The sequence below is a fragment of the Centroberyx gerrardi genome, chromosome 4, assembly GCF_048128805.1.
Source record: "Centroberyx gerrardi isolate f3 chromosome 4, fCenGer3.hap1.cur.20231027, whole genome shotgun sequence".
Taxonomy (NCBI): domain Eukaryota; kingdom Metazoa; phylum Chordata; class Actinopteri; order Beryciformes; family Berycidae; genus Centroberyx; species Centroberyx gerrardi.
This window is the reverse complement of record NC_136000.1, coordinates 24,457,681-24,601,859: the sequence shown is the minus strand read 5'-3', so window position 1 is coordinate 24,601,859 and position 144,179 is coordinate 24,457,681. Positions and strand designations below refer to the sequence as shown.

Here is a 144,179-nt window from a genome sequence, read left to right as displayed (position 1 = left end):
CTATCTCTCACAAAACTAAAACAAAAGAAAAAAATTCAAAAGAACTTCAAAGACTGAACTCTTGAAAGCTAAATGTGAAACATGTTATTTGCTCATGTTTTTATTTGAAGAAATCTAGATTAAAAAAGATAGAGATTGATGTTGTCGATGGACTTTCCTTGTGCAAGGTGCATTTTATATTAATCAAGCACAAAAATTGTGATAAGCTGCAATCTATTTGGCTCTATGAAATCAAATACAAAAACCTAGTTTATTGGCAATTTAAAACAATGCATCCTATTGCTAGCTCTTGATTTGATTTTTTTCATACAGCACAAGGATACATTTATCAGTGAAGTCCTGCATACTGCGTCCATCATAATTATCTTTAATGCAACTTTGGAATCAATAAATACAAAAGACAATGAAAAACAGCCAACCAGGAAAGAGGGGGATCATTAATAGCATCACCAATGCACAGGAAACACACCACACATCTCAATATGGTTTCCGAATCAATAGATACAGAGAATCAAAAAACACCCAATCAGAAAAGGGGGAGGGGTTTAAGTGGCAATACCTATCAATACGGTACTCTCTCCCGAGTCTGACGTACCAACATTCATGTCAAGGTGACTTTGGGATCAATAGAAACAGAAAGGCAAAAGGAATCTCTCGACTGAATCCAGTAAGCTGTCACACATCTCAATGCAAATTGGGGATCAATACATGATCAAAATAAAACCAATCCGGAAAGGGGGAGGGGCTTAAATGACATCACCAGATCGGAAACTCTCTCCTGAGTCTGACGAACCATCACTCATGTCAATGTGACTGGGATTAATAGATATATGATGAGAAGCACACAATTTGTTTTGCAAATTTCTGGGATGGACCGATGGAAGATGAAAAAAAAACCAGCCAATTGGGAAAGGGGAGAGGCTTAAATCAATAGTTCGCCCCAAAAATGAAAATTTGGCATTATTTACTCACCCTCATGTCAGTTGAAACACCGGTGAAGTTTGTATATCCACATAACACACAATGAGTTAGCTAGTGCAGCTCCATGTCAGCCTTCTTCAAAATAGTTGAAGTGGCTGGGAATTGGTTCTTTAGAATTCCAAAAAGGGAAAAAAATGACTACAAAATGAGTCCAAATACACTACCAGTCAAAAGTTTGGGCACACATGATGAAGCCAGTTTGATCTAAAGGCTTATGCTTAAATGCTTGAAATTTGTTTCTTGGACAAATATAAATAGTGAAGTTGATCCTATGTATGAATTTCTTTCCAAAGCCTTTGATTTTCCATCAAGGCAAAGGGCGGCTACTTTAAAGAATCTAAAATATAAGATAGTTTTGATTGAGCACTTGAACACTTAGTCACTTCTATTTGTGTTACTTCAAAGTTTTGATGCCTTTACTATTCTAATAGTAAAATTCTATTCTATTATTCTACAGTAAAAAAAAAGAAAAATTTTCCTTGATCCTTTTCCTTGATGCTTCAACAGAGTGATGCCTCTAAAACCGCGAGAGCGTGCATCATCGTGGGATGCAGTGGTGAATTTTCACCAGCTACTACTTTGGTTCGATGCACGCAATGATGTACGCTCACGTTCACGTCGAGTAGCACGTGAACACGTCGTTGTGTGTTTTGACTGACATGAGCGTGAGTAAATAAATGACAAAATCTTCATTTTTGGGTGAACTATTCCTTTAAATGACATCGCTAATCAACAGGAAACTCTCTCCTGAGTCTGAGGAGCCATTACTCATGTCAATAAAACTTTGGGATCAATAGATATAGATGTTCAAAAAAACAACCAAGCAGGAAAGGGGGAGGGGCTTACATGACATCACCAATCAAAAGGACACTCGCAAGTCTGATGAACCATCACACATCTCAATGCGGGTTCAGGATTTCTCTCCTGCGTCCGACGAGCTGTGTCACTCATGTAAATGCAACTTTGGAATCAATACATATAGACGGTCACACATCTTAGTGTGACTTCAGGATCAACACAGCCAATCAGGAAAGGGGAGGGGCTTAAATGGCATAACCAATCGATAGGGAACTCTCTCCCGAGTCCAAAAAGCCATCACTCATGCCAGTGCAAGTTCGGGATCAATAGATATAAATGATGAAAACTGTAGAGGACGAAATTGGCCATAATTAGAAATAAACAAGTAAAAAATTTAATTAATTAACAAATACAAAATAAATGAATGTTAAAAAAGAAAATACAAAGAAATCCAGAAATAAATAAATATATAAATAAATAACAGTATGAATAAATAAATAAATAAGACAATGCATTACCAAGAAAAATGATCTATGTAGTCATTTATTTTTCAATTTATTTGTTTCCCTATTTATTTATTTATTTATTTATTTCTGTATTTCCTATTCTGTATTAAGTCAGTGAGAGAACTCCTGCTTTGTCAGACACCACGCCCACTGAGAAATTAGCATATTATGTAGCAGGAAATACAGAAATAAATGAGTAGGAAAATAAATGAAAATTATGGATTGCTTTACTCATCTATTGAATTATGTTCACTTTTATTTTTTAATTTATGTATTGACAGATTTCTATATATTACTTTCTATATTTATTTTTGTATTTATTAATAGATTTATTTATTCATTCATTTATTTCTAAATACGACCGATTATGTCCTCCACAGAAAACCAGGGACCAACAGACAGACGGACAGACGGATCAACCTATAGGAGAACATGTGTGCATCTTCCTTTACAAAATATCTTCTGACCGCTCCCTCCCACCATTCCAGTCCTGTGACAGTGTTTGGGTTTATTTGGGAAGGAAAAGGTCACCACAGCCCAGAATGCAGTTGTGTGAAAAGTGTGTGACTGCTGCCTCTGTCTCAGACACAACAGCTAGGGGATAAAGTTTGAACAGTAGCGGATGTCATGTGTGGGCTGAAGACTCAAACTCCCCTGCCTGCCAGCATTTCTGTCACTGTTTTGTATTTACATGAGATGCCATCCAGCTGAAACAAATCACATGCTTTCTGACATGGCAGACAAATAACAGCATGACTCATTAGGCACTAATTGATCATTTGTGGACACCAGAAAAAAGCAGTTGTTATTGTACCATGATAAAAACAAATGTTGAATAGATACCATCTAATCCCTGTGCTTGATTTATACAGAAATGTTCCACTTCTTAATGAGGAAAAGTATGCATCTGGCCAATACAAATGGGAGATTCAGCATACCACAATTTTTTATTCCAATTTGAAGTTAATAGACAATTCTTGGGCTGATGTTAAAGGAAAGCACATTTGCTAAATGACTAAAATATGATTTAAAAAAAACCCACATTTATGCTTTGCTTTGCATTGTTTCCTAAGGTATATGTGACAATTTTTTCCAGCTATTATTTAGTGTATCTAATTTTAGGAATGGCTTAAATACGCATAGAAATGTTGGGGATTTTGCTCATTATATTTTCCATCAATGTGGGGATTCCACTCCTGCAAGTGATACACCATCCTTAATGAACTACGAGTAAGTTACTGTAATTTGACAAACTGGCTTTGACTAATCAAAACATGGAAGACTGATGACAGCTGGAGGAGACCAACTCGTTTTGGGGTAATTTAGAAACAAGCAGTTCCTGCGTATGTTGGTTGCACCTGTTTGTTGCCTGCCAGCTTGTAATGAGTTTATTCTTATCTGAATATCTACCTCTGCATGCCCCACATCTCCGGGCTTGGAAGTGTGACATTCGCTCTTACCCATTTGAGAACAGTGCTACACATGTCTGCTGGAGGTATTGATTCTGACAGCGCCGGATATGAGCAAAGCCAACACCTTGTGCCACATCTAGAGCAATGCAACCTGGGTGCTGGAGGGGAATGTGCCATCAGGCTAATTAGGTGCCACTCTTACTGTATGTTGCAAAATCTAATTGCTCTTTTAATGCTCTTGTATGTTCATGCACATAAACACATCTATAGGCAAGCAGTGAGCATTCTCTCTCTCGTGCGCTCTCTCTCTCTCACACACACACACACACACACACGCACACACTCTGGACACCGGTATCTATCAAAGGACATGTACTGTAGTCTCAAAGCAAAATGATTAATCTGCTGTTTTTTCATGACAACCGCAGTCTGACAGCAAATTATTCAGCACATAAAGGAATAACTGGCCAGGTGAGTCAAAGCCTCTTTAGACAGTTTTTACAACGAAAAAAACAACAATTCATCTAAGTTTCTTGTAATTGGACAAGAACTTTGCAACTACAAATTAGTCATCACATCACCCAAGTCCAAAAACAAATCCAAATCATAATGCTCTTTCAAAACAGACATGGAGACTCCGGAGATGAGAACTCAGGTATTTTTCAGAATCAAATTCTGCCTTTCATGACTGTGTCAATAAGGTGAATGAGTTCTTTTCTTTCATCTCCTGTTAGTGATCCACGAGCATCTGGATATCCCCCTGAGGCTGTTTCTCTTCCCTTCAAACACAGACTTGCTTTTACCAGTAATCAGCGCTTATTGATTTGATTGGCCCACTGTCTACTTCATGTTTGACATGTTTTGCGTGCTTTTGCTTTTCCCCCTCCTTTTCTCCCTGGCTGGAGTTGAGACCAAATGCCTGTGATTTAAAGGGCCATGCGTATGTGTATACTGTATGTGTATGTGTATGCTATATGTATGCATGCACGTGGATATCGTCAGTGTCCAGCGAAAACCTTGTATCTCCAAATGTCAACTTTAGAGGAACAGAAAAACAGCCTTGATTCTAGTGTGATGACAACGCATTTCTGAGTTTAACCAGTTGGTCATGAAAGTGTTTCTTCTCAACCCATAGAGGAACCATGTAGTCTGAAATGAAATGAAAACGTGAAAATCACCAAAAGTGGAGATACGCGGGTTTCAAACGACAACGATAGATATGGGTCTATATAAACTGCACAAAATAACTAAGTGTTTTCTTATGTTTTCTTGACATGTACTGTGTCTGGGGCTAAGGTAAAGTAAGTGAAAGTAAGTGCACAGTTCATGCGTGATGTGCCCTTCCCTTTCTTCAGGGGACTGGGAGGAATATCCGTAACCTACTGTTCCCTCTTGCAGCTTCCCCTCTCGGTCAGCTTTTGGTCATTTCCCATCTGTACGCAGGGAGATTCATTCATGTTCCATTACCTCTGGAATGTCCACTGCGGAATAAGGGAGCGGGGGCACATCACAGGCTGGCATTCACCTTTCAATCACCCCCCCCCCCCCACAACCCCTCACCGCTGTAATCATGTTAGCTCATACATAATCGCATTTCAATTACTGACAGGAGTGTGACCCTTGCCTCCCAACTGGCCTAATCTAATACATGTGTTTCCTTAAAGACAGAGGGATGCCTTGTTTTGGTGGAGGGAGGAGGGGAGAAAAAAAAGAAAAGAAGGAAGCATCTACATGCTGTGTCATGCCGAAGCTATAAAAAGGGATGCCGCGGCTTTCTCCTGATTCAGCCTGGGAACTCGGCGGCTAAAAATAGCCGTATACTGTACGTGGGGCCTGGGCGCGATGTAAACACTTCCCAGGACTCTGAGAGGAGAGGAGAGGAGAGGAGAAGGAGGAGAAGCAGGAAAAAAGGCAAAGGGAAGGGAGAAGATGTGGAGAGAGGACAGCTAACATTCCCAGAGACCATGCGTGTCTTTCTCTCTCTCTGTCTGTCTCTCTGTCTGTCCGTCTGTCCGTGTGTCGGGGGCCCTCTGAACTCCGGGCCTTTTGTGCGATCCCAGCGTTCTGGAGAATGGAGAGAAAACACCAGAGATACTCTCAGTCGTAAATCTCCCGCCTCTCTCCCTCTCTCTATCCCACTGGGTAAGGTAATTCTTTCCTGCAAGACTTTTTTCATCTTCTCTCAGTCTCTTCTCCTTCTTTTCCTCTTACCCTCTCTCTCTCTCTCTCTGCCTGCCTTGTCTTTCACTCTCTAATTCCCACTCTCAGTCACTCTGTCTCTGTGTGCTTAGCGGCCTTGTGTCATTATTATGGGCCAATTTGTGTCAATGCTAACATCCCATTCATCACGGGGGGGAATGGTTTCCGCCAGGGGCTCGGGGGGCTTGCATACCTCACCTCTGGCATTTTCACCATGGTGGCATCCGCTCCGCTGCGGGGTCACAGGTCAGAGTTCCAGACCTCCTGAGTGATCACTGACTTCTCTGACTTCTCCTCCTAACCCCGCCCCCCCCGCCCCGCCCCCCCCGCCCCTGCCAGTTCTCTTGCATTTCCAGTCCTTCCCCCCCCTCCTGCACTGCACTCAACACTCACTGGTTTTCTCTTCGGCAACTCTCCCCTGTCACCAGTTCCATAGTTTGTCTCCTGTCTCCTCCTCCTTTTGTCTACATTTTTTCGCCTCATGCTCTCTTCTCTTCACTCGCCTCATCCTGACCTTTCCTTCCATTTCCTTATTTTCTCCTCCCTCCTTTCCTTTGTCTCTCCCGCCGTCTGCCTCACCTGAGAGAACACGAACCTGACTTCTGCCCTTGGAGGGAACGTCACTAAAAAGCCAAATGGCGGGGGTTTGATCGGTTGGAACTCGTCACACAAGACTGATGTTGCAGGAGCGGCTGTTGAGCGATCCGCGCCAAGCTCCATACGTTATGTTCCCTTTCCCAAGCCTTCTCCCACCCACCCACCGATCCTCCCCAACCCAGCCCCCCTATCACATCAATGGCTGACAGCCCTTACTCTCACTAAAACCCCTGCATGCGGGTCGATGGTTTATTTCTTATGAATGAAGGGCCCAAAGGAAAGTGCATTCCTGTCTCGGCCGGGCCTCTGAGAGGAAGCAGCTGGCTGTTTGGTGAGCTCATGTCGGACATCGGTGTTTTACATCCTCGTCCTATACACAGAAGGAGAATAAGATTAAGAGCAAGAAGAAGAAGAAGAAGGATAAGAAGAACAGGAAGAAGAACTGCGCTCGTGTTTCCCAGGAGGATGATGTAGAGAGAATCGCTGTGGAAGGCATGGAAATGAATTCGGAACTCAGCGCTGCCATGCCACCTGAGGTTGCTCCCCCTGTGAACTGTGGGCCGGGACAAAGGAGGAATTGAAGCTCATGTCAGGGTGAAGGGTCAGAATGGAGACATGGGATCCACCGTGCTGGGCTAGACTTATTTTCTCCCAAACTCGTTTCACATGCCCCTGTCAAAACCATCTCAAGGATAAGTATGTTTCCCGTCTAGCGTATGAAGAACAAATTAAGACGTGTAGCGGAACAGCCGACCCTCTCAATTGGATATCAAATACCAAATTTGCCTAATGACCTAATATGAGCAAACATATCAACGCAGAGGCAACAATTTCAGAAAAAGCCTGTAAGTAAGACCTTTCCTGCAATAGACTGCAGCGAAGCGGCTGAGCTGAAAGGATCCTTGTTGTTGTGAAGTTTCCCCTGCTTGTTTAGAGATGGTATTTGCTGTAAATATGTGCAGTGCGAGGTTGGCTCCGCCGTGTCGCAGGCAGCCAGACGGAGGCAGGCATGGGGAAGGAAGGCATGTGGGGCACGCAGGTCCCTCTCCATCCCTCTCTCTGCCTCTGCCAGCTCCTAATTATGCCCAATTACACCTTTAACACAAGTGGGCTGCTGTGGACATTTCTCAGGGTGTGAGGTCAAGCATTTCCTGTGTCTGTGAATGGCCCGACGTCAGGGGAATTGTCTCGCAGGGGCCTCCCTCTCTCTCTCTCTCCCTCCCTCCCTCCGTCATTCACTCCCTCCATCTTTTTCTCGACCCCTCCTCCCGACCCAGACCTCCACCATTCACCAAAGACTCAGATAGTAGGGGCTTAACCTCTTGGACTTGCGAGGGCTCTGCTTTCTCAAACACAAACAAACAGGAAAATGCATGCACACCCCGTCGCTCTCACGTAGGCCTACACACACACACGAATATTCAAGTGCACGCACATAGGCGCACACATTGCATATATTGAGTAAAACGCATGCACATATAAGAATAAGATACAATAGCATCCCGAAACCCAACAAGATGCAGGCACACACACACACACACACGCACGAACACACACAAACACATAAGAAACCGAAACCTAATAAGACCGAAACCCAATTCCATCCGACTTATGCGAGCTATTTGCACACACACACACACACACACTACATCTGAAGTCGTGGTGTCCTGCATTCGGTTTGACACTCATCCCTCTCCAGTTACACGGAGACAGGTTTTCCGCTTTCTGATGGTCCAATTCCTTTTTTTATCCTTCTGTTATCAAAACACACCTTAAGGTGGTTATCGGTGTGGGCCTGTTTGTTAATTACAGATCTAATCTAATCTAATCTAATCTACAGAGCGTGTTTGTTTGTGCGAGTGTGTGTGTGCGTGTGAGTCACAGCTTCCTGAGCTGAAGAAACAGCAACCCGCCTCACAATGGTAGTGTACCAACAGGTTGGGTTCCCACACCCAGTAGGAAAATAAATACTCCATAATCACCGCCTATCAAAACAGGCGACGCACGCGGGGTGAACCGAAAACGGCGCATTCCATGGGAAATCCATAGCGAGCAAGTACATGCTCGCTCCTCCGCACTGACATTTCAGAGACACAAGGGAGAGATTAGAGGCACATATGGGAGGGCCACAAAACCAGGATGAAAGATGGTTGGGAGAGATGGGGGTTAGGCCCCCTATTTTTATAAGATGAATTGGTGGCTGACTTGGATGAGAAAATGATGCTACGGTGAATGGTCTGGTACGGTGATGCAAGAGAACTGGTGAGAAGATGAAATCTGCATTTGGTTCAAATGAACAGACTTGACGTGGGTGGATGATTTATAAAAAAAAATCTGATGCGCATGAATGTGTGTGTGTCTTGTCAGTCGAGCTGAAAAATTAATCGAAATAAAATCGAAATCGCAATATGAACTTCTGCAATTTAAACAAGGTGTTTTAGTGCTCTGGGTAATCTTTGGAATATACAATACTGATGAAAACCGTTCATCATACTCAAACTCAGTAAATCCTGCACACTGACACCTATTTTTTTTTAACAAAATCACTTTTCTTTAAACAATTTTTCAAAAAAATGTATGACAAGAAAAACTGTCGGTATGCATCACAGTTTAAATCGCAATTACAATATTCTGTAAAAATAATCGCAATTAGATTTTTTGTCAATATCATTCAGCCCTACTTGGCAGTGTTCAGTAACATTTATTTCCATGGTCCACGGTTATGTAGGAGGTGACATTTTTGTATTGTGTATCAGGTCAGATTTTTGTGACATTTTTGAGTCTCTGTGCAGAAGAAAAAGAAACACGAGAGAGGAAACAAGTCCACATGGAGATCAACAAAAGCACAATCCTCAGAAATAGAGAGTGGGAGTAAGTCATTGTTTTGAAAAACCCCATCGGCAAGAGGATGTCTGCTTTGAACGCCTCTTTTAACCCCCCACCTCTCACAACCCCCCAACCCCCGCCCCCTTGCACCCTGCAACTGCCCACCCACTAGCCCACGCAATCCTGCAAGCCACCATGCAAGGGATAAAGTTACTGCTATGAGCTAGCGTTTGGCTTTGCCAAAAAGACAGGAGTGGAAATAAATATGAGAAAAAAAAAAGATTCTTTTTTTTTGTTTTTTTCTCAAATGCTGAGTAGAGGAGTTTGGTTATTATTGGAGGTGGGGAAAAATGAAAGAGGTCATTCATGACAAAGAGCCAAGATATGAGGAAACCACACTTGTGTCTGAAACAGGCAGGGGGGAGGCCGAGCCAAGTCTTAGTCTCAGCTGTTGTTCCAAGCCACGCATTTATCACACAGGCATTTCCCCGGCAAGAAAAGACCCTCACAGGCAGCCGTGGAGGGGTGCAGACTTGCTCAAGTGACTAGATGACCCCGAATGCCAGAGAGTGGCAGGTCCATAGGATGAAAGGGGACCTTGTCTTGGCCCCTGTCCGTCCATGTGACTTTAAGTGCTGTCCCACGTTAAGGTAGAGTGAGCCTTTGGAGAGAGACAAACTACCTGGCAAATATTTGTGTGTTGGATTCACATCGTGGGCCATACGAAGAGGAGGAAAACTGAACTGGGTGGAATATGGCCTAAAGCTATTAAACACACTGCCTTCTCCTCCTTCACATTCTTCACCTTGGAAAAAATGAACAGGATAGAGAAGGTGGAAGGAGTGGGTGAGAGAGAGAGAGAGAGAGAGAGAGAGAGAGAGAGAGAGGGGAACAGAGTCCAACCAGCACTATACTAAAGAGCATTGTATGTAGCACTTCAGTGGGCTAACGATTATAGGAAAGCTTTTCCAGGTTTTGGCCATCTGTCACTTTTATGAACAGCGCGGTAGGAAATTGGGTCTTTGGGTTGTTTGGCCTGGGAATAATGAGCCACTGAAAATGATTGTTATAGATGACCTCTCGGCACTGTTCTCATATGGAGCCAATCGAGACACAGCTCCAGCGGCCTCCTAACAATCAGGGATAAATCAATTGGATGTTATGGGCCAGGAGTTCGGGTGCTGCAGGAGGCAGGTCTGGGAACGGGCTAACAACGTCCTTCCTGCACGGAGGAGGGTTCTGCTATGGAGAGTTTCTGGAAAAGAAAGGCTTTGTGCCAATCCCAGTAAAGCATCATCAAAAAAAAAAAAAAAAGGTTTTCACTCTTTTCTTGACATGCCCACTTTGCCTGACGTCTTGAAATGGACTGCATGCAAAGATCAGGGAGGTACTTAGGGAGTTACTCCTCCAATTAATTTTGAGAGAAGGGGGAAAGAAGGTGGGCCATCAACGGAGGACTTGATCTGCTTTAAAGGCTGGCTGGAGGGTGGAGTTTGAGGAATGGAAGGTGAAGAGAGGAGGGGTGTGGGAAACGGGAAGAGAAAGAGAGAGAGAGAGAGAGATAAAGAGAGAGAGGACAGAAGAGGAATGGGGGGAATGACAGACGAGGGGAGGGAAGTGTGGAAGGAAAGAGGAGAGAGGTGTGTATTCCAAAAAGCCTATCAGTCGTAACGCTAAGCCCTCTTTGGATGCCCCATAGACAAAACAGACCAAGCACCCGATAAGGTGGATTGTGAGACACATTCCTCAGTGGGATGTGTGTGTGTGCCGATGAGGGCGCGCTGTGTGGTCAACAGCTCATACAATTAATGCAAAAAAAAAAATCTAAGTCCCCAGAGACCACGGGGTATTCCAGCATCAAGTCATAGTTTTAATAATAAAGCTTATCATCGACAAAGAAACGACCAGTCCCTTGTATGCTGTAACAAGATCAATATTTATGTTGTTACCCATGAATCATTGTCAATATATGACTGGAAAACTCCTCGGGCTGCATCACCATATGCGGTAACATATGAGAACAATGTGTAATGTTATATGCCATGGCTTACTAATCATTACAATGATGATAATCCCTCTGTTACCATGCAGTGGTAACAGAGGGATTATCATCATTCACAGAAAAGACATTTTAGACTCTAAAGTGAATCTAATAACAATAATAATGATAACATTAAATAAGTAAAATATCAAACAAAAGCTGTCATGCTTGCTATCCATTTCACCCTGAGGACGTTGCAACCAGGAAGACTTTTTCCAGACATCCTCCGGCGACTTTCCAACAAGCTCAGCTCAGTTTGACTTATCAGAGTGAAACCTCCTCAGCAGTTCTTACTTCTGACTGCACCTCCCGACAGTTTGCCCCCTGGGCTTTTTACATACAAACTGAAGATGCCAGTATATCCCCAGGTGACGCAGACGCAGAGGGCAATAAATGTGTTGTGTGTGAGCGGTTTGTATTTCAGCAGCTCCCCCCCCCCTCACTGGGACAGGGACGGCCTTGTTACTCCCATATCTCTTACTGTGTCTTTACGCTTTCTTTTACTGTCCCTCATTCCACCTGCTCAGGATCTGCCTGATCTCCTCTTGCCGGAGTCTCTCTTTGATCCTGAGGGCTTCCTTGTCTATAGACTCGCTCATGCCACACATGTGGAACTGGATGGTACCTGCATGCATACACCGCTCCTACACTGATACACTAGCCGAGAACAGATCCAGGTGAAACCAGGTAATAAAGGTTAACAAAAAAGGATGAATAAGGAATTAAAAGTGAGATAGAAAGATATACAGGGATACTACTCCTGTTCTTCCCAGTACTCATCCTTCTTTTCCCTCCATACATCCTCCTCCCCTGGCCGGCAGCCTTGAGGAACTATCTCTGTGTGTGTGCATGTGTGTGTGAGTGAGAGAGAGAGAGAGAGAGAGAGAGAGAGAGAGAGAGAGAGAGAGAGAGAGAGAGAGTGTGTGTGTATTTGAGTGTGTGAGCACATCTTCAAATCTGAAGGTGTTCCCTTGCAGAGCAGAAGAGCTTGTCTTTTGCATCTGCTGCTCCATATATCTGTGGCCCATAATGACTGACAGACTGACAGAACCCCCCTTTGCCAGGAAACATAACCCAGGCATCTCTCTCTCTCTCTCTCTCTCCCTCTTTCTTATTCACCCTCCCCATTTATGTATTAGTCGGTAGGTTGAAGGAATTGTTTCATGTCCATAATCTATGTAATTTCTCACGATGGACTAGCGATGGACTAGCGATCTGTCCAGGGTTGTCTCGTTGCCTTCCGCCCCCCTCGACCCTGAAAAGGATTAAGCAGGTAGAGAAAATGAATGAAAAATGAATTTTAATATAATAGGAATGTGTTAGATATTTGATATTTGAAAAGAAGTGATCGGTGAAGTGTGTGTTGAACAAAAGAAACGCTCTGTGCCAATTCAGTCCAATAAGTTTCGTGGACATGAAGTGCATCAAGTTCTCCCTCTCGCTCTCTCTGTGCAGCTTGAGTTATGAGGTGCCACAATCACTTGCCGCATGCAGACAGCTGCCCTGGCAATCGGTGACAAGCAAGGCAGTGTATGAAGTGATGGCTGCCGGACCTGCTGGAAGGGAGCGGGCATCGAATGGGCCAGGATGTTACGACAGGGTTGCAGTATTAATCACACGTACTGATATGTAAAATACACACAGGCCAGCGGGTATCTACACACATGCATAAAAATTGTGCACAAACATACACACACACACACACACACACACACACACACATACACATTCGCAGCTGGTCCAGACAAAAAAATCGAAATAAAAACCCCAACAAGCTGTTAGCCAGTTCTGTACTTGTGTAAAAAAAGAACAGTTAGACCATGAAAGAACCAGATTAGTGGCCACTGTATTGCTGCGGCTGTCAACGGCCCATTGTATTTGGTTTTCAGAACAAGCCCATATGTTCACTTCTTGTTACCACTGACATACTGACTGCACTAGTCACCCTATATAGTGCAGCCCAGTGCATAATGAGAAGCATCATGACAATCCTGTGAAGAGTTTCAGAGGATGTACATATGTGGACTGTTGGAGCGCAGGCTTTTCCATAGGAACCCTGTATAGACATCTTGCATTGAAGACAACAGTCATAATAAAAACCAGTGTGGGATATGAAAAAACAATAACAGATGCACTGATCAGTTGGTGAGAGATTATAGTTGTGTTTATTAAGTTTTGTTGGGGTGACTGACTGGTGAAATGAACAATAATGTGGTCGACTGCTGTCCCACTTGATGTCATTATTATTTGTTGTTCAATCAGATATGAATGCGTACACGCACCCACAAATGTGCGCACACAAACACACACACGCACACACATACAGATGACATAAGTGAAAGTGAATTGTAGGTAGGTTTGGCTTTGGTAAAACATGCTTTTAGTAGCCTGATTGACTTTAGAATCTGGCTTCATGCTGGGGGTCACAATCATAAGTAACATGAGTATGTTGTGTTGTATCCTTGTTGCTAATAATGGAAAAACATGTTTTTGAACGCATCATGAAATGCAGCAAACCATTGCTATTCTCACACACAGTGCAAGGCTATTTTTCACGGGTTTCCTTCGATCATGGCGACACTGAGGTAGCAATTGACCTACTGCCAGTGGATCTGAAGCCTTACAGTCCCACTATAACACGACTTATTAAAGAACATGGCATATAAGAGAAGACCCAGCAACGACCACCCTGAATGACGCTTGCAACGTTGCTCTCCCCATATGCTTTAGTAATCTATAGAAAAGAAAGAAAAAGACAGTGCTGTTAGGTAAGAGGCAGAAAGAAAGTGAAAGTGACAAAAGAGAGAAAGAGACAAAGATAGCCAGATAGCTAGATAGAGAGGGAAGGAGGGAGATATGAAGAGACAGAGAGGCCGGGAGAAAGTAAGAGGAGAAGAGGGGAGAAGGGGAGGGCGCTCCGCACAAAGGAGAAGCCTGGATTAAGTCATGAGTGGCAAGCGACATAGGTTGGATTTTTAACGGGTGAGATCACATCCTTTTCCCTAAACAGAGGAGGAACTCATCCTCGGGCGGACAGGACGGCCGCGCTGAGCCCCGCCACTGTCTGTCTGTGCAACAAACGGGACATCCATTACTGGGCCGAGACAGTGGCATGCAGCCCTGGCCCTGCACGCAGGAGGCTCCACACATGTCAGCAAACTGCACACTGGGGGGACAGACAACCGGTGTGTGTGTGTGTGTGTGTCGGGGTCATCCTGTGTGGGAAGTACATTATGTCCACAGGCAGTATGTGCATGTGTCTTTGTGACGGCGCTTCAGCATATATGCAAGCGTGTATAAGAGCGTGGCCCTTTGTTTATGAGCATGTGTGTGGACATGTGTGTATGTGTGTGTATGCAGGTGCGTGGGCGGTGGGCGTGTATGCTATGCTGTACGAGGGTCCTAGGGTTGCATAACTCTGCAGATGAGGGCGCCTGCATTATTTGGTGAGGGGGCTACAAACCTCCCCTCCCCTTCTTCATCAAATCCCTCTATCTTTAGAGCAACACCGCTCTCTAGGATCGAATGGTCTGGTAACGAAAGCAAATGATTGGCTTTGTGTTGCACTTCTGTAAGTCATATGTACTATGTATTTATGTACTTAACATATACAGGGATCATATCTTGCACTTTCAATTTATAGTAAGCAAACAGTTAAACTATAATAACCCTTACAAAAAAGTCACATGAGAAAACCCACATGTGAATTCAAAGCACGTGCTTGTTTGACATGTCGGTTTTCATATGTGAACATGTGAAATTTCCCATGTGAAAATGACACTGTTCACCTGTGATTTGTCTCTTTGCAAGTTTTCACATGTGAAACAAATAACGTCATATGTAATGGCAAATGAAAACAAGTGCAAAAATGTTCACAAAAAAATCACTTATGAATTGAAATTTTCACATCTAAAGCTGTAAAAACTGTCGCATGTGATGTTAAAATACAATTGTTCACATATGAAATCCAACATGTGTCCAAAAAGCACATGTGCTTTGAATTCACGTGTGGGTTTTCACACACAGCTTTTTTTTGTAAGTGAATGGGGATTGTGGGCATGTAAATTGCAATTTTCTTCACTCTCATAAGATCAGTGGTTATTAATGCACTTGACAATTTATATGAACAAGAGGGGGTACTTTCCCACCTCAAGTTCTGTGTATGGAGATATGAAGAGCTTTCAAAGCCACTTTCAAAAGCCTGCTGAGTCTAGGATTGCTGCTTGTTTTTTAAAAACAGACTGAACCAAGAACTCACTATCATTCTTAATTTTGAGAGGATGCCTCCTGTGCACACTAGACAAAACTTTCACAACCGGACTTTGTGCATTGTACACTCATGTGATGATAGTTAGTGCTGAGAGGTTACTAGCCTTCAGTGGTTCTGATTCTGCCAGAACGTCCCATGTCCGATAATTCACGTTTGCACACACTGCATATACAGTATATATGCTCTAGTACTGGACTTTGTAACTCTGCAAACTGCTGTAAATTTGTCAGTAGTCAACATAGCTAGAATTCTTTCCAGCCGAAAGGAGCACTTATTAGCATGACGAAGACACAGTCATTTCTCCTCGGAGATCAATAAAGTTAATCTTATGTTATGTCCCAGTCTCTCATAGATCATAACCAGCCATCATTTTATGAAGGAATTCTATCACAAAATCAGCCTGAATGATGCAGATTTGACTTGGAAGCCTCTTCCACAGAGGCTCTGACACTCTGGCCCTGCAATCCAGAGACTGGACTTGAATTGGAAGCACACAGGAATAGTCTAAGTGACTTTAATCACACTTTACGTGACGGACGTGGCCTTACTTTTGTTATTGAATGAAGACACAAATGCTGAGGCACCGGAACACACCAGGAATGCAGGTCTAATCTTGATCCCTATCACACATGTTAGGTGCCTATCCATTTCAGGACCGTGAATCATGCGGATTGCATAAAAATATAAAAGAGGGAACACACACATTGCTCCCGCCGTCCTTCCTTCTGTCCCACTTTCAATTTCGATGTAAAAGGATATATGAAGTGCACGCACGTTTCTCTTCCTCCCACACTCTGTCCCTCCCAACCCCCTCCCTCCCCTCTCCACTTCCCATCCCGGACCAGACATGACCCTATGTGTAGACTGCAGGGTGGAGTAGTAAAAGTCTGGGCTTTGGTGAGCTGAGTGGAGATGGTGCACAGATGGAGATCTTCTCCCCTTACAGCCTCAACACTGTAAAGACGAAATCGAAGAAAGAGAGAGAGAGGGAGAGAGTGAGAGAGAGAGAGAGAGGGAGAGAGAGAGAGAGGAGGAAGAGATGGGGGGGCTGAATGTAAAAAAAACACACAACAAAAAAAAAACCCTCAGCAGCGTGTTATGGGAATTTTCCTCCCTCCGGAAAACATTTCCTCCATGTCTTCAGCCGAGTAGCTTGTTATTCACCCCTCCACCTTTCTCTCTCTCTCCCTCTCTCCCCATCCCCGTTCTTCCCTCCCTCCCTCCACCCATCCTCTCCTCCCTCCACCCCTCCATCACCCCTCTCCAGACTGGGCTTTCACTTTGGGGGGCCCTCAGCTTCCCTCTCGGCTGACCAGGGAGCTTTCAAGGTACCCTGATGGATGCTAATGCCGGACTCTTTCAGATCGTTTTACAGCCGGAGCCTTTGATCTGCCAGCAGGCCTCTCTCCACGGGCTGCCTGTCCTGAGAAAATGTAAATCCCCGCCTTACAGACACCTGTGAAAAAAATACAGCAGAAAGGGGGACAGAAAAAGAAGTTACTCTAAAGAAAAAGGGAAGAAAAGATACAGTATTGTGACATTTGGAAAAAGGGGGCATAGTTTAGATTGCGGCAGAGTGACAAAGAATGAGATGGAAATTGTGCGGAAATAAGAGCGAGGGAGTCGGGGCAGAGCGGCGAAAAAAGGGGACAGAACCGCAGAGAAAGGAGTGGAGAAACTGAGACATGGCAGCCAACAAAGAGGGAAAGAGAAATGGGTCCGACAAAATAGAGAGACAGAAGGGACACGGGGGGAAACGGCAAAGGCAAGGAGGAGGCGACAGAAGAAAGGCTACAACGGCAGAGAAGAAAGACAGACGGAGGAAATCAAGAAAAAGTGCGACAAAAGACTCAGCATGGAGGACAGGAGGAGAAAGGGCGGGAGAGAGGAAGAGCGAGGGGAAATAGCGGAGTAAAAAATTAAGCAAGGGAGAGGACAGTTAACAGTCAGAAAGAGAGAGAGAGAGAGAGAAAGCGAGGCAGACAGACGAGGCCCGCCGCACGGCTCGGGGGCGGATGTGTCTGTGCAGTTTTGAGAATTTAGGAAGGAAGAAGTGAAAAAGAAAGTATGGTGAAGGGACGCCAGTCAGCGGTGACAGTGACAGCAGTGAGACAGAGGCCTAGGCAGCAGCAGCAGCAGCAGCAGCAGCAGCAGCGGCAGCGGCGGTGCCGTGAATAGCGGGGCCGCTGCTAGACAGCTGGGTGCAGCTGATTGGTGGACAGGCTCTGTGGAAGAGCGCTTGTCTTCCTGCAGCCAGCTGCTGCGTCCAGAGGCCCTCAGTGACAGCACAAGGCTCAGAATTGATTACCAGCGCTGGCAGTTCAATGGGGTGGATGGAGTGCAGCGAGGGTGACTTCTCTGAAGTAGCGTGCGCTGTACAGCAGCGCAGCACAGCCGGCACTCACTGTATCCTCTTCCAAGAAAAAAAAACAGAAGAGAGAGAGGAGAGATTCCTATGATTGTGACCCCCCTCCTCATTTTTTCCCTTTCTGTCTTTCTTTCTTTCTTTCTTTCTCTCTCTTTCTCTCTTCCTTTCTTTCTTTGCCCACTCTCTCCCCTGCACTAGCGTGGCCTTGCACGTGCTCAGTCTGCTCTGAGCCAGGCTTTCTTCTCGCTCCCCTAGCCGCTCGCTATCCGTTTCTCTCCCTCTCTTCCCCCCAGAGAACGGCGGAGGAAATGGCTGTCTCGCACAGGAGATAAAGTGCGTCGAGAAGTGCTCTAAGACTTCAAAGCTCCTCGGAGCCTATAGGTGGGTATACGGACAGCTTGCAGGTACAGAACGCGCGGGGCCCTTCCTGTGCGAGGCGCTAACCCTAGGCCCCTGCATTTGAGACCGATATATGAAAGAGACTCTTGTGAGGCAGATCCGGCTGGAGTCTTAATTCACTTTATTAGTTTCATTACTTTATTAGATTCAGAAGGAGGAGGGAGAGGGCAAAAATAATCATGTATGTTTCTGAAAATAAAAAAGAGGGATATTTCCGTGCCTACTGGAAGCAGCAGTGCTGGGGCTGATCAAAGCCTCCTGTAGGCAAACGTTATACCTCTGCCTCTTCATCTATCCCTCTCTCTTCACCTCTGTTGATCAGACCCTAGCTCTCTTTTTTCCTCTCCCGTGTCCTCTTACTCCACTCCAAAGTATCAAAGTTTGTCCATTCAGTATCTCCTCTCTTTCATTGCCCCCCTGTGCTCTCACTCGCGCACCCCGCCGCTCTCTCTCCCTCCGTCCACCTCCCTGTTGTCCTATCAAAACAGGAATGATGTCATTCTCTGGAAGGGGAAGACAGCCGAGGCGCAGTCCACAGTAGCAGCGTCGCATCCTCCTGTCTGTCTGCGTGTCTGTTCCTTGTCTGTCTGTCTGTCGGTCGGTCTGTCTGTCTGTTCGGGGGCATATCCGGCCATCCTGACCCCCCCACGACTCCCCCAGGCCTCTGTGTCAGGAGGAAGGAAGGAAGGAAGGAAGGCCCTGCGGTCACTTCGGAGGGAGGGTTGGGAGAAAGGGAGGGAGGAAGTGTGAAAGGGTGTCTTAGCTGGAGCTGATCCACTCCATTGGAGCCTCTCACTATAGAAGGGCTGTTTGGACAGGGACAAGGCCAAGCACAAGTGTGTGTGTGTGTGTGTGTGTGTGCATGCGTGTGTGTGTGTGTGTGTGTGTGTGTGTGTGTCTATGGCTACGCACCAAGAACATCACAGAGAGGAAGAGAGAGAGAGAGAGAGAGTTGTGCTGTGTTGTGCTTCTTGATGGCTCCACTGAATTCTCAACATATAGGCCCCGTTAGCTCGGCAGCCAGTTGGGGACGTGGGATGGAGTGTGTGTCGGTGTGACTCAGTGCTTCTGTGATTTCACAGCTCATCAGAGAGTGACAGCTTACCTCAGTGGAAATTCGACTGAGTCATCATGTTCGGTGACGGCGTCGAACATGGAGGGTTTATCACCTTTTTATTGTACTTTTCCTCCCCGTTGCAAAAGCAGACGCACACTTCACATACGCACACTTCACACTACATCGCTCGCATACATTTTTGCATCAGAAAAGCCGCGGTGGGTACGTCACCTGTGTTCCTCTGAAAAAACTATAGCTCATCCATACTGTGTGAGAACGACCTATAGCGCGCCGTCTCGCAGATTTTGCTCAGTGGTCTCATTCTCAAAGCCGCATTTCAAAAGTGCTGATGTAGTCCTCTGCAATCTCTTTTTTTTTTCTTTTCTCAAACTCGTGCAAAAGGAAAAGCAAGTAAAAGAGAGACAGAGTAAGACAGTGAGTACTAGAGAAGTGGTAGCAATTGCCAGAAACTGATCTCTTTTGCTTTTGGCTTTGTCGTTGGAGCGCAGGGAGGAATTAAGTGCATTGGAGAATGAGTTGGAAAAAGACATTTCCTGGTGTGAGCAGAGGGGCGGCTGGGAGGAAGACTGCCAGGCACAGAGACACAGCCACTGTCCACCCCTCAGCCTCCCCACTGTTGCAGACACTGTGTCTGCTGAAGAGGCTGCCGTTGCTGGTTTGATCCCCGGAATCGAAGGGAAAGGTATGTGCTGGACGTGGCCCAGTAATCGAGGAACGGCTGGCAGCTATTCTGCAGCACGGGCCGACGCTGCTGAAGTGCCCTTGGGCAACGTACCGAACTGATCTGTGGCTCCTCCCTTTGGAAATGCATTTGTCTGAGGGAATATGTGAAAAAAAACATAAAAGCAAAACAATTTCCATTACTGCGTAAATGAAAAATGAGTGTAATCTGACTTTTACTACTATTAAAACTGTCCCTGGGAAAGAAGATCCAGGTGACGGAAGCCTGGAGTCTGTCCCTGATCCTTAAAGTAATCTCATAAGACTGCGTAATATTGCGTATACTTAACTGGTTCAAGTTAAAATAGAAGTTTATTACACCTTGTGTGTGTGTGTGTGTGTGCAGTGCAAGAGAGAGAAAGAGAAAAACAGAGAGACTGAGAGAGAGAGACAGTGAGACAAAATTCTTTCCCTGTGTTTAAGAAGGCAAAGCTTCCCCAGTATTGTCTGCCAGTTACAGTTAAAAGTTAAACCATGAATCAACACATCACTTCCTATATTGGGTCATTATTGTTTTGTTTGATTTATTATTTCTTTTCTTTTTTTTCTATGTATTCAGCTGATAAGGCGTACAGTAGGGGCTTGAAAAGGCACACCCTTGCCTGCTCTTGTTCAGCTACTAAAAATAAGCGGTGAAGTAATGTGAAAAACACTGCTCTATTTACATTCTGGTAAGTTAGAGCTGCAGAGGTGGCGTCTACACTGCCTGCCTGCCTGCAGTGTTGAATCTGGGCTAAATGACTGAGGGGAAATTTCACTGCTTTTTTTTTTTTCTGGCCCAGCAAGGGAGAGAGAGAGAGAGAGAGAGTGTGAGAGAGAGAGAGAGAGAGAGAGAGAGAGAGACAGAGGGGGAGAGAGAGGGACAGAAAGAGGGGCAGGGAGAAATGGAGAGAAAAGCAACACAGAAAAGAGAAACTGAAGATGGGGAGAGAGAAAAGAGAAGATTAAAGTATAAAGAGATGATTAGGACGTAAAGAGGTGATGTTATATGAAAGACGAGATCAGTGAAGTAGAAAGAAACCAAGCGATGGGCACAGAGATCAAAAAAGAAAGACAAAGAAAGAGAGACAGAGAGCTGTCATCACCGTTACAAGATGCAGTCCCAGAGGTGTATGTGTGTGTGTGTGTGTGTGTGACATTTTTTACATGAGTCTCTCATTCCTTCCTAATGGCCAGAGGGAGGCAGGGGACAGAGATAACAGGCAGGGCAGGGCGGATGGCGGGTGCACCGGGATACAAATCTCCCCTGGCTGAATTTATGAATGATTGGGATCAGAGAGGCACGTGGACGGATGCGTCTACTCTGCTCAGACCCTGCCTGCCATCACGCATCCCCGCTGATGCCACTGTTGTTGTCCTCCGAGAGAGAGAGAGAGAGAGAGAGAGAGAGAGAGAGAGGATCCAGAATTGCAAGGCACACACTCACTGAACCCAACTGGCATGCCTTGATGACGTACTTTCCTCAGTGAAGAAGCAATCTACTGAGTGTTTGTATTCCTAGTTACGCAATCTTAATTTTTGAGAGATCAAAGAGGATTGAAGAATCAAGGAGAAAGAATAGAATTTCCTGTGGTCAAAACCCGCTCCCATGATTGCGATAATTGCTGGTCCTGATGTTGGTGACATATCGGGAGTCAGCAAGATAATCTCAGTTATATGGTTAATAAGTGTGTGATACGCTGTCTTTACCTAATCGTCTAGCATGAAAATATTTATGACTGAGAGGAATCTGTGAGTGATGCAAAACGTTTTCAAAATCGGTTAGGACTAAGTAAGTCTTCTAGTGTGTCCCAGCTTTAGACAACTGACCCATATGTCTTTCTTATTGAGAAAGACCTATGGTTCTAACGGCAGAGGTTGCTGAGATAGAAACCAGTATAGTCTACTGTCCCAATGAAAGACAATGTCTAGCCACAGAACAGCAAACCAGGAGGCCATTCCCATCTAGCCATGCTGAATATCTCCACCAATCTCCCTTTAAGCTGGAAACAATTTAGGGGTCTTGGGTGAGTAAAATAATCGTGTAACACGGGCCTGATTAAGCCACTTAGGGACTGATGGAGGGCCAATTGGCCAGGGGAGTTCTAGGGCTACTAACAGTTGAGTTCATGGAACCAGATATGGGTACACGGAGCTGTGGAAAAGATCTCTCATATTTGAAATCAATAGAGTGTGATAGCAGATAGCTACCCCAGTGCAGTTAAGCAACACCCAACCAGTTGATGACGAAACACAGCGATCTTGCACGACTCCATCACGTATTTGGCCGCCCTGCTCCCTCCCCTCACCTCCCAAACCTCTGATGGGGAAAAAGAAGTAAAAGGAACTTGTTTGCATCTTATCTGCAGGAAATAGCGTTAGCTAAAATTGTACTCTTGGGCTGGGGCTTGAAAGGGATGGCATGGCTGCGGCCATCATTAGTCCCGTCCCCCGACGCGCGGCCTGCCCCTGATCCTGAGCCGGGGCCGGGGCAGGAAGGCAGAAGGTGGGCAGCAGAGGGTCGGCAGTCCTGGGTGGGCTCCACCGCTTGGCCCTCGCTCGGGGACCGGCAACCATCAGCCTGGTATGTCGGTATGCATGCCGCCGCTCCTCCTGCCCACGTCAGGGGATTTAAATTGACTGGAGCCGGCTGTGGACTGTTAGCTGGCGGACTGCGCGGCGACCGTGCCCGCCCTCACCACTCTTACAACCACTATCACCGACCATCCACTTCTCATCTTCTCATCTCGGAGAGAAGTGAAGCCAGCAGAGCATGAACTGCAGTGAGTTGGTTCTGCTTGGTCTGGTGTAATCTCTGTGATTTTCGCGTCCATGTTTCCATGTTTCCTCCTTTCCCTCTTCTTCCCCTGGCTTGTCAGACGGAGCAAAACAGTCTCTCTCAGCTCGCTCACATCCCACAATGCCCTGCCCTGCTACCAATGAGAACTCAGTCTTTTCCCAGCATTTTCCACAACGGCAGCTATTTTTCCCATGCTCTCCTTTCAGAGAACCTATTTGGGGCATCAAAGCTATCAAACCAGCTGAGAATGAAAAAGATTCTTTGAGAAGTTTAAAGAAAAAAGTCAATTCAATGGGTAGAAATCACTTCTCAATATAACCACACCATTGTTTCTAATTGCCCCCAATGACTTTGCATTGGCCTTTATATAAACTCTCTTTCCATTTTTGAAACAACTTTCTCCCAGCACAGCTCTCTTACTCTCTGCGACTACTTACTGAAGTGTTACACGATGTTTCCTGTGCCTTCAGAAACAATGAGCCAATCGAGAGGCAGAGCGCCTGCAGTTGCAGCTCCCTTTGTGACCAATGTGTCGGGGTGAATGGCTCGTCTGGCCCTGAGGCAAACCCACAACCTGCCATTCAGGATAACAGCCATCTCAGTGAGAGCAGCATATCACGTTTGCTCCCAGTATTTTACGACGGGAGGCTCCAACGGTAACAGAGCTCTGGGGTAATGTGCAGCATCACAGCCCCCCAACAGAAAATTGAAGAGAAAACTGTCAAAGACTCAGTGTCAAGTGTCTACTGATACGGCACTCAAGTGCCCCGCATTGTCAGCAGCGCGTATTGTACCAAGTTGACATGATGTACAGTGCAGCACAGTGGGCCGAACAAAAACAGGAAGACAGGGAAATGTATATTCCATAAGATCTCTTTGATACTATAACAAGAGGTTCTCACAAGGAGACGAAAGGCTGTGACACCACAAGGCAGCGGACTGACCGGCTTATCAGAGGACGGCTATTAATACCAGGGAGACTTTGTCCCCCCCGTCCCCTGAGGGAGAGAGATGGAGGAAGTCATCGATTCTTCCCACCATAATCTCTGGGAAGGACAGACCTTGCCTTTTCCCTTTTGGGTGACGAGGGTTATTATTCCAAAAGTCTGAAAGGGCCCACACAAGGGCTATTTCTGTGTCTCAGTGATGGTGAAGCACTGGAGAGTCAGAGACCGATCCGCTGGAGCACTGAGGACAAGCCGATGTTACGGCCTCCGCTTCCCAGGATTGCGGCCTGACCTCTGGGGATCGTTTTAATCATCGTAAGCTCTCGGTCTGTCTCTGAGAAGTATGATTTGTTTCAGCCTTCCATACCTTGTGATGAAAACACATCTATCAGCCTACTGACCTATTTATCTCTCTCATTGTTCAGATCATGTGTTATATACGCATGTGGCCATTGCGCGGTAATTTGCTTTGCAAGTATGTCTCTCGCATGTATCCGTTACAATCATTTCCCACAAAAGTACATGCAGTGTACATATCAGAATACATGTTACCAGGCTGGGGCTATTATCTTTGAAAATAAAAAAAAGGTTCCACCCAAACTACATAGTGCACAATCACAACTTTACATCTCATGTAACTGAACTCCCAAACCTATTTTCAATTACATCTTTTCTATGCAGCATCCCTTTATGAAAAAGATGAAAATCTGATCTAGATCTATGCAGCATTGTATTTTGTAATTCCTTTGCCATGATGTTAGGATAACTGTATTTGCTCCATTTGCTATGAGCTCCAGTACCTGTCTGTGCATTTCCAATTCTCTCTGTGTCCCTAAGGGGGATTTACAACACCTGTGTACTTATGCTATACATTCACATGAATATGCCTTCCATGTGAGAGCCAAGCAAACATTTTGATGTTGAATAGATGTTGATACAGTGGCTTTAACCAACATTGAAAACCAGAGGTGGGGACTCGAGTCAGACTTGAGTCGCAATTTTATTTTTGAAACTTGACTTGATGCATGAAGAGAAGACTTGAGTCTTGTTTTGACTTGGAATCTGGTGACTTGGGACTTGACTTTGACTTGTGCTTTGATGACTTGAAAAGATTTCTAAAGTCTTGACAAAAGATCTTGTGTTTGTGTAAATTACTTTTACTTCTACAATTTGTTCCACCAGACAACTGAATTTAATTTGTATTTTTTATTTGTATTGAATGATTAATTTATTGAAGTTGAAACTGATTGTAGAAATCAAACTCATGATGCTCTTACTAAGTTTCTATCCTATTAAAATGATATTGCTTTGAAAAGTCTTAGACATTTTGTTTTCTTTAAGATATTAAATTGATACTGGACTCTTGACTTGGACTTGACTTGGTAATCTATATTTAGACTTGGGACTTGACTTGAGACTTGTGCCTCAAGACTTGAGACTGACTTGGGACCTGCTGGGACTTGAACAAAGTTGACTGTTTTGTGAAATCATGGCCTAAACATCTGTCTGATATCAATTCAAGACAGTTTGAATAGAGAGAGAGCAGACAGACAGACAGATAGACCAATAGATAAAGAGACAGAACATGGGACTTGCAGCTATGGATCCACAGGCAGCTGTTAGGACAGTTCCTGGTAGTGAAGATGGCGGTGGAGGACGAGCTACACAGTGGTTGTGGGTTGAGACAGGATGAGGATGAGGGGAAGGCAGGCAGCTTTTTCTACACAGCACACTGGTGTGTGTGTGTACGTAAATTCATGTGTGTGTGTTTGTATATGTGTGTGTGTGTGTGTGTGTGTGCGTGTTTGTAAGCATCCGTGTGTGCGTGTGTGCAGAAGTATCAATGCACGTGTGCTTTGTAAAGTACAACTCTTCCTCCGCCAGGCCCAACCACTCGGCCTGACTGCTTGTGTGTCTGTGTAGATCTGGTGCAGTTAGAACAGCAGAAAAGCAGATGTTTCCTCTATCTGGCCCCAGAACACGGAGAAAAACAAGGGCCTAACCCAGAAGACAGGATCTCATTGATCATACGGCGTAACTGTGGCCCAAAAACAAGCAAGCTCAAACTTTAGGAAGTAGTTAAATGCAAATGGGTTATATTTCATTTGGAGGGAAAAATGCACAGATATTGCACATCTGACTGGGTCTGAAATTAACACCTGCCATGTTTGATGAATCAAAAAAGGTCACACTTCTATCTTTTTGAGACATTTGAAGGTTTCGGTGATCCACAGTCTTTGCCTGTTCTCAAACTTTGTCCTTGCTGACCACCGTACACTTTCTTTGACTGTGAGCCAATTAAATCAAAGCAAAACAATAGCTCTGTATCAAACAGGCTCCTGGTTGGCTGCCTGTTAGGCTTGACGACAGCATTTAAACTTCTGAAAACTTTTATGCCTAACTATCTTAACGTTAGGTGAAATGTTCTGAGTCCCTTCATAATGAATTACAAATTTAATCCACTGTATGAATCAGTCAGCAAGTTTTAAATTAAAATTCGAAATCTGCTCTTGTCTCTTTATTGAATGTTTACACAGTAGCTGATTCTACATATAAAATAACATTGAAATGAGTAGGGTGACAATATTTCTATGAAAAATACATATTTATTATTTTGGCCTGTAATAATTATTCTTGGCAGGCAATTTTTTTTTTTGTTACCAGATCTTGTCAGATGAACACTGACATGTGAGCTTAAATAACTGCTTAAAAACTGATGCAGTCCAGTAATGATGGATCAGAATGTCCTATCAATATGTATAGCACATCCTCACACCTCACCTCATGATAGGTGTGCAGGTTGTTGTGCATTTTGTGTGTGGTGCAACCACATGAAGATGCAGTGTAGCAATAAGTGCATATAACTAATTCAATTTTACTGTAAATAATCAGGCCACAAAGCAACACCTCAACTGGTTATAGAGGACCTAGCCTAACTGGGCGTCATTCAGTTGAAACTGTGATGGTACATCTAGATATTTAGGAAATCCAATGCAAATGTCTGACAACTATAGTCAAATTAGGTAGATAATTCATGTGAAACCTACATGCAAGCATGCATGTGTGCATTTGCATATGTGTGTGTGTGTGTGTGTGTGTGAGTGTGTGTGTGTGAGAATGAGTAGAAATGGGCGCACAGAGCTCCACCTCTGTTCTCAGTCCCAGGTCTGGTCAGCTGTGTGGAGCGGGGCAGCTGCACAGCACTAATCCTAACAGCCAAACGTATGTGAACACAAGTGTTCTGCTGCCGCTGCTGCCGTACAGCCATCCACATGTCAAAAGTGTCGAGTCACCCTGAGAGCAGCCACTTGACCCAGGAATGCTCCAGCACACTGTACCGCACTGTACATGTTCTTCTCTCACAGACCGAGGCCAATTAGGGCTGAAAAAGCGCATGGGGAGGTCCAGCATGAAGGGGGTGATGAAAATGTCCAGTTCTGTCTATTCTATAATTAAAGGGGACGATTTTGAGAAGCCAACTGATCCTATTTATCACTAATCGAGCCCCCTCTTGAGACATTCAAAACATTTTTACGCCTCTTTTGTTTTTGAGAAAACAGCGCCAGCCTTGCGTTAACATTTACCACCAAAATCACAAGCCATTCCGCACCTATAGGTACATTAATATGAGCAATAAAATCAGTCCAAATGACTTGCATTCATTCCTGAACCTTTCCTTTAAGCATTTACATACATTCACAAACATGAACATCACATTTGTCACAAACAAGCCACTCTCCTTTAGCTTTTCAGAACAATAGGAAAATTGACTAATAATATAAAAGCACATCAGTCATTGTGCGCAAAGCGACAGAAGCAGAGAAAACCACCTAGAGCTAACACTTACAGGAATCCATGCTTGTGGGGTTTCAGTGCCAGAGAAAGACACAGTGGTGGTATCATATCATTGTGATACTGAAAATGACAGTAACAAGGTCAATAATAGATTCTCTACTGACCTTTACCTTGACGAAAGCTACTTCCATTTCCCATTATCACAGATTTATACATACAACATGTCTGAGCACACATACATGTCCATGGAGCATCTGTACATGTCAGCCTATGACATTTAAAATATGCTTGTCAAATCTGACCAATAAGGGATTATTTAACTTAACTGGTCAAGTATCCACTTGACTAACTATAACATGTGATTGTGAAACAAATCTCAACATCAGCGCAACTGCAGGCAGGTTAATCCCAGCTACACTAAGTTTCACTTCTAAAGTAACATCACATAGGGCGCAATGAACAAAAATTTCCACCACTCCCTCATAAACGTCCTTTTCAGAAACAACCACGACAGAACAAGACTATAAGCAGGCAGAAGAAAGCTTTTCAGGCTCCTGCGCGAGACAGACAAGCCAGCGAGACTGGTTTCAATCAAAACAAAACTACGAGCCCAACAGTGCTATGATCTATTGTTAACAGAGACGGTGGCATCTGGGGATAGCAGGGGCATTCATTAAGAGAGTCTATACTGTCAGAAGAGGAATGGTTACAACACACACAAACACACACGCATGCGCGCACACACACACACACACACACACACACACACACACACACACGTACACCTCTCCTGGAGGCATTTCCAAATCATATAATTGATACTTTCCTCTGTAATGTATCATCTACATCTCTGTTGTAGAGCTGTCTAGTGTTTCAGGATATGCAGTGTACATTTTCTTCAGATACACACAGCTAGCCAAGGGCCAAGTGCATTTGACATATCTTGTGTCTCTTAACACACAGCCCATGCATCATTCCAAATACGATCAGTTCGCTCAGTTTGGCCTGAGATCCGGCGATTTGAAACACAGAGAGGACGGGAGGCAGAGAGACAATCAGCGGCTCACGTGAAATCAGCCGCTCACGTGAGCAGAGTGAAGCAAGGTAATTCAGTCTTACCTGAGATCAGCTTAGGCCACTCCTGAGCGTTTTTCCCCCGCTGACAGGATCCCATTCCTATAGGAGAACACAGCATAGAGTATGCAATCAGAGTGGTCAGGATTGATGATCTAAGATGACATTTCACAGATCACACGTTGAACTTTTGCCCGTGACAGGCTGTGGCTTAGTGCTCTGTACAGTACGATTCATCATAATTCTGATACCGACAACAATAATGCATTGGAAATTCCTATTGCTTTTAAAGGCACTGCTTCATTTTCAAACTCAGGAAACTCCCAACCATCAGTGGACGCTGCTGACATTAAGATAAAATAAGGCTGACACATTTTGATATAAAAAAAAAAAGACTCTGTGTCATACAGTAAATTACCCTGCGTGGGTGTATTATAACATTATTGGTCTCTACAGGGTGCAATAAACCATTTTCCTGTGTTCTGTCAAATATCATATCTTCACAGATCTGAACACAGTTTTGTCTATATTGTGTGGATGTGACATTTCCTGCCCTATACTGCACAAAAAAACAAAGATTTTAATAATTTCCTCACTGAAGTCATGCGATGGCAAAAAGTGCACTTCATCACATTATCATAATATTGGTTTCATGTAAGAGTGGAACAGAAACTGGGTTAGTAAAATTTCTCAGCTGATTTATTTCTCCACTCATATACACACTTGAGGCCTTGTCACTCATCACAATGACTTGGATGAGAGGAGCGGATTATTCCACAAAGGAGCCGTTTGACTTTGTGCTAAGTCTCCTTCCTATCAGGTGTAATCTCCTGCTTTCCCCATAGAGATCATCTTATGTGGGCCACGCAGTGGAGCCCGGGGGCCTTTCACCGCAGCGGGTCAGAGAGATAGAGCTTCACTTCCAAAAGGTAATGCTCCCCCCACCACACACACACACACACCTCCCAAGCTCCAGCAAAGCTTCATTTAGCAGCAAGACAGGCTTCAATTCACCTAGAGGGAATGCAAGGAGTGGGAGAGGAGTTCTCAAGAAAAGGAGGCGACGCGCCGGGTGAGGGAGCGATGGAGCGGAGGGGAGGGTGGGAAGCTGGATCGCGAACGCCAGCGAAATGTGAAGTTATCAAAACACATATTTCTTTTTTTTTTCAAAACACAGCGGACAGGGTGGGAATACAAGGCGGGCTGAATGGCAGACAGGTCTATAGAAGATCCCTCGATCTTCAGAAGTCAGGAAACGGGATCAGATGAATGACGAGCAAGACATCCAGGACTTAAGTTCTTGCATTGTCTGAGTCGGCTTTTTAAACGTCTTCCATTATCCAGCCTTGTCTTTGAAACCTGAGATCTTGGCAGAGTACATCTGTTACCTCTCCATATCCGCCCTAACGCAACATTCAGGGTCTTCCTGATAAACAAATATAACACAACTAGACGGGGAAATTTATTTCAGTACAATACACCTTTGTGCTGTAATTCTATCCAAACCAGTCTGATAGCATCTGATAATATGTGTTATAGTTTAGAGAAGAATTTGCAATAAATTACAAATCACACAAGTTATTCTGACACATAAAGTACATCACCTGTGATAAGCTGCAACTGCCTCTCTCTCTCTTTGTACCTCTCTCATCCTCTCCTTTTTTCTATCTCCCTCTCACTCTCTCTTTCCCTCTAGTGTGATGACACTGTACTACCAGCTTTCACCTTTCAAGATAAAGAGCTCTGTTTTATCAGGGTATTAGAATGTGTGTGTTTGTGTGTGTGTGTGTGTGTGTGTGTTACGCAATGTGAACAATTCATCCAGGTGGATGTCAACAAAGAGACAAGGGCGCAGGTAGAATCCCAGACCTTTTCTGGCTCCCTAATCTCTCCATTCTAACGCGCACTTTGATTTGTGAGTCGGTCCACAGCCTGAGTAAACAGCCCGGCCCATCGCCACCCAAGCGAAGCCTGCAAGTAACTTTCAGTCGATCTCTTTGGTCTCCTCAGCGTTTGTCCAAGGAGGTTTACCTATCTTTTCAACCCCGGGTTAATTGGGAAAATCAGTGGATTAGCAGGACCAGACCTTTGTGAGGGGGGTTTTGTTTGAGGCCTGTTAAGAATTCACCCACTCTGTTTGTCCCTGGCTAGCAGGACCAGGCAGATGTTTCTTCATCGAGGTCAGGACACACACACTCAAACCCATACACACACACACACACATGCACGGGCGTATAAGTGCATGAAAACACGCACATGTTGACAGAGATGTTTCAGCTCATCAAAGAGGGAGGCGAGACACAGCGGATTACAAAGGAGAAGAGAAAGGTGAAGCGGGGGGGGCGAGAGAAAGGTGGAGGGCTGCAGGCTCTCCGGGAGGACGCAGGGGCCGGATTCCTGTCCTGTTTCTGCAGGTTCTTGTATGCTTTGCTCTGAGGGAGGGAGCGGGTCGTTGACACAGGAGAGAGACCATCCGCACGTTCGGGTGGACAATGTCAGAATGAGAATGAGTGAGAATGACAAGTAAATATGAGGAAGAGAGAGAGAGAGACAGAGAGAGCGAGAGAGCGAGAGAGAGAGAGAGAGAGAGAGAGGACAATGAGGCTAACATTGGTGCAGGAGATTCCAAGGTGTTTGAGCTATAGGTGCGTAATGATGGTCAGTAACTAAATGAGTTGCTGCTACCTTTACCCTCGCAGTGGCTTGACTGGAAAAGTATGTTTAGCTTGCAAAACAACAAAAAATATGTCAGGAAGCCTCTCGGCACAGACCAACATTAACAAAATAATCAATACCATCCAGCTGCAGACTGGCGGAACAAGCTCCTGGCTGGGCGAAGCGTCCGACTGGCCGGAAATGAATACTGGCTATATTTCTCTCTTGTTTAAAACACGAAACAGTTTCACTTCATGTTATAATCAACTAAAACCCAACCAATTGATGCATTTATAGAAGTTGTTTCAATTGATATTTGTTGTTTATTTTTTGAATGTGCGTCATGCTAACTTCTGGTTAAGCTATTTTGCTTGAGACTTTTGAGAATACGAATTTTTAAACGAAATGAAACGAAACCAGACAAGCAAGCTTGTCTTTATTGTAGTCACACAACACACCACAACACTTGCATGCAGCGACCACACACACACACACGCACTGTCAACGGTGGAACGGTGGAAATTCAGTCTCTGCTTTTTAACCCATCCAAGGCTTGTCCTTCCTCCGGGGGGCAGCCGGAGGAAGGACAAGCCTTGGATGGGTTAAAACTATCTTTTATTATGTGTTTGGGTACACAGCAGTACAAAAATGTACTGCTAACCCTCCAGCTCTATATTAAAAATAGAGCTGTAGAAAGGTTTCAAAAAGGACTATATGTTACTGTGGAGCCACTATGATTTTAATGGTGAACTGTTGAGTTTGCATACCTGTCTTTCTCCCTTAATACAACAATATGCGTACTGTGTTTATGGGAACAGTTTCTTTCCTCACAGGACAGGATGTGATCCTGTGGGGGAGGGGTGTGGACAATATTGCAGATTTGTTGCTGCTTTAATGTACAAAAATGAGAATGTCAAGGTCTTTGAACCACAGTTCACTGCATTAGTATCAGTCAACTTCAAAGTGAGGGTTCACTTCCCAGGAGGCTCTGAATCACATTTTTATCATGATAAGGCCATAGAGAGAGGAAGGTGATTGAAGTGTCTAAAAACAATGTTGATACATGCAGTTTCTATTTTGGTGTGAGAATTGCGACAAAGGTGCCCAGAAGCCCGGCCATGCCTACAAGGCAGGGTTGAAAGAATTTCAGCAGTCGGTCAGGAAAGGACTAATAAACCAATACAAAACAACAGGGTTTCATTTGAACCAGAAAGACTCAGGTCTTGGTCTCTGGATCCATTGCTACTGGAATCTCTCGGCAAATCAAGACAAAACAAAAAAAATCTTTGCTTTTTAATGTTAATTCATTATATAATCCTATTTCATGATTAGGCCACTAAGTTGCTGTTGCGTGAAAAGGGAGAAAATGCAACCTGTTCTGAGTGAAAACGGCAGAGCAGTATTTGAAATCACATTTGTGAATCACCAAATTTGCAGTTGTAATTCAGTTAATTTCAGTCGTACTTACTGTGAAATCTATTGATAAACATCCTATCTAAGCCGTAAGGTTTATTTGTCACATTGCCGTTGCAATCGCTAAAAATAGCAAAATCGCAAAATCGCTATTCATTTTGACAAGCTACCCTCCATGAGACGTTCTATTTATAGAGCCACGTAATATTTCAACAGAAGGACTGATTCCAAATAGTGAACCCGCACTAAATAGTGTTTTTGGAGTACATTAGGCTACACTATATTGTTTTATTACTTCCACATCTCTAGCAGTTCTATCTTATCCAGTCTAAATCTCTAAGCACACACAGTATAGTGCCAAGCTTGATATCTCCAGCATGTCTTGTCTTCTTCTTCCTCGCTGGCTGCAGAGAACACAACGTTATTTCCGCACAGCCAGGGGCTTGTTCCACGAGTCTGCAGCTGGACGTCAGTCAACATAATGGCAGCAAGTTAACTTTTGCTTAAAATGGACCAACATTAGAGCTATCCACGAGACAGGATAATTGTCATAGCAGACACACGGTTTGCCTTCTCACTTTTTCTGTTTCCTGAGGATGAAATGCTTGTATTTATCCCTGCTCTGTTCCCGCATTATGGCCAGCTGTATAAAGAGGGCTGGTGTTTGAGAGGTCAACTCCTGTCACACAAAGACAGAAATGGAGCAAGGTGGGGTAGAGAGAAGAAACGAGAGAATGACGGGGTGAGGAGACGTGATGGACGTAAACAAAGAGCTTGGAGTTCATAGCGATAAATCAGAGCCGCTGTGTCTCCTGGCCGCACACAGTCGCCGTGCATCCCTCCCCATCGCTCACAGGCTCCACTTAGACATGACACCTGTGCTGACAGCTCAACCTGCCGACCCATGTGACCCCTCTGTCCCGGCCCCCTGGAGCAGAACGCCGCCGGAGACAGGAAGTGACACGGCCAGAGAGGTCGGAGGTCGACTCAGACCGTGCGTTTTGAATATGAGAGAACAAGATGGGAGGCGGCGGATGCAGTGGCAGCTTGTTTTTACAACACAAAGAATCACAATTACTTTATTCAACAAGTACAATAAATGCGTGAGACTTTATCTTGGTGGTTTTGTTTTTTGTCAAGGCATATTGACCACTTGGATACAGTAGCATCACAACACATACACACATGTATATCCAAACATGGTGCTAGGACAACAGGATCTGATATACAGTGCAATAGGACAATGCATGACATACAATAGACATACTTTGCATAGAATATAATAGAATAGAACATTATGCATGCCATTCCATAAATGTAAGAGGGGTGGGAATAACTGGTTGGGTTCATTTAAAAGTAATTTTCTCCTTCCCCTCTCGCTGAAAGTAATAATCTGTGACATTTCTATATGAATACATTTCTGTTTTGCTACTCTCTATTGCCAACTGATATAACACAACAGTGATTCAACCTAAACCCAGTTCATGAAAGCTTTTACATTTGCTGTTGTAAACACCCGGTGTCTGGTAGGTCTTTCCAGGGCAATATGCTCTGGCTTGCAGGAAGTGATGCGTTTTATATTTCCAGAAGCAGCAACAACAGCGGTTGGTTTGGCATAAACAGAAGAAGAACTGGGTAGTTATCATGAGCAGTGATAGCCACCATGGCTGAACAGACAAAGAGAAGAGCGCCACCTACAGAAACTCAAACTGCATCAACAGAAAATCCAAGGAAAAAGACGTCACAGTACTGGACACACTGTTTGATTGACAGGTGATCTGAGGGAAGTGCAGCACAGAAATGCACTTAGCACCTAAGACGTTGCAAGAAACACACAGATTAACACTTAAATGTCATTCTTTCCATGCTTTTACCATGCAGGCCTACATGAAAGGGGATGTGTAGGATGAGAGTTATTGAAAAGTTTCCCTGACCAAACAGAGGTGATGCTTTAGGTTCAAAATATCGTGAATGCCCAAGAGCATGCCTGATATTTTCTCTAGCTCTCTCTCTTTCTTGCTCTCTTGCTCTCTCCCTCTCTCTCTCTTTCTTGCTTTCTCTCTCTCTCGCTAACACACTGGACAGCCAGAAGCTAAGTCTGGGGGGCACATTCTTGCCGTCTCCTCACTCAACTGCCAGCACAGCACGTGGCTTTGTGCTGGCTTCGCCGATGGCTCCTTTTAAGAGCGCTTAATGGGTCACACACACAATACACTTTGTGTTACAAAGCAGTGAACCTCCACTGAGGGGATCGGTGGTGTCACCAGGGTTCAGGTGCAGGGGAGAGAGAGGGAGAGAGAGAGAGAGAGAGAGAGAGAGAGAGAGAGAGAGAGAAGACGTATTGAAGACGTATTGGGATGGGGTCGAGTCTGGACGTGCTGAACCTCAGTCTTGGCCACATACATATACACACACACACACACACACACACACACACACAGCCTTGGCTCCTCCATGTGTTCGGTTCTCCCCAACCTGGCAGTCTGACAGCTCGTTACTCAGAGGAAATGGAGGATAATAATGGCCCGACTGGCCATTATTGCCCTGCGGCCTATGCATGGTACCGGACCCAGACTCACTTCTGCTTTCTCACTGTTCTTCTTTCCTCTCTTTCTCCTCTCTCACCTCCCTGCAACTCAGAGGCTTGTGTCTTTGGCCCATGCTGACTGACAGCAGAACCAGGTTTCAGCTTACACACACACACACACACACACACACACACACACAACAAGCGAAACAAGCCACTCATTAACACATATACACACGCACATACAGACATACATGCACACAGGCACACAGATACACACACACACACACACGGAAATGTCCAACAGTGGTGAACAGCTGCATGGGTCGGTCTGGAGCGGGACCAGCCACCTCTTGGCCACAAAGGACTGCTTGTGCCCCCGGCTCGCTAGGAACATAAAACACAAGAGATAAGACCAGACACTGTTTGCCAGGACCAGCGGACCTCCCCAAACAGGAACTGCAAGTGCAAGTGGTTGACACACACACATACACACACGCATGCGAAGCACACACACACACACATACAGTACGTGTGTGAGTGTGTATGTGCGGAGATTGTAAAAAGACATCTAGAGAGGTCAGATTTGTTTTATTAAAGCCCATCTCCGTTGCCCTTGTTGGCCCGCCCACATTTCCATCTGACCATTTAATCTCATCTCAAAACATGTTAGCATGATTATCCCCACCTGTAACAATCCCAGTTAAAGCGAGGTTCACCTGTGTAACGGGTGAACTGAAGCAGGTAATAGGTAGGAATTAGTTGCTGCTCCTATTCTGCCCTATAAACCAAGGATTTACTTGAGAAGCCTATTTGAAATATTTGAGATCACTGAGGGTTGCATTTCTTTAAAAATGATTCATTATCAACAAACAAACAAACACGACTGTTGCCATTACAAACAGTTGCCCCAGGAATCTGCTTTGTTCTTTCATTTGCGCCACCTATACAGAGTTCTTGGGCTCTATTTACTGTATTTGATGTTAAATTTGACTACAGTAATCCTTCCTGGTGGAATGGGTACGTTACACATCCATAGCAACAGGTAGGGGAAGTAATAAAATAACGTTAGATAAAAGTAGCTCAGAGAGGCTGTAAAATGTAATGTCACTGGTCATTTGACAATGATGTATTTAAAGAAAATCCTACACAGGTTTTCCTATAAGATTGCACTTTTACATTGGCTATTGATGAAGAAGAAGACGAAAATTCTCCACCAAACCTCTCTCTGCTCTGACATGCTTGGTGAATGCAGGGTCAGTCCTATTGTGTTTTTCCCCTCCAATTGTGCCTAATGGGAAGCCAAAGAAACCTGCTCAAACAACGACATCGCGTTCTATTCTCTTCTATTGGGGTCTATTTCTGCTGAGTCATGATTTATCCGGTCAGCGCTCACAGGCCCACACAGACACAGGCCCACACACACCATGACACAGTAGAGTCTGTGTGGCTAGGATCAAGGTCCACTCAGAAAGGGGAGGAGGGAAAGCCCCTAAACGTGACTGATGTCTTTGTCCTTATCGCTGCCCTTCTTCCTCTCTCCCTCCTTCTGTCTATCCATCAGCAGCCGCATCTCGCTCTTTCTGTCACCTCCCCATCTCTGTCCATCTGTCGCCATCCCCCGCTCCTCTCTGCTGCTCTGTGATCGGCCTCTCTCTCTCCCACACCGCTACCCTTTCTCTCCTTGTTTGCGCTTGTTTTGTATGAGATCACACGAAATTACTATCAAGTCATAATCTCCCGGGTCTTTGCTGCGATGTGCGTGAACAAACTTGATGACCTTTTTGGTGTTTTAAATATTTGTGTCCATTGCATCAACAGGGCGTGCGTCTCTCTGCAGCCAGATGTGTGAGGAAGAGACGGAGAGGGAGAGACGGAGGCCGGGCCGAATGAATGCTGCTGCGTCACCCAGCAGTTTATTTTAATAATTTCCTCTTCATTCGTCAGCTGTCCACGCTGACCACTGGGCCATGCAGCTGTAGCTCATTCATAACCTCCACCGGCCACCTCTAATGTACAGCCCACATACACACACACACCCACACATGTACAGATATGCACGTGTATCTCCATGTGTGCGTACCCATACAGCACAGACAGCATGCACAGTTTAGCAAGACGCTCCTTTGGCCAATTTCTGCAAGACGCCATTGAAATAAAAAATGACTTTTTTTTTGCCTTTTTAGCTCATTCTAACTATCATACCATATACCTATTTGACAAGTTATACCCCAAAAATGACCAAAAAAAAATATGTTTTTGTATTTTTATATCTAAATCTCATCACATTTACTGAATCTTTAGTGGTGCCACCATTGTGTACCAGGTGGTGAACATAACAATTCAAAAAAATTAAACCATCACAGATTTTTGAACAATCCCGCCGCTCAGCCCTTCCCATCAACTGTGTTTCTCTCCCTAACTGATATCCCATTGGTTTACACTTTTGAATGATCCCTCCATGCCTTATGTCCCGCCCCACAACAAGAAATACATCATATTAAGGAAGCAAGATGCTCTCATGCGGTTTCATCGCGACTTTAACATCTGCGTATGCAAATAGAGTGAGAGGGCACTATGGTGTCTCAAACACCTGGCACTTGGCCCCTTCAGGGGGACGCTCTCACAGATACATCCACAGAATCACCCTGATGTACTATAAGAGGCACACCCATACAAATGTAGGGAGGGGTGGATGGATGCACACATGCATGTACACACGTGTGTAAATGTCTGCATACACACCCACACACAGATCGCAGTCATGCTTAAATTGCAATCTGAGGTTAGTATCCCAAGATGTTTTCTTATCTAATTGCTTATCTAATCATAGGTTTATTGAAGGTCAACAGAGCTGAAAAGTTACGACAAAAGTTTATTTTACAACCGAGCCTGGAGTGATTCAGCCGTGGAACATGCAGAATATTCAAAAGAGACATCCGTCCAAATAGGGTTATTTTCACACCAGTAAAAATCTATTGGCCCCTACTGAGTGAGACTGAGACTGTCACAATGATGAATGGCCTTGAGGTTTGGTCATAGCTCTACTTTCAAATTCCACTCATTCATTATCTGGGGGAAAGTTGGGAGGGAGCTAACTTAAAAAGGGGAAGTTCAGAGAGAGCAAACCAAAATGGCAACGATCAGCTGATGCTGCAGTTGCCGGTTCATCTGAAATAAAGTTTTACTCTTCAAACATCAGCATAAACTTTAAGCTACAATGTGCAAGTTTTGTCTTGAGGCAGCAAGTGTATTGTTAGTCCTGCCCTCCTCCCCCTCAGTTGGTCAAGGTCCCGCCCTGACACTTGACACTCATCTTGATGAGCTGTCTTGATGTTTGTTGTTGTTGCTATGGCTTTACTGTGCTTGATGCACACTGCTGGCCACGCCCACAACAGAAGGTACAGTATACGCCCAAAAGTGTCCTGAACATCATTGAAAAGCTAATTTCAGGCAAACACACAGGGTCACAGACACAGACTGAGAATGTATTGCATATCCATATTTCTTGTTATTCTAATGTCAAAAAGTTGCAGATTGCAGCTTTACTGTTTGAACTGTATAATGTCATTCCTAAAGGAGGCTCTGGTGGTGGAGCAGTATATCACTGAATGGAAAAAAAGATGTTTTCCCTTTGTATTATTCCGACAGGGATTAACTCATTGGCACAAAGCAGCAGCATTCTCCAGATGATTCACTGATTACAGTTAATTCCTACGTCACCTCCCCATGCCTCCAAGCATTCCACCGCCGCTTTCTATTTTGGATTGAGGTATTTGCCTGATTTCTCTTCATTTAGCCTCTTGAAAAAGGCCCTGTGAGTGAGGTCCTTGTGGAGAACTCTCCTCCGCTCCCAGAGGGATCTGACTAAACTTTAACTGTTGTCGGGCACATGACAAGAGGGGGACTGATTCCCATGTGATTGGTTGATAATTGCCATGTTTGGAATGATGGAAAGATTCTTTGAAATCTGTGCCGCCACTGTTCATGGGCAATTTACTGTACATGAAAGGGGAAAGGCGATATCACTGATTAACAGAAGCCAATATGTTAGAAGACTAACTATAACTCTCCTGGACCCTGATCCAGGAACAATACATTAACTAACTATCCAGAGCTAGGTCATTGAACTCTTTTCAAATACACCTCAGTGGTTGATTTAGATTTCCTAAGAAAAGACACTCAATGTGCAAGTAAAGTACAAATAAGTGCAAAAGTTTCAATTCTGCCATGATAGTTTTTCCGCCATTTCTAATTTTGTGCAAAACCTATTTTTACTATTTCTCCTGCAAAGTTGATCCACAAAATTTTGCACACAGCATATATAGACTTCCTAGATTAAGACCATTACCCAGAGTTTTGAAAATCCAAACCGTTTGGCCGTGCTGCACAAGTTGACGGCGAAGACACGCAAACAGAAAATGAAGCATCATTTTAAACGCTTGATGCTAGAGCAACCAAACTTCACAGATACATATTTGGGGCCTGTGTGTGGAAGCACTTTGGGGCACATGGATGGACCCCAAAGTGTGACAGACCACATCTGCTTGTGCTCCATAGCGCCACCACCAGGCCAACCTTGCAATAGCAACTATTCTTTTTAAATTTCTCCTACAAAGTTGACTCAATCTCCAACGGATTTTACACATATCATGATTGAGCTGCCTACATCATGCCTCATTCACAGATTTTTGATACTCATAACCCATGTTTGGTCTTGATGTGTAAATAAAGTTGATGACGAAGTTGCCCAAACAGGAAGGGAGACATAATTCCAAAATGCTTAATTCTAGACCATCCAAACTTCACATACCTGTTTGCAAGGAGCCGCAAAGTGTGTCAGACCACATCTGGTCATGATGAACTGCATCACCATCATGACAAATTGGAAATCTTTCAAATGTAAATATGTCAGGCAACATTTCGCTTGCAGCTGCAGGACTTTCACTGAAATGTTCTGTCTTTGAGATGCAGAACTTTTCCAAAATGATGAATCAAGCTTCTATTCTCACTGTCAAATCATTTGCCCCAAAGGCTTCGACCGCTTAAAAATAGCCGCTTGTGGCTATATCTAAAAATGTTTCCACTTCATTGCTTTTGATTTTGTTACAATTTAATCCAAGTTTACTGCCAATTCTATGACTCACAATCAAAAGGGTGGACCGGGATGTTAAGTATAGTGCAACTGCCTTTGTGTCAGAGGTGTAAGAACATAACAGTACATTAATACCCTCTGATAGGCAGCAAACAGGATGTTTCTTTGGGCCTGGCAGAGAAGGATATGAAAGAAAGGTGAGGCGTGAGGTGTGGCGAGCAGCAGGCTGCAGGTTTGGAACAGCTGAGAGCTGCAACCCGGCTGCTCGCTCTCTCTTTGACTCAGCACATTGGCAGAGTGCTTTTCTGCTGCATCACAGGCTGAGCTGCTGGCTGCAGATTAATGACTTTTCATAGTTGTGACTAGAAAACTATAAGTGTAATAGTCCTGGTGTTGCGTTGTGATACAAAAATATCTTAACAAGTCATTTCATCTTGTATTGAGTGTAGAGTTTTCTTTTTTTTTCAAACAAGTGAAAAAATCTGCCAATAGTGTGAGAAAATTTAACTTGTTTCCAATGCAAATCAACTTGTTTCAAGAATCCACCTGCATCAAGTGTCATTTTGTTGATATTAGTGACTTGTATTGCCTTTATCAGCATTGTTGCAAGATGTTGACACTTGGTCCTGAAAGTAAACAGCACTGTAAACAAGTGAAAGTGTCTCACCCCATTGGCTTTTCCCACTTATTTTAAGAAAAATAAGATTTTAAGACTACGAATATCAGATCAAATGACTTGTTAAGATTTTTTTCAGTGTAGTGTGAGATGTTAAATGCTCTTACAAATCTGGTAATCACTGCAGATTGGTTAAACAAATATACCTGAAATACACCTCTCTCTCTTTCTGTCTGTCTCTCCTCTCGCTTGCCCTGTGTGTGTGTGTGCATGTGTGTGTGTGTGTGCATGTATGACCAGCTTCACCCACTGCTGCTGCAGTCAGCTCTCAGCAGCAGTCTCCCAGCAGGGCTTTCCCCTGTGTCTTCCAGCAGATGTGGCCAGCCAGCCTGACTAGCGCCCTCTATGAGCACGAGGCACTAAATGTTCCTGCAGAACATGAACCAGCAGAGCAGAGCAGAGCAGAGCAGAGCAGGCAGCTGGACAGGGACAAGTGCAGCACCGCCACCGGCAGCGCTCACTGCAGCGACAGCGGTGCAGCCCCCAGGAAACAGCTGCTCTGCTATCACTCACGCATACACACCCAGCAAGGGATGCAGTAACTTAAGTTTCTGGACTTCTACTCTATATGGCTTAAGAATGCGCTTTACGTTATTAAATCACAATGCTGAGAATCAAGCCTGTTGAGACATAACTGTTTGCCAAATGTGACATCAATCTTTATGATTTATGAATAACTTGGCTATTGAGCCAAGTCCATGCATGCATTTCATCTGAATTGAATCTAATGTCATGACTAATGTTGTGTATAATGTATTTGCCTTCGGGGCTGAGTTATTCCAACTCCCTATATATATTTCCCCCGCCCCTGCAAACAACTTTGATGTAATAATTCAACTTATATTGTACACTGTGTACTTCCCAGTAGTTCCAGCCTTACTAGTGTAATAACAATTGCATATGCGCACACACACACACACACACACAGATGCCCACATGCATACACGGATGCCCACACACACCGCTTTGTGTGTGCATATTTGTGTTTATAACAGTGTGCGAATACCAGCTGTGAACAAAACAACAGCACACAACAGAGATCAGGGTGTGTTCAGGGAGGGCAGGGTGTTGGTGTTGGTGTTAGTGTGGGTGTGGGTGTGGGTGAAGGTGAGGGTGGCTCAGGTCAAAGGGTTTGAAACAAAGTATAAATATTATAGGCAGAGCGAAGCCAAAGTGAAAATAAAAACGGAGGGGAACTGGAGCTAAACAACACACTCCGATGGTTAAGAGGTGTGTCAAAGAGATTCTTATTGGCAACAAGATAAAACCACAAAGTGAAGTACAAGAATAGAAGTTTCTGTTTTTCAAATCACTCTACTCATGGGGATGGAAGTGGATGACGTGAAATGGAGACTGTGTCAACCAGAGAGAAGTATTTTTTAAAGCAACTTAAAATAAATTCCTAAACAAAATCATAAAAGTACGCATGTTGACAGTGCATCCATACAGTCCTTTATGTGAACACTGAGCACAATCAATATTTTTAGGAAGGTCTTTAAGGAAGGTCTTTTCTCTAAATAAAGCATTCCCATTACTTTGCACTTTCAGAAGCCAGTTCCTGATATTTGAACTGCAGCTTTGGTTTCCTTCACCTGTTGCTTACTGTCTGAGGATGGACTGAGTCATAGCAATTTACTTTAAATCAACGTACATACTTTCATGTCCTGGTTACTGTCAGGTCGCACGTCGTGTTTTTGCTTTCTAGCCATTTAAGAGCAAAACCCCGTTCTCCTTCACATTTATGGTTTAAATAAAAGGACACCATCTTCTGTATACATACCTTAAATACGACTCTAAAAAGTGACCCAGAGCTACGTTGATATACGTTGATATGGAACACATTTGGCATAAATTTCAGAGAGCAAACCTTAAGGAGCATCATAGGGCCCTGCTACCAATAAAAAAATATTTTTGGGGGTAAAATATAGCAAAAGTAGGTGGGGAAAATCACTACATGACTTATTCCGTATGAAAGTACTCAAAATGAAACCTGATATTCATTCATGTGTAATTGTTTATGCATGAGGGAGAGTAAAGGGAATTTATGACATTAAGAGGCCATGAGGGCAGACAGAAATATTTAGTAAGTATATAGACAGATAGATAATATGTAAATATTCTTAATGTCTGTGGAGTATAAAGGAACAAAAAAAGTAGAATTAGAACCCTCCTCTGATTACATTTAGGTTGTTAGGGTAAAGTGATGCTGAACTTTGGTAGTACCTTGGGCTGTGTAGCTTCCTGGACATGATATAACCCCAAAATCGGTGATTCTCTGTTATCTGTTGCTCTAGTAGAGGTGACAGAAAATTTTCTTTTTTTTCTCTCTCTCCATTCACTGCCATTGTATGGAGGAACAGGTCTGAAAATCACACTTCTAGTACATAAACAAATGCAAACAAAACAGATTCTACCAATATATAAAAAAACTAGTCCTGTCGCTGAATTGTGGTTAAGTGAATCATTTTCTTTGTGTTTTTTAAACCTTTCAGTTTGAACTAGTGGAACACTGAAATCCGGTAGGAGGAAACTAATGTAGATTTAACAAAGAAAATAGTATGTTTATCAATAACTATAAATAGGTGAAAAAACGTGGGAGGCAGGACTTGACAAAGCAGATTCTGCCAATATATAAAAAAATGAGTCTCTCACTTTTTTTTAACTATTTACAATTTTTGGGGGTTATACCGTGGCCAAGAAGCTACACAACCCAAGGTCCTACCAAAGTTCAACATCACTTTAAGTCTAGCAGGTAGTTGTCATGACCTTAACTGCACGCAATATGTCCATGACACGTGTTTAAGACGTGTTAAGATCAGCTGGTGTTAAAGCCAATAAGCAACATTTGCTTAAAAGTCACAGAAAACACATTTGAAAATGATCCATCCATATAAAAAAAAAAAAATGTATTTAGGTCCTCGAGAGCCTGAGGCTGGAGCTCGGTTGAGTTGATATAGGCCACAGCGGGCTAATCTTATCAGCCGAGGGTGGAGAGAGGAGAAGAGAGGAGGGAGCGCTGGTGTTATTTCCGTTGGCACCCTTTCAGACCAGTGTTTGCAGTGGCATGACCACTCCACATCAACCATAGCTGAGAAAGGTGGCCGCTTATCAGTGTGAATAAAGTGCTTTAAACGAGGAACGTGACTACTTCAATGAAAAACGGAACGCGGCAAACAAACAGATGTAGCTATCGCCCGGCAACGGCAGGCTACGGTTACTGCAACACAATACACACAGGGAAGACACAGGTTATCAATGCATCTGTTATTTGTTTCTGGAGATGACATGACCGCAGAGGTGTGACCGAGTCAACTTTGCTCGAGTCCCGAGTCACTCTCAAGTCTTGAGGCGCAAGTCTCAAGTCAAGTCTCAAGTCTAAATGTAGATTACCAGGTCAAGTCCATGTCATTAATGTCAAGTCTCAAGTCTTGACTTTTCAATGCAATATGGTTTTAATAGGATAAAAACTTGGTAACAGCATCATGAGTTTGATTTCTATAATACAAATTCAGAAAACAGAATTTAAATTCTGTTCCAGTCGTCTGCTGGAACAAATCTCATCACTTTCAATCTAAGTCATTTACACAAACACAAGATCTTTTTGTCAAGACTTTTCAAAACATTTCAAGTCATCAAAGTACAAGTCAAAGTCAAGTCAAGTCTCAAGTCTTCTCTTCATGCATCAAGTCAAGTCTCAAGCAATTAACACTGTGACTCAAGTCTGACCTGAGTCCCAGTCATGCGACTCGAGTCCCCACCTCTGCATGACCGTTACCTGTGTGTGCCGCATGTCCGTACGGAGGAGCAGTAAAACTTCCTAGCCTCATGCCAGTCAGCAAACCTTTTAAAAATAACAGATACAGCTGTGTGAAAAGCGCAAACAGAGCGATAGCAGTTAGTCATCAATCAACATGTATTTTATGGATAACTTGCCAGTGCGCGGTGTTTCTTTACTCGAGAGCTCCTGGGAATGCGGGGTCCCGACGGGGCCACAGTTAATATCGCGAGGGCAGGTGGGGAGAAGGCTGAAACGCAGTGGGGTTTCATATCGTATGTCTTTAATGTCTGTCTGTCTGACATTCCTGCTTCCCAAAGGCCAGTGTTCCCATCCATCCTCACGCACAGCCTGTCTGCCACCTACCTACATGTACAATACCCTCTCTCTCTCTCTCTCGCTCTCGTTTTTTTTACATACATGCACACACAACTGCACAAACACACACAAACACATGTCCATGCATGCGTGCACCGACACACACACACACACACACACACACACACTCTCTCCCTCTCACTCTCACTCTCTCCCGGTTGGACAGTATGGCATTCAGATCAACCATGTAAAATAATACTAATGGCCAAAGTGCAGCGCCTCAACAGTATCACTGGCCAGGCCGGATATTGAATCGCTGAGTTTTAATACATGATAGGCAGACGGGGATGTTCCCTCTTCTCCCCCCACACACACACTCCTACTCTCATAAGAGTGTGTGGAACAAGCTGTGCCCACGTGAATCACAATTCACAGCGACGTGACAATATTTAAATCACAATATTGTTTTTTTTTGTCAGTGTTGTGCAATCTTGATTTGTGTCAGCGAGTGAACATATGTGAAATGCACTTTTAAAATCCAGTTAAGTTGATCGGATCATGTTTATTCCAGTGAGAGCCACACCCCCCTTCCCCCTCCACCAACCCACCTACACACACACACACACACACACACACACACACACACACACCAGTACGGCCTTACTGTAGCCCCACACCTCACCTCTGAGCTTCCTGGCTACTAACTGCGGGGTTCGACTCACACAAAGCGAAAACAAGCTGCTCTGTGTCTGTACCAGGTACCATCTGGGTCTGGTTACCGAGCAGTGGGGTCTATACGGGGGGGGCAGAGGATGATGAGGGGTGGATGGGGGGTGTTGTAACCTGCTCCCCTCTAAAACTATGGAGGCCACAAGAACCTATGAAGGTAGAGAGTTGTATGCACATAAATGTATGCAGTGCGACAGGCCCAAACACACTCACATGCAGGCTCACACAGGTACACATGCTTGCATGCACTCAGGACACACATGCACACACACACACACACACACACACACACACAAACACACAATGTCTGGAAGTCTTACTGTCTTGTGTTTCTGCCATCTTGAGGTTTGAATTAAGAGTTAGTGTAGCAATAGTAGCCAGGAAAAAGACTTTCGGGAAACTGCCCACTTTATCATTCAAAAAATATCACTGTTGTCATGTGAACATCTTAAGTCCAATTTTGGCGATTTTCCTGTTTTCACTTCAATTGAAGGATTACATGGTCTTCTATGGGTTGAAAAAAAATGCTCCTATCCTTGGGTTTATAAAATGCTTTCAAACCCCTTTGGATGATCTCAAAAAATCATTGCCATGACAAGACACTCTGTAGCGGATTTTAAAGAATTCTGGATGTTCCACAAAATCCTGATCATGCTGTGCCTGAACTGGTCGCACCCTCATTAAAAGTCAAACATGTGGTAGGTTCCAGTGTTCACAACAAATGAAATGAAATAGCTTATCTTGCAACAAAAAACACATGCTTGCACACACACTGCATCTTCAGTCTTGCTGAACAGCCAGCCTGTCTCCTCACATTAACACTGAGATACTGTAAGTGACAAAATCGATTCTGTACATGTCAATCATCCACACATCACACAACTTCAGTAAGAATAGATGCTAACATAAGCTTAAACTGGATGATGACATAATATAGAACTGTCTTGAAGCTGTTGCATGTGTGTGTGTGTGTGTGTGTGTGTGTGTGTGTGTGTGTGAAAGTGAGTTAGAATGAGAGAAAGCAGACAGACATACAGCAGATGGTGCTTTCCTGAGCCCTGCATACTGTCCACTGTCCTACCACACTACCTTATCTGCTGGTCATGCTGCTGGGTGACACTCCTGTATGAAGGATGTCCTGGACAGAACCGATAACGCGTTCCTCCTCACTGAGGTCATTTCCCCTACCCAGCATGCATCTGGGTCAGCTGGTGAACTAGTTTTGCGGGTCAGCAGTGCTAGCTGGGTCAGCTTGTGGACCCTCACTGTTGAAGATACAACATTACTGTCTCGTGACGACTCCATACCTCCGCTATAGCAACTGGCTGGTTACCCTATTGATATCCATCGGATTTTGAAATGATCCAGTGAAACTAAGGGAGTTTCATTGGCACTGGGTTCATTAAAAGTAGTCGCACATTAATTACTAGGTAAACTTTCAAGTTAAAGGGGCATTAAAAACACAGTATGGGCCAGACAGTGAGTTTTGAAAGCCAGAAATCTCATTACCTGGTGAAGTAATTGATCAACAACCCTATCAAACCCCTCACAGATATATAATGGTTATATTATACAGTGGTACAGTAAAAATCATACTTATTGCACCTTTAACTTTCACATTAACAATATAAATATGTATAAACAACTACATCGGACATATGAGGCATTTAGGCAAAGACAGCAATAATCTCTAAGGTTTAGAGAATTTTTTAAGATTTAGATTGTACTGTATTTATTGCTGTAAGAAAAGCATTTTGTGATCATGGGTTAAAACAATAATAATTGTAGTCAGTGGTTACAGTTTGGATACTGGATTTAGTGATGATTTTGTGATAAGTGGGAGTGATTTCGCATGACTTTTTTTTTCAATTTTGCACAATCATGATGTAACATTTAGGTTATTTGAAAAGTGAATGCCCCCCAAAAAACATTAAGAGCAATCTTTTAATGCAAAACAATGAAATGTGGGAAAAAAGGGACTGGGAGGGAACTTGCCAACTTGCAGCCATGGATGTTTATATGGAAGTGTAAACTACATTAAAATGAGCATAATTAAGTACACAATACATAATTTGATCATTACAAATGATGACTAAATTAGCTGTACTCTCATTAAATGTACGTGGTCTCAACACTAATTTAAAGACTGCAGAATGCCTTGATGTTTTAAGCCATAAAGTTGGGAATAGCACTTACAGAGTCGCTGCCTATTCATCTTCCAAGAGCAAAACGAAAGGGGGAATTATTTTAATTTGTAATAAATTTAAATTACATATTGTTAATAAAGGCAATGGCGTAGATGGCAGAATTGCCTACTTACAGGGAATATTTTGTGGTAACAAAATTGCATTGGTGGCATGTTATGCACCTAACTCATGGGCCTGTATTCTTTGAATCACTATCAAAAGTAATTTCTGAAATGGTTGATTATGGTATAATTATTGCTGGTGACATGAATGCTGTAATCGATCCATTGCTAGATAGATCCAACAATACTTTAAGCAATACTTCAGCTAACTCAGCACTGTCCAACTTAATAAATAATTATGCACTGGTAGATATATGGAGAATCAAGAATCCTACATTGAAAGAGTTCTGCCTTGCAGAGATTTTTCTCTGCAAGGCATCATACATTTTCAAGGATAGACTATATTTTGATTTCTTCTAAAATTGTACATTTAGTTCAAAGTGTTTGTGCACATGTCAATATCAGGCCACCATGCCAATCTATGCATTTTCTTTCTTTCTAATAAGTCCAACGGAGCCCCAAGATGGAGACTCAATTTAACATTGCGAATTTAGAATGTACCTTGTCATGCCTGATTAGAGAACAACAAAATAGTTTAAATCCTGATAAAGAAAAAGAAGTATCTACAGTTAAAGCGGAATTTAATGCATTAAATTACTAAGGGAGCCAAATTCTTAATTCATAGGGTGAGACACACAGAATAGCTGGATGGAAGTAGACCAAGCTTTCTTTTAGCAAGCAAACTTCGTAATAGTTAACAATTAGCTGATATCCCTTCAATTATGAATAATGAAGGTACCCTTCTATATGATCCAATGCTAATTAATAAAGAATTGGAACAATTTTCTAAGAATTTATATACCTCTCAATTACAGACGTCAAATAAAGAGCTAGATCATTTTTTTGTCGGGCTGAACTTACCTCATGTATCCTCTGATGATGCTGATCTTTTAGATTGTCCAATAACACTCAAAGAATTGTTTGAAGCATTGGAAGACATGAACCAAGGTAAATCCCCTGGAATAGATGGCATTCCACCTGAATTTTATTCTCAGTTTTGGTCTGATTTAGGACCAATACTTCTAGAAATGATTCATATAGCTACTAAAGAGGGACGTTTTCACAAGGACATTAAAACTGCTATTATTTCTCTCATATACAAGAAGGGGAAAGACCCCAATTTATGTACAAGTTTCAGGCCCCTATCACTTTTAAATACTATGGTCTTGACAGGCAACCAGTGGTCACCCCGATTTTCAATCCAACGTGGCACACGACAAGGATGCCCTGTCTCAGCATTACTATTTGCAATCTCGCTAGAGCCACTGGCCCAGAAAATACGATTTTCTGATGAAGTGAAGCAGATTGTGGTAAAAGATACTGATCATAAAATTTCTCTATATGCAGATGATCTGTGACTGTATATGGATCAGGTACCAACTACACTTCCTAATGCCTTAAATATCTTAAGCAAATTTAGTTGGTTGCAAGATTAATTTGAATAAATCATCTCTTTTACCTCTGAATAGTGCTATGGTAGAGCTAAATCTGAATACAGAAATACAAATTGTCCAAAAGTATTTGGGAATCGATGTACAGTATATGCCTCATTAGATACAACAGTAGCAAATAATTATGAAAGAATCTATAAATCAATTAAAGGAGACCTAAACAAGTGGCTCAATTTAACAGTATCTTTGGCAGGACAAATTTCTATTTTTTAGTTAGCATGTTGCCATTGCAGACTAGAATTTCGAGATACATTTGGAAAGAACAGTATCCAAGAATCAGATACACAGTATTACAGTACGATAAAAAGAGTATATAATGCTAGTGTATTATGCCTTAATGCTCCCAACTTTGAGTTATATTATTATTCCTTTATGCTTCGAGCATTGAAAAACTGGTTTGAAGAAAGGACAAATGTATCTTAAGTTGAAATTGAAAAAAATATTGTTTCACCACTTAAACTTGGAGATGTATTGTTTTCTGCTATGTCTCTTAAAGATTGTGCCCATAAATTTGGACCAATTATTGGCCAAGCTGTTCAGGTGTGGAAACATATAGAGAAGTTGTGTTAATGGGAAGTAGATTGGCATAATAATACACTGATTTTTCAAAATAATCTGTTACGTATTGGAAACGAAGGCATCCAATTCCCACAGTGGCAAACCCGCGGGATACATTACCTTTCAGATATAATAAACAATGACGGCCTAATGACTTTCCAAGATTTGAAATATACATACACCTTACCTGGCTCATCCTTTTTTTTATTTACAATTACGCATTGCCATGCGTACATATGGTTGAGATCCTGCTGATCTTAAATGGTGGAAGCGGCCTTACTTCATACATATATAAAAAGATGCAACAGAAATTACTTGGTTATATAGGTATTGTTAAAGTATGGAATGTAGATTTGAAAAACTATGGACAGGATATTGATTGGAAGAGAATATGGAACAACATCTCTAACATCACGTAATTATAATCACCAGTTGATACAGTACAAAATGATTGATGGATATCTTCTTTTCATAATGTACTAGTCTTAGAATTGCCAATTGCATCTGCAAATAATGCTAAAGGAGAAACATTAGAGGCCATTAAGAGAGCTGCTGACCTGGTGATATCCTTTATGTAAAATATGTGAATATTTGTATATGAGGAAGGGTGTACATGCCTAGTTATGTGAACAATTATGCTTTGTTATGCTAATATGAGTATCAATAGATGAACTTCCACGATTGCAGATAAGTAACACTATCTGTATTACTTGTGAAGCGGTTGAGTGGGCGGGGGAAAGGTTCCTTGCCCCCCTTTTTGTATTTACGTGTGTATAATTTGTATGCTTGTGTGTTTATGCCACCCTGTGAGGATGACGTGGAAAAACTAATGAAAAGTTGGTCACAAAAAAAACAAAAACAATGACTAAACAGAAGATTTCTGTGGGAAGTTAAAGTTCTGCCACTGCCTTCGGTGAACTCTGCTTCCTCAGCATTTTACGTAATGGGGCGGGAACACAGAGTCGCTGATATTTAGTTTAAGGGTCGAGAGATGCTATCAATCACGGAAAATTGACTTGTAAAGAGCAAGTGTTTTGAATTTGAGAGATATTGGGAAACAAGATTTATATTCATTTGCCAGGAATGTGGCGTGCACAGGGAAAAGAGCAAGCAGCACAATGAGACAGAATTCCTTGGACATCAGTGAATAACCCCCCCAGTGTTTTCTGCAGCAGTGGCGCAAAGTGAAATGTCACAAAGGAGTTCAAAATAGAAACCATGAATTATGGATCGCTTGTGATTTACATATATCATACAGTACGTGTTCTCTGCTGAGCAGCATGGACCAACCACACCTCGCTCCACCGCCTGCTAGAGCTTTTTGACCATGTGTTAAGCCTTCTGAACCGATAAAGATGTTCACTGACTCTCTATTTAGGCATAATCTAGGTTGGGGGAAAACTGATCCTATACCGTTTAGTCAAGACCTTAAAGTTTTGTTTTTAGAGAAATGGTGTCGTGATTCCCATCACTGTGAAGCAGCGTAACCTCCCTGCCCTTTGCCCAGCTGCTGACTTGCAGTTTGCCTCTGGCAGGGACTACAAACACAGAACCGCCTCCCCAGCTCTGCCACAACACCCTATTCACAATGAGGACCACTGCAACATACTGTATGAGTCAGAGAGAGAGAGAGAGAGACAGAGATTGCTATGAAGGGATAAGAAGGTGGAAACATGGGGCATTTACTGACATGGCTGTGTCTTTTCTCAGTTGCAATCACCCCACTTACGTCACACACACACACACACACACACACACACACACACACACACACACACACTAAACAGTCAAATCTGTCACAAAAGATCAAAGATCCCATACAGCCACAAAAAGCACAATAACACATAATAATGTTGAGTCTAGCTACCAATTTGCTGACAGCATGAGGCAGACTGAAGGGCAGATTTTAGTCATTCAGCTGATGTAAAATACACAAAGTCAACCAGTGTTTTTCTTCATTATTACCCATGGTAAGCTCAGTACATCTGGTCTACTGCTCTATGACATTTGGCTTTAGGGATTATGCTCACATGATGATATATTTGATGACGATATTTTCCCACCCATACCGGCTGATACCGAGAGGCATTTTTGTAAGAATCTTACAAAAGAATCGTACAGATGCAGGTGCAAAACAGCTTAAGCTTTTCAGACATGCCTATCTTCAGATAATTAAGTGTTTTTTTAAACAAAAGACCATGTTAGTTTTATTATGTTCCTAATTTGAAAGTTGTATCAAGTGACACACTCCGAGAAAAAAAGGTCGCAAAAATGGCAATCACAATCGGGCAAATATCGGCTGTAAAAATAATATCAGACCGATACAGATATTGCTTTTTAAAGCTGATATCGGCCGATACTGATAGTCTGCTGACATATCAGTGCATCTCTGTATTCAATTGGTTATCTCTACTGAACAATTTAAAATAATTTCTTAACCATTTATTTTTAAAAATAAGGGAATGTAATCATAATCAATACTTGAAAAAAGAGTGAATCTCCACAATAAGTGGCGCAGGTGAGGACTACAAATCATCTGTACAGCAAACTAGATTTACTACACAAGACAGAACGGAGGAGCTGGGATGGGGAGGGGGGTGGGGGGGCGTCTTTGAACAGGAGGCCAAGCATGGCCAGATCGCTCCTCAATAAAACTTTGGAGAGGAATTGGCTCTGAAAGGAAATGCCCAGTCAGGGAGGCTGAGGATGATTCCTCTTTTGTTCTATCTCTGTCACCTAATCAATTTTCTTTGGCATGTGCTAAATAAAGTCATAAAGTGGTACTAATGTTTTAATATAACGCCATGTGTCTGTGGCACAGTTCTGCCCCCGGTCCCCCTGAGCCCCCCTGCTGCATCTTGCCTCATCAGCAGGCTACAGGAGCAGCATTTGTTCCACGGCTGGGCAAGAGAGAAGAGAGAGAAGATGAGCAAAGGAAGAACAGACAGATAAAGAGGGAGTGAGGCAGGGAGGGAGGGAACGACGGCAGAGAAGTGACGAGAAAGAGAGAGAGAGAAAGAGAGAGAGAAAGAAAGAAAGAAAGAAACAGAAAGAAAGAATGATGAAGGAAACCAATAAATGAGGACACCTCAGTGGTTTCAGTCAAACCTGTCTCCCCACTGCGCCTTTCTGACAGGAGACTTTTTTGCTCTCCAGCCCACCACAAGAAAAGCATCCCAGGCAGCGAAGAGGAGGAGAGGAAAGTTGAAGACAGAGAGGAAGAGGAAGAAGAAGAAGGGGTGAAAAAACAGCCCATCTGAAGGGGACTGCTGGGCTCAGCAAGTTAGTGATTACTGATTAGCCAGCTCGGTCCTGTAGGGAGGCCTGTCTGTCCTTGGCTTGGGAAAACAACATAAAAGGGAGCCGGCTGTTTTGTGAGGGGACTTGAAAGCGTGGTAGCTATCGGGAGACATTAGCCTTATCAATGGCCGGTCACTAGAGCCGGGCTATATGAAGCAACAAGGGCACTGCTTTTCCAGAAGGAGATAACCGGCGCATACCTCGGCCCACATTTGCATGCGCCGGGGCAACGGGCAGGCAGAGACACACAATATGACAGAAAGGGAGAGACGGGGAGAGAAAAAAATGGCATGAAAAAACATCTAAACTCTAGTGGGGCAGGAGAGGGCAGCTTTGCCAACTGAGGTACTAATGCCAGCCAGCCAGCCAGCCAGCCAGTCAGTGAGTGTGTCCTGCCCAGTGCCCAGATGGATCTGGCAACCTGGCAGACAAGAAGAGTGCTGTATGTGGGCCGGCCTGGTGCTACAGACCAGACACATTAGTTAGACCACGCTGTCTTGTCCTCTACTCTCCTGTATTTGGTCTGTATATATATGTGCATGGGGGTGAGAGGTTAACAAGTGCAATGGCACCTTTCAATCATTTAAGAGAACACCTTGACACTCGGTGTGTGTGTGTGTGTTTGGCTGGTTTGTGGGAGAGTTTTCCATTGGGTCGGGTCCACTAGTCCAATCTGTTGAACTTGGGTCAGTGGAAAAAGCAGCTCTGAGAGCGAGAGGAGGATGATGGTGCACTCCGGCTACAAGAGAAACGTGAAACGGCTTTCTGGAAAAATCCCTGTTTTTCCCTCATCACCATTGTACATAACACATTGGACCAGACCGCATGCAATCTTGTGCACGCACACAAACTTGCAAAGAGACACACATACACACACACTTTCTTCCCTTTACTAGTGCTCCACCACCCCAGCCCGTGCAGCGTGTTTGTGCCGATTGATTTTTGTGGGGTAAGGTCATCCTGAACAGCTGCTGATAGACCCGCAATTCATCTGGAGTTCAAAGAGTGCCCGGGTCGGTCAGTGCCGTTACCGTTTGTACTTTACCGGTTAACAACGTCATCAGCCACCCTGCCCTGTCAACAGCGTGGGCGGCGGGGCAGTTAGTTCGTCTGTCAGTCTCTTGTCTATCTGCTAGCATGGTCACCTGGCCACTGCAGGAGAGCCACAGGGCAATGCCAGTTTAAGACTTACGTGTACTGTAGAGTGTTTAGACTAGACTGCACATAGGCTGGTGGTAAATACAGTATAATTAATCCTATCATCAGGGTTGGCAACCTTCCCCGATCGGCTGGAAGCCTCCCAGAATCAGCTCCATTCTGCTGGGTTAAATAATCGGACTTTTCTGACTACATTTTAAAGAGTGAATGGATAAAATATTCATTTGAATCATTCCATTATCCATACATATTCTGACTCAGCTTGATAATCAGTCCGCGAAGAATCAAAATCAAAGAGTTGGCGCATGAAAGTTACCTGGGCAGTGACTCACCTGTCATTAAAACCCCAGACGTACAGCAACTAAATGTTAGCCTGACCCTGCCTGTGCCTGTTATGTTATGTTTGCTGTATTTGCAATGCACAAACATCTGGAGCAAGGTTCAAAGCAACACAATCCGCACTCCGGCGCCACTTCTCTGCATTTGTCCTCTCTCGCGCTCTCCCTCCCTCCCTCTTTTCCCCAGTTCTAACACCGTGGCCACCTTCAGATCTTGTTTTCCTCTCTCTCAGCTGACTGGCTGGCACACCTTTCAGAGGACAAAGTCCCTGGGTGAGAAAACAGAAGAAAACACACACGCACACATACACACATGCCAACACACACGCGCGCACACATCGGCACCCAAGCACGCGCATATAAACACATGCAAACACAGGCATGCAGTCGGATGCAGACACATATACACACACCCGTACACATGAATGCGATACACACCTGCACACACTCACACACACACACACACACACACATCCAAAGTCCTCCAGAGCAGCGCCTTCCCACCCTACACTTGATAAACCCTTGTGTGAGCCTGACAAAGCAGGAGAGGGCACTCAGCAGCCTTTGAACAGTGGAGCAGGTTGCATAATGCAAGCTCAGTGTACCAGTGGACTGTATTCACACACTGAACTGCAGTGTACTGTGCACAGTACTAGATGACTCAGGAAAAAACTGCCTTGGCAGTGGATGCAGACAGGATTGTATTTTCTCCTCTTCTAATATATTGTTGTGAAATTGTGTGTGAGAACAAATTATATGGCTGTCGATATGCTTCATGCTTTCAGTGAGTTTGATTTGGGAGCTCTGCAGTTCAATTCCCCATAGAAAAATTTTTTTTTTTTCAGCAGACACTAGCCTTGTAAGTCAGGCATCCAAAGCAACAGAGAGGAAATAATGAAATGTACAGCTGCTTACAGGGGATACTGAATGTAGCGCTGATTGTCATTTTGACAATTTCATTTGATAATGATATATTTAGAGAAATGCCTACATCAGTTACCTCTAAATTAGACAGAGGAGAGAGAGCTGAGAGACATATTTCACATTTTTTCAAATTGTTTTATGGTCATTTCATATATAAGCTAGGCACAAAAGCTTAGTGTAATGTTTTTAGAGGATCTAAATTGAAGATAAGACGTCCAAACCCTGACTTTTGATATCAAGTGCCCATGTGAAGAGTGAGTCAATCTCTGACTGAACGGCCAATGCAGAGCAGTGACTGGTCGCACATGATTTGGATTTGACTCCTAAAAAAATATTCACATTCCATTGCATCACGCCATGTGAAACAAAGAATACATCAGTCTCATGTGGTACTGTTTCTGCTGAATGGGTTCTTTATCATAGTGTGGGTTGTCGTAGCATGCTTTAGATCCACTTTAGCATTTAGCGTTATACGATGTCTTCGCGTGTTCTTCCCGTGTTCATCTGGGTTTCCTCCCAAAGTCCAAAGACATCCCAGTCAGGTGGATTGGAGGCTCTAAATTGCCCATAGACTGGCGACCTGTCGATGTATGCTGGGACAGGCTGCAGCCCCCTGTGACCCTGAGGAGGATTATGTGGGTAGAGAAAACGAATGAATGAATGACAATGTCTTTGAGGTTAAAAGAGTGGAATGTCAGCTTTAATTTGAGGGTATTATCAGCCATATCGGATGAACAGTTAAAGATCTACAACGCTGGCGTCCCCATGTCTGAGTGTCAGGAGGTTTTGGACAGGTAAAGATTACATAAGGCAAAGTTCTCCTTTTTCGTACGTAATCAGAATGTTTCACCCTCCAAAAGTCTGCAACACCATACACTCTTTATATTGTAATTATTCAGGTTCTCTGCAGCCTTTCTGCATTTCATTGTTTCTCTATGAGGATGCAGCTATGTAGTATAGAGTGCATGGTTGGCTAAAGGATTGCAAGTAAACAAGGGTGTGAGGGAACAAGTGGTCACTAAATGGTTTGCTAAACCTGTGAGCGATACCATGGCCATTTTGAACACTTATCTGACAAACTGAAGCGACACGCGGAGCCGCATTTCCATCAAAACACAGAATCTCTTGAGGGAGAATTGTGTTGCCTCCCTCCAATAGAGTCCCAGGCCCCGGCGGTGGCCCGACTCCCTATTGAAACATTTTATTTTAATGTTTGACTTTATACTGGAAGCGTCCCGGCCATCGTAAGTACTATGCAGGACTGAGATCCTAGTGTCTAAATCCATAAGGAATGAATGGAGAAGTTGTTGAAGTTCAAAGCAGCAGTTTCCATCCCTGAAGAGGAAACCAGAGCGCTCTGTTTGTCATTGATGTCATCGCCAGCAAACCGCACTTCAAACTGGTAATAAGGCAGCAGGGGTATTCACTCCAAAACACAGAGGGCCTTATTTGTTCAAGCCGCGCACCCCGCGTGTGCCTCCCTGCTTCCACTGAGGCTGTGCGCTAATGGTTCCCACATCAGACTCCCTCAGCGGCCTCAGTCACATATGACTGCCATGCGTCGCCATCTCCATCTCCGTCCGCCTCACCTCCAAAGGGCCCGGGCGATTAGTCCGCACCAGGGAGAGGGCTGAGCAGGCTTCTGAAGGGGCCTCCCAACGGGGGGACTCCAACAGATTGGCTGAGGAAACGGAGCTGTATTTACTGAACAGGCACATTCGGGATGCACTGATAGTAATCTGACTTTAATTTAAGTGGTAAAGCGGGGATGTGTGTATATGCATGTGCGCTAGTGTGTGTGTGTGTGTATATATAAAGCTGGGGGTGGGTGGGAGCCCTGCACTGGGTAATTGAGACCGTATTTTCAAACAGCCCAGACCAGATCTTGACTCAATCACGTCTGGCCCCATGGATGGGGTAGACCGGGGTCTACATCATTGTTTGACAACGTGTACGCTGCAGATTGATTCCCTGGTTCCAGTGGAGGGAGCAAGTGCGTGTGAAAGGGAGGTAGAAGAGGTTGCATTGTGAGGAAGAAAGCAAAGCAAAGCGTTTGGACGTGTTGAGCATAATCTTTTCCTTCTCAGTTGACCCAGATGATGACCTTGATGATTCCAAGGTATTTTTGCAATTAGATACAATGAGTGTATACAGCAAAGTTCACAAAATACATTGATAAACTATACCTATGCCATCATTTTTAATCACTGCAATTCTGATGTTTACAAATTGTTTTTCATACTTTTCAACTTCTCCAATCGCAATATCCCATCTGAGCTCCTGCAGGTCGGTTTGGATTTTGTCTTGTAATCCTAGACTAAAAATAGAAGATCGAGACTGAAATCAATTAAAAATACTGAAAGACTTAATTCCAAATCAGTGAAATTGGCCTTGTAAGTATCATATTATCGTTAAGCAAATCATGAGAGAGAGAGAGAGAGAGAGAGAGAGAGAGGACAATTCTACTGAGAGACTGTACAATGAGCACATGGAGTTCAAAAATGGTCGAGGAAACCACACCAGGAAATGTGATGCAGAGGTATTCTGGTGAGCCTCATACTCCCGTCGTGTGGGGGCGAAAGAGAGAGCGAGAGAGGGAGAGAGAGAGAGCGAGAGAGAGAGAGAGAGAGAGAGGGAGAGAGAGAGAGAATAATCAATGGTGGTCTGCTGAAGGCTGGGACTGAAGTCTGTTGGCTGCCTTCATCTCATATAGACAGGAACAGCTAATCATACTTGGCACAGTGAAACCGCTAATAACTTACAATTCAGAATTTATTTTTTATGATTATTTAGTGTTAATGTAAAACAGCCCTTCAGTTTCATTGTCTTCCTGTGGCCTGACGTGTGTTTATGTTTCCTATGGCGTACTTGCGAAATGACATGATTACCTTCTTTGTCTTTCTGGCATTGCTCGAAAAAAACAAAGACCATTCTCCTTTAGTTAGCGTTTTGTTGGCTGAGCTATACACGGCTGCCTCCTAAACAGCATGAAATATAGCTATGAAAACAGCTCAGCTCAACACTAAACGCTGAAAGAAGCTAGTTGTAATACTGCTGCAAGCTATTCACTGGATAGTCGAGGATTTAGAGTATCAATGGTTTTTAGTGCAAACGGTTTACCACAAGTGGAAAATTGAACATATTGAATCTCAAAATCAAAACAACAGGCTTTGCTAATGCTCCACTTGATATATAATGTCTCCACATGTTGCTTTATTTGTAAAATGAATGTAAATCTTTTATTGTCATCTTGAATTCAATAGACCTGCAACCTGGAATACCATTTACTACCAGAAACATCATAAGTGTGGGAAGGCGATGAATGCGTCATGGTAAAAAAAACAAAGAAAAAAAAAAGATAGGAGCAAGTGCCATTCACTAACTGCTTGGAGTCAAGTTCATTCATAAAGCAATTGACCTTTACTAGAATATTCTGTACTGACTGAACTGACTCAAAATCAGGTCTGTTCAGTGAATCACAGTTCAGTCTCCCAAAGAGACTGAACTGTGATATTGGTGTTCACACGTGGTGCTACAACTCCAGGCGTACACAGTGGCTATAAGGTTACAGAGCTGTGCAGCTGTGGAACCCCTAAAGCTTAGATCCAATATGGCCGCCAATCTTTAAAACACAGATACTTCCAGCTACTGTGCAAATCTCTCCGGTCGAGTTTAATGTTTGATGCTCACACTTTCCATTGAGTTACTGTCAACATATAATTAAGTATGCAGCAATGTTGGACACTCTGTCTTGAGAGTGTAGCAACTGCCTTTAAGTTGTACATGAATATATTTGAGCATTTCTTTTAAATGTAAGACACATTTATAAACAACTGGTTGAGTTGCCTGCGATATTAGTATGTTGTATTTTAATGTCATTAGAACTGAGTGTAATCATAATGAAGCAAAAAGGCACATTGATTTTCCTTGCAAGTTATTTTTCCACTGCATTCACAGCCCTCACCACTCATTCACCTTCTGATCTTGAGCACATGATCAAAACTGAAGCGCGACATGGTTTGAGTTTCACATCTTTAGGGATCATCCCACACTAGCTGGGAAATTGAATGTGCGTGGGTGGGTGTTTCATACTTCCAGTTTAACTGCTATGGTACCTGTAGGCCTGTGTGCTTTTGTTCCCCCCCGGTCTTTGATCTCTGCTCCATTGTGGTGGAATGATTGACCTCAGACTGACATGATAAAACATTCCCCCACCTACAATTCTTCTCGCAATTCACATGAAGAGCGTGTTATTCACTAAACAGGATGATCTTGAGCGTCATGTAAAGGCTCCATTAAATCCAGGCATTGTATCAGATTTCGGCAGTTGAGTTAGAAATCGCAATTCTCTTTGCGCTGCTGGAATGCACCACAGATGCAAGTACTCAGCAGGATAATGTATACAATATGAAACCAAAAGAAACAAACTTATTATATGAACCTGGTTACCGGTTTTACAGGAAGTTAATAAAAAAAAAAAAAAGAGCACCAGCAGCAACAAAGATAAGATGTGAATGAACGTGAGCGCTGCATGGAGACATGACCTATGGTTTTCATAATGTCAACCAACATATGAAAACAGTTCTCCTCCACCGTGACGTCAGATTATTATACGCCAAAATACCATAACATCCTAGATATGCTGTGCACTTTTTTTCCCTCTCTCTCCAGACCAGGGTAGCGGTAGTGAAGGGAGTGCAGATCAAACACAGCGGCCTGGGGCGGATTAGATCCAATTCCGCTTTGTTACCGAGGCCTGCATTTATTTTCTGACATTTACCGTCGAGTACAGTCAGACCCGGCCCTTGTGGAGGCCCCTCGGTCTGGAGTCTCGCAAAACCTATCCAGCGGACGAGGGAAGGGAAGGGAAGGGAAGGGAAGGGAAGGGGGGGACGGGAGACGGCCAGAGAGAGCCCAGAGCATCTGACTTCCATTGGCGAGCTCAGCTTGTGTGTTCCGCTCAGCCACTGGTATTTTGAGGAGATGCACGGCGCAGTTACCAGAGCCCCACAGCTCCGAAGCACACATGATGTCATTGAGGTTCTATCATTACAGGCTGCAGATGATCCTGCGTTGGGCCGGGTCAGTTCCCACGCTTGTTTTGGCCGACTGCGCTTTGGAAGCAATAATGCGAAGAGGCTTCCGGGTGAGATTCGAGTTGAGCAGAGCAGGAGAAAGGAGAAAACCAGAGGGGGGGAGAGTCCGAGAGGGGCAACGAAAGAGAGAAAGAGTGAACTTCTAGACAAGGCTTCCTGTTTTTTGTTTTTTTTAATTCCTCTCATGTTACAGTCCATATTGCAGCATCTGTCTGAGAGCTTTCTCAGTCCTCTAAGGAGTTTCAAAGGCAAACAGAAAGCAATGAACGAGTTCCTGCAGCCCCTGCCAAACAAGTGAAATCTTTGGTGACAGCTCACATTTCCTCTCACTTAAACATTTTGCTGCTGTAATTTTAGTGATGTGCATATGTCTTTCCATTGTGTTTATGCTGACTAAAATGACCGTTACGGAGCAGAGATTACTTCAAAGGTAATTTCCCATCCCCGTCATTATGATGATAACAATGCATATTTTTTTTTTTTTTTTTACAGCTGGCCATTAGATCTGTGTGTTAGACAGGTTTACAGTGTGAGTGGGTGTTAACTTCCAGATAAGCTCGACTGTCCCGCACCGCACTCTATCCAGTGTGGACGCTCAGCTTCTCTTGAGACATCTGAGAGCTTGTCTGGAATGAATTCTTCACTTAAGATAAGCAGCGCAGGTGATCCGGGCCAAATAGGCCATCTGCTGTTCCCGCAGCCAACCGCAGACGCTAATAACACACTGCATCCAATCAGATTGTACCAAAGTCAGCAGAGATAAAGGGGGAAAAAGCAATAAAACGAAACAATCTGGTGCTTTGACACTACGAGCGAGGGAGCTAGCTATTGCAGTGCCGCGCTGGGGGCAGGAATGTGCTCTTTGAACCAGCTTTATTTAACAGCGGAGCAGCATGCGCACAGCACGCCTCGAGTCTCCGAGCTGGCCCGGGGACCGTTTGCTCCTGGCGTGGGCACGTCAGACGCGGGGCCACCGGGTCAGGGAGCTGGCATCCTCACCCCTGGCACAAGTCGCTCCCCTCGGGGGCGTAGGGGCTGACACCGGGCTCATGGGGAGCACCAGACAGACAGGGGCCTACCAAACAGCTTGTGACCATAACCAACAGTGGCAGAGAACAATGAATGCAATTATTTACAAGAACACAGTCCAAGTCTCTCATAGTCGCTCCCTATTACGCCTGTTTACTCCTCACTCTCCGTGTTGCAGGGGAGCACGGAGGGGCTGTGACCTTGTCGGTACAGTCATCAGCGGGACCTTTTTCATAGCGACCCTGCTATTCATGCTCTATCGCCATCAGGCCTGATCAGTGTCCAGCTGCACCCTCCATGCTACCCAGTGCACATTTTGAAGAAAAGTCAAAGGGAAATACATCAAACTTTGTTGAGCGGATCTTTCAGGCTTTGTGCAAGAAGAAAGCAAAAAAAAAAAGACAGGGTGAAAATGAATAGGGTTTTCTTCAGGTACAGTGTTGAGGTAATATGGAAAAGATCCGCCAAGGGTTCAAACAATAATACGGTGGTGAATCATTACGTTCATGCACCATTAGGAAGGAATTTCTCTTTCTATTGCTTTTCACTGCTGAGAACCTGGTACAGACCGACATGATTCTGTCAGCACAGGACTGTGAGAGGCAGGGAGGAGCCCAGCAGGTCTGAGTCAGCCGCATATAAACAGAAAAATAAAAATAATGTAAGCTATGTGTAATGTAATTCATCATCTACCAGTCAGACATAGGGGAGTCCTCTGCTGACATGTTTAGGCTTTAGGTCTACTTCCTCAATCAGATGGATTGGCCTAAATTGAACAAGGGTGATGGTGGCGACTAAGTTGTGGTCCCTAAAAATCCCCCTTAAATCTAAGAGTTAACAAGGAGAATGCATTTCATTATTTGCACTTACATGGGGACCATCCCCTCCCTTCATCAACATCCCCTCAAATCACCTCCGGAGAGGAAGCACGCCTCACCTGCTGCAGTGACATTACAGTGACTTAGACCCCAGTGGAACAAGATGGCTCCCCCATCCCCTTCTTGCTGAACCGACTCCAGCTGAGCAAACAATACGCGCTCAACGTGGAAGTTACTTTGGACCAGAAGAAGAAACGTCGTACAATAGACATTTACACAGTTGAGAGTACATACCCACCGTACATACACACAATCACACATGTCCTCTCTCTCGTTGTCTCCCACTCACACTCACACACACATACACACAGGCACGTGCGCTCACACACTCGCACACATACAGTCGATATATAGTAAGTAAGATAGTCCCGCTTTCCTCTTCCCCTGTAGCTCTTGGCTGTGGCCCTTTTGGAGCCTCCAGATGAAGAGAGCATGGAGTGTGGCAGAGGGTCCTTCCATAAACAATAAACAACAGTTATCTTGTGTGCGACCGTCTGTGTCAAGTGGTACACCAAGCCAAGCCCAGCATCTGAGAGGCGTCTGCTCCTCTTTCCGCCTTTGGTCTCCTCTCTTTCAATGGCTTATAAAAGTGTGGATGTGTGTGTGTGTGTGTGTGTGTGCGCGCGCGCGGGGGAGAGAGTGTCTGTGCGTTCACAACACAGCACAGCACAGCACAACACAGCACAGGGCTCCTCTGTATTGTATTCTGAAGCTGGCTGGAAGTAAAAAGGCAGAATTAAGAGTGGCGGGGGCGAGAAGAAGGGGGCTGCCAGCACACTGCAGAACTGCGGGGAGCTCCCCCAGATCCCAGCTGCCCGGGCCTGGCTGCGAGCTTCAGGCGAGTGCCAGGCTTCCTCGGCCCTCATGGAGGTGGGCCAGAAAGAGTGGGAGGAGTGGGAGGTAAACTGCAGAAAAAATGCCAAAAATAATGTCTGGGCCTATATAAAGAGGGCCTTCTGAGACACTCAATGCTGACATACACAAGAAAAACGCAAACTGTTGGCAGGTGGGAAAAATCACAAGGGCAAAATGTTTCTTTTTTTTTTCACAGAGAACAAAAAAGAGCGTTCAAATAATAATTGGTTATATAAGGTGTTCATTTTTTATGATGCACTGGAACGTAGAACCAAAGAACTTCCTGAGTAGCCCAGTGAAAAGGTCTTCCAGTATCGGTGGCCTGAAGGCCTCTCTTTCTCCACAGGGGCTGGCAGCACGGTGGAAAACAAAGTTTATCTGGAACTGTTTAATGCATTATTTGTCTAACAATCAAGGAAGCGAGTTTATTTTGCAGATAATTATAGCTTTTGTTGCGTCGATGGCCAAGATAAGCCAGAGTTCCGAACCATTAACTGGTTGTGCTTGTTCTGGCAAAGACCTAGCACCGAGTTTGTAATGCAGAGCGCGCTCTAAGAGCCCTGGCAGCCTGCTAGAAACTCGTGACACTAGGGGGTAGGACTCCTCCCAGTGCACAATGCCTATCAATACCTTGTTCAAATGAATTGGCGGGGTGGTTCAGTATCACACCCATCACTTCCTTTATTTAACTTATGATACTTATCAACACAACAGTTCCTACCCTCCTATAGCTTGATCCTCTTACATCAATAACATGACTAACATGAATAATTATAGTCATTAACTATACAATGCTCAAACCATTGTGTCTGATCACACTCCCATCATGCACCTGAAGGGAGTAGCGCTTCACAGCAGTCCAACACGGGATGTGGGACCTGAGAGTTGGGGCTCTACTGTAAGCGGTAATAATTAGAGCTCGGGCCAGAGTCTGTGGAATTCCCCTGGCCGGACTAGGCACTTTTGCCCCCTGAGTTGACCCAGGAACCGACCGGGGCGCTAATCATGGCACTTGGCAGACAGCGGCGTTTTTCCATAGGTCCTCAGAGAAAGCTCTTCCTCTACGGAGGCAGGTAATCACAACAAGAGCACATCCCGCCCCGGCAGTGAGCCAATGAATGCACGCCTGCTTTGTCCACTCCGGGAGGAGATTGGAGATTATTTCTGTGCTTCTGACAGAAACAAATGACCCCTGTGTCACCCCGCCCGCCTGCTGGAGAGCTAATGTGGGTGGTGTTCGTCATTGTGCGTTCCCACCCTGGGGCCAGTGACAGGAAGCCAGCTCCGCTACGACAGGGGAGAGACCCATTTACATCTACAGGCTGTTTACCCACCACCACTATATGAGGGGAAACAGATTACTGAGCTGCTAAGAGGTCAGGAATGGAATCGCATATTGCATCACTAGCATTGTCGTCCCTCTGGGTCTACAGACTAAATAAATAATTTAAATGGTGCAGGTGCAGTAGTAACATTCGCTACAGTCTGTCTATCTCTACTGTGTCCTACTGTGGCCGTCTCTCTCTCTCTCTAAGGGTCTCAGGTGGTCTTCATTCTCTCAATACCCCTCGTTTCCTGCCCTACACATTCACAGCGTTACCCCTGACAGCAGGGGTCCCCAGGTTAGCTTCCCGTGTCAAAGGCGTGACGTATGCTGCCTCTGCGTTTTCCATGGCTGGATCTTTTCCTTTGGACACCTGGACTCTATTTGTCATGCAGCGAGTGTCCAGGGAGGGCCATTTGGATGCATTTCATTACCACTGCTGACACGCTGTTCTCTCTAACACCTTATTACGGCTACAGTAGCTACACTGGGGACTGGAGGACTGGGATGTCTGGATGCTATTGTTGGACATATTGTTCCATTACACTGAGGAGGTGGAGTGTGAAAACATCCTATACAACCAACCGTACAGGTCTGCTGCAGTGATGAGAGACATATTGGCTCTCGGCTGCAGTACATATTTTTGTGGTTTGTTCAGGTATTGGTGTGATGTGGTCTTGGTATGTTGTTGGTTTGTAAAAACTGAGGAATGAATTATATATGCTTACTGCACTGTTTCTCCACTGTTGCTCCATCCTTAAGAGCAATTGTTCTGAACATCATGCAGCACTAAGGTAGGGGTACAATCGTACAATGGGAACCAGTGTATTCACACATCGTTAGATTCGCTGTCAAAAACAACATATATTGTTTTCATTTAATTATTCCACCCTGAAAATTATCTTGTCATTATGGTTGGACGCTACATGTGAAGATGCTAGCAGAGCATCATTGAAGTTGTTTACTTCTCAACACTGAAAATGAGGAGCTTAAACATCGGTTGATTTTACACCAACTGCCACCAGTTCCCACAGTCTAAACAGGAGGTCCCAATTTCAGTGGCCGCCAAATAGTTTGGTGACATACATGTGGAGGGCTTAGCGACAGATCCCTCGCCAAACCACTTTTCCTCCTCTCCACAACTCCTAGCGATCTGAGTGATAAATGTACCGATGCAAAGGCCCATGGAAAAACTCATTTCCTCTAATGCTGAACACCAAGACCAAACCCCAGAGCAGAAATGAAGCCCAGGTGGGCGCACGCTGAAGCCCAGGTGGGCACCGACTGCAGACACGCACACAGACAGACAGACAGACAGACAGACAGACAGACAGACAGACAGACAGACAGACAGATAGATAGATAGATAGATAGATAGATAGATAGATAGATAGATAGATAGATAGACAAGGAGGTACACACACAAACAAGTAAATAAATCTGTTGAGGATAACAAATGTACACACAGTCGCTCTTGTAAGCGATAGGGACCTTAGGGCACTTAACCTCCACCCGCACAAGAGGAGCTGCTCAATGGCACAGTACATGCTGGCCAGCTCCCAAGTGTGAGTGTGCGTATGTAGCAGTGTGATGTTGTTACGCTAGATTGTAAGCTGAGACTCTTATTTTGATCTGCACTACTAGGCATGCAGAGGTCTCTTATTTTGAAGGAGCAGAGTGGCCAAGCCGACCGGTTTATTTGTGTGGGTAACTTCCTGGTTTTTGTACTAATTTCTTACAAGGCACTGTGTTATTTAATGTTATTCCTAATAAAGAATTTCCATACATATATATATATATATATATATAATGGCCAAAAGTACATTTCGGAAGTCATTACAATTAAATAGAATTTGTGCATCACATTTCAAAGCTGATATTTAGTGTTAGGAAGAATTTATCGTGATGGACTCTTCCGTTGTGGGCGGAAGTTCTGTAACGCGCTAGTTCGCGCTCATTCTGCTTCTGGACTTTGAGAGAGAAGGTATGCATTCCTGTGTTCTGTTATTTTTTTGCTTAACTACTACGTAAATAGTATTTCTCACTTACCATCGATGGTAATGATGATAACTGTAACTAGTTCATGTTTTGTGCTGTAATTCGCATGCATTTTGTTGTTCATTTCTGTGCATCAAACTTGTAGAAAATATGAAAGGAACTTGCCGCACCTGTCGTTGCCCAGTCGTTCTATATAGTGAGAGGGTGCACTGCTTACAAGATTTCCACCTCTGTCATGTATTGAGAGTAGTATTGTTGGTGATTAACAGGTGCAGTAGAGCATATTCATGAGAGAGACCTGTGTATTCATCACTGCTCTACTCCTATGCTAATACAGGTATGTTGGGTTTATATTATTTTGTTTCTATTTAATTTAATTTATTTTAAAGGAGAATTGCACGCTATTTTGTACACCATTTTGAGTGTTTTTTGTACATATTTATTTTAATGAAAAAAGTACATGTAATGTAAATATGTTGGTGTCACACTCACTGTGCGAATCATTCTGCTTCTGGACTTTGAGAGAGAAGGCGCAGTAGAGCATATTCATGTGAGAGACCTGTGTATTCATCACTGTTCTACTACTATTCTAATTCAGATGCAGGCTGGTGACAATAAATATGCCGTCATCTACCCGGTTGTCGTAGCGTCTTCATTCAAAATACACAACGCAGAGTGAACCCCGCTACACGTATGTATGCAAGCCTCCCTCCCCCAGGCCAACGCTGTAAATAAGACTTTGTTAAATAAGAGTTAAAAGAACAAAGCTATATGACTTACAAAGTGTGGAGTGCTCACAAGTGGGCTCCTGTCTTCACTGGTTATTCCAGTAGTGTTTATGATGTTACTCAGGTGTGCCAGGAAAAACCTGACCCAAGCCTGAGGACTTATGTAGGCTACATAAGTCTGCATGCTGCAGGCTTTCTGGTGCCGGTCCTTTCTGCTTGGCACCGTGTCGGTCCTCTTTTCTTCACAAATGAATATTTTCTGCGTGGCGTTTGACTGAAACATCTGGATGGCCGCCTGTGATAAAGGAACACAGAGAGCAAACTTAGAATACAGAGACCGTGCGAAGAAAACAAGAAAGTAACAGTTTCTATTCATCACGTGCATACTGCAGTTTATTTGTTTGTGTGTGTGTGTGTGTGTGTCCGAGCGGGGGCGTGCTTGCGAGAGAGTGTGAGTGCCTCTGTGTACGTGTCAGTGTCTGTGTGTCTCCGTTCCTCCCCTGTCCCTCGGCGTTGTGGACTCTTGACACCCACGGTGCTCGAGTCCCTCTAAGCCAGACCCACCAGGCCTAGCCCACCCTGGCATTGGCACTGGCACAGCCAAGCTGACAATTATTATCTACCTCAGTGCCCTTGCTAGCAAGCTGACGGGATGGGCAGCATTTGTCTGGCTGCACTACACAGTATTTGTCTGCCTGTATAGGGTCAACGAGTTCATCCTGATCCCCCCTTACCCAATATTACAGGCAGTCGATGAATCTGATTTAGCATATGACCCAAGGACCTGAATTCTTGCTGCTACTGCAAGGCTTGACTAACAAACTATAACTTTTAACTACTTAAAAAAACAAATCCGGAAACCAGAAATGTGCAAAACAATCAATAAAGAGCCTCCTATCACACAGACAGCCTGACATCTAGACACTGTGGCTAACGTCTGTTGGAAGGAAACCCCACATTGCCTGACAAGGGCTGTGGTGTGAGTCATCCTAGGTTCTTCTGATTATGTGGTCTCCTCCAAATCCTACTCCACCTCTTCTCTCATTACTGATTGGTGTTCACCCACCAGCATCACTCACAGTCACCACCGCTAGCATTTTTATCATCCTCTGGCAGTGGTGCCTCGGTGACTCATCAGCAAGCGATGATGGGCCTGCAGGAATCGAGTTGTTACTTCCTGAAATTAACTGCCGCCATTATCATTTCTATTAGCTTTGGCAGCGGCGTACCTTTGTGACTCAACAGCAAGTGACAAACATGGACCTGGGTCTAGCAGAGCCATAGACTGCTTTTAAAAATGACTCAACTCTGACTTTACACAGGGCCCATCATCTCCACCGCTGTCACCAAAGACCAGCCTGCAGGCCTTCTGAAGACCTTTGTGACTCACCAGAGAGCGGTGCTGTGGATGGGGAAGGAGCAGGCTGTAGGCAGTGTGTATAGAACAACAAAACGTAGATAATGATATGAGATATGGCCTGTGACACAGATGGGCCTAATGGGCTGAATAGACACCCTCCTCGCCAGTTTGCATTTGGCAGAGTTGAAGAGCGCTCCCTTGAGGGAAACATGACTGGAACTGAAGGATCAAAGCGGAAAGACTTATAGACTTACATTATAAACTGCAGATGGTGCTAACCGGTGTTTTGTGTTGTGACGCAAACTGTTTGTGTGCAGTATTCATGTTCTTGGTCATATGTGGATATATTTTTTTAAGGATCTGTTGTCTGTCAATAGCTCCATCCACTGGTCAAAGCACTTAACAGTTTGGCCTTTGGCCCAAACTATTAATAACTCAAGAACTGACTGACACACTTGACTCCTGAACCGGGAATGATCAAACATTATTGTGTTAAAAATAAACACATTAGCTGCACACAAACATCTAAATGAGCCCAACTGTCCCTTGAAAGATGTGACAATTAGTCTATTTAGAGGTTTGGGGCTGTAGTGAGGAGTGGGTGGCCCTGCCCTGACCCCTATTCATCTCAGTGAGATAGGCTGAGCTGTGCAAGGATGTTCAAAGGCACCGCAACCCACAAATATGACTGCAAACACACACACACACACACACACACACACACACACACACACAGGTCAGGAAACATAGGCTAACGGAGCAGTAGCAAGATCAGCTCAGTGACAATCCATCCGTCCATCCTTCCATCCATCCATCCATCCATCCATCCATCCATCCATCCATCCATCCAGTCACCTTGGGAGTGCATTCTGGGTAAGAGAAATGGTAATTAAAAGCTACTGTGACAGATTAGAGTTTTGCCAATAAAGATAAGATATAGAGATGTGATTCCAGGAAACATTAAGAATGGAACAACAGATGCTCCTTCAGTCTGTTCAGCAGATCAGCTCAAAGGCAGGAAAACCCTGGTCAGATTGTAGTCCATGGGGAATCACAGGACAAAAATGTGATAATTAACCACTGAAACTAGAAACAAATTCTTTAATGGACCAAACAAATGGACTATTTTTAAGACGGACCATTCAAATCAAATTCAAATCTATGCCAACCAGAAAACTATGCCAACTAGAAAAACATCATCTGCGTCCATAAATATCTACAATTCATGAAGAGGCGAACACACTCGATAACCATTCCAATCTCCATCTACAATCTTTTAGCATTGAAACATCAAAGCTTGGAACAGTGTGGCATTCTGAAAGTCCAAACGGCCACTTGTCTGGGCTTGGATGGGATCCTAGAAGTTTTTGACATCGATGTCAATGAGACAGGCGGGCTCATTGAGACAAACTCGCTCCTTCCTGGCTCGACTCGCTTGTTCTCACAAGATCCAATACATTCATAACCAAACAGTGGTCAGCAGCATAAGAGGATCAAGGACATAAAAAGCCTGTGATTCATAAGCAGTGCCAAAGGGTTTTCCATAATACTGAACATCAAATTACAACAAATAAAGTTCAGTGCAGTTGGGGAACATAACTCACGACTTTAGGGGACCATTGTTCTTCGTGACGCTGGCCCTTATGAACTCAATATCCTGTAAACAAGAGAATGTACTGTCTGTGTTTGATGATATGGAAAAATTCTATTCTGTTCTGTTCTATTCTATTCTGTTCTATTCATGCCATGTGATCATATGAATGTCACAAATCCCTGGTGGATCCAGTAGAGAATAACTGATGGGAACAGGAACCAGCCTTGGCGCCACACACACACAGCAGGCCCAGTTGTACCCAATTTAGTTTCTCTATACAACACACACCTGTAATACAGCAGAATTTTAGAATAGGCATTTCACCATCCTGCAAAAAAAATTGTTCCCTGAACGGCGGGGGGTGTAATCCCATTTACTTCCTCTCTCTCTCTCTCTCTCTCTCTCACCCTCACATGTATACACACATACACGCACATTTACTCTTCCTCTCTGCCTCTCTTTGTCTCTCTTTCCCCATCTTTGACACACACCCTCTATTATCTGTCACTCTCATCTCTCTCGTTCTGCCTCTCGCTGGCCCCTGGCACCATCTTGAATATTCATAACTGTCTTCTGATGAGCATGCTAAATGGGTGTCAAGATGATTTGGCCACATGACAGAACTGGATTGTCTTTGATAAGCCCCGACTTGAGCCAGAACAAGGCAGCAAGGAGGAGAAGAAGAGAGACAGAGAGAAAAGAGACATTGACCCCAGAGGTTTTTTTTTTGGGTGTGTTGTTGGACCAATCAGAACACGGGAGTGGGGCCGTTGGGAGCCGGGACTGGGCAGCAATGGAGAGGTCAGTAGGGGGGCGGACCCCTGCCGTGGCCCCGGGGGTGAAAGTCATTGTCACCAGTCTTTAATACGTCCCAAAATTCCTCAACTGACCAAAACCTGTGAACGATTGAGAAACGAAAGGCATTTGTGATTCAAATAGGGTCTGTGGGGGCTCCACCATGCGGTCTGCAGCAGTCGGAAAGCTTCTCAGAGGAAACAAACACACTCCCATACCCACAAGGATAAGCCAACCTGGTCCCCCTTTTTTTTGCTACATTTTCATAATTTTACATCACAAAACTGCGGGATTTGGCTTAATTCACTTTGGGTTGAATACAAATGCAGTTTCTATTTGGAAAATGGATTATTTAATTATTCACATTGCCATATGGATGCTCTTTTTATTTGGGGATGTCTTTTCAAAGTTGAAATCGTGGTGGGAAAGAATGCACGGTAACGTGATTTAGTGTCTTGTCTGCACAGGAATTCCATCATTAACAGTACAAAAACCCCATAAATGTCTTCCAAGCCAAGTCAATAAATGTTTGTTCTAAATCATAAACAGCAACAGTTAGTTTGTCGGGGAGCTGCATTATTTTCTCAACTACTATAAAGGGAAAGGCCAATATGTCATTTTAGAGAGAAATAATTTCCCCTCTTTGTTTATTTATTTCTTGTACTGCTCGTATTAGTTTGGCATGGTCTACACACGCCACCTCCAAGCTCGACGGCAGCAATAATAGGAAACAGTGATTTCTTTATTTGATAGTCCCCTTGGAGTAGTCCAACTTTCCTATAGGCACTTCAGACAAAGGCCAGAACGCAGACCTGAACTTGAGCCATTGACTGTTTGCTTGTATATGCCGCACTGCGCTGCTCCAGATGCCCAGGTCTAAATAGGAACCATTTTTACCTCCTGATAATATGTTTATGATGTAAAACTCCCACAGACTACATGCAAACAAGACTAAAATTGCCTTTCAGCTGTTTCTGCCATATGCAGAGAGGCAAGAGGTTTTGGCTCTTTGAACAAAATCAGGTGTTCAGGGTTTTCAAGTGCAGTGATCATTGCAGACAACTTCTTGATTTAACTGATTCACATGTAGAAAATCAATAGATATACGCAGAAGTAGCGAGTGACCTTTAACTAAGCGAGCGGCATGCTGGAGTGTGTGTTCAAATCCTTTAACAGAAGACTGAGGCTGAGAGGGGGTTCTATTTTATGCAGGATCACTTCAGTCTGCACTCATACATTAACTTATCCCTGTAGGTAAAGAATCCCCTAGTTTGTGAGTGGGCCAAGTTGCTATATCCCCAGTTGCTATATAAATCCCATCATCCCCTGGGAGGCATAGGGGGCTGGCATTGCAGGCATTGTTTCCTCTGTCAGCCTTGCAAACTCATCTGGCCTTGCTGTCCTGTCAGACAGTAACCCCTGCCCAGCCCGGATGGCAGACAAAGACCACCAACCACTCTGTAGCCATCCTATCCCACAATCTGCTATTGGCACCTCACGTTTACCAGGCACATATAAAACGTGTGCATGTACAAACACACACACACACACACACACACACACACACAAGCACACACGCACACACACACACACACACACACTCGACAGAAACCTCAGAAACCTGCTCACTAATCTTCACTAAATCTGCCCCCCAGTTGGCTTTATCTGTCTTTTGTTATCAGTGCTGGGGCTGGAGAATAGCAGGGGGTCACAAGGGTAAGACTTCTTTTCCTGCATCTGCTTAAAGAGAAGGGGGCCTCCCCTCACTCCACCACTCACCCCACACACCCCCAGCCCCCCAGCTCTGATATTTTTGGAAGACCTTTTTTTTTCTTTTTTCCAGTCTTTTTTCCTTTTTCCTTTCCTCTAAAACCCAAATAAAGTGTGTGATGGATGAGTGAGCAGAGGCAACACCTCCCCCATCAATCTAGAGGAGCCGGGTTCAGGGGGGGGGGGGGGGGGGGGGGGGAGTGTTCCAGAGGACCAAGCAGCACGCCCCCCATGTCTCTCTTTCTCTCTCTCTCTACACACACACACATGCATGCACCAATCAAGCACATTACATGTATATGCTTGTATGTGCAAGCCCGTGCGCAGCATCCACAGACGCACGCATACTTGCAAATGCAGATGCATGTTCAGCACACATGCACACACATACAGTATGCAGTCAGTGACAGGCAAACACAGCTCTCAGACCTCAGCACCCACACACCCCTCCACCCCACCCACGACACCCTTTAGCCCCCCCTTTCCAAACCTTCAGGCCCCATAGCAGCCCCCACCCCCAGAACTGTGGACCCCCCAGCTCACAGAGAGCCTGATTTCAAACCAAATAATGTAAAATTGCCATAACCCAGACAGGAAGGGGAACAAGTGAAGGGAAAAAAGGAGAGAATAAAAGCAAGAAAGAGAATGGGGGGGTGGTGGGGGGGTAAAGAAAAGAGTGCGGAGAAACGAGACACCAAATGGTCCTGGTTAGTGGCTGCAGAGCACAGGGAGATCTGAACAACACAGTCTCTCTCTCTCTCTCTCTCTCCCTCTCTCTGTCTCTCCTCTCTGTGAGAGCACCAGCACAAGGAGTGAATTCCAAGAGGGTGTCGTCACCAGGAGCAAGGGAAAGGCAGGGAAGTGGTGAGGAAAAGAGCCCTGGTTTAGACCTGTGGGTGGGTTTGTGGGTGGTTTGGTGGGCGTGCGTGCGTGCATGTGTGTGTGTAGGGGGGTTTGTCAGTCGTGGACATGCTCACATGCACACAGGTGCATAAGCTAAGCATTGAGACAACTGTCTGACTGACTGAAGAGCAGCACTCTGAGAACTTCTCCACACTCTAATCTGCAGCCTGTTCATGCTGCCCTGCTGCCATGTGTTTCATACAGGGAACTGGGCTCAGCTTGGCTCTACTGTAGGCTATTGTCTGCCTCTCTGTGTCTCTGTGGGCTAACACTGGCAGATATCTGGCCAGAAATCACATCGAAAACTAGACCCACACATTAATTGCAAGTTCCTAAACGGAGGATGGAATTTGCTCCGTCCATCTATCTCTCTCTCCCTGTCTTTCTCTGTGAAATAAAGATACAAACACACAAACACACACAGAGATGTACACACACAGAGAAACACATATGTATGCATGCACAAACACAAACGCACACACAGATGCACGCACACACGTGCGGGCGCATGCACACACACACACACACACACACACACACACACACACTTGCAGGTCGGTTGGATCAGAGGTCTGCTCTTGTTTCATCCCTCAGGGAAAGTGGCTGCTGCTGGGCAGTGTGTGTGTGTGTTTGTGTGTATGTGTGTGTGTGTGTGTTCTACACTTGAGTGCAGATGGGTGATGATGTTTCCTCACAATCTGCAGGCCAATATGGGCCTGATGGACACACACACACACACACACACACACACACACACACACACACACACACACACAGGCTGTGAGTGCAGGCGGGCAGAACCTCCAACCCACAGAATTGTTGAGCCTGGTCTCATTTGCAGCCACCATAGCCCCAAAGCTGTGGAGATCCAACTCATCTCCAGCCAAACCAGAGCCGTCAGACTCCAGACAACTTGATGTGGGGATGGCAAGGCTGTTGTTGTTGTTGTCATTGTTGTTTGTGGGTCAGGCACGAGCTTCCGGTATCATGATGCCACACATAGTCGAGTGTGCGGTTTCTTAAACTATGCGTCTGGATCCAAAATGTATTGCAGGCCTATTGCTGCTGGGTACCCACATGACAAGATATCTAATGTTTTAATGAGCCTTGGTTCCAGGACAAAGACAATAAAAATCACTTTAGGCTCCCGGGCTGACAAACTCTGAGAACCACTGATCAAGTGGGTGAGTTGCTGGGATACTAAACTGTGACATAGTAGGAAGAAAGTAAAATTCACTGGCAGCAGAGCTAAAATGAAAGATTATCAGCGGCACACGGGGAGCGGAGGGGCCGAGCAGAGCGGAGCAGCAAAGCTCATGACACAGTGAGAGAGAGATGGACAGATAGAGAGATGGAGAGAGAGACAGAGAGTGAGAGAGATAGCCTCACTAACAGCTGTGAACATTTTCCATTTGAAGTGAAACATTCCTGCGTGCTCGTGGCCCTGCACACTCCAGCGGGCTTCCTCTCAGCTCCATGTGGTATTTGTCCCCAGCTAAGATCCAGAGAGTGGGAGAGAGAGCTGCAAACTTTCCCAAGGATACCATCCAGCCACATGCCGCTCTCGCCCTCTCTCTCTCTCTCTCGCTGTCTCAACAGATAGGCCCTGCTTTCCTCTCCTCCCACTCTCCCTCTCCGCTCCCTCTCTCCCTCCACTGCCTCCTCACCATCATCTGTGGCTTGCCAGGCCATCATGTCAGGCCATAATTTGTGCCTGATTAGGGAATTTGTCCTGCCTATTTACAGTATATAAAGATTAAAATAGATAAACTGAAGACTTGGTCAGTGGTTCTCGACTACAGAGCTACACTGTAACAGTGAAGAATGGAGCACAGGTGTGCCATGAGAAAATGAATATAGAGTGAGAATATTACATTAACATCAAACAAACCATAATGAAATTCAGTTATGGTCATATCTTTTGAGCCTCAAAATCACGCAATTTCCTCCTTCAGCAGTACCATTTCAGCAGTACAGTAAATTTTGCAACCTTCTCTTGCATGATCACACTTAATGTGGCATTTCTGAGCAACTCGCAAGTAGGTGTGCCTTGGAATTTTTTTTTTGTGTGTCATGTACGGCGTTAAAAAGGCTGAAAACCACTTGACTAGGCCATGATTTCATCTCTCCTTTCCTCTCCCTCCTTCTCTCTCAGCATCTAGGCCCTGCCTGGTCTCTCCTGGCCGATACCTCGCTCGCTAAAAACACTCTCAGCGTTTGTTTCTAAATGTCACACGTCTTTCTGTGTACTTCCCTCCAGGAACATTCTGCCATTTGGTCCCACCTTGTCTGTCTGTGTCCAAATGTACAATAAATAGCCTGGAGCCCATTTCTGCTCTCTCACTCTGGCACTTCACGTCTCACATAGTCACAATCTTTATTCCCCACGTACATTAAGGGATTTTACTTGGTGCGGTTGATGCTGGGACCCACTATACTTTACGATCCAGGGTTCGGCAAAGGGTCGCTCCATGGCCCAGGGCCAGCAAGACATTGACTTGGGCAGTTGATTGGTCAGCTGCTGGTTCAGTTGGACCAGCGCTGCCCAAAAAGTTTCTGGTCTTACCCCATTTGTCACCCGGCAATAAGCCTGTTGTCTTTGCCTTTCCGCTCTGCTATTGGCTGACTCATCGCTGTTGTGCTTTTTCTCACCAATCAGATTGGACGTCACCTCAGTGTTAGTCAGAGAGTAGTGTGGTGCGGACATGGTGGCAGGCTGTTTCTGTCTTTGTGGAAGCAACAGTTTCCTTGGGTGGAAAACCATGAATCAATCCCATACCGTTTGTCAGCGATTTCCGATTAGAGCGGATCACGTTTTTGACAACGCACCGACAATTACGGCAAACACACACTCAATGCCCACGACAACAGCCCGCATCACCTAGCCTGTGTGCTGGCACAGCAGCTCGCTGACAACCCCTCATCAGGCCCCATTCATGTATTGGCAAGACAAATGAATGGAGAGACTTACCAGCCTCATGAATTTCCACTCTGGTTTTTGTTTTGTGTTTTTTCCATGTTACTGCTGGTTACATTTACAGAAAAGCTTCTATCAGTTAGTTATGATGGCTCTTCTAAGAATACAGTAAGTGCAACAAGTGCCAGAATCAGCCCAGAGTGACAATGGAATCAAGTTGACAATGAGCCACTCACACAGCGACCATACATGTGTGTCTCTCACACAGCGACCATACATGTGTGTCTCTCACACAGCGACCATACATGTGTGTCTCTCACACAGCGACCATACATGTGTGTCTCTCACACAACGATCATACATGTGTGTCTCTCACACAGCGACCATACATGTGTGTCTCTCACACAGCGACCATACATGTGTGTCTCTCACACAACGATCATACATGTGTGTCTCTCACACAGCGACCATACATGTGTGTCTCTCACACAACGATCATACATGTGTGTCTCTCACACAACGATCATACATGTGTGTCTCTCACACAACGATCATACATGTGTGTCTCTCACACAGCGACCATACATGTGTGTCTCTCACACAACGACCATACATGTGTCTCTCACACAATGATCATACATGTGTGTCTCTCACACAACGATCATACATGTGTGTCTCTCACACAGCGACCATACATGTGTGTCTCTCACACAACGACCATACATGTGTCTCTCACACAATGATCATACATGTGTGTCTCTCACACAACGATCATACATGTGTGTCTCTCACACAGCGACCATACATGTGTGTCTCTCACACAGCGACCATACATGTGTCTCTCACACAATGATCATACATGTGTGTCTCTCACACAACGATCATACATGTGTGTCTCTCACACAACGATCATACATGTGTGTCTCTCACACAGCGACCATACATGTGTGTCTCTCACACAACGATCATACATGTGTCTCTCACACGACCATACATGTGTCTCTCACACAGCGACCATACATGTGTGTCTCTCACACAATGATCATACATGTGTGTCTCTCACACAACGATCATACATGCGTCTCTCACACAGCGACCATACATGTGTCTCTCACACAATGATCATACATGTGTGTCTCTCACACAACGATCATACATGTGTGTCTCTCACACAACGATCATACATATGTGTCCTCTGGATCTTGGCTCTGCAGTTGTGTGGGTAATGTGATGCTTCGGCCCCAGCCAGTTGCCGCGGACGGTGAGGGCACAACAGCAGACACAGGAGGGGAGCGAGCGAGGAGGAAGTGTTGTTGTCACCAGCTGGCTCAGTGGCTCAGCCAGAGCAGTCGGTAAGACGAGCGCTACAACAGGAACGCGTGGGTGCGCATGTGAGTCTGTACGGAGGCCCCTGCCGTCTGAGAGGGCGAGTGTTACAAGTGTGTGCGTACGCGCATCCACATCTGTGTCTGTGTGTGCGTGAGTGAGTGTGTGTGTGGCCTTTAATGCTCCTCTAAGCGGTGGCCCGCACATGACGTACTTCTAGCCCAAAGCATTTACTACGACCTTCATCTTGTTTGTTTGTGCAGCCTTCTGAGCAGACACTGAGTAGCTTATACTTGTTGCTGTGTTGTTTTAGGTCTGATTTCCCAGCGTCTAATGTCTAAATGTTACAGCCATTTGCAAACCATCATCTGCGATACGTAAATACTACTTGGAAACATCACTTGAAAAAGCACCTCAAGTTTTATTTTCTAATTTGAAAGAAGAATGGGCAGTTTGTCCTCTTTCAGGACAGTTATTAGGACAGATATGGGTTTTTTCAGACAGAAGATGGGACAAAAGAGCAGAGAGAATTGGGACAGCAGCTGGAACATCAGGATCTGAACCCATGCAGCCAGAGTATTTGGATGCTTTCCATCAGTGCCTATCTGAGCTTGTGTCTCTAAGGGACCTAATTCAGACCTAAGGAGCTAGGGCCTTTGACAGTTGGGAGGATGTAGCCGTGAGGCCTTGCGTACCAGTAAAACTAAAACAAGAGCACACGTTTCCTGTAACATACATTGATTCCCCTCCCATTTCAGTGTTTGTGTGTGTGTGCATGTGAGCGTGCCGTTGTGCGGCCTTGTGGTGTTACTGAGTTCACACACTCACAAGTCAGCCTGGGAAATTTCTCTAACGTACTGTATAAACTTCTAAAGACGAAAGAGAAAGCTACTTTGAAACTTATCATTACAAATATTTAACAGTCTGTTTACAGTTTGGGGGTAGTTGGGACTCCACTACAAGCCTGTAACGATATGACAACACATCATTTTCCGAGCTCTCCCTTTCCAAGTAGTCTCGTCTCTTTCCACATAAATCTTTCCATATTTACATCTCGATTTATAAAAAGTCCAAGGCCGACATTCCCTTTCTCTCATTGTGTCATCCCACCCTTTCCTAACAGGAGTTATTGTTAGCATGTGGCATCATTATGGCCACACAACAAAGGGTTTGTCCAGTGCGCTGAAAACCTGACATCATCTCTTCCTCTTCTCTTTTATTGGACTTTGGATCTCCAAATTCAGTTGCACCTCTGCCACACTGCATCTTTAAGAGAACACAGCTCCTGTTAGGAAAGGCACTGTTACATAACAGAACCCCCCCCCCCACCGCCTGCCCCTTCCTTTGCACATGTTTCAGAGTGTGACTGCCATGAGTTCAACACCGAAAAGGGGGACAGAGGACCCTCTGAATGATCACTGCTGGAGGAGGAGGTAGGGGGAAGACAGAGAGAGAGAGAGAGAGAGAGAGAGAGTAGTAGTGTGATCACCCCTCCTCTCTCTCTATCACGCCCCCACCCTCTTCCCCAAGCAGTCGGCAATCCCCAGTCCTTGGACAATGGGACTGTTCAACTAAAATAGTACCTTGCTTCACCCAGGCTTCCTGCCTATGTCCTGGCCTTGCTATATTTCTTGCCTCTTATCAAAAGGAGATTCCAGTGGATTTATAACTCCAAATGGTGAGCCTCCGCATCGGTTGTAGGTGGTGGGGGTGTTGGGGGGAGGAGGGTTGTGTGGTGGGGTGGGGGGGTGGGGGGGTGGGGGGGGGACAAGGTCCGCTCAGTTGAGCTGAAGGCAGACAACTGCAGATGGGGGAAGAGATGAGGAGAAAGGCTCAGTACAGCTGTGGAGATGGTTATGGGACTAAAACAGACTAAAACAGAGATATCACAGAGACTAAAACAGAGATATCACAGAGACTAAAACAGAGATATCACAGAGACTAAAACAGAGATATCACACATTGCAGTTGAGAGAGAGAAAGAGGGAGAGAGAGAGAGCAGTGGGGAGGAGGAGGGGGCTGGGGGGGGGGGGGGGCAGTATAGAGCAGGAGGTACTGATACCAGGTTGCTGTTGGCCTGCTCAGGATCAGTCAAGATGCAAATGAACCCCATGCATGGACTGACAGATGGACAAACTGATGTGGTTTTCCTCTGTTAACTTGCACAGCTGGCCTGTAGCCAGTTTAAGATAAGTCGACTCTGACCAAATTAGACCACAGACAACAGAGCCTGACACGGCAGCAAAAACAACAATGGACACACATGCTGTCAAAAACAGACTGCGCTTGCCCACGGAAAACACAAACGGCATCTTTAAATAGGCTTAGTGACTGAGAATTCCCCTAACATTTTGGCCTGGGGCGAATAAACAAAGTAAAAGGAAGTACAGTAAGAGTCATCATCAAAAGCATACAAAACTTGAAACATTTGCATAATCCTCTGCATATCTGTTAAGCGGTGGGTAAACTGGAAGCTTCCTCCTGAAAACCGTGCGAATACTAACTGAATCTAGTCAAATTATCATTAAACAAAAAAGTATGGAGGACTGGTGTGTTATTACACAACTTCTTGCGGTATTATTACAAAACTCGTTGCTAGGATGCAATAATGAGAAATATCACAAATGATGAATTGATGACTCATTCGCACTGTTAATAGACCTACCACGCTACACAAACAAACACTTGAGGACCTGAGGTTTATGTTCATTGTGTATTCAAGAATCGCATTTAGAAAGTCTGGTTTCCCCACAATAAGAAACGTATAGAAGAAAGGTTTTGAGGGTGAAATGCTAATGTCAAAGCAATCCAAATTAAATGGTAAGTAAATATGTTCACTAGCATAAGAAAACATTGCATCTTATCAAGTTCAAAAATCTATGTCATTCCTTTAATTTGTAGTGATAAAAACAGTTGATTGGGACTATAATAATTACAATGTCTGGACATGTTATCGTATAAAGAAACAGTGTTTTATTCTCATTCACATTTGGGTCCTTTGGCTTGCAGCCAAGGACTTAATTGCAATCACAGAAACGGGGCACATTTCATCTGGTAGCTGGCCTATTGGGTCGTAGTTTTATTTATTTTCTATTCTGTTGACTGTAAGATAGGTGTCTCAGCAGCGTTCTGCTGGACCAGCCATGTTCATATGATGCTGACTGTTCTGGACCTGTTCATGCCAATTACACATGACCATTATGTGTATGTGTTAGCCCAAGGTTATTGATGAGTGCTCCCACCTCCAACCTCTTCAGCCCGACAACAATGTTTTGACTGTGCATCAGAGCGAAGGAAAAGAGCCGGTAAAAGTAAAGTAAAACCTGTTTTGCAGTAAAAAAAAAAAAAAAATGCAAACATAAAAGACCACATAAAGGTTTGAGGGTAGTATGGCATTGCCCTCCAGATTTCTGAGAAGAGCAAACCATCTCTCTCTCTCTCTCTCGCTCTCTCTCTCTTCTCTTGCAGCCTTGTCCTCCACAAGGGTTCTGCTTGGTACAAACACAAGAAGAGAGAGAGGAGTTTTTCTCTGCATTGTATAGAAGACATGTTGTGAAAGGTTTTGGCTCTGACTGTCTGACAGCAGTGGGAGCTGCCTGTGTGAGGGCCTCATTCATGGCTGTGGAAATATGATGTGGTGAGGAGATGCATATGGGGCTGTGCATCTCTCTCCCCCTCGCCGTCTGAAGTGCATTCAAACCACGTCGTCCTACTGAGAGCTTCATTATGCTGCCCAGGGGAACACATAGTCTCTGTGGCTGCATCGTGGATCTCTCTGTGGACTGTCTCTCTCTCTGGTTCTCTCTCTCTTTCTAATAGATAGTGCAGTGACTAACTGTACCTTGTCCATCCCTTGAGGACCACCGGGGCTGAACAGCACGCGTCCTCTCATCAGCAAATCCCTCCCCCCTCCATCCCTTCTGTCTGCTGTGGGAACTCTCAGGAAAATATGTCAACTTTCAATCTGGCTATTATGACTTCAAAAGGATCAATCGCTCATTTAGGTCACAAAAGAAAATGACTAACACAATAAAAAGACAAGTTCTCCTGTGATTTACATGTTGTGGTACTCGCACGCAGGTATCTGGAGAAGACAGTTTGGTAATATGCAAAACTTGGATGGCTTCTAAGTGAGTGTGGAAAGGTATCAATTCATTACTTTCAGATGCACATTTAAGGTGTGTGAACACCTTGACAAAGTGCCCGCGGGCAAAATTATAATGAGCCGTGTGTGAACGTGCAGACCAAAACATGTGATCGGCTAACACTTTGATGACAGATGACGTCCCTACATGCGAAGATGGATAGAAAAAAAAACACAGTGCGATCCACAAAGCCAAAATGGCTCACAAGAACAAAAAAAACCAACCACTGATCATCAGTGCGTATACTTGTCTCTCCAATTCACAACAAGTAACACATACCAGCAGCACTTGGGATAGAATGCGGGCCCATACAATTAACAACAATTGGTGGCATTCCCTTAAGGATTTTCCCAGACAAAAGTGCTTGCCGTATCAATACTGTCCCCGGCTCCCTCCCTCGCCTGCAGTGCTGTGGTATCATATCTGGCCTCTTTGTGCGCAGGGGGATTTCCAGCCGCTGAAACGGTGAGCCGGTTGGGAATGGGCAACCGACCTCTGGGCAGCGTTTCTTTTACCGTGTGGGAACAGAGCGCTCCGTGTGGGAGTAGGTGACATGGTGACAAGCGCGCGCGTGCTTTTGTGGGCACGAATGCACACACACACACACACACACACACACACACACACAGGCGCAGTGACACGGTGACACGGCTGGTGTGACTGTGTGAGGACGACAGGAGAGATCTGAAGTGACATCGGGCCATCTTGTCGGCTGCTGTGGTAACTCTCCGGTTCGCTGTCCTGTTCTATCTGGCCTTCACACAGAAGTAGGCACTTGTTTTTTCTGTGGAGGTGAGAGGGCTAATGTCATGGTGTGTATGTGTATGTGAGCGTGTGTTTCTCTCTGCATCGTCTCTGTTTCTCTCTGCATCCCCTTTCCAAACATAGAGCATCTTACACATCTGTGAATATTTCAGCACTGGCCTTAACACCGAACTGATTTAGAGGTCTGCACATCTCAGCGTCAATAAACACCCCTCTACTGAGACACCCACCACACAAAACAACCGACCCACTGCTCTGGGAGCATCCTCGCTGCGTGTGTCTGTGTGTGTCAGTGTGAATGTGTGTATCTATAACTCTGGAGGCCTTTGGGACTGGTTCAAACACTCCACCACTTACAGCAGAGAGTTACCACCCAGAATGAGCCACTCAACCACCCACACACACACACACACACACACACACACACACACACACACACACGTGCACGCACGCACGCATGCACACACACACACACACACACACACACACACACACACACACACACACGCCGCCTCAGCGCCTCGATGTGTCAGGGAGCAAGTATGCAAGGCTGATAAATTAGATACCAGCAAGTTCATTAGTGGAGGTAGTGACAACTCCAAGTGGTTTGAGAGCTGTGATCCATGGAGTTCTCACATGGGAAAAATCATGTTTAATGCTTATATGTCCTCCAGCCAGTAGTAATCCAGCACACAAAAGAGGCATTTTTATTTTAGCCAAGAGAGAGTAAACTACGCAATTTCCCCAGTCTGTGTCTGCTATATATAGTCTGCAGACACATGCTGAAATACACAAGGCGTACATGCATATATACAGTCAGTGTTGGGGAAGCTACTTTGAAAGCATAGCTTTGCAACTTCACACTGGAAGTAGTTGAACTACAGCAAAGCTACCCTAGGGAGAAAAAGCTACTTAGAAAAAGTAGTTCAAACTACTTTGTAAAAAAAAAAGATCAAATTGACAATGTACATGTGATATGAAATTATAACAAAATATAATACAAAAAAGTCACATGCCAGCAAAAAATGCCACTCAATTGAGTTTATTGCAAAAAGTGCCCACTTGCTCACAGGTCATACATAAACCAAAAAATAAAATACTCCACTATTCATGGGAAAGTGCAAGGAATGTCAGCTTTGGTTTTGTATACAATGTCCATCAGTCAGACACCTGCCTTCCAGAAACTAGAGTCCAGGTGGAGGTATTGCAGCAAGCAGGATTACTCAGTTAGCCAGGTAACTTCTAAAATAGCATGCAACAACTTCTCTGAACATTTGTTAATAAATAGCAATAATCATTTATTGCCATGTGTAACAAGTACAATGGAATGCTTACTCCCCATTCGCTCCCACAGTATAAATTCTAAACGGGGGCGGGGCTGGTCAAAGGGGGTTCAATTACAGTAATGGTAAAATAAATAAAAAAATCATTCCTTTCCTTTTATGGCCCAAAATTGTTTGTAGTTTGTAGTTTCAGTAGTTAACTACACAAAAAATGGCAAAAAAGTAATTTAACTACTTGAATCACTGCAAATATGAATGTAGTTGAACTACCAGCAAGCTACTGCAAAATGTAGTTAAACTACTAGTTTTATTACATGTAGTTCACCACTCCCCAACACTGTATACAGTATAGGCAACTACACTACACACACACACACATACACAGTTCTGGTTGGCACTGACATACAGAAACTAAGGGTGTTTGCAAAACTAGTCCAGTTGCTTTGATCCAAAACCGGAGACAAATTGTTGTGTTTATGTGCTGGTTTACAATTTCAAAATTTCAAGTTAACCATATTTTATCCAAAAAAAAAAAAAAAAAGCTACATCAAAATGTAAAGGGCTTTCTTCTGGGGTAAACAATCATGGAGCATCAACTGTGTTTGATGTGAGAACGTGATCTGACCAAAGTAATGCATGGCGCTACCTGTATTTGGATCACATACTGCAGCGAGGTTCACAAATCCAGGTTCCACTTCACAGACTGCAAAACACTGCAAAGCTGATAACACTGAATGAATTTGAGTATATGATGACTAAAATATGTGGTTGTGGCAGCTGCAAACAAAACTTCTCTAAAGGAAACAGACTGGGTTTTTTCAGGTTCTGTCTAAAAAACTCCCAGAAGGCAAATTCGCAAAGTCAGGCCTAGGTTAAAGTGACAAGAGGAACTGGAACAACCAAGTGGCTAGATCCATTTACCTGGCAGTCTGGTTCATGTTGAATAGACTGGCAGCCAACAAATCACATTTGCGTGGTTTTACAGGATTACCTAATGGAGGGAGATTTAAGCCATTTTACCTTGCTTTACTAACGAAGATGTATGATCTTCTTTCACTCTCTATGCTTGCTAACAGCAGGTATTTAAATACATATTTCTGTATTCATTGTTTGAAACACAAACATAATCAGTCTCCATATTAATGATTAGCTCAGAGGCAGTGACATCACCCTCATAGGGGGTGCAGGGGCATCCTCCACTGGATTTTCTGTTACTAAATGCATCAGTCCGGTGCAATTTGAGAGACTACATCACGTAAAAGTTTTTTGAAGACCTACATTGTCTATACCATTCATTTCAGTGGCTCCAGAAAAGTCAAGGTATCAAAGGGTCAAACTGAAACTAGAATGAAATGTGTGACTAACATGCAAGTTTAATGGCCAATTTGTAAGAACCTGGTCCAGCTAGTCAGCTTAAGGTACCAGTGTCAGTAGTAGCCTTCCTAGCCTACTTTTTTGCAAAACTGTCACCTACTTTGCAATATATATTCTGGTTCAGATTCAGAAGTGTCGCTACAGCTCAATAGCTATAACTATATATATCACCATACATCACTGTGTAGCAGCAGTTCATGCAAAATAATCAATGAGGAACCTACAGCTAAGTCCTCATGCAGTCTGATGTTACGTGAAGGTTGTCTCGTGTAAACCTTGAATAACTTCTGTGTGTTTGCTTCTCAGACTGGAGCACTTTAAAAAGCCAGAAAGACACACGTGATTGAATGCAATGTGACAAATTCTTTACATTCCTCCTGAACAGGGGAATTAAAATTAATCAATTACTCAGAGATGTATTGGCTGGTAAGAGTGGATGATTACTGGTAGATTAGACACACAGACATGACATTTATCAAAGATTAGAGACAAATCACAATGGTCCTTAAAAGCTGTAGTAAAATCCATGCTTAAGATAAAATTGAGAGCAAATCCTCCTTACTAATGGGAAAATTACCATGTATTCACACATGAACACTTTGCTATTGTGTAATAAAGCCACTCAAACTTAATGTGAGAAGCCCAAATGCAGTATAGTTGATAAACCGGATTCATGTAATTACAATCAGAGAAACAGGGAGTGCTCTGACAAAGAACCTTACACAGAGTACTTGACCTTACATAGTGCAGCTCTTGTACAAGCGCAAACCTAATCTTGTGTCTCAATGACTAAAACGCTAAAAAAACATGTCTGGCCAATGGTCAGTAATGAGCAGACAGAAGGTTAATCAGATCTACTCGGCAAATGCAGAAAACCCCAGCTGCACAGAAACCATTCTTCTCTTAACAGACTTGTAATTGCACAGACAGACAGACAGATGCGGCTTACAAAACAACTCGTGAAGAGGAATGCCAGCCATTTGGCATGTACAGTACTACAGATGAATGGCCTTTGTTGAGGGGTTTCACCGGGCCTAGTCGACAGAGGGCTAAAGTCAGTGCTCCCCAGCCCAGCAGACAGACGGGACAAAGACAGGCCAGTGTATTTCACCCACAGTTTTTCTCTAGGGGCCTTTTCACGGCTAATCCACTGGGCCTGAGAGGAGCAGCAGGACAGGTCAGTAATGCTGCTCCACCTCTGTGGAGGCCTGAGTCTTTGGCAGCATTATGGAGGCAGATAAAGGAGCTAGACGCTGCCTTCTGTGACTCTGAAGTCACTCTTGTCGGGCTGATCCTGATCCCTGACATCGGACTATTGGGAGCGAGGCTGGCAGGTCATTGGCTCAGTTTGATGGCCAGGTAAGCTGCTGTAGAGCCTGCTGTTACTATAGTCTGCCCTGGCTGGACGCGCACACTATGGCCTGGCTGTCATGAGATCAAGAACACACATCCCCACCCTCCATAACCTCCCTCCCCTCCGTATTTGTTTCTGTCTTTCTCTCTCTGTCTCTCTCTCTCTGGCTCTCTTTCTCAGCCCTCCGCCCTACTTCTGGACGCCCTAAATCACCCGGCCCACTTTTTTTTTTTTTCATAGTGGCCAATGCCTCTGAATCAAAAGCACTCTAAATATGTCACATTCCACATGGTACCTATCTCTGTGGTGGCTGGACTTTCTCACAGAATTTAAACCCTATTTTTCTTTGAATGAGAGTAGTCCTTTGTTGTTCGAATTGTCCATCCAAACCCTAGCAACTTCCCCAAATCGGAATGCCACAGGAATTCCTGGCTCCACTGCCAACTCTAGCTACCTGGTAAAGGGGATTAGGGCTGCTTTATCCTTTAGTCAAGAATGCGGAATGGCTGAACTTCTGACCAAGTCAGACAGGGTTGACATTCAAAGCCTGTGTTCCAGGGTGATGCCTCCGAGCCTTGTTGTACTTCCCTCAACTTAAAATTCCATCACTGCTGGGCAATTTGATAAGATTGATCAAATTATCGAGACCTGACTGCACCCACAACCCATGTCAAGAAAACCCATGCCAGGCATAAAAAAGGTGGTGAGGTATTCCGAAGCAAATGCTTTCATGGAACTTGGAGATCAAACATTCTAGAAATAGGTCAACAGCCTTGCAAACAGTTATCCTTAATGTAATTACAATCCAAACCTACATGTTTGAACAGTATCACTTGCTCTATCCTCATCAGAGATGGTTGAGTTAGAACAGGAAACACCGTGTGCCCAGCCATTTGTCCCACGCCTCCCCTTGGCCTTCAGGCTATCATGTAGAAATAGCGATCATTGATAGCATTCCTAAGTCATGACACTGTGCTCAAGGTGACTACCACTCCCAGTCAGACACTCAAGCCCATTCATGAATACCGTCCTTCTGCAGCCTTCCCATCAGAGCATAGCTGTAAAGTCGCACATGGCCCGATCAAAACATTAAGAGACAAAGAGAAAAAAAAGGCAAGTGAAAACCATGGCGAAAGAACGTGAAGATTCTGTTAGCAGCTTATGGCAGTGCCGTCACATCTCCTGACACATCAAATACAGATGCTGTATGTTGTAAGAACATAGCTGCAGCAACAACGGAGCTTTCAGAGCAAAAAAAAAAAAAAAAAGATTTTGAAGTTTCTCCTAAAGTCCAAAGTGGCAATGTGAGCCAGTCATGGGAATTGGCAGAGGGCTGAGGTGCATGCCAGGGCAAGAGCTGCACATGGTCTGTGCTACAGCTTGCACCAAGGCAGGGCAACTCGTTCCCTCACCTTCAGGACAGCTTTACACAGCTTAGACCAAACTGAACAGAACTTTGCTGAGCTGAACTGTTTTTATGTAGGAGGCTTTCACACAGCACGCCCAAAATGAGGAGCAGGGCTGGTATTTATCATGTGTCATGGCTCCGACGTATGAGTGCTGATCTAGGATCCATAGTGCTCTCGGATCATTATTAGAGAGAGGATCTAGAGAGAGGGGCTGAAGGGATCTAATATGTGAATCTATATCACCACTCCTAAAATGCAGTTTTGAAGATGAATAAAATGTGTTAAACAAAGCAACTGAAGTACTGGCAAGTTGTTGAGAGAATAACTTGCTACAATATTTTGATCCTTTTCACTTTGCTGCTTGGTTGTCATACACAAGAAGTCTGCATAGCGATCTATGGGTTAAATGAGGAAGGCAATTGAAGAGTTTTGTTCCAAAATAAGATATTCGCCATTTGAAACTGAATTTCTCGTTGCAGTGGTGTGCCAGAAAGGCAGCATCAAGGCTGAGAATGTAGCCAGGATGCACAAACTGGTGAAAAAGACTGTCTCTGTCTCTGGACTGAGCCTGGACACCCTGGAGGCAGCGGCAGAAGGGAGGATGAGGACTAAACTGAACTCCATTCTTGACAACACCTCCCACCCCCATATGGTGAGCTGATGCAGCTACGGAGCACTCCGCCTCATCCCCCCCAAGTGCAACATGGTGTACTATTTTTGCCCACAGCCATCAGACTGTACAACAATTCCTGGCCAGACAGTTCCAGCCTCAGCCAACTAGAAGAGACTGTATATACTAACTATCCTGGAGTGCTTTTTGCATCGCTATGTTCCTATAGCTTGCACTCTCATTCTGATCTGTACTATTTCTGTACATACTCTGCATGTGAGCTGGTACATATCTCCGGTCACTTTTTCTGTACATTTACTAGCTCCATCCATAAATATGTTCTGATTATGGTAGTGAAAATGACAACAGACAACAATGTACATGCGTCTTGCACATTGTCACCTGTGACATCTGCTGCTTTTTAGGTTACTTAAGTCCTTGGTTGACAAAATCCTATAGCACTTAACTGAATATGTGTGCATTTCATATTGCATATTTCAGAGATACAGAAAAATGAACTTCAGGTAGTGATTTATTTCCAAAATGAGTACAAGGCCATTTTGGAAATAATTCAACAAGGACCCCATACACCTTAACGATCCAATGACAAACTGACATCTGAGGTAAGAGAGATGTAGCCTGTTTATGAAGTTAAACTTGAAATTCTAAGAAATTCTTGCCAGGCCACAGACCGAACTACAATCAAACACAAAAACCGTATCTTGTCTATATATCTCGAGTCAAAACCAAGAGGGGCTTTTCCATTTTTAGGTGCTGCCTATGCCTTCGATACCACATAAGACAAATGAACAGAATGAAAAAAGAGTGAAGAATCTTAGCGAACAAGGTGTGTCTCGGGTTTGGCAAGATAAATATATGTCTTCCTGAGGAAAAAAAGAACAAACAGGAACTTCTACAGTAAATAACATGTTTATTTTGAAGACTGAAACGAAACTGCATTGACAGATTTGCACCCATATGTCTGGTATTTAGAAAGAAGACCTGTCCCACCGCTTATGCAGCTGGATTAGGTGCCCATCTGGCTATCAATTCTACAGGCCGGGTCGCTCAGCCAGCAGTCCGTCTGCCTGTCTCCCTCACTCTGCCTCACTAGCCAGTGTTGCTGTCCTTCATGGGGGATGGGAGGCACCTGTGAGGGGGATGCTGCTGTCGGCCTTGCCCTCCTCTCCGCTCTGCAGCTCAGCTGACTCCTATCAGAGGGCCGAGCCTATCAAGGACAACTCAGGCATGCCAGTGAGAGAAAGGCAGTAACCTTCTCCAGCCATCTACTATGTAGGCAGAATGAAACTAAGCATGTCCGCCCCCCAATTGCCCCCCACCCCACCCCCCATACACGCACACATACACGCACCCAACATGGGTGAGAAACAAATTTCAAAAGTTTTCATCCTTTCTCTAACTTTTTTCCTCTCTGTTAGATATTCAGCTTTGCAAATCTCACTGGCTTGTTCATTCCTAGAAAACCCCGGGGCGGCCAGGCAAGGGAGGACTCAGGTTCTGGCCCGACATCTGATGCCCTCCTCCTGGCACCAAGGGCCACTGAAAGATTCCTCAGGCCGCTGAAACCAGCCGGCTGTGCACAGGGTTCAAAGATTCAACAAATTCCAGGGCAGCTCTCAGGGGAGAGTTACTTTGTGAACGGCCACACAGAACCAAAAACCCTCCAAATATTTGAGAATGGTAATTATAGACTCACCACACTCATCGGGGAAGATACAGATTCTTTTGATGAGTACTGATAGGTGAAACTCAGTATGGATATAAAGTTATTTCAACAAGCAACAATATCTCAGTATTTAGCATACTTGTGACATGTTAAAAGTTAATTATACAGTTTACCCCTAAAACAATTTCACTAGAGTAATGAATATATACAAATGTATATACAAATATGAATATATAAAGACCAAACTTGCAGTGCTTATGGTATAAAGTGATCGCACAAGGACATGAGGAGAGGGAGGGAGTGAAAAAAAAAAAACACCTATACGATCTGCGACCCTAAAGAACTTCCTATTTGGAAGACTGATAAAGAATGGCAGATAAAGGATGGTGTGTGTGTGTGTGTGTGTGTGTGTGTGTGTGTGTATATGTGAGAGGGAGGGGGGAGGGGGGAGAGGGGGGTGGGGGGGTTGTCCAGATGGACCCAGGGCCAGTGTGGACGGAGTGGGGTCATAACAGAAACCAGAGTATCAAAGCTGGGAGGGCTGCTTCCAGAAACTTGGCACTTTCAAGTAGCACTTATCCAGGGGTATCATATAAACTTAACCCTGCTGTCAGAATGGCCGCCTGGAAGGAAATGAGTTGAGGGTCGTGACCTTGAAAGCACAGGTCAAACGTCACTGGCCGCGATACACAGCGAGTCACAAGGTAAGCCGCGCTGCCCCGGCCTCGGCCCGCCAGATGGCTGTAAAATCCGAGTCGACGGCTGATGGAAATGCAGGCAAATCTCTGAAGACCCTCGTCCCGTCTGAGCCCCCTCCGCAACAGCAGCAGACGGATACATAAGTAACGGGGCAACTGTCACAGGGTGACCACACACCGCTCCGAGCCAATTTCCCCCCGTTTATCTTTCCACTAAATCCAAAAACTCATAAATGTCAAAATTAGAAAAAAAGAGGAAGAGGAGGACAAATTGGTTAACAGAGATGTGGAGCCATATGTTTTCTTACGCCTGAGTTAAGGTTGTTACAGTAGCATTTCTCTAGTGGGGCTTTATGATTTAGCTTGGTGACATGCAGTTTCATGTTTGTAAAACTTAATCCATTGGAGAAGATAGTTGTAATTTTTTGCTTCAGTCTGATATGAAGAAAAAAGCTCAAATATGTTTTTCTGGCTTCCTTTGTAGTTCTACTGCCAACCGTATACAACCCAGAGAGGACAGTGTTATGTCATTAACCACACTGCCAACAACACAAGTAGGTCATAATGATACATCACTACTACGCTCCAATATCACCATGGTAACAAAAGTAACAAATAAATGACATTGTACATCTCTTTCACACATCTCTCTCTCCGCTGATATATCAGATACTCACATCGTATTAGGCAATAATAGCTTTAAGCAACGTTTGCTAAAGCGTTTCTTTCTGCATTGCAATTGCAATTGTCCAAACAGTTAACTGCCAACAACTACTGAGGTGTCTGATGGATGTATACCGAGCTGGTTATGTTGGCCTGATTGTAAATGACAAGATAATTTCTTGTCTTTTTGCGGGGCACATGCCTTTTCAATTTCCCCTTGAGCCCTGTTTGCAGTGGAGAGTGAAACACTTCTAATGACTGTTTCTGGTCAGGCCCCTTGACTGACAAGGCAGGATTAAGGAGTCTGACAGTGTCTGCTCTCATTCCAGGGCCCAGAGAACATCCAACTAGTTAAAGGTTCAATCAGCAATGTTGCATGGCGGGCCAACATTGCTGAAAGTCAAAGTGTGTAGATATAGTTGATGGTCTTGGTTGTATTAGTCAGTACAGCGGTATTTCTTTGAGCCTTACTCTCTGTGAAAGTCACAACTACGCTCATGGATGACATTCTGCACGTTTGACAGCGGCCTGATTTTTTGGTGCGTACAAATTACAGAGTCTACCTTTACAAATGCAGCAATGATGTTGTCAAAGGAAGAAAACCCCCTTTTCCCGTCTCTAATCCCTGGCTGATCCCAGCAGTTCTACCGTCTGCACACTTCAAACCCTCCGTCTCCAGCTCAACCTGAGACCTCCTGCTCACTGCCATTACTGCTCCACACACTGGTTCATCAAGGTGTCTTATTTCTGAGCTGCTAAGTCACATTCTTGGATGAATGCTCCCCTGAAATCAAATCATGTGGAAATGAACTGGGAGATGACGGAGAATAGGTGGTCTCTGTCAAAGTTGATCGACAGATGTGAACATTTTGAACTGCAAACTGTACAAACACACACACAGAGCTCCAATAAATTGACAATGCACTAATCATACACCAAGACATATGAAAATTCCAAGCATCACAGCCTTGATTGGAACTACAATATGTTCTGTAAGTTTTGTTTTTTTAAGGTACCAGAAAAAAAACAATGAATGAGAAGTAGGACTGGTTTAATGCCCAGAATCATTTGATATCTGCACTGCTAGTTTCACAACTTCCTCTCTGATTCAAGGATAATGCGGATGGACAGAAGCTGAAGGACTAGAACAAGAGGATAGGGTTTTACCGACGGTTCAGTTAGAGTCAACTGGAAAAGCCAAATGCGTCTTGCAGGCTTTATCTTCTACAGGTTCAACAGGTTTTATGAATGTAAAGCGCTATTGTTCTGAAGACAGTAAGTTGTTGTTTTTGTTCAGTCAGCAGAAATTGGCATTAAAGGATTTTCCCATCCTCAGTAAAGTGACCACAAGATAAGCGTGTGGACGAGGACATCCTATATTTTGCGTCCAACAGGAAACATGACCGCACTATTTCCAAATCGTTTCCTCTATTCATCTTCGCTTGTGTGTGTTTTTCAATATGTAGCAACATATCTAATGAAACTGTGTCTTATGAAATAATCTCTTCGCTGATAGCCTTCCCGGCATTCACTCTAACTGTCAAGAGCAAGAACATTTTTATGTCATCCCCCATCCGTGTTTCGTTCACAGACAACTGGCTATTTGATTTCTGCAAAGCCCCCACAGTCTGTTGGTATTGAGCTGTTGTGGTGGCTGTCAGGACTCAATACAAACAGCCTGAAACCTGAGTCCTGAAATCCACCTCACTTGATGCTACCATGCAGAGACACAGATTGTATCCTTCAATAGGGATCAAAATAAGATCCCTTCCACACCTGCTGACCTACTCAGGGTTAAAACTATTTTATTTTAGATGGGAATGATTGAATTTTATATCATTTACCAGAAAACAAAAAAACAGAACATAAAGCAGGGCTATGTGATGCATCATTTCCAGAACTGGGCTGTAATGATACACACTTTGTAAAACAAACAGTTACAAAGAAATTCATCAATGAATGTGTGAAAGTGAGTAACTGTCATTTAACACTCTCGGTAAGGACAGTGTGGCTGCAGTTGATCTTGCTAAAAGGCACAGCACATTCCTGCTGCATGAAAATCTACAAAATGTCAGCTTTTCAGGAATTGAAGAAAACTCATTTTCTTATATTTCGATTTTATATTATTATAGACTTATATTTCACTGTCACCCATGCAGGCTTGAAACTGCACAATGGTTTTGAAGTGATTTCATGTGTTGCAGGATGATGGAAGTTGGCCCATGAAGGGCTGCGTACATTTTAAATAAAAAAAAAATCCACATAACAGCATAGAATAGCAGTAGATAATACAGGAGGAAATTTATTTCAAAAACACATCATCTACCAACTCACAGCCTCTTAGCTGTCAGATGAAGGTTGAGCCTCAGGATTTAAACTAGCAACCTTCCACATCTAATCTCGGAGAAGCCAAAGGCAAACATGACAACATGTTGCGCATGGTTACCAGTTGTGTTTTGTTATACAAAAAAATTAACCTCTAAACAGGAAATAGAAAAACGATAACCAAAAACACCAGTTGCCTCGCATTCCTAGAAATCCTCTAAATGAAATGAATACCAAGAACAGGACGTGTATGCAGCCTTCTAACGTCACTCTGCATTTCCACTATGCTGTTTGGTGGCCTGACAACCAGCACTTTGTTGTCTCTTACACACGCCACGCTCAAGCTTTTGCGTGTTATCTGAAGTGTGACGACAACGAGGTTGACAATTACTAGCATGTGCGAAACATGAGTGACATCATTAGGCGTAAGTGCAAAGGGATTCTGCCTGCGTATGTGCTGAAAACAGTGAGAGGTTGGTAAATAAATGCCGAAGGGCAACTGTCTCTGGTCCGAGCTCTCAGAGCTTGGGAGGGGCCCATTTATCCAGAAAGTACAGGGATCATAATGTTGTGAATGACAAGGTATAATATCAGTAAGATACAGATCAATATTTGTAACCCCCCCAAAAATTACCTCGACACAGAAAATGAGGTTAGCAATTGACCATGTGGTGTTCTAGTGAAATGTGTGGTTGAAGTAAGGGAAACTACCGGCACATTTCTCCACATCTGCCTACCAACGGCTGTACAAACAAACATGTGTAAACACGAACATAAAATTTACACAAAGCCACATATACAATAGGCCCTGCAAGTGCACACATGCATGCAAGTCCCCATGCGCACACACACACACACACACATACAGACACACACACACACACACACACACACGCGCGATTCATTCTCACTTAGCATATCTGAGGTAGTGTAGGCAAAAAAAACAAACTGGGATAGTCTAGATGTAGCACAGGCAAGGTGTGACAAGATCAAAGTGTATTATTGGTTTGGCTGGCAGAGTGGAGACTCTCATCCAAGGGAGGTTGGTTCAACGGTTAGGCCCCAGATGGTGGCACACCTGTGGGCCTCAAAGAACACACACAGCCCCTAAAAACCTCCAGAGCTCCAGGACCCGAACTCATAGAGCTTCTGAGAACTGGGATACTGATTCATCCATGATCACAGATCAGGTTACATGACTATGAAGACCTGAGACATGTCTGGTCTCAGATCAACCCTGAGAAAAAAAAATCTGATGATTGAAAATATGATGACGCTAACATGATTAGAATAGAAACCTTAACTTCCCTCCTCTGTCCCTCGACAAGTTATGCCCGGCGTCCCCCTCATAAAAAAGTCCCAACTGCTCAAACATAGCTTTTGTTGAAATTCTATACATACATATGCCAAACGCAAACACTCTATTCTGTGCATTGTATTCGGCGCACAATCAAAGTTTTGACGCTATGTTCTTCCTTTGTGTCATTATAATCGTGATTAATCTCAAACAATTCAATCAAAAATGAGTCAAAAACAGCACAGGTGGTTGAGTTGACTCGCCATATGGTGGAATTTAAGAAGTGTGTATTCTGTGTTTAGCGTCAGCTGATCAAAGTAAATATTAAAATGATAATCAATTATGTTTGTACAGTTAAATTGTCACACTGTCCATGACCTCACTTTGTGTGCTTTCACACTTGCCACAGTGTGTGGAGCTAATTAGTCTCAATGGAGAAGGTAAATGGCTAATAGCTTTCCAGTATTTTCCCCTACTTATTGAATTAGCGGAGACATTGGGAGGAAAAGCATTTTAAAACAATTATAGTATCAGAATCAGAATTAGAATCAGAATCAGCTTTATTGGCCAAGTATGTACACATACAAGGAATTTGACTCCAGTTTTTCGTTGTTCTCAATGTACTTACACAGAATAAATATACAGCTAAAAACAAGGACAACAAGATGAACAGAGGTAAACCTAAACATTTAACTACTATGTACAAATATGCATATATATAAAAAAGTATATATATATATATATACATACATATGTAAACAACCCTAGGACAATAGTGCAATGGTGCAGAGTGCAAAGATGCTGGAATAAATATGGATTCATCAAATTATCTCATCAACTCAACTGACAGGTTCTTACATACCATCCCATCATCATCATCTGTACAATATCTGATTCTATATATAATGTTTGTATAAAGTATGTAATGTGTAATAACTCATGTATATAATGTAACCTGGAAACATCAGTTATTACACATTACATACTTTATACAAACATTATATACACAATCAGATATTGTACAGATGATGATGATGGGATGATATGTAAGAACCTGTCAGTTGAGTTGATGAGATAATTTGATGAATTAAATTTCATTAATGATTTTAAAGATGTGTCAATTTGATATTCACATTGTTTAATCCAAAACAAAACACAACGAAAGAGGCTCAAATGCTTATTGTTTTTTTTTGTTTCATTATTGTCAGAGCAAATGATGTCAGACATGGCACCCGATAGACTATTATTAGAATTTAATTCCAGCAATTATGCCAAATGAACATGTCATGTGATCATTTTTGTTGAAACAACTGCTCGCTTATGTTGTAGCCTCATTGATGTCATACATAAAAAACAAAGTGACATATCTTTCAGAATTAAACTCCGAAAGCTTAGACATGATGCTGGTATCTCTGTATTGTCTGTTTGTTGAGGCACCTTGATTCGCTGTGTGACTAGGTCCTTCTCTCTTTAAAGCTGTCTGCAGACATGTGACGGCCTGCAAGCCCCTCAGCCTGTCACGGTGGAACTGTGCCGTCACTGTTGTCTGGTTAAAATCAGATGGTGCCATATTATCAGGCAGAATAAGATAAATCCACATCACATCCTGCATGCCTTGGGGTCTTCCCATTCATTAGGCTGAGCCCATACCAAGTCATGTACTGCAAGTCCGGTGTTTCTGTCCTCATACTGCTCAACACTCAGTATCTTCCAATATACTCTTTATGGCATGTTCACACCACAACAGAGAATCAGGGGGAGATTCTCGCTACAGAAAGCATTATAATGAATGCAGCAGTTCCATCTTAAGGTCACCGGTAGGTACTACAACACCAAAACATCATCTCTCGCTCTTGCTCCGTCTGTCTCTCTCATTCACAGATGCTCTCTTGCTGTTGCTTTAGCATTTCCAACAAGAGGATATTCATTGCATGTGTGCGATACATCTGCAGGACAGCGGAATGAGAGAGGAAAGTATGCATTATCTGCGTAGGAAAGCTCCGTCAGTGAGACCATTGAGGGAGTTGTACTCGGAGGAATTTAAAAGGTCTGCATGTCATTGACCAGAGGGGTCCTTCATGCTATGAGCCCAGTTTGTTTGTTGTGAATGGAATTTTTCTGAATTGTGAGCGTTTCATTCTCAGGCACACGTCTTTCCCGCGTGAAAGACATGAAAACACACGCACTCATGCATGTATGCACACGTGCACAAACATAGGCATGCGCACACACACACGCACACACACACGCGCGCACACACACACACGCACACACACACACACACACACACTCACACACTGCACCCGTATGTGGGGTGGGATGTTTAAACCTCCCTTGGCACCTGATCAGACCAAGTTTCCCATGAACGTTTTCTGTTGAGGAAAAGTGACTTGAACTGATTGCGGCGGATAAGTGGCCTAAGCAAATAGCCCTTCCACTGTGACAAGGGAATGGAGAGAGCAATTAGTCAAGTCTTGAGGTCTACAATTCCATAACCTCAGATAAACCTTCTTGATTACCCCATAAAACTGGCCTTTCCTGAATGGCATGCCATTGAGGAGGAATGGGGCCGCGTAAAGTGCAAGGCTGGCAAAAGTCCTGGAGTTCAGCGAGTTAAAACCTAGCACCATGGGAAACTATGCCAATCACGCATATTATAAGTTGTGACAGAGATAGCTCTGGGAATGAAAGCATACCAAACTGGTACATTGACAGGATTAAAGTACAAACAATGGTGGCATACTGTTGGCAGGTAAACGTTATTGTCTGCCAAAACAAAGATGAGCGCCTGCTTTACATAACTGCTTTTAACAGTTAAGCACTGGCACGCAGTAATGTTACTGTAATGTATGTCAATCTTAAGGCTTAAAAACATTGGTAGACAATGTCATTTTTGCTTCATAATGTAGTGAAGCAGTGGAGGTTGCTGTAAAGTGGTTCTTAACTTTTTGGTTCAGTTCCTAATGTAAGGCCTACTTTACTACATGGCCCTACATAATGTAAACACACACTCTGCTCTGTTATCTATGGCTGCGTGACACAAACTACAGAGAAACCCTGCTCCTTTTTTCACCCATGTTTTCTAGTCAAACTTCATCTCACTGATTTCTGTGCGCTTGCTTGCTGCGTGATCCACAGGCATCTCTCCCTGTTGAAGTTGGCAGCAGGAGAGAGAGTGGAACTGTGTGGTGGAGGAGAAGGGAGAGAGGGGAGTCGCAGTTACAGTACAGTACATCCAGGCTAACGTTCCAACAGCTGACAGCTTTACAGTTCACAATAGTCAGTATGTAAAACAGCTCCGGAGCATGGCCGTGGCACTACTGCCGGCAAAGACGCTGGCTACACAGCATAGTACAGTACACAGTACAGTACAGTGTACTAAAGTATGATCTAACCAGGAGTCTAGCAAACTCCTTCAAATAGATGCCTGGTACACACACAGTACACCGCACTGTGGCTCAGACTGTTTGGGACAGGAACAGACTTCAGCGAACTTGTTACATGCAGTGCAACACAGTATGGCACATTACATTACAGTACTTTAAAGTATAGTGTGGTACAGTATAGTATGCTATAGTACAATATGGAACATTAGAGTATATAATATGGTGCATAACAGTATAGTACAGTATGGCATCGTTCAGTATAGTGAGTTAAAGTACAGTATGGTACAGTATAATATGGAACAGTAGAGAATAGTTAGGTAAAATACAGTACGGTGAAATACTGTATAGTACAGCCTAGCCAGGATGTAACCAAAACTTAGGTCCTGCTGAAGTACAGTAAAGGGATTCAAGATGAGGGGGCTGCAGGGATAGAGGGAGGGAGGGAGGGAGGGAGGGAGGGAGCAGTGGAGAGATTGAGCGTAACAAGCAAGCACACAAAAAGCCTGTCTCATTCTTTTTTTCCCTCTCTCTCTCTCTCTCTCTTTCTCTCTCTCTCTCTCTCACCATTACAGCAGCATTAGAGGCTGAGCAGCTCAACTGTTCCAAGATGTCAGAACTACAAAGCTCCCTTGAATGAGGGAATGTGGGGCCCAGGGCGGCCAGGGAGTCTGGAACAGCTGGCCCAGTGGTGGGGCCTCCTGTTCCCTCGCTCTGCAGCCGCTAGCTAGCTGGGACAAGACAGCTATGTCTGGTCGGTGGGGGTGGGGGTGGGGGTGGGGGGGGGAGGCGGTGCGGTGGTGGTGCAGATGGGAAAGGGCCAGGGAATGTTTCTATCTTCTCAGTATGAGGAGGTTCCAACGTTGGATGACCAGCCAGGTCCCCCCCCCCCCCCCCCCCCGCCCCCCCCCGGCCAAAGCTGAAGAGGATGGGACAAGATGGGACGGGATGGGACCGGGCAGGAAGTGTGCGGCTGGTTAAAGCGTTGAGGAATTGCTCTGTCGCTGAGGTTCAAGGTTTCAGTTCACTTCAGGTTCTGAAGCTGCAGTGAGCAGCGGTTGCAATGTTGCACAACTACATGCAGGGCAGGTCACCAAAAAGGAACTGAGCGAGGCGAGACCGACTGGGAAATCGAAAGTACAACGTAGAGATTCATAATCTGATTGTATGGATTAATTCTCAATCACACACACACACACACACACACACACACACACATGCGTGCGCACACATGTGGACAGAGAGCTGCATCTCCATCTGCTCATGCTCTGCGCTTGGGGAGACATGGAAAATTACAGGGGGGAGAACACTTGTGGCTTCCATCTCGTCTTTGGTGTCAGAGAAGTGTGACTTAAAAGGGAGGAGGATAAAAGGAGACAAACTATATTCGACAACTGTAAACAGGAGAAAGCTCTGAGCTGTTGAAGCGGAGCACACGGAGAGAGAAAAAAAAGTATATATCATATTAGGTTTCAGCAGGGTTCAAGGAAGGTATCAAGTTAATTAAAGTGTAATTCTGAAGTGCAGCAAGACTCGATTTCCCGGAACATGGAGATGGATGCAGCATATGGATGTTCATGTGAGCCTGTCCTGGGCCGCCACACATGACGCTGGAAAAGAGGGCTCAGCTATTGCGGAGCGCAGGCACAATGCAGGCAATGGAAAGGGACTTTAAGCAGCTACATGTGCACTCACGGATATAGAAGAACCAAAATTACTAGCTGCAATGGAAATACAGCTTTCAAAGAACAAAATCAAGGCAAACATTCAATGTAAACCACCATACAGTAAATGTAACCAAATGACGTCGGGTCCCATGAACGGGCTCTGTTGTTCATTTAAGACATGGCACCGTTCAAGAATCTCACTGTAATTGTATTGTTGCTCGTTTTTATTGGTGTTTGTTTTTTCCACGCTTTGGGGGTGTTGTCATCTGCATTAATCAGATACATATGAATTTGCTGGAGCTTTTTCTCAGACACATATACACATAAGGATGCATACACACACACACACACACATACATGAATATACAAACACACCCGCATGCTGCACACACACACACCCACGCCAAGCATACACACACACACACACACACACACACACACACACACACAGCATTCCTGTTGGGGGTGTGAGCACTTGAGACCTCAGAGTTTGTGAAGTGCGCAAACGCAAATTCCAAAACAGCAAAGTAAAACATCCCCTTTTAAAGAGAAGAGTGGATCGTTTTACAGGAGTTTCCGTCTGCGGCCGCTACACAGCCGGCCGTGCACTCGCTCGTCAGAACGCCATAAAGCTCATTCTTTGGCCGGCCTAGAAAGGCATCCAACTAAGATTAGAGTGGGTCTTAAAACCGGATCTTAATTGTGTACGTTTGTAATTATACAATGGTTGGCCTCTTCCCTTTCAGAGCAACTCAACATCTGGCGGCTGCAGGCATGACATAGGTCTTCTGCACCAGTGCAAACAGTATGTAGAGTGTAGCAGTATAACATTATCACATCCTTGAACTGAAGAGGTAAATAGATCGATAGATAAATAGATAGATGTAGAGATAGAGAGAGATAGAAACAGAGCGAAAGAGAGAGAGAGAGACAGAAGTAGGTTTGCTCAGATGAGAGTGAAGATTCAGACTAGTGAATGTGGGCTTTCCTTTCTAGTGTGCAAGCATGTGAGGTATGTGCTGGAGGAGAACACAAAAGATGATTCCTGGAGTTCCTCTTTTGGCCCAGCACACAGCAGTGGACCGGCAGCCAGCTATTCAGTCAGCCAGTTAGCCAGCCAGTCAGCCCACCAGCTGCAGCATCGACTGCTCCTGATGTCTCTCAGCAGCTGCTTGGAAGCTGCACAGACACACACACACACACATACAAACACACACACACACACACGCATACATACAGAGTTTACCACCCTGCATTTTAAATGATTGGTGTCCTCTCCATCCGCATGGTGAGAACATTGGAGATGATCAAGTCTTGGGCTGCACAATTCATTTTAAATAATTGTATATCGTGGTTTTATGTTTCCACGATTCATAATATTTTCAATTCCCCTGTAATTCCCCATGTGGTATATCAAGTGCTTTCATTATTATGTGGCCAATCACAACCTTTGTATCTGCATCCATGTGACCAAAGCAAAAGTTATGATGGAGAAGCAGGTAGAGAAACCTTACATAGACCATCTTTGGAAAAATGTAGCGACAAGCAGTGGAAAAGAGAGTATAGTTGTTTTTTAGTTTTATTTATGATTTGAATTTTGTAAATAAGGACCACAATAAGAGTAAGCCGGTAAGAGTGAAAAAACACTTTCTATGTGCTGCAACCTTGAGAAACACTACACTGAACAAAGTAAAAAAGTGAAAATATATCTTATGCAATAAAATAATTTGGTTTCCTGAAACCAAGACAAATAATAACAATATTTTGCAAAAAATCATTCATTCATTCATTTGGATACATCATGCCATAATCGTGTTTTGCTAGTTAAGTCCCTCTGGAGATCCAACTATATGTGGGGTCTCTATCACATCAAATAAGGATGAACTTGAGTCTCTAAGCACATAGTGTGTACAGTGCAAAAATGTCAACACTAAACACTGCAACTCTTTTTTGTAAACTCCACAATATTAGGGGCCTCGTAATATACGTCAGAGGTCTGGCATACAGTGTCTAGTGATCATGAAGAATATGTTCTTGGAATTTGGGAATGTCCTGATGCTAAATATTGGCCATGTAGGAATGTAGGCCTGAGGACCTTTTCTTGCCACAGAAGTGAGGCAGAACTGAGCCTACGCAGAAATAAGATCTGAGAAATGCTCTGGACAACATGCTTGTATATTGTAGCAGTTCAAACGTGCTGATTGACTTACAATGTATTCCTAGTATTCCATTTACAGGCTGTAAAAGACGTCTGTTTCTGTATGTATTCAGTCTAACAAATCACTGAGACAATTTCCATTGCAGGGAATGAAAAGACGTATTCATTTAGATGGGGTCAAACGTTGGTTTGATTGACATAATGGCATGGAAACAGTTCATTCATCTCTCCCATAGACTAATGCTCATGACGGGCCGCTCTTTGAAACCTGAGCCGAGAGCAATCTACCTCCTGATATGTATAATGTTAACATTAAGTGAGGCAATAGCGCTCATTTCCTCAGTTTATTATTGCACACACTAGTTACACAAAGAGAGCAATCTTGCACAATTCACTTCTGCAGGGGGATTGAAAGAAAGAGGAAGCTTCCTTCTGTGGGAATGGAAAGGACAAATACCAAAAGTCACAGGAGTGCGGTAGGTCATTTGCAAATGGAAGGCATGTCTGCAATAGTAGCTTGTCGCTGTTCATTAGGCCTTGATTCAGAAGTCAGATGGGTGAAAAGACCCTACACAGTGGAGCTTTCTTGGTCGGGACAGGCATGAGGGATGGGAGAAGCAAGGGAAATGGAGGAGAGAGAAATGGAAGTAAAGCACAGAAGGAGAGAGGATAAACGAGAATGAAAGTAATGGGATGGAAAGAGAGACAGACTAATTCTAATATGATCATTTATGAAGACTCTGTGTCTGCCAGGCCTGCAGTAAGCATGAGAGTTACATCACAATACTTACTTAATACACTTAAGACAGAGGGATGGAGGGCTAGACAAAATACAGAGGGATGGAGGGCTAGAGAGAAAGGGAGAGGGATGTGAGGAGAGAGTGAAAATGTGACCAGTTCTATTATAATTATCTAAGTTACGTATATGAACCCACTTTTCCTGCCGGACCTTCAGTAGTATGATAGATCAAACAATTACGTGTCTACCAGTAGGAGAAAATGTTAAAGTCACACGCTAATAAAGACAACTGTACTGGTTTCAAGTCTTTCTCCAGTTTTTCTCCCAAAAGTCAAGATGAAAGGGCATCTCATAATGGATCGATGGACTGACAAAGAGGAGCGGCACCAGAAGCACATTAAAATTTCCCTCCATTTTCCCATCAGTGCCCAACAGACAACCTACCCGAGACGGCCTGCGTCAGATGAAACACCATCAAATGTCAAACAGCGAGACCTTGCTAGATTCACTTAAGTATCCCATGTCCCTACAATGAGTCGATTATACCTCTCCCTAGTTACTGGCAGAATACAAACACAAAGCCAAGACATTTGGTAACCTCAGACTGACTCCAGAGAAAACAGGCACAAAATGACAATCCAGCCCTGACTACAATGCCTGTAAGACATTAGCCTTAAAGCGGCTCATTGGTATTTTCTCTGATGCTTCTAAATGACTTTGTCTGGTGCAGCGTTACCTACACAGAAAGACCTGACGTGTGTCCACTGCGAAGGCAACTGGCGCTGCATCTGAGCGCAGGCAAATCCTGTGTTGTTGCAGGGTTATTATGACAAAATATTATCAGAATATATCAGGTGTGTGCACTTATGTGAGTGTGTAAATGTGTCCGCTTTCCTTGGCAGGTGGCATTCCCCTGAGGGCATGCGTGCGTGCGCGCACACACACACACACACACACACACACACACACACACACACGCTGTCCACTGCATGAGATGACTCACATGCCGTGACATCTGGTTAGTGTTGGATACATTGTTCGGGGCAGTGCAATGACTTAACACTAACCATAATGGAAGGAAAAAGGACAAAAGAGAAAGCCATGGAAGAAAATACAATATTATAATATTAGGCCTTGGTGCTCCATTAATGTTTTTCCTCCATTAACAATGGGACAGCATAATGCCAGTACAGGGCACAACTCTGACTAGTTCCTGGACAGCTTCACCTTCTGGTAAGGGAGAAGGGGTAAGGGAGGTCAGGGGTAGGAGGAAGGAAACAGTAACATGTAGAGGGCCAGATCTGCTCAGAGAGATACTTGAAAACACTTTCAGATATTTCAGCTAACAAATGTGTGATTGACATGAGAAACATTCCTTGAAAGAGAAACTAAATCATGTACTGTACTTTTTTCAAATATTCAAACTCTATACCTACTATGTTTCTCATATCTGCACATGGTCCAGTTTCACAGATATAATTAGCTTGTGGACAACGAAACACCCGTCACTGTGAAATTGGTTGTGAAATTGATAGTGTCAGGTCTAAATGTGATTGATGTCTGTAATACAGCAGGTGGAAAAAAAAACCCATAGAAATAGTCTGAACTGTGCATGGAAATGAGCTAGAGTTAGATCCAAAGCAAAATAGTGTGCAGTGAATTTATCCTCTCATCCCTCATTACTGCATCCCCCCATCGCTTCATCTGGGAGAGACACTGGGAGAGAGAGGCTGTTGAAGAGACCCACCTCCCTCTTCTCCCAGCACAGCCTCAGGAATGCTTTTCTTCTAGCCCCCTTAGCCCCATGTGTAGACGCCCTCTCTGCAGGGTGTGTTTTGCATGTAAAGCAGGCTGCAGATGCTGTCCGCAAAAAAGGACCAGGAGGGACAAGGGGGACCAGGACACAAGGAGGCCCCACCGCCGTGCCACCCGCCTGGCCTCGCCTCGCTTTGCTGCCCCCTCCCCGCCACCCCTCCCACAACACCTCTCATTCCTTCACCCCTCCACTGTCCTCCTTCCGTCCTCCCGGTTCAGCGTGCCACCCCTCCGTCACCCCGTCCCTACGTCCGCCCCCGCGGCCACCCCTCTGCCACCCTCCTAGCACACGCAGTTGTGTGTATCCCGGGAAACAAGCTCTAGTGGTGTGTGGAGGCACGCTGAGCTCAGACACACACATGCAGCATAGCACTTCACTGGACAGAAAGACTTGTGAAACAGCATTTGGACCATGGAGAGAGAGAGAGGGATAGAAAGAGAGAGAGAGAGAGAGAGATCATCTCTAATAAGACGGTTCTCTTCAATCCCGTTATGCATATTTGGCTTGACATGAATACATCCAGGAGAGATGATTAACAAGTCTATGGCATACATTAATATTGCATTTGACAGCAGACAGGTGGCTAGCTGGGAGCAGCTGTAAGAGACAGACCAGAGAGAGAGAGAGAGAGAGAGAGAGAGAGAGAGAGAGGGGGAGAGAGAGGGGGGGGGGGAAGGGGGAGAGATGGATGATGATGATGAGGTAGGCTACTGTAAACACAACAAACATGAAATCACGGCTGTATACTTTACAACTATCCATTCATCCATCCATCCATCCATCTATCCACACATCCATCTATCCATCCATCCATCCTTCCATCCATCCACTCTGTCTGCTGCAGACAAAGCACCACAGTGTGGCCAGTCAGGGAGGGTGCAACAAGGATGACATAATGCTGTTTTCCATCCAACCTCTCCACTCCCAGGCTCTGCACTGTGCTGAACATGGTGCGGTAGGGTGTGTGTGGAGTTTGGTAGGGTGGATAGTTGTAGGGCCTCAGAGAGTGGCACAGCGGTGTGCTTGGACAATGACCTTTGTTGTTACAATTTCAGTATACAAGCCTTAGCCCGTGTGCGTGTGGGGCCTTGATCCCACAGCACCTTTTTGACACTTCGCAATGCTGAATAATCCCCAGCACCGCTCCCTACTCTTTCCTTTGACGAGGTGTTAATGCTTTACAAAGTGTGACATACCGACAGACAGACTGGCCTATATTGGGCTGACTGTGATGTGGGTTTATGTCCTGAGTGTTGTTATCCTTCAGAGACATATGGAGCGACAATTTGGCGGGCTGGTGTATGAAAGCTTTGGACGTTGATTAGCCACGTTACTAAGCAGGCACCTGACTTCACCAGCAGCCAGCATGTATGGAAAGCGAGACCTGACACAGCACAACGGCAACTACTGTGGGGGGATTCCAGGCCTATCAAACACTCTCCTGCACGGCTGTAGTCTTCAACAACATAAAAAGGAACCATCGAATAACAAGAGTAAACATTCATTTCCTTGGGTAAAGCCCCGGAGCTGGGGAGGGCTGGTGCCTCCATTGTGTGAGCAGGCGGTGCTGAGACTGAGATGGATGTGTGGTCAGCGCAGCAGTTTGTGTGGGCCTCCCCGTTTCCCCCTAAGCTGCTCCGGTCTCCCCTAACTTGACGAAAACTGCTCTCTAACATTTATGGCTCCTTAGCGTAGTATATTGTAAAATTGAACTGTTTGACTCTGTGGCTCATGGGGTCTGCAGTCAACACGTGGTTCTGCCACTGGGACTTCAGGGGAGGATGAGGGAGGATGGCATCATCCTTGTTAGCAGAAACACTCATTCCCAAAGCATTCCCATTGTTGACTGTAGACTTTCTCTGGGAAAATGTCATTGAAAACAACTATTCCCATTTTTAAGTTTGAACATTGCATAAACTGCTCTTGTCTGTACTGTAATATCAAATATTGTACTAGCCAGCTCTTCACTGTACAGTTGCCTACTGTACTGGTGTGTCTGACTCTGTGCGGCTCGTGGGGCCCGCAGCAAACACATGGGTCAGGAGGCAGGAACTCTGGGAGTCTCCATGCTCCACTCCGGCATTTGGAACCACTCTCAACCTATCACAAATTCCTCTTTCTTGGCAGCTATACAGTTTTCCCTCTCTCTCTCTCTCTCTCTCACTCTCTCTCTCCCTCACTCCTCTTTTCATCAGCCCTGGCAGTAGAACTGTAGTCTGCATTCTGCACTAATTAACGACCTTCAGAGGAAGACCACCAAACTGGTGAACTGGCACACTCTAAGCACACTTACAGTAAGACTCTTTTTCATTCTCTTTCTTTCATTTTCTCTCTCTCTCTCTCTCTCTCTCTCCATCCCTCTACAGTGTGCATTAGTCAACATGGCCTTCAAGCTGAGATGGAGCTCCATGTAAACTTAGGCCTCCTCCAGACGAGCGCAAGCACACACACACACACACACACACACACACACACACACACATATACACACACACACACACACCCACACACCACCCTATGCTCTCTCTATGGGCCATGCTATTAACTCTAGCATGGTGGCTAGCCTTAGAAAGAGAGCCAGTGCACATTAGCTTGCTGTATGGTTATCAGCAGAAGAAACAACTGTCACATCAACATGGGCCAAGTTGGCATCTCTTGCTGTGTGACGTAAACCTAAACACTGGACAATGCTCAGTTCTTCTCAGTCATGCACTATCTTTTTAAGGTTCAGAACTGTTTATAACACCCCCTCGCATTGATATAGACTGTTTTAGTAAGTATACATTCTTCAGTATGCTCATCATTCTAGTCATCGTCATTAATATCTCCATCTTCGTTACCACCTCCACAAAATCCATTAATTCATCCTCGTTACCACTAACATCACAAATTCAATTATGTACTATTGTGTTAATTGCCATAGGAAAGATAAATAACAGCGATCTGGCAGAATTCAGGGCAACATATGGTTTCAAATCAATCTGGTATGTAAATTTCCACTTTCCAATTTCCTATATGACTAGAGTATTATAATTCCTCGATGAGCCTGGGTCCCAGGGAAAGGATAGATATTTAGTTCATGAGCTGAAAAGGTTTGAGATCCTCTGCGTCTAACTTGTCGAGCCTCGTCTCACATCCCTGGCATCTGTGGCCGTTTGGGTCGGCCCTCTACAAATGAATCTATCACTTCTATGTCTGCCTAGGTCAGACATATGGATCGTCCAGTGGTTAGTGGTGGGCGGGACGCGTCTGTCTTCCAGGTCTCATTCATCATCCCAAACCAACGCATAGACACTAGCATGGGGTGGTCCCACGGATCTGATGCCCATGTGTGTTGCCATGGTGAAATGTTCCAGAACAACGTATTCACTAGGATACTTATTTTGGCTAATAGTACTGGGCAGTATGGTTGCTACCATAACAGAAGGGAAGGGGACTGGTGTGTGTGTGTGTGTGTGTGTGTGTGTGTGCATGAGTGCGTGTGTGTGTTTGTGCGGGGGGCTTTGCCGCTTTGCTGATTGAGTGGTAAGTAATGGGAAATTTGTGTTTTCCATTGCACCATTGTCTTTTTCTCCTTCAGAACTAGAATGCTAGCATTCAAGAAAGCCGACCTGCGCGCACACAGGAGCTTGCACACTCGTGGAATGTACACACACACACACACACACACACACACATACACACACATACAGATACAAACGTAAACACGCGCACACACACACACACACACGCAAACACAAACACACACACATGCACTCAGTGTCAAACCCCCAAGCAGCTCCGGGTCTGGAACATCAATCGAGTCTCTGTTCGTTCTCCTCACCCTCCTAGTCTCCACTGCCATCTTCCACCACCAACATCCACACCACATAATTTGTCATAGGAGAGCACAACTTTAAACCAGACAAGGAGCCTTCAAAGCACGCTGAAATTAAAATCAGGCGCATGCTCTCCTTCGCTTATACACTGAATCGCCTGAGTCTCACAGCTTTCCATCCCAAACGTTCCCTTGGGAAAGCTGCTGGGCAAGGGGCGCTCAGTGGGAAGGTCACTGGCTGTCTCAGACTCTTGTCATGGAGTAAATTCTTCACATTATTCATCACTTAGTATGTATACCACAGTGCACTGCAGTACGGTGTAGCGGTGGAACCAGTAGAACTTTCTTCTGCCATGCTAATATTAGCATTTACCAGGAATATCAGATTAAAAACATTGGACGATGGGTTGTAAAAAAGCGTCTGTTTGCCTTCTGATGTTCTATATGCTGCAGCGCAGTAGTTTTAAGCTACACTGCATGAAAGAATGAGACATTTTACATTTTAGGCAGTTAGCTGATGCTCCAGTAAAGCTTCAATTCCTTGATAACCAACATTACAAGCAGCCAGTACCATGGGGCGCATGGGTCAGGGCTATAGCACCCTGAAACTAAGAGAGAATGGCAGCAGCCTAGAGGTTAGAGAAGTGGGCTTGTGACCGGAGGGTCGCCAGTTCATCTCCCAGCTGGGAAAATGTGGTTGGGGAAAGTGAACGAGTAACGCTCTCCCCTCCCTTGACAACTTCTGTGGAGGTGCCATTGAGCAAGACACTGAACCCCCATCTGCTCTGGTGGAGCTGCTCAGCGGCCGGCAGTAGAAGACTGTGGTTGTACTGGGCAGCTCCCAGGTGTGAATATGTGGTACTGCATGAATGTGAAGCACGGCGTCGCTGGAAGAGTTGAGCGCGCTCAGCCAACTTTCCCTGGATAAATAAAGGTTATAGAGTAAATAAAAATATCCCTGTGCTCATAGAACCATCATGTAATGGTTAAATGCTAGGTAAAGAAATAGCCTACATAGACAGCAATATAAGGATTTTTTTTGAGTGAGTACAGGAGAGGGATCATCGTGAGACATATTTCTTGTTCATGTTCATCTTAGAGCGAAGCCACAAGTCAAAGCCTGAGTCGGGGACAGAACGAAGGAATTCCAGGGAGACAGTGGGTGAGCACCTTATTTGCCTCGTTTCCCAAAGAGATGTTCTGGCATCCCAGTGATCACAGACGGCCTTCCAGCGTTAAGTGACTCTGAATAGCGGCAAGAGGACAGAGAGGGGACAGAACAACAAGGTTGCTGGACCAGAGCAGGGCGAGTGGTGCTGGCAGGGCCGGCGCATTGTTCTGGGAGCCGAGCAGGAGGCTATCACAGTCCGGGCCAACCGCTAGCCACGTGCTTCTCACTGAGGCCCGCATGAATTATTACATTTCATTCTGTTATCTTTCATCATGGTTCATTACAGACAGACAATTGAGCTTCAAGACAAGCACCACGCTCAGGGGTCCCCGCTATGCACCCAGATGCCCTCAGAATGAGAGGGAGCGAGAGAGAGAGAGAGAGAAAGAGGCAGAGAGGGAGAGAGAGAGAGAAAGAGAGAGAATCCCTGCACTCTCCACTGAAAAGGATGGAGGAGGATGGACAAAAACACATTGTGCATGGATTTAAAAAGGAGGCTTATGGCTGCTATGAAAAAAAAAAAAAAAAAAAAAGAACTGTGCTTTTGGAAGAAGAGAAGAATGAATCCGCCCGCTGATGCACACTCAATGAGATGTACGCTAGTGGAGCGACAGAAAAGAGGCGAGAATTGAATGGGACGGAATCTGAAGCAAATGACACTCGAGTGTTTTTAAAATAACTGACAGCTGCACAATAGGACACCAAAACAGACTGCAATCTGCCCATAGATAGATGAAAAGACAGGCACTTGAATAGAAGTGCGTCCAAATACATACACAGATACTGTCCATTCACAGGAGAAGTGGATAAATAGACAACCGTGAAAATGGACATGAAAGGTGAGGTTATGCTCTGATAAATGAACCAAACAAAGAGATAACTACAAAGAATTTGGGAAACAATTAGGCTTTCATTTTAAGTACATGAGTGCCACAAGTATGCTTAGTCTGGGCCTTGAGAAATGTTATCCTCCCATAAATCACACTTAATTAAAACAAAAATTGACACGTAAGATGCTTGAAGATTCACACACAGATAGCTTAAACGTGCAAACGTCATCATAGCATTTGAGTTGCTGTGAGTTCAGTTAATCTAGTGGATATTAATATGGTTAGTCCTGATAATTACTGATTACAGACCAGTGTATGAGTCAATAATGTATCCCAGGGAGAGCATCTGCGTCGGACACTGTAATCCCTAAGAGCCATAACCATCCAGAGGCAATGTATGTGTTTGAGTATGTGTACTCCATGTGTCTCTCTTCGTGAAGCTTTGTTGTATGTGTCTGTACTGTATGTGTGTGCGCCTAATGCATCTGTGTGCGTGTGTGTGTGTGTGTGTGTGCGTGCGTGCGCGCGCAGAGGTGAGTATCAGAACACACTCCTCTTGTCGCTCGCTGTTCGCTGCATAACACAGACATTTTCCATTCTGTCAGCGCGAGCAGTGAGCACACTGGCTCCTTCTAAACTCAGCCGCCACTTCATTAAATGACTTCAGACTCTTGGCAGAGTCAGTGGGAAAAGTCTATATTAACTGTGTGTGAGATCCACGGGGCGACCAACAAAGGCCATAGTTGTTCCTCTATGCTGGGTGCTGCTCGGGGGAATTCTGGGGCCTATCGGGGTACCCCTCGCCTGGGCCCTCTGCCCCGTTTGAGTCTCGCACATGCTCTCTCTTCCTCTCTCTCGCTCTCTCAGACCCCACATACACACACACATACACACAAGGATGCACACCCAGAGTCGCATACAGGTTGGATGACTTGACCTTTGCGCTACCTTGTAGGAAATGGTGTTGGGATTGTGAGTTAAAGTAAACTGCCTAGCATAATGTTAGAGCCAGCCATGACAGGGAATAAGTGTGTGTGTGTGTGTGTGTGTGTGTGTGTGTGTGTGTGTGGTGGGGGGGTTGATTGGGGGCAGAGTTTTGACATCATTGTGCAGGATCTAGCCATGTGTTGAGAGGGTTATGGGTTGTTGGTGGGGGTGACTGCAATAAGAAAAGGAGGTGCAACCTAATTTCTACGTTCTGTCCTCATTTCATGAATATCTTGGTTGTGTGTATGTGTGTGTGTGTGCACCATGCCTGCATTGTGTGTGTGTGTGTGTGTGTGTGTGTGTGTGTGTGTGTGTGTGTAGGGTCACTGTATGTGTTTAGACTGGAGAATGGAGCTATGGAGGTAGGGGCTGATGTCTCCTCTCACAGTCCAACAGGACGTTTGGCTCATTTGTTTACAGGAGTTTCAGATGAAGAGAGCCAGCCTAATGGTACCTAATGGCCAGGAGGAGAAGCTGGCTGCTGAATCAAACCATTTACTGTTGCTCAGCCAGGTCACAGTGTTGGGTCATTTGACGACGGAGGGGCAGAACACACTGTGGATCAGCCGCTACAGTGTTTAGGACTGATGTGTTTTCATGTGACGTGAGGAAAAGAGCTGTGTAAGTGAAAATTTGCATATGCAGCTATGGACAAACCTGTATTAGTGCAGATGAACAACTTTTTCCCAAAGGTAGAAGCCAGAACACTGGGACTCTAATCTGTTTCGTTGTCAAGAGACAAAACCTGGAGCTGTCCATTTCAGTGAGTTGGGAATGGACTGCAGAATCGTAGCAATTTTTTAGGAGGAAACACTTTGCACTAAATCAAATTTGGGACAGTATCAAAGACCCTAAATCGTCCTAAAAGTGATGGCATGTATGAATATGGTTATATGTCCAAGTCCAACATGTCTCCACTGACAATGAATAAAACAAATATACTGCACAACCTTCACAAAAAAGAAAGCACAATCCTATGTGATACTGGCGTTCAGAATTTTTCACTCTCTTCAAACGTAGGCTTCTTAGTTCCTTCATTTCTTCACACAATCCTTGGACCTGAAGTTACAGTAACTGCCACATACGGTCCTACATTAAAACAGTACAATCCAGACTAGACTCCATCATCCATCCAATTTTCCCTCTAAGTACAGTCAGTCAGTCTGTTTGATTTGATGTGCGGGTTTCTGAGAGATCCATGTAACGGCTGTCTTCTGTGGTGACCTTTACCCAATCTGGTGGATTTATTTGTTCTAATTAAGCAGGTTAGGGCCACATGCCTTCCCAAATTAAGCCATCCATCTTGATGTGACAGGACAGAGGAGGAAAGGTCAATTACCCTCAGGAAAGGGGCCGATCCCCACAATGCAGGGTGGTGAGGAGTCTGTCATAGAGGGTTAACACTTAAAGCGACACAAATACACACACATACACTCACACACAATAGAAGAGGGTACATATACGCACACAAGCTACTGTATCTCTGTACTGTTAAGTTCTTCAGACTTGTATACATACTTGTAGTGCGTTTGTTTAGTCTACTATCACACAGTATCGTCTGCACCATACAGTATGTGAAGTCCTGTTACGTTTTGTCCTGTGCCTAGTATGTCCGTCTTGTGTTCGTCAATATTACAATACAGTGTAACTGTATTGTAATATTTCAACACCAATTACCCAGGTCAAACTTGTGCACCCACTAGGCAAAATACAGCGATTCTGATTTGGACTCTGATTCATGGATACGGATGTAGGCACGTGTGTGCCCACCTACGCACTGCACAGTTTTGAGGGAAAAAACATGCGCGGCCAACTAAATGCAGCTTACAGCATGGCCCAGGGGTTGAAATTAGTCCACAATGTCTAGATCAACAGAGGCTGGAGCCGGCGGGGGCTCGGAGCTGGACTGAAGCAGCCCAGTGAGAGGCCTCCTCCGCCAGCCTGGATAAACACAGCTAGCTGGGGAACTCAGATTGTTTCTCCTCCCGTAATCCCACACACTGGAACCTCTGTGTGTGTGCAGTGTAGTGATGAGTGTGAGGATGTGTTTATGTGTGAGTGCCTCAAGTGGGAGTGCGGGTGCGTACTGTATGTGTGTTTGTGTGTGTGTGTGTGTGTATGCACTGCTGAGCTGTAGACCTGAGCTGAGTGAAGGTCCACTATCTGAAGCTGGTGCATCAGGATAAATTGGGGATGCACGGATGTGCACATGCACAATCACACACCCCCACCACCACCACCACACACACACACACATATACACACAAATACACATACATACAGTACGCACCCACACTCCCACTTGAGGCACTCACAAATAAACACATCCTCACACCCATCACTACACTGCACACACACAGAGGTTCCAGTGTGTGGGATCACAATCCTTGATCATAATTTAATGGTACGGTAATAGTACAATGTACAATCCATAGTAGAGTTCATCATTCATCTCACCAAAATTACACAAAGCTCACCTTTCATTGGAAACTCTTCATCAAGGGAAGTTTATTTTCAATTAAGTTCACCACAAAAACATTCTCTCGCACACACACACACACACACACACACACACAGCCACTAACCTACGAGTGACTCCCAGGCATCCTGAGCCATCCACCAAGCCTCACAAGGGGATTCAGAGCACAAAATGAAGGAATAACACCATGCAACAATATGGCCCAGTTCTTTTCACCATGGGGTTTCACTTTGAGAAATATTTGGAGTTTCAAAATACTATATCCTTCCTATATGAGCATTCTGAATAGGGTTCTCTGTCTCTAATTGGCCTCTCTTACCTCTTTATCAGTGTTCGCTTCCCTACCCACGACCAACTGCACGGCATCCGACACACACACACACACACACTCACACACACACACACACACACTCACACACACATGTCCACACATACGCACACCACATTCCCATCTAATCCACATCCATCCTCTCTGTGGAACACACTCTGGATTGGTTTTGCCTCCAGAGTAAACTTCCAAGTTGAGGTCAGACGTTGGGGTCACGGGGGACTAGAGGACGCCACGTAGCTTGACTTCAAAGAGCAACAGGTCGAACGAGGCAGGGGAGCTAGCTTAGTTGCACCTCTCTGGTGCATCTCACATCCCCATACATAGGTCTGTCTCCTATTGTTAACACTAGAAAGGCCAAGCCGATGTCAGCTGACTGCTGCATTCAATAGTCCTCCTTTGACTTTCCTTAGATCCACTTTTCTGAACAAAACAGTGTTGTTAGATCTTCAAAATCATGCAATCATAGCAAAATTATATTCACCCCTTTTAACTTATGGCTTGTTGGCCTTCCTTAGACCCCTAAAATCCATAGCTCTTTCTAGTGTTAAATCTGGAATCCACGCTTTACCTGTGACAGTGTCAAACCTTTTCCATGACTGACCAAGTCCTTTGAGATATCTATTTATTAATTTGGTGTGGATATGGGAGAGGGGAGTGATGTGGTGGCAAGCCACTGACAGTCATAATTAATTAGGACTAATTCAACTGCAATCAATTATTCATCCATACAAACTACAAGATAATAAAGCTTTATATTGCTCAAGAGAGACAAACAACTATTGGTTAGCCAATGAAAGAAAACCTATTAGTTGTTAAGTCCTATAATTTAAGCAAAGAGATGCTCCCCTCAGCTACAACCATGTCACCGTGAGGTAATGTTTGCTGTTGAGTGTACCTTTAAACTCTTAGTTTTTGATTACATCAGCATGGCTTTGCTGCCATCTAGTGGTGATGACTGTGAACAACAGCTTCTGAGTGTTCACTCCTGGGCAATTCCAATGTTTTTGACGTGTGGGGCCTTTAACATTCTTGCACTGATACACCTTAATACCTCAGATCATTCATCAAATGTTTGTCATTTCCTTTTACCATTACTGAAATGCCAGGAATGCCATGCAAACATCTGAATTGCATTTGTTCCAACAGTCTAGGGTATTAATTCCTGTCAAGTTAAGAATGACATACTGTAGAAATGTGAATATTATTCTAAATTTTTTTTTATTTTTTAAAATCTTACTTTTGTTTAACACGTGTGACAGCAATCTGAAACTTTTGCTATTGAAACAAGGTAAAACTGTGCAGATACTGTTTTACTGTGTGTGTGCTGGATTTACAGTAAATCTGATTTACACTGTCAATTCTGAACGAGACATTCTATAACAGTGGACTTACATACTCACACACACTTCACCAAAGTTGACTCAACCGTAAACACAGACATGAGTCACAGAGAGCGAATACCAGACTTCTCATTTTAATAATTGCTCATGTGTGACAATGATCAATGTTTCTGCAACAATGCTATTTATAGTAGTATGCAAAATAATTAAAAATCACACTTCAGGATTAGTTAAATGGAACGCACTGGAGGCTTTTAAAAGAACCACATGAAAACAGCCTTCCAATTTGATAGTTATTGTCATATATGTTTGTTTCCGGCTGTAAAGGCCTTTCTCTATTATTCACAAAAAAAATCCAATCACTCAACCTAGTTTTAATAGTCAAACATGTATATCTGTTAACAACATGTTGATACAACATTGTCACTGTATTGACTTACTGTATGTCTGTAAGCAAGACAGATGCATGTCTACTAGGCACACAGATATGTCCTGAAATAGAAATCCTTTTAAGAGTGTACCTCGCCTGTACTGCCTGTTACAACATGTGTGAATATTCATCTGATGGTTTAAAACATGTTGATGTGATGACATATTTTTGCACAGCACCTCCTCGCCACAAGAGGTCAGAGTTTCACCGTCTTTGGACTAAACCCTTGATAAAAATCATTACTACACTAATTATGCTCCCTCCAACGGAGTGAACAAACAATTGAAAACAGCAGAATCAAAGTGACTAAAGCAGACGAAGAGCGCATGGGGACGCTTAATCCAATAAAGCCTCTTCTGCAATGAAATTAAAAGTCACCAGTGTTCTCAGCATTGCTTGATTATCACAATGTGAGGTTGACTGCAACATTGTTTTGGGACCTAGAAACTGCTCTAGTAAACAGTCCATGAAACCATAAGACGCCAAAGCTCTTTATAGGAGGCTAATGACAGTGTAATGATGTTTTGCACACAGAAAAAAAAAACATCCATTGTAACAAGTCCTCTAATCTAGTACTGAGTCTTAAAATCTTATTTTTCTTAAGTGTAAAAAGTGAAAAAAATCTGTCAGTGGGGTGAGGTAATTTTACTTGTTTCTAATGCAAATCAACTTATTCTGCCTTGATAGTGACACAAAAATTCCCAAAAGAAGTGAAACTGCTTTGGTGGAATTTTTCTCACTCCATTGAAGAATTTTTCACTCGTTTTAATAAAAATAAGATTTCAAGACTGAATGTGAGTGCAAGTTGTGTGTGTGTGTGTGTGTCTACATGCATACATCTTGGCCAATGGATGTAGAGACTGTTGCCAAGTTCTAAGTAAAATGTCTCAGTTCAAGAGAAGCAGCACATTAAAAAAAAAACCCTGCCCAGACTTCATGACATAACCGTTACTTAGGGAAATGCGTTGACGTAGCCACTCAGGGGAATTTTCACCACCACAACATCACAGTGTCAGCATCTGCACTACCTATCAGGGAACAAGACATACCTTAAAACAGCTGTGATGTGACTTTATAAAGTTATGTTTCTACTTCACTGATCACTTCACACAACACCGCACTACAAGCCTCAGCAAGCAGGCACTGGCAAACTCGATACATTTTGTTTCTTTTCATAGACTCTGATGCAAAGTGGTGAAGGAGAGTTTCAAATAAAAGCATAAAAGCTGTGCTCGGTACAGTGTAATGCTCTGTCACAAATCTATGAAGAAACCAAACCTTCTTTTCTTTTGTTTGACATGTTTGACTTGGCACTCTGACAACAGCAGGCTTGATTAAAGTTATTTGCATCTTGTGTGTGAAAAAGCATTCTGGACTGAAACATTTTTGAGCTGTGTAGCCCAGTTTCATTCCTACAGTATGCAAATTAGAAAATCCAATCCAAGCAGCATGCTAAAGATTCAATCACACCCTCCCCGGGGTAACAGATCAGCGTACCACTGAGATATGGAATATACATAATTTTATGAGACAAGCCTACAGAAACATACCATCGTAAGTGTATTTGATTAATAAGGAGCCAGGCAGAAGGAGGCTGGGGTGGTGGAGGGAGAAAGCAGCACAGCCAGTACAGTATGTGGCAGGTATGAACTGCAGGGATGAATGAGGAGCTGGCAGATTAAATCGACCGCCTTGTTTGAAGTGCCTAACGTGATTGGTGCTAGTTTGGATCAGCTGACGATCAGCTGATGTGGCGCACATGACTTACGTGTCCAGCCTGAACTAACGCGAAGCTTCCTATCCAATAATGACTGAAGCCAACACAGCATATTGTCCACAACACTGTGGGGGGTTACTGGCTGCCAGCAGTCATCCATTAAGGATTCCCATGATGCCAGAGCAGGGGAGCATGCAGGCAAGGTTGCAAGTGACCCGGCCCAACGCTGGTTCCACCATCACCATCTGCCAGCATCTTCCTGATGCCACTCTCACCCAGCTGGTGGATTCAAATTAGTGTCAAAATGCTGTTCACCACTGAAGCTGAGTTTTAGAGGAACTTTCACTTGTAAACAACATCAGCCTTCTGTTAGTCCTCATAACCTGCTATTATATTGTAACCATATAAATACACTGCATGATGCTCTACCTGGTCACTAGGGATGTAACGGTATGATATTTCACAGTACGGTACGGTATCTACCAAAATACCACGGTATACGGTATTTCACGGTATTCATTTTTTTCCCCCTTTTAATTAAACGTACTATGGCCCATCGAAAAAACAAACAAACAAGTATTTTGCTTTGAAGAAAATGGTCCTCCTTAGTGAGATAACGTTAATGTTCTAGCGCCCTGCAGTGCAACATCGGATAGTTTATTTTGCAATAAAGACAGAAAATACACACAACAATCTTGTAATCTAGTGCAGTTTAATAATGTATATTAAATTACAAAGTCCACTGTTGCAATTCAATATTGCTAGCAACTTGAAGTGTGATGTTTCATTTTTTCCCCTGGCTGTCACGAGCAGAGCTGTGGATAGGTAACCCTCCATTGTAGTGGCATGTGGCGCTGTGCATTATGCGCATTGCGCAACATAAATTTATACCGTGGGCACGGTATTACAGGGAAAGGCTTACAGTTCAGAACTGTGGTTGCTTGATACCGCGGTATACCTTAAAACAGTATACCGTTACATCCCTACTGGTCACTCAAACTACCTCTCCACCCTCATAACCTTTCTGCAACTGTACACATACTGAATGCACTATGATATTGATTATACGTATATTTTACATGTGTAGCCTACTGTCATATTGTATGGTTCTGCTATTTTCCTCTATATGTGAGGTCATGCATGTCCATTTTTTTAATAATCAGCGTAGCTTAACTGTTTATTGGCATGGATCAGGACCAAAATAAAGTGTGCTCGGCCAATAAAGGTGACTGTCATTCCAAACAAAACTATGTTCTCAGAACATTCTGTGTTGCGCATTTAAAACAACCAAACCACTGAAACACTGCGGTCTGTCTGTGTCACTGCTGTAATAAGCCTTGTTTCTGTTTATGTGTGTGACAGGAAGCCATGACGTCAGTGTGTTTCGTGTAAGACTGCATCTTGATATCTTGGGGAGCAGCTTGACATGAAAACAAACAACACTTCCCATCTCACTGCAAGATGTCATCACAACTCAATATTGCTGACACGCATGTTCAGTTTTCAATTTTCAGGGGGATTCAAATAGCAATAAAATCTTCACAGAAAGCTGAGGCCTATGCAGTTAGTTGTGATTAAATATATATAAAAAAATGCTATTCTCTGAAATACCTTCTCTTACATTTTAGCTGCATATTGTCATTATTTTGGATGTGGTATGGCAATGGCTGTGAGGTTCAAGTATAGTCAAGCTTTAGTCAAGTATAGCTTTGACACTATTTTCAGTTCATACTGCATGAACAGTTGAACGTACAGCTATTTGTGTAAACTGGTCACCTCGCTTCAGAGTGACAAAGTATTTCCACAGATAAAGCTTACAATCAACAAAACAGCCTCTTTAGTATGCAGTCAGAAATTGTTAATGTGCAATTTCTTTTTTTCATAAACATCACCACCAGAATCGTGAGATCTTTTTCTTTTCCCAGCCTTTTTTTCTTTGCTTTTCTATGTATCTTTGTAAGAATCAAGCAGTGCACTTTTTATGCATTTTGCTCTAAATCACTCTGCAGCTGAATGACTGCAAGGAAAAGAAAGTGAGTAGTGAATTTAGTGATCCTTTCTACCCACTAATTTCCCTCTCTGGAGCCATTCATCCAATATGGGTTAAATACTTTTGCAGTTGAATTGGCAGTTTTCACTTTAACCTCATTGTCACAGTGTCATTTTACATCCAAAATAATACGCTGGAGCCAAAAGCAGCCAAAAACAGAGCCAAAAACACCAACAAATGTGTTACTGTCCAAGTACTTCTGGAGCTGAGTAAATACAGTCTACTCAGCTCCTACCCAATATGCCCTGAGCATGATAGTGCCTGAGTTGTGACTGGTGGAATTTGGTGGTGCATAGATATTCTCCACAACAGAAATCCACTATCAGTGAGGCAGTAGTATAGTACACGAAAGAAACTTAGCAAGCTCTCCAAACCACATGACACTGTAAAAAAAAAAAAAAATGCGTCCCATTTCCAAAGAATTTACTGTGAAGAAACTCATGATTGCATGTATAAAGCCACTGTCTCCCCCTCCCCCTATCTCCTTCTCTCTCTCTCTCTCTCTCTCTCTCTCTGTCTCTCCTGCGCCAAGAGTCAGGCCTCCTCTGTTTCTCAGCTCTTCTGACAGGAAACATTTGCCTCCCCCTTCTCCCCCGGCCCCTCCTCCAGCTGAAGTGGGCGTGCTGAGGGAACACAGAGCGTGCAGATGTTGACGTTCCACAACGAAGGTTGTGCCCACATCCGCTCACTGTAGAGACGCGCTGTAGCCCATAGCAGGCGGTTTAAACCAACAGCACAACGCCAGGCACCAAAGCACAACAGATCTCCAGCACAATACACTTTCCCCACTAGTGGGACTCACACAAAAGAGCAGAGGCGGCCTGTGTAAGACAAACAGAGCCACAGTATTCTGTATGAAAAAACATTAATATCTTATTTCTTTGGTGACTTTTGGACTCTCTCTCTCTCTCTCTGTGTGTGTGTGTGTGTGTGTGTGTGAGAGAGAGAGAGACAGACAGTGACAGAGACAAACAGAGAGGGAGACAGAGAGAGAAAGAGATGGAGGGAGGGAGAGAGAGAGACTCGATGCAGAACTTAATTATGTTATATAGATAACCAAGAATTCTCTGGAAAGTGACTGCTACTTATGAGAAAGAAATAATATTCAATAGTGGATGGTTTTTCTGTAAAGCTTTTGTGAAGCTCCAGGAGCATTTAAAAAATAATTAAACATTTTCACAAATGGGAATTCTCTGCGAATGCTTTTCTGCCGGGTAGCCATTTGTCACAATTTCTTGACTCACACTTTAAAAATAGGCCAAGCACTTCTTGATACTTAAACTTATCACCAGCCAGCCAGATTTAGAGGCTGCAAAGCTGCCTAATAGCAGGTCTGTCTCACTCAATCGGTGGGCAAATGATGAGTGATTTTCAGTGAACTCTGCTCCATCATTAGGCTGTCCAAGAAAATTACACCCAGAATAAAACGATGGCCTGTTAAGTTTAGCCTCTCTCTCTTTTCTCTCTACTATCTCTTCTACCCCAAACACCCCAAATCTACCTGTATCATGCAGGCAGGCATTCAGAGCACCAAATGTAAGGAAGAGGCTGCATTTACACTGTCACAGTCAATCCACAGTCGATATGAGGAGGGAAGGGCACTATACCACACCGTGAACAAGCTCTCAATCTGATTTTGTCACGTATAATGATGACACAAAACACACACTGTCGTACATATTAGGCTAAAACACGGATTCACAGGATGGATTTGTAATTTTCTGTTAGTCAATCAAAATCCTGCACGAGGGTTATTAGCAGGCAGCAGTATGCCACTTGTTATCGCACATCATGCATTCACCATCATTTAAAAGCTCTCATTCAATCAACACAGCAGGCAACAGGATTTTTTTTTGACACGTCGATCAATTAACTACGCATGGTGTTATCTTTCAACCGGGGTGACAGACAACTTGAAAAAACACACGAATGTTCCTATAGGGACTCGTAGTGTCTGTGGTGCTAAAGAGCGATTTGTTTACTGGTTTATCGTACTGTATAGGATTGCCTATAGTATGTTTGTATAGTATTCTTCTTCTTCCTCATTATAGGATTACTACAGTTCTTTTTTTTACGGGAACTTTCACTTACACTATGGGAGCGTTTTTACTAGCACCAGCACCACTACTACAAGTCACGAGAAAACACACACAGACGCACGCGCGCGGGCGAACGCTCGCTCGCTCGCTCGCTCTCTCGCTCTCTCGCTCTCTCTCTCTCTCTCTCTCTCTCTCTCTCTCTCTCTCTCTCTCACTCTCTCAGACACACACGACACACGCACACTGTTCACATTAACAATATAACTTGCGTCAGAAACGCTGTCTTACCAGGTTTGTCACTTCGGCTCATTTGGCTGCAGCACCGACACGGCATTCCGTAGTAAATAGTGCAGATGAGCTTTTAAACAGCGTGTAAGAGTTGTTTACAAAGTTTCACCCTGAACTCCGATTGGTCCGAGTGCAGTGAAGGCGACGCCCCAAACCTCGGTCACAGGGCTGAGTCTCAAACGTTGCTTCCTGGACTCGCTGCCTTCCTGTACATAGACACGGAGGGAAGGACGTGAGCTGTTGCATCTGCATCTGAACGTGCGACTGCGCCTTCTGGCGAACTGTTGTGTTTCTGCTCTGCTTGGTTTCTGCTCTGGGACAGATGTTGAGGCCTTAAGGCTGCTTTCTCTGCGTGCAAGGCACATTCCGTGATATTATACTGTAGATAATAATGTTCTCATATAGCATCATAAACCGGTTTTGGAAAAAAGTCAATTACACTTGGGATAAATGCCAACAACATCTGCTCTATAGTTGTAAGACTGGCTGGATATAGCTGCAGAACTGGGATAATAAAGGAATAAGTGTTTGATTCTGGCACACTGGGATACACTCTGGAAATAGCTTAAATGAATACACCAAGTTTTGGTAGATCTTCTCATTGGTCAACTTACCTATTATGTGGAGAAAAAATCATCCATGTAAACTGTTTGCTCTGGTGCTCCATGCGAACAATCTAGCGTGAGTTGTTGAGTGATAGCAGGCGACTAGCACTATCCAAAGTAAGAAGACTGACATTTTAGAAATACAACATTGTTAGTGGTTTTAATTATATGGCCTATTTTGTAAATGAAATATCATTAACTCAATAGGCTATACTGATGTAAGTTAGCCAGGTTTATTTTTTGAACCAACAGGTGCACAATCACATATTCATCCGCTGCGCAGTCATTTTTAGCTGTGCACAGTCTCCCATTGACCACCACCTTCACTTCCTATGTAAACAGGGAAAGTAGTCCCTGGTAGTTCAAAGGAGTTGTTCATTTTTATATCGTATTTTGTGTACATTTTACTAATCTCCTATACAAAACTGCCAGACTTTGACCCATATCATTTAAGATTTCTTACCATTTAGCTTTAGAGCCATAACAAGTTCTTATTTTCTCACTTCTGAGATGGTGCTATTTGTCTACTATCACTCAACATAGCGTATACTAAAGTGTTAGCATGGAGCACCTGGAGATATAGGGATGATTTTGGTGTCAAAGTGCACATCACTTAACAGGTAAGTTGACCAACAGGCCAAAAACGTAAGGTATTCCTTAAGACCCCAAAAAGCTAGGAGTGACTCTGGTCAGCTGTGAGAACAACAAAGAAGAGTAACAATGTCTCACAACTCTCCAATTAGCATGACTTCTGCTGCCTGCCAATTTACACATAAAGCAGGAGCTCCCTGCATCACATGACCAAAAGTGCAGCGTTCCGCATGTCTTTCAGAGTCAAACGAAGCCAAGACATGAGGTGAACTTTTATACAGCTCCAGAACTGGCTGAAACCTCAATAAGGAAGTGCTGTAGTCTGGCACACATCACAGGACAATCACTCACAACAATCAGTAAGCCTTCACCCTCCTGCCAATATGTGCATTAACATTTTAAAGCCCATTTGTGGTAGGTAATTAAAGCACAGATTGATTGAAGCCACTTTCAAACCATTTTAATGACCTCTTATCTGCCAGTAGGCTACAGTTCAGCAGTGTGTGGAGAATACAAACTTTTGTTAAATTAATAGCACTCAATATTTTTCCCGTGTGCATACATTATGCACATATTATAGGTTTCTGTTATTGCTTTTCATGTGAATATCATATTTTCCATGTAATGAGAATGTAATGAGAATTTATATGAAAGTCTATGGATTATTCATACCCAGCTTGCCCAATTTAAGGTCTTGCATATTCTCCCTGCTTGCCTGGTGCTTTTCAATGAAAGTCACCTGTATTTCTAAAACCTCAAAGAACATTAGGGCTCCGGTTAATGAATATGAATTTCACAGGGAGACCCAGAAATAGAATTCACCACCTTGGTGGGCTTACACAATAAGTCTATTACAGCAGTGGATTTATCTGAAAGGCTTGCTTTGATGAGACACGGGGAAAATAATAATCTTGACGGTAAAAAAAAAAAAAGAAATGAAGAAATGTATTTCTTCACAGGCCCCATGGTGTCTGTGTGAAAAGGAGCAGGGAAGAGGGAGAGGAACTGAAAGAGGGATGAAATAGATGTGTTCATAGTTGAGATTAAAATTTCACATGCAATTAAATGGTCAGAAATCTGGGTGGGTTTAATGGTTTATTTTTTTCTTCTTGTTTCTCTCTCTTTCACACATACACACACACACACACACACACATATACACACAGAAGCGTGTACACACATGCCATGCCAAAATACACACAAAAACGCACACAACACTCTTAAGCTCTAAACAAATTCAAGCTCTCGAGAACCTTTTTTTCGAAAGCAATTTTGGCATGCTACAACAATTTACTCTTTCAATGCGGTACTGCCTGTTTTTGGCAGGAATGGTACAATATTTCAATATTTAAAGGGTCATTTTGTTCTCAGCCACAGTATGCCAGTATTCACAGCTGTATCATCAATTATGAAAACATGAACGTGAGCCTACTGTAATCACAGATCGGCTATACTGATCAAATATATTTGATATAAATATTCATGAAAGGATTCAATAATTAAAGATATGGGATAAACAGAGTAGCATTATCTTAAATTGGTAAAACTTAGAAGTCATTTTACAGGTTAATTATTAGCCCTATAAATTATGACTTTCCCATTACAACCATAACTGTCTGTCTAGGCGGTGGGCTGGTGATTGTGGGATGTGAGTTGACAATCACAGTGTGGATCTTGCTTAAGACTGGGAATGCCCCCTCTTAACATATCTGTTGCAAGAACAAGGAAATTTTCAGTCACAAGTAATCTTCATATACTAGAGGTGCCACTTTTTTAATGTTAGAAAGCGAGCTTGTTCTGTAAAGTGAACTGGTGCGGGACATTTTGCAGACCTTGGTGGAGAAAATACTCAATTCAGCAATAACCGTGTGTATTTTTCTAGCCTACCCAACAAGGTTTATTAGGCTTGTTGTGTTAAGGATATGCAGTTTCAGTATGTGATCTCACAAGCCTTATGAGAAAACACTACTGCGATGATGCCTTTGATTGCTCTTGTCCTGCTGTCCTATTGTTGCGTGCTGGAAATGGGGGGGTCAGCCCTTGCAGTCTAGTGTTTCTTAATGAGCGTGTCCAGGTTCTGTAGAAACAGTGCTTAGCGACAGAGAGTACGCTGAAGGGCAGCGAACAAGTCAAGGAACTGCAGTAATGAAATAAATGACATAATTTACAACCTTACAAAGCTACAAAGACAGAATGTCAACATCGGTCAACACTGGGATTGTTCTTGTTCATCTATATACATTACTATTATTACTTAATGATAATTTAACAAAACCTTTGTTCTTTTGTACTGAGAATGCTTGTGACTTTGTATTTTTAGGACCAATCTAGCAAGTCAGAATGGTCCATTTGACACTACTTACAAAAACGTCAATGGCAATATCGGAGAAACTCACTCTCCAGCAACAGGTAGTGTACTTTACACAACTGTAAAGATGTTAGATTCTATTCTGTTCTGTTCTATTCTATTCTTCACTTCATCTACCCTTCAGCTTGTGTCCCAGGCCCACACAGGCGTGGATGATGCCATCACACACCTGCTCCACAGGGTTTATTCCCACCTGGAGAGGCCAGGGAAGTACGGTGGCAATCATGTTTTTTGATTGCAGTGCTTTTACCTCCATCCAGAGGCTCAGAGTAACGCAGATGGACAACAGCATGGTGTCCTGGATTATGGACTATTAAACGGACAGTCTGCAGTTTGTCTGCCTCCAGAGCAGTGTGGTGGAAATGCTGCAGAGTAGCATGGGGACGCCCCGGGGCACCGTCCTGTCACCTTCCTTCTTCACTCTCCACACATCAGACTGCAGATTCGGCTCTGGGTCACGCCACCCAGCTACTGAGGACAGCTGTGGGTGAAGCTACAGACACCTGTCACCATCCAGGGCGAGGAGGTGGAGATGTGCGTCCCTGCAAGTAACTGCGGGTTCAGTAAGATCGACGACAACTTGGACTATACTGAAAACACGGAGGCAGAGTTGGCTGTTTTTCTTGAGGAGGATCAGGTATTTCAATACCGGATTACATGTTCTACTAATCTGTGGTGGTCAGCGCACCACTCTCTGCGGTGGTGTTCAAGGCAGGAGATGCAAACAGGATTAACTAACTAGTGAAAAAGGCCGGCGCTGTCTGGGGCTCCCTGGAGGCCGTGGCAGGAGGGAGGATGAGGACTAAATTGAGTGTTTTGATACATTTGCTTGCATGGTTTCTGATCTGGTCATATTTCAGGGGTCAGCTGGCAATGCACATACAAATCAGCACATTCTGTACACATTATCTACATCTGTAAATTGAATATACTGATAAGGTGAGTATTTTTTTTTACAACGCATATCTACAAGCCTAAATACTGTATTAATACTGTACATTTGTAGTACATTTGGCCCTCTGCAGACCTGTTAATGTGAATAAATTGCATATATTTGACATCCTGTATGTATGCTGTAAACTCACATATCTGTTCTCTTCGTATTCTCATGTCCTTATCATTATATATTGCATATATGTTGATATCTTTATGAAATTTTCCAGTTATTTTGTACTGGATTATTTCATATTTATGGCATACTTTTATATGGTATATATTCTGCATTCAATTTTTTCTACTGCTGTTATTTTGCACACCGTCATAATGCTGTAACCCATACTCTATCTCATACATCTCATTCATACTTTCTACTGAACATGTTCTGGTGTTAAAATTGTCAAGTTAAGTTCATTTGTATAGTCCTTAATCATGCTCACATTATGAGAACAATAAATGAAAATGAAAAATGTCAGTTGCTTATGTTTATATATCTTATCTTATCTTTCGTGCCCTAACTTGTCATCCAAAATAATCACTATGTACTTTACAAAGACCACAGGGCCTTTAATATACTCAAAATATATTGTGCTATATATTGTGTTGGATCTAACTATCAGATTCCATTTTCCTTTTAAATCAATAAAATGAAATAACATTACACCTCCTTGACAAAACAGTTATCTGTAAAGTTCAGGTCTCGATTTATCTGCATTTTGAATGTCTTCTATCTTATCTTATGCCCCTTATTAAAAATATGGGTTGAAATGTTTTGCTCCACTTTGCCCAAAATGTGACTGCACCATCAAATGGCTCCACTGGTCTCAAAGGAGCATATTAGCCCTCAGAATGGTCAGAATTATACATTTTGTGTCTGTGTTTTCCAGTTCCTCTCTCAAGAAGCACTAATAAATTGCAACATGAGCCAACTAGTCTATTCAATATTATCAAAAAGTTTGCACTCTTGACTCAAGGCTTACCAAGGCGTGGGCCAGATGCGAGAGGCCAGCATAACAGTCCAATGTAATCAGAAAAAGCCCGCACACTGACAAAACCTATTGAGGCTCATTGGATGCAAAAATAGATGATTTATTTACATAGTGAAAAAAAGTGACTAAGTGAGAAAAAAGGTGAATGTTTCGGTCCTCAGACCATCATCAGCACTACTTCCATGTTTTTCATGTTGGCTCTAAATAGGCAACCAACCTATTAGCGGTAGCCAATAGGAATGAGGCTGATGGGTGGAATCAATCAGTCAATCAGCCCATTAGCCATGTGGCCAAGAGGCCTACAAGGAAATACACACAACCCATACAAAAATATATATACAGATAATCAATAATTAGTGGTGCTGATAAGTAGTGCTGATGATGGTCTGAGGACCGAAACGTTCACCTTTTTTTCTCACTTAGTCACTTTTTTTCACTATGTAAATAAATCATCTATTTTTGCACCAATGAGCCTCAATAGTTTTTGTCAGTGTGCGGGCTTTTTCTGATTACATCCAACTAGTCTATTAACACCCTCTGAGAAGCCTGTATAGAGGTAGCTGTTTTGATTTATTCATCAGTCATTCTGTCTCCATCTCATGCCTGTTTGAAAGGAAACGGGGAGATATTACAATACAAATGGGTGATTTTTCAGAAATTATGCAAATCAATAAAATAGAAAGCAATATGAAAAAAGAGGTGATTGTTTAATTAGAGTGTTAAGCCACACAGTTCTGATCTTTGCCTCTAGCTATGCTAAGTTGGTTGCAGCAGTTTTCATGAGGTTGGGTTCTCTATTTCTAATCATGATGCTTAATCCACAGGCTCTCCTGAGGGTTTGGCTGCAGCACAGCAATTAATTAAATCAAAGAACTAAATTGGAATGAGGAAATGTTTGTTTTCCTTCTTAATCTTAATCTTTCTTTCTGAAGGAGAACATTGAAGGGAAATCGGACTATATGTTAATGCCTTTATGTGTTGATGGAAGATATGGATTAGGGGATGTTAATTATTTTCAGATTCCAGATACTACAGTAGGTCAGAGATGAGAAAGTTTAACGCCACACCAGGAACAGAATGGAGGGACAATACTAGAAAATTTTAATTAACTGGATGTGAAACTAACATGAGAGGGTTTCAACATTTTCAAGGCCTACATTATTGCTACAGTACAGTATAAAACCTTTCCAAAAACTTGCTGTAATGGACAAACATCGCTATATAATGTATATAATCAATGGTGCAACTGTGAACCCAGTGGAGTCATTCAAGTTCCTAGGGACCAACATCTGCAGCACCCTCAAATGGGATGAGAACATCTCCACTCTAATGAAGAAGGCCCAACAGAGGATGTTTTTCCCGCATCAACTTGGACAGCTCGACATGTCATGACCAATCCTGGTCCAGTGCTCCGGATCAATAATTGAAAGCTTCCTCACACCATCCATCACAGTCTGGTCAGGCAAGCCTGCCACGTGTCATCTGAGCGGCTGAGAGGGTCGGCTGCCCTCCATCACGGATCTCTGTAATGCCAGAGGAAGGAAAAGGACAAAGTTTGGCTACTACCCTCCAATTTCGGCGCATCAATGCCCGCACCGCCGACAGCTGCAACAATTTCCTCCCAATGGCGATTACCTTCCTCAACCAGTCCTACTAAGCCCCCACCTTCATCCCTCCCCATACCCGGACGCACGCTCTCACATGCACGCACACACAACACACACGAATGCACACACACATATATACACACACCACCCTGATCTGCCCATGGACACTTAAGTGCTAGTTTTATCTCTAGATCATAAAACTGTGTAATTCCACAATGGTCGACTCGTGATATAGATCAACTCCGATGTCTAGTCTGCTGGGCTGCTGTGAGAAGTGGTGAGAGAAGCGGGTTTGAAACAGTTTGATGCTTTTAATAGCTTCCACGCGTTGCTCTGTTGCCCGTGACCTCGACTCATTATAAGGGCGCATGCACACATCTCTCACATTTCACATTTCTCGATCTCTCCCTGCACTCGCTCGTCAGGAAATTGTCCACCTAACCATCCGCCCCAATACGCCTGAATGAGGACAGAGGGGGGAGGGGAGGGGAGGGGCGGGGGAGGGGAGGGGCGGGGGGAGGGAGGGATGGGCCTGAGGTAAAAAAAAACAACAATGCCGTCCCCCTGGTTGATGGCTGTTTGTCTGAGGTCTGCTCTGGGATGCCCAGGGAGTGCTAGCGGGCTAATTAGCACAGAGCCAAGTGCTTAATCCCCATCTAAGTCATTAGTCTGTGAAACAAACAGTGGTGCTCAGATTGAAGGTAATTAAGAGCGATCCCTGACACGCTGGCTAAGTGTTACATTCTTCTAAGCTCTGCTCCGCTGTCAAAACAACCCTTTAGCCTGCTTTCAGGAGCTCAGAAGCTTTCACGAGTGTGCACACAAACACGCATGCACACCCACGTGTTCACATGTGTGCACATACACACGCGCACACACACACGCACTCACACCATTTCCTAGCAGTGAAGACTGACAAGCGGAATTATGTGGGCCCTAAGCAGCACTGTAATGCCGCGCTGAATATGTAATTTAATGATTGCTCTCGCTCTGTTACTCTCTGTACTCCTCTGCAATCATAATCCATTCTTTTCTTTCATTTATTCCCCCTTCTCTTATCCCTGATTTTAGTCATGCCTGACATTCGACACCATTATATTTAACTGCCTGGATATTACAGCCAACTATGAGCAGGTGCTGTATGTTCTCTGCGGACACGTATCCCAGGATGCCTGTGTGATATTTATGATTCACAATTAAAGGCAGTGAGAGAGAGAGAGAGAGAGAGAGAGAGAGAGAGAGAGAGAGAGACTGGAGGCAGCTCTATTTGACTCATCATATTTAATTTCTGTGCTTGTTATCATTACTGAGTAATTCGATCAGTCTCACCTCAGCACCTTGATTGCGGCGTGTAAACATCAACTCTGCCCTGTGGCCAGACATCAGGATCATAGCAATCACTGGTTGGGAAAAGGAGCAGTATGGGGAAAAATAAATGCTGACACACACAATGACATATTTACTTTGTGACAGCAGACAGAGTACACACTCTCAAATTGAACAGCCTATGAATGATTTCATTGCTGGTGATGTCTGGCATAAGAGATGCAGTGTTTCAAGAGAATACTCTTACTGTCCTTATCTTATCACAAGCGATATTTGCATTTTTTATGTAGTGGAATATGTCATTGCTTTTGTGTGTGGGCATTTACTTACTTTACTTTGCTCCCCAAATACACAGCATGTTAAATGGTTGAGGACAAGAAATCCATTACTTCTAATCTCTCTGACTCGCTCTCTGAGCCACAGTAGCTATATCTGCCTCTCTGTGATATGAGGGTGGATGCACCTCTAACTTGCAAGCTGAGAGCGCAATGCTCCACAAAATCCAGCTGTAATGCTACAGCATGCCCAGGGTGGGGCTTGCACCGGCGACCCTAGGAGTAAGAGTCTGTAGCGTCACCAGGCGATCAACTGAGCTGGGCTCTCTGCTGCCCTCCCCTCAGGGCCTCCTACATCTAGCAATCAAATCAATTCCACTACCAGAAAGTGAAGCTTCTGAGGGTAAAATCTGTCAACAAGTACTCTTTCTGAGCGATAACGCATGGGGAGAAAATAGATGGATGCCTATCTAACCCATAGTCCTCCTTTTACCAGACAGGCATGTTTTCCAGCTCCTGTAAACTACTCACTCATAGGGAAAAGCATTCTGTCTGAACCATTCATTACCCTTTGAAATTTGAGAGGATAAGAATTGTTACAGTTTTAACATGACATTTAACATTTAACCATTATCGCTGAAACTGCATGGCAAGTGTGGTATTGTATGTTCATGTATTAAGTCATTTACCTGCCCTTTGAAATAGCCAAGTATCATTAGTAGATGTAAGATTTAAGTGTCTTAAATTAGGCAAGGATGAAACAATTTTTCAGCTTTACTGAAGCTGTTACAGGGAGCCCGGTGGTTCAGTGGTTAGTACTGTATATTTATGTGTGTGTGTGTGCATCTGTATGTGCTTATGCAAATTAAACATATGCAAATATATTACTTAAGACAGAGTAGGAACAGCACATTGACTTCAGCGAAGTCCGCACAGATAGTTGAAGTTGGTAAAAAGAACCAAGAAAATAAAAGAAAATCCAAGGCAATCCCGAAAGAAAACAGTTAAACATTTATTTGAGAAGACTGCCTTGGATTTTTCATCCTTCAACCACAGGTGTAATATTCTAGCTCCATAGCTCCAGTGTTCGTGCTCCATCCAGTGTGACACATCGTGTGCATGTGGATGTGTATTTGTTTACTCAGACATATTCAGTATTTGCGAAGAGCTGTTTGATGTATGAGTTTGGCAGCAGCTGAGCGCTCTGCTTCTTGGGCCATGCCCTTTCTATAGTGGCGCTATGGTAACAAATGGCCATGTTTATGAGCTGTGATGGCCAGAGCCAGTAGTGCCTGCAGGTGTGTGTCACTGCCAGTAGGGGGAGGAAGAGCACAGGGAGTGATAGGTGAAACTCTCTGTGGCATGATGCTTTGGTCACAGAAAGCACGGGGCAGATGAAGTCATCTGTTTACAAGATGCATACATGAGTAAATGGAAATCTTCCCCTCTCTTTGTTTCTGCCTCGCACTCTGTCTGTGTCACGCTGCTTTGCTTGCCCTCTCCATCGTTGCACTTTGTTTCACACACAGACATACTGAAGGCATGTATGCATAATAAGTAAAAGGGGCGTTCCCAACCACATCAGTCATAGAAATATTTGCTAATATGCAACTCCTACATAAAGGACTAGAATCAGAGCCCGTTCACGTGTCTGTGCCCGTGTGTTGGCGCACGTGTGCATGCATGCGTACATGCTGGCTGATTCTGTCTTCTCACAAAAGGAATGTTTTCCTGATTTAAGTCTTTATTTTGCAGCAGGTAGACATGATGTTTACGAGCAACGCAGACGCGTCTCACAGGTCTTTTTTTTTTCTTTCTCAGTAAACAGAATCCTTCATCTCACCAGGGGTTCCAGTGCAGCAGCAGAGCTCAGGTGCATTCAGACCACCCACTGATCCATCTGGGCTGCGAGGATTCATCTGTTACACCTTCTATCCTCCCAAACAGCTGTACCAGATCCTGCTCAGAGAGGGAGGTAGCAGAGAGAGAGAGAGGGTGGTTTTGTTTATGTAATTGCTCCTCCACTGCTTCTCCATCAATTGACACGAAAGGACAAAATGGATAGGCTGAATGCAAAAGTGATGGTGAATGGAGATTCATGTAATACACTGGGCCTTGACAAATCAGAGATGCCTTCCCTCGATTGACATCACCTTGAGCCATACTGAATAGCTAAGGGTGGTCTGCTGATTAGACCTACTGAAAGGAGCAATGGAAGGAGGTCTTGGAGGGTCTTGTACATCCCCCAAAACAAGCAGAGTGAAGGAGGAGAGATTAGCAGCAGCTCATATACCGGTATTGAATATATTGGATCAGGAAGGTAGAGGAGGACACATCCACTCAGTTTACCAGCCTTTTCTTAGTTGCAGAATAGAGTTTACCATTTTAGGCTGACAAAGGGTAGGGTAGGTGAAAATGCCCCCACCGCCTCCTTAACATTTTCCCTTTCCACGGGTATCATGCTTTGAGAAATGTATCTGAAATGTAGATTACATTCGAAAGTAGTATTTGAACCACACATAATATGAGCAGCATGTCCCTGAAAAATATTCTAGGGAAATAATCAGAGAAAAAAGTCTGAGAAAAACTGAGAAATTTGCATGGTTCATGTGGTTTTTCTGAAATCCTCATATGACAAGAGGAGGATTTCAGAAAAACCACATGAATTCCATGTGACAACGTGTTTCACAGGTGATATTATGTGATGTCATGTTGTTACATATGTGACACCATGAAAATCATACATGTGGACTCATGTAAGCACATGTGATGACGTGACATATTTTCACATTAACATACGTTAACACGTTAACATATAATGTGAAGATATTGTAATCATGTGATATTTTTGCACGTGGAATCATACAAGCACATTCAAAATAATTACTGTATCTGACAATGTATCTTCATGATTGTAATAACCTGTTGAAATCGACCCACCCCCGCATGTATTTTTTTACATGTGGCTGGCACATGTCATGTGAACTCACATACGGTCATGTGGACAGTTCACATGTGATCACGTTAATGTTTATATGTGAAATCCATATTCTGAGCATAGATAATGCTCAGAATATAATGCTTTCAGAATATCTTATTGATTTTTGTTTATATTGGCTGTTGTTTGCCCCATGATGATCACTGGCTGGTCACAGTTTACCCTCCTTTATGTTTACCACTGCATCAGTGAAATGGATGTAATGATTAGATGGGGAGGGACAGATTAGTGGGGAAGGATACTGTGATCAGGGTGAAGTAAGTCAGTTGATTACACAGAGCTCTCTGCTTCTGAAACTGTCAGGTCCGGTTGCAGAACAAATCCACTGATGTGGCGTCTGGAATTAGAGAGGGGGCGCACATCTTCCATCAGCAGAATCCTGTTCACTGGTCTCTGCAGTCCGCACCTGTATGCTGCTGCCAATCCAGCCTGTGGGAGTGATGGATCTAAATTTGGCATAATTGTACCATAAGTGCCCTTCAAATTACTTCGCTCAGCATAAAACCTTTTTATATCAGGACAAGTATTTTATCTTAGAAAAAAATACATTGCAAAGATAACAACAGGTATTTGATAAGTTACAAACACTTATTTTATTATCTTTTGTCTGCAGTTATTTGCAATTTGAACAATTGTTTTGATAAAACGGCTGCTATGCAATAACTCATGAATAAATAGACAAATATACAACACTACATACACTGGCTCCAGGATGACTTGCAACCCGCTGAACAGCCAGCCGTTGTGTGTGACATTATTCCAGCTGACTTCAAGCCGAATTGGTCGTTGAAGCAGATTAGTCTATCATGATAGGCTTGCTTTAGTGTTACCGTCACCATGAAATGAAATATTACTTTTTCACCTTGCTAGCTAATTCTCTATATATAACATACATCTATTTATCAATAAATGCCAAAAAAAAACGTCATTTTGTTTCTCACATTTGTGAGAGCTACAGCATTTTTGAACTCTTGCGAACATTTCCTCCCTGCATTATGCCCCGTCCCAATGTCCTGTTTCAACCAGAAATACATCAAATTGCGGAAGCAAGACACCATTCATATGCTGCTTCCTTGCGACTTTAAATACAGGCACTGTGACATTAGTCAAGCAAAATGAAATCAAACAATTTTGAAGCATTCAAGCAACTATGAGCAGGTATGGGGGAAAACAGGGATTTAAAATTGAGAGTGCGCCCAAGATACATAACAAAAATTGTAGAAATTCATTGCAGTTACTCTTCCAGTGATTACAGTATATATTTACTTAATAAACTATAAAAATGTATTGTTGTAACTTAATTATATGAAAATGGATTCATTAGTTCAACATCCCTGCAAGGCCTATTTTTTTTAAAGACCAAACCAACTGAAAACCACAGCAGACTGACCTCTTGCTGTAGTACCATTTGGGCATTTGCTGAGCCCCACTAAAGTGTGGAGAATGTGTGTTCACCTATTTAAAAGGAACAATTCTTGAATTCACCTCTTTTAGCACAAGCTTTATAACCATTCCTTGCACATAACAGCAGTCACATTTAATAGAGGAAAACGGTGCGGCTGTTTGGTTTTTGCCCCTCATGCACAAAACAATCCAATCACAGGGCAGAGTTGCTAGAGCTAGAGTTGACCATTTTTTTCTATCTACAGGTATTTGCTATTTGGATAGACTTAAGGAATGAAAAGAATTCAGCAACTCTTGGGGAACAATTTGGCAAAGCTTTAATTTTAAAATACGCATTTCAGCTGCAATAGCCTTCATCGGTGTTACAGCATAACATGCACAGTCAACAATAAATATGTTCAGTAGCATCCAAAATGGCTACCTCAGAGAAAGAGAGAGAGGGGGGGAGAGGAAAAAGAAAGCGAGATCACCTGCTCATCTGTCTTTTGTCATGTCTGGACACTGAGGTAGAGGCCATATTACAAAAGAACACAACAAGCTATGCAAGCAACTTCAAAAAGGAAGAACTCAACACAAGAACATGAGAACTCAACATGCACAGCTGTAATCAAATGAAGCTGGTTCCACTTTCATTCCCAGTTTCACTCGTATTATTTTTGACTGTAGGGGTAATTTCAGAGAGCGAGAGAAAAAAAAAAAAGTAGTTAAGGCTTTGGTTAGAATTGGGCAACAGGTACCAGTGACTCACTCTCTCGTAACTGTTTTTAGTTTAACCGTAATTTTAGTGGTTTGCGCAATCTGCCATAGGTGCAGGCTGAGTGTTATGTGACTGATTACACTTCTGTCCTACTTACCTGGATTGTGTCTGTCTCCCAGCGGGGAACCTTGTTAGCCCTGTTCTTGCGGCTGCAGGGTCCAATTGCTAGTTCTGATTACGCCATGCCTTGTTAGTTGTCCTGATTGTCATCATCATCTTCCTCATCAGTGCGCCTGTGGAACTGATAGTAATTGTAATTGCCTGCTTAGTGGTTGAGTGTGTGCCTTTTTCTGTCCTGCCATGGCTGCCTGTTGCCTCAGATAATATGTAATTAGCTGGACAATCTCGGGTCTTTCGAACTTGTTTGGGCTTGTTTTTTTAAATTTTTTTATCTTACACTGAGTGAAAACGTAGTTAACTTACTAAGGCTTGCATGGAAAGCAAGACACGCACACACACACGCACACATAATTTGACAATTTTCTTCAACATGCTTTTGAATTGATGTGCGACATGTGACACATACGTATGTGGGACATGTTTCAACCTCAAAAACATCCCAGTTCTATGCCAGGCTGGAACACACATGCAAAGAAGGGTAGTAATAATAATAATTACACATTTCCTTTCTACCACAATTTTCATTAAAAGCAATTCGCAAATAGCTACAGAAAAAAAGGGCATTGCACTTAAGCTTGGATGCTGGACAGGGAGGAGAGTCTGTTTTGCAAAAAAAGATATTTGCTGTCACCGGGGATAGATTATTCAACCCAGAAGCCCCAGTCATAAGCATTTCAAGTGCAACAGAGGCCCACCCTGTGCTGCCTATACTTTGGGTTAAATGTGGATTTAACAGACAATCAGGGATTTACCACACATAAATACAGACAAAAAACAAACAGATTTCCCACAGTTTCATACTGTTTCTTCCTAATCTATCTACCACAGTTTCAACTTTTTCAACTCCTGCAAATTTCTTGAGTTGATTGTATATCTGATATTATCTTGTATATCTCATCAAATAAAAAAATAATCACAATTAGCCAATGATTATCAGTTTGACATTTCATTCTGATTTGAATGCAAGTTAATTGACCTTATCTCTAGTATCTACTGTATTTGGGGTAAAATTTGAACCAGTGCAGAGGGTTTTTCTCTGCTGGCAAAATAATATCTAGAAAGCCTTCAAGCTATTTCCTATTCTCTGCACTGTAGTAAACTTCTGTGATATTTAGCCAGACAGAGACGCTGAAACCCTTCTGCTTCATATCTGTTTCCTGCTACTGCTAAACTCATCTAATCCGACTCACTTCACACGCCAGCACAAAGTGATTCAGAGCAAAGAAACATTTGATGGATGTGTTCAAGTAGCCAGTCAAAGGCACACCCACATATACTAAGTGACAGTTCCCTTAGTGAGGAAAAAAAACACACACTGCAAGTGACAATTCAAATCGTGTTGTTTTCATTTGACTGTTTTTCATCTACCGCTGTGCTTTTTATGTGTTACCGCATTCTAAACCTTTTCAAAACCCCACTGAGAACATCTGAGAGCATATTTTCATTAATATCACATTTGAATGTGAAAAAAAGAAATGTGTCCGCGCCGTAATGCATTGAGCACAGAAATGTAAACAGAGGTATCATTCTGACAGGCTCATGCTGTGTAGAAAAAAAACTTGTAATTAGCACTGTGGATTGCAGCACTTTCCACTTTCCACTTTTAGCACCTTCTGCAAGCCAAAAACTATAGACATGATTCCTGAGAGTAATGTTTCAGATGTTGCTTAAATGTGTGGTGTTTTGATGTGTTTTGACTGCTGAACCACCATGGCTAAGAATCTGCTGGTCCAATCATAATACTGACAAACAAATGACTCATTTACTGTAAAACAGAATATTAGGCCAACATTGTCAGTTTAAATGGGTTCCTAATAGGTAAAACACCCATAAATTAACAGATTATAATATCTCCACCATTGAGAAGTCAAATAGTTGCTTTGATCCATTTTTCTGTTTGAACTGCACCATCTGTGAACACATTTTCTTCATTTGTGGAGGGAAATTGAGCAAAGTCATACCACCAGTTTCATACTCTCAAGAAACAGTAGTAGTAATAGTAGTAGTAGTTCCAGTAGCAGTAGTTGTAGTAGCAGTAGAAGTAGTTGTTGTAGTAATAGTAGTGGTTGTAGTAGTCATCATAGTAGCAGTAGTAGTAGTAGTAGTAGTAGCAGTATTATTAGGTGCCTGGGAGCTGGTCTAGAGCGTTCATGTTCATCTGTGTGTTCATCAGTGCTGCTGGGATCTGTGGCTGCGTCTGTGAGGATGTACGCACAGGATTAGCTCTGATGAGATGCCAGATGGTGTTGAGATCGGACATGTGAGCATGTGTATATTTACTGTTGCTCTATGCCACTCCAATAATGCATATGCCCCAAACACCTAAAAATAACTAGCACACTTGTTAGTAGTACTGTAGTGGTAGTAGTAGCAGTCGTAGTAGTATGAGTAGTAGCAGTAGTAGTAGTTGTAGCAGCCGCAGTAGTAGTTATAACAGTAGTAGTGAAAAATACCCCATGGCAATTGTATGTCCCCGTCGGAAGGTCTCATATTCCCTCCACCACCAAAAAAACAAAAACAACCAACAACCAACACACACATAGTGCTTCAGTGTTAAGCTTCAGTCTTACACAGTCAATCTACAATGAACAATGCAATCAACTACATTATGCACACAAACAGAACTGAGAATGGACCCTATTGGCCTTGTCTTTTCAATTTGTCCGATTTATAAAACCCTGTTTACTTGGTGTTTACGCATTGTTCCATTTTATAAATCTCAATCATCCTGAAACTGCACATGTGCACAAGCCAAATGCCCACTCCCATAATTAGGTGTTATCCCATAATTGGATGTCGACACACCCCTGTTTTTTTCTTTTTTAAGACTATTTTTTTTGGGCATTTAGAGATAGTAGAAAATGGAGAGAGACAGGAAAGACTGGTAGAGAGAGGGGTCCTAGGTGGGACTCAAACCCAGGATGTCACGGCCACATAGTACATGCCCTAGACCACTGAGCCACTAGGATGCCCCAAAAAACCCCTATTTAACCTGGTTTGTAAAAAAAACTGCACATCATTGTCATGGGCCAGAACATAAGCATGGTCTCTAAAGACTCCTTGCCTTAGTCTTGCATTGGCAACATCCTTTAACAGCACCAAAGCAGCCATTGTATCGTTACACACAGCCATTGTGCACCACTATTGTGAACCATAATAGACTATTTATCATCCGATATGTGCGTTAGTCTAACTCCACAATACTGTGTGATTTAGGTGATAATATGTATCCTATTTACTCTCACTAGAATAAAAACAGGCTGGTATAAAAAAAATACATCAATCGAACAAATGCACCTATAAATGTTATCATCATGAAACTCTATCGAGACCTAATAGACTACGAGTTTAAAACTTCAAATATAATGTTGATGTTTGTGTTCTGTATTCACTGCTTACACATCCGACCCCAGGTGCCCAAGAGTTGGAAAGACAAAGTCCTGCTTTAATGCAGGATCTCACATACGTAGGACTTGTTAGCCCTATAGCTTAGCTTATTTTCCCTTCGACATAATTTCCTGACCTGATGAGCAGAGCGATAAATCCTGTCTCGTGTCAAGTGTCATCGGAGGGAAAACTGCACTGTTGACTGTCTATCTGACCACCTTCACTGACAGTCTTAGCTTGTTTTTCATGTGGTCTTAGCCATAAGTCTTCAGAGTACCGTTTTTACCCCTTCTGAACTATTATGTTCAAAATATAAATTATCAACACCTGGTGCAAACATATTATGTGTAAAAAGTCTTCATAATTAACTGTTTTAATAAACTTTTTATTTTTCTATTAGAACTGTTCTGAGTGATTATCATCCTAGCGGTCTTCAGTGATGGAACACAAGTGTACAAAGTTATATAATTCCACTGCTTCTTTCCTTTTTACTGGGAATCTCTCAAATTGTCTGTGGGCAGCAACACTTTTCACTTATGAAATATGCTTCTCCAAGCAAGAACTGCAGAAATCCATTTAAGTGCAGCCTTGGCTTGTTCTTTGATGTTACCCAGATAATGAGTCTTGTGAGTAGCATTGGTGTACTACCTGGTAAAAAAAAAAAATCATACATCATTATACCGTGCAATATGTTTATTCAACAAATGAACCTTTACTGTGACAAATGCTGTAGTAGAAAAAAGAGAGTAAGCAGGTCAAATGCAGAAAATAGAAAAAAGCAGTCTGAGACAGGAAGTTTTACGTAAATAAAGTGACAGCTAAACGAATTGGATGGTGCCATGTGATCGGATGTAAAACACGTGCGTCTTGTTTGTATTGGAGTGAGGCTTATCAGTTCAATATTCTCATTATAAACAAACATTTGGAAAATCAGAAAAGTGGGTACAATATTCTAAAACGTCAACTCTCTGCCTCAGATAAATAGAAAATTGGGATTTTACATTGTTTTTCTAATGTCGTTATCCTTGTACCAGAGCAACCTGAGGTCATCCCGGTGATCTTCTCGGATGATGAAGCAGTAAAACATCTGGTGTATGTCTGCAGTTATTGCTATTGGTTCTTTTGTGGGTGGTATACACCAAATATTTACATTCCAATATTAACATTCATCTTTGCTCTTCAAAGGTGATGCTGGTTCCGTCTGCTCATATTTAAAGACCTTATGCATAAAAGAAAAGCCTTGTCTTCAACAGAGCGACCGTGCCAAGGCTAGCCATGGTCACATCTTGGCCTGGAGTCTGAATACAGTGTTGAAGGCAATGACTCTTCTAAAAATGAAAATTCCGTCATTATCTACTCAACCCCATGCCAGTTGAAACTCTGGTGAAGCATGACTCAACAATCAAAGAAGTGAATAGAAGTTTTTGAGGACCAATCTTTAGAATTTTCATTTTTGGGTGAACTATTCCTTTAAGCCGTACAGTACAACTTTTAGAACAACTGAACAATTGAAACAACAATGGCAACATCTTTTCAGTAGTAATATAAATAAGTAATAATTATTTGACTTACCCTCTGTTGCTGATTTATGGCCACAGCATCAGTCAGGCTGTTGTTTGTCTCTCTGGTCTCTGCTTCAGAGAGAAAGGGTCTTTAAACCTAGGATCAACAGCTGATGCCATGAACAGTGTCTCCCTCTCATTTGCCTCTGTCTTTCCCAGATCTTGGGCTATGGCAGCCTGGGTGTTTTTCACTGTCTGCGAGTCGCTCAGAAATTACTCTGTGTCACACTCTGTGTATCACAATGAGTTTCGCATGAGGTGACGCTGGGATAGAAAGAGTAGGGACACGCTCCTCTGACATGACCAAAGTGGCATCCTTCATTGGCTTGAGTACTTCCTCGGCACATAGATGTCAGCCTTGCACAGTGTGAAGATGTCCTTTTCACTCTTTCTGACCTCTGCTGCCAGGAGCGCAGCGCAGATGGCTGGTTGTCGCTCTAAAGATCTCTCAGTCATGTCATAAGAGTTATTCCACCTGGTGACAACGTCTGTGATCAACCAGTGTTTTGGCAGACAGAGAAGGTCTTGTTTTAGTTTAAACTGGGTGCTGGCTATTGTGTTGAGAAGCAAGATTTAGGCTTGAAACACTGAAGTTGGGTCATGTTTGCAAGTCCAGATACGTTGTCCGTTACCATGGCGGGTTCTTTTGCTTCCAAATTCTACTCAGTAACCGTTTCCTCCAATAGCCCTGCAATATTCTCCCCAGTATATGGCTGTCATGCATGGTTCTTGTGTGCAGCACATGAGAATCCAGCTTCCACTCATCCGTTATGTAATGGGCTGTAATGGTAATGTTGATTCTGTAGCCCTCGATTTCCAGGCGTCGCATGTCAAGGTGACTCTCCGTAGAGCCGGGAGATTCTAGCACTGCGGTTTTCATCTCGTCGTATAACAATGTTGTAGTGGATGCACCTTCATCATCATCATCATCATCATCACACATCTGGAAAGGCCTTGCATCCTGTGTGAGCCTCTTCCCTGATAACAGATCAGTGGTTGGAAAGTGGTTGGATCATAAAGGAGGCCACTGACCTCTTGGTAAATTACTCCATTTTCACTCTTCATGGATGGTACCAAGAAACAGACTCGGTAAACAACCATAAAACACCAACACACAGCCTTGTCTCTGATAAGCCCCTATAGGCGCCAGAGAGTCTGAAGTGACACCCATTGGAATGCCAAAATCAGAAGAAATCCGTGATACAGACTCATGAAAATTTGGGTATCACATTGTGATGGACTTTAATGTATGTCTGTTATTTTGTGTGTGACTGTGATGTTTTATATGATAGTTATTCATAGTATTCAAGTTCTGCATCTTTACATGGGGCTTAGATAGCCATGTTTAATATTAAAATACTCAGTAACATGCGCTGAATGTAATCTTGTTAATGTTATGACGGTAAAGTATACTGCATAGAACTGGGATACAAAACTAAAGCTTTGAGCATATGAAATGAGATTTTTCCCGCTGTAACACTACACACACCAGCCCACACACACGCCCCCTCACACATAATAACAAAACCATGTGCACACATGCCCAATGCGGATTTCACACCTACGTGGTCATGAACACGTTACAGTAAATCTACACAATTTTGCCTCCAACTTTGTCTCTGAGACTTTGTCTCCGAGATTTTATTCAACATCAGCTCCACGAGCCAAGAAGAGAATCTGCTTCACCTTCCAACTGGTGAAGTGTGCCTGCCGCATCTGCCTGACAAACACACACACAAACGTCTACTCAGCGTGTGTGTCCTGTGCCTGCTAAGACATCGCTATTCAGCTAAACCGCAAAATTTAACAATCAT

General features: G+C 43.7%; 1 long non-coding RNA gene across 1 annotated transcript; it reads right to left on the bottom strand.

Annotated features, from left to right (window-relative positions):
• Positions 1 to 28,833: 28,833 nt before the first annotated feature.
• LOC139924009 (uncharacterized) lies at positions 28,834 to 123,549 on the bottom strand. The gene is made up of 3 exons (XR_011785221.2): positions 123,441 to 123,549; positions 67,976 to 68,218; positions 28,834 to 28,892 (listed from the first exon to the last, which is right to left on the bottom strand). It is a non-coding gene; the product is annotated as an uncharacterized LOC139924009 (long non-coding RNA).
• Between the last annotated feature and the right edge of the window lie 20,630 nt (positions 123,550 to 144,179).